The 142,848-nt window shown below is 33.9% G+C and overlaps 17 protein-coding genes, 1 long non-coding RNA gene and 2 other non-coding genes across 26 annotated transcripts; 9 read left to right on the top strand and 11 right to left on the bottom strand.

The window, feature by feature from the left end:
* Positions 1-920: 920 nt before the first annotated feature.
* Positions 921-3,583, bottom strand: LOC123884890 (protein LATERAL ORGAN BOUNDARIES). Its single transcript, XM_045934115.1, has 2 exons — positions 3,266-3,583; positions 921-1,822 (listed from the first exon to the last, which is right to left on the bottom strand). The coding sequence occupies exon 2, from the start codon at positions 1,797-1,799 to the stop codon at positions 1,212-1,214; it is 588 nt and encodes a 195-aa protein (XP_045790071.1). The 5' UTR covers positions 1,800-1,822; positions 3,266-3,583; the 3' UTR covers positions 921-1,211.
* A 3,288-nt stretch (positions 3,584-6,871) lies between these two features.
* Positions 6,872-10,222, bottom strand: LOC123887118. 3 transcript variants are annotated; one of them, XR_006801352.1, is made up of 5 exons: positions 9,736-10,222; positions 9,210-9,302; positions 8,042-8,109; positions 7,663-7,904; positions 6,872-7,175 (listed from the first exon to the last, which is right to left on the bottom strand). It is a non-coding gene; the product is annotated as an uncharacterized LOC123887118 (long non-coding RNA). The 3 variants fall into 3 exon arrangements; XR_006801353.1 differs by having other exon boundaries at positions 7,820-7,904; XR_006801351.1 differs by lacking the exon at positions 7,663-7,904.
* A 4,167-nt stretch (positions 10,223-14,389) lies between these two features.
* LOC123887111 lies at positions 14,390-15,707 on the bottom strand. The gene has a single exon (XM_045936401.1). It carries the CDS (start codon positions 15,653-15,655, stop codon positions 14,663-14,665), a length of 993 nt encoding a protein of 330 aa, XP_045792357.1. The 5' UTR covers positions 15,656-15,707; the 3' UTR covers positions 14,390-14,662.
* Positions 15,708-24,185: 8,478 nt separating this feature from the next.
* LOC123884710 (transcription factor MYB7-like) lies at positions 24,186-26,049 on the top strand. The gene is made up of 3 exons (XM_045933872.1): positions 24,186-24,540; positions 24,624-24,753; positions 25,017-26,049. Exons 1-3 carry the CDS (start codon positions 24,408-24,410, stop codon positions 25,834-25,836), a joined length of 1,083 nt encoding a protein of 360 aa, XP_045789828.1. The 5' UTR covers positions 24,186-24,407; the 3' UTR covers positions 25,837-26,049.
* A 13,036-nt stretch (positions 26,050-39,085) lies between these two features.
* Positions 39,086-41,400, bottom strand: LOC123885515. The gene has a single exon (XM_045934796.1). It carries the CDS (start codon positions 40,969-40,971, stop codon positions 39,196-39,198), a length of 1,776 nt encoding a protein of 591 aa, XP_045790752.1. The 5' UTR covers positions 40,972-41,400; the 3' UTR covers positions 39,086-39,195.
* Positions 41,401-42,623: 1,223 nt separating this feature from the next.
* On the top strand, positions 42,624-53,523 carry LOC123887127 (callose synthase 12-like). The gene is made up of 2 exons (XM_045936416.1): positions 42,624-51,848; positions 52,963-53,523. Exon 1 carries the CDS (start codon positions 44,954-44,956, stop codon positions 50,207-50,209), a length of 5,256 nt encoding a protein of 1,751 aa, XP_045792372.1. The 5' UTR covers positions 42,624-44,953; the 3' UTR covers positions 50,210-51,848; positions 52,963-53,523.
* LOC123887816 lies at positions 47,868-47,948 on the top strand. The gene has a single exon (XR_006801809.1). It is a non-coding gene; the product is annotated as a small nucleolar RNA J33 (small nucleolar RNA).
* Positions 53,524-53,590: 67 nt separating the features above from the next.
* On the bottom strand, positions 53,591-58,032 carry LOC123887128 (DEAD-box ATP-dependent RNA helicase 20). Of its 5 annotated transcripts, none has more exons than XM_045936419.1 (10): positions 57,735-58,032; positions 57,065-57,639; positions 56,777-56,956; positions 56,521-56,682; positions 56,271-56,425; positions 55,696-55,788; positions 55,434-55,519; positions 55,122-55,348; positions 54,106-54,339; positions 53,591-54,018 (listed from the first exon to the last, which is right to left on the bottom strand). In XM_045936419.1, the coding sequence occupies exons 1-10, from the start codon at positions 57,788-57,790 to the stop codon at positions 53,906-53,908; spliced, it is 1,881 nt and encodes a 626-aa protein (XP_045792375.1). In that variant the 5' UTR covers positions 57,791-58,032; the 3' UTR covers positions 53,591-53,905. The 5 variants fall into 5 exon arrangements, 2 of the variants coding, with proteins under 2 accessions (XP_045792375.1, XP_045792373.1); XM_045936417.1 differs by having other exon boundaries at positions 53,591-54,021; positions 57,735-57,962; XR_006801355.1 differs by lacking the exon at positions 53,591-54,018 and adding an exon at positions 54,485-54,599 and having other exon boundaries at positions 54,199-54,339; positions 54,717-55,348; positions 57,735-57,955.
* A 1,900-nt stretch (positions 58,033-59,932) lies between these two features.
* LOC123886879 lies at positions 59,933-62,538 on the bottom strand. The gene is made up of 5 exons (XM_045936152.1): positions 62,064-62,538; positions 60,801-60,919; positions 60,581-60,699; positions 60,097-60,290; positions 59,933-59,961 (listed from the first exon to the last, which is right to left on the bottom strand). The coding sequence occupies exons 1-5, from the start codon at positions 62,536-62,538 to the stop codon at positions 59,933-59,935; spliced, it is 936 nt and encodes a 311-aa protein (XP_045792108.1).
* Positions 62,539-65,908: 3,370 nt separating this feature from the next.
* LOC123883918 (ferric reduction oxidase 8, mitochondrial) lies at positions 65,909-69,396 on the top strand. Its single transcript, XM_045932877.1, has 8 exons — positions 65,909-66,134; positions 66,253-66,346; positions 66,437-66,622; positions 66,880-67,117; positions 67,512-67,839; positions 67,929-68,187; positions 68,277-68,956; positions 69,052-69,396. Exons 1-8 carry the CDS (start codon positions 65,933-65,935, stop codon positions 69,231-69,233), a joined length of 2,169 nt encoding a protein of 722 aa, XP_045788833.1. The 5' UTR covers positions 65,909-65,932; the 3' UTR covers positions 69,234-69,396.
* Positions 69,397-78,454: 9,058 nt separating this feature from the next.
* On the bottom strand, positions 78,455-80,842 carry LOC123883919 (L-type lectin-domain containing receptor kinase S.1). Its single transcript, XM_045932879.1, has one exon. It carries the CDS (start codon positions 80,696-80,698, stop codon positions 78,761-78,763), a length of 1,938 nt encoding a protein of 645 aa, XP_045788835.1. The 5' UTR covers positions 80,699-80,842; the 3' UTR covers positions 78,455-78,760.
* Positions 80,843-82,906: 2,064 nt separating this feature from the next.
* On the bottom strand, positions 82,907-82,977 carry TRNAG-GCC. Its single transcript has one exon. It is a non-coding gene; the product is annotated as a tRNA-Gly (tRNA).
* Positions 82,978-96,840: 13,863 nt separating this feature from the next.
* LOC123884617 lies at positions 96,841-98,032 on the top strand. The gene is made up of 2 exons (XM_045933753.1): positions 96,841-97,082; positions 97,331-98,032. Exons 1-2 carry the CDS (start codon positions 96,941-96,943, stop codon positions 97,777-97,779), a joined length of 591 nt encoding a protein of 196 aa, XP_045789709.1. The 5' UTR covers positions 96,841-96,940; the 3' UTR covers positions 97,780-98,032.
* A 1,070-nt stretch (positions 98,033-99,102) lies between these two features.
* On the top strand, positions 99,103-103,907 carry LOC123885301 (plant intracellular Ras-group-related LRR protein 1-like). The gene is made up of 3 exons (XM_045934580.1): positions 99,103-101,197; positions 102,381-102,547; positions 102,960-103,907. Exons 1-3 carry the CDS (start codon positions 100,454-100,456, stop codon positions 103,633-103,635), a joined length of 1,587 nt encoding a protein of 528 aa, XP_045790536.1. The 5' UTR covers positions 99,103-100,453; the 3' UTR covers positions 103,636-103,907.
* An 8,323-nt stretch (positions 103,908-112,230) lies between these two features.
* On the top strand, positions 112,231-114,146 carry LOC123885504. The gene is made up of 2 exons (XM_045934788.1): positions 112,231-112,349; positions 113,438-114,146. The coding sequence occupies exons 1-2, from the start codon at positions 112,326-112,328 to the stop codon at positions 113,924-113,926; spliced, it is 513 nt and encodes a 170-aa protein (XP_045790744.1). The 5' UTR covers positions 112,231-112,325; the 3' UTR covers positions 113,927-114,146.
* A 4,002-nt stretch (positions 114,147-118,148) lies between these two features.
* Positions 118,149-123,293, top strand: LOC123885503 (protein NBR1 homolog). Its single transcript, XM_045934787.1, has 7 exons — positions 118,149-118,493; positions 119,723-121,143; positions 121,230-121,359; positions 121,445-121,693; positions 121,797-121,946; positions 122,062-122,784; positions 122,990-123,293. Exons 1-7 carry the CDS (start codon positions 118,470-118,472, stop codon positions 123,080-123,082), a joined length of 2,790 nt encoding a protein of 929 aa, XP_045790743.1. The 5' UTR covers positions 118,149-118,469; the 3' UTR covers positions 123,083-123,293.
* Positions 123,294-125,270: 1,977 nt separating this feature from the next.
* On the bottom strand, positions 125,271-126,087 carry LOC123885502. Its single transcript, XM_045934786.1, has one exon. It carries the CDS (start codon positions 125,908-125,910, stop codon positions 125,470-125,472), a length of 441 nt encoding a protein of 146 aa, XP_045790742.1. The 5' UTR covers positions 125,911-126,087; the 3' UTR covers positions 125,271-125,469.
* Positions 126,088-126,812: 725 nt separating this feature from the next.
* LOC123885501 (pentatricopeptide repeat-containing protein At3g48250, chloroplastic-like) lies at positions 126,813-129,731 on the bottom strand. Its single transcript, XM_045934785.1, has one exon. The coding sequence runs from the start codon at positions 128,948-128,950 to the stop codon at positions 127,028-127,030; it is 1,923 nt and encodes a 640-aa protein (XP_045790741.1). The 5' UTR covers positions 128,951-129,731; the 3' UTR covers positions 126,813-127,027.
* Positions 129,732-132,648: 2,917 nt separating this feature from the next.
* Positions 132,649-134,016, bottom strand: LOC123886878 (pentatricopeptide repeat-containing protein At3g48250, chloroplastic-like). Its single transcript, XM_045936151.1, has one exon. The coding sequence runs from the start codon at positions 134,014-134,016 to the stop codon at positions 132,649-132,651; it is 1,368 nt and encodes a 455-aa protein (XP_045792107.1).
* Positions 134,017-138,433: 4,417 nt separating this feature from the next.
* On the top strand, positions 138,434-141,177 carry LOC123884725 (protein DEHYDRATION-INDUCED 19 homolog 2-like). The gene is made up of 5 exons (XM_045933897.1): positions 138,434-138,800; positions 139,701-139,819; positions 139,919-139,990; positions 140,109-140,335; positions 140,848-141,177. The coding sequence occupies exons 1-5, from the start codon at positions 138,725-138,727 to the stop codon at positions 140,948-140,950; spliced, it is 597 nt and encodes a 198-aa protein (XP_045789853.1). The 5' UTR covers positions 138,434-138,724; the 3' UTR covers positions 140,951-141,177.
* Positions 141,178-142,848: the final 1,671 nt, after the last annotated feature.

The following is a 142,848-nucleotide window of genomic DNA, read 5'->3' as shown; positions in this document are numbered from 1 at the left end:
AATCTAAACTGTTTGATCTCAAATCAACGACTATTATGTATTACGGCGTGGAATTGTGACATTCCCTACAATAGGGAACCCAAATCCCTCATCTACCTGACGATCGAACAAGAAAATCAGAAACGAATTATATCAAGAGGAGCACTAAAGACCGACTAGCCCTCAAACCAAACACCGGGAATAAAAGGGTACTTATAGCAACAACTAATTAACCACTAAAAAAGCATGCTATGAGGTTAGTGTTTGTTTAAAATCATCTAATTAAGGACAACTAGAGTTAAAAGACAAAATGAAAGTAAAAGGGTGGTGGTCCACAAAAAAGAAAAAGAGGTAGGAACATATAGCTTAGCCCTAACCATAGGGTCAGGCTTTACAATGAAGTAAAGTAACGTTATATTTTTTTGATGAGCTAGTAATGAGTAATGTTATATTATATTACTAATGTTATAGTATTATTACATGCATATAGTTATCACTTTGAATATATCACAATAAGATGTCTCACCAGTAGTCGTACATTATCTTTTGAGTATTCGAAGGTTTTAAAATCAGTTGAAATTTGCAGGATTTTTTTGTATTTGGTTGACCTTTTTCGCATTGGTGTTGACATTTTGGAGGCGGACTGCGAGCTAGGGACTTATATTAGGGACTTATATGTATGTATGTTCTACTATTTTATTCACCTTTGAAAAGAAAAGTAGCCATACATTATTAGTAGTATGCATGTTCTACTATTTTATTCATGGCCACCACCATTTATTATATATATTACTTAAACCCTAATCTAGAAAAGAAAAGCCAATAAATAAACTATTTTTAATATAATATAATTGAAGTTTCAACAAGTTGGATTTTAAGACTTCACAACGATGGAAAAAATCCAAAAAATTCAGCAAATGCTTACAAAACCAATTATATAATACTCACCAACAAAATTTTACATCTGCAATCAAATCTAAACTCAAACTTTGTGAGATCTGAGTTGAATCTTTATCAACTAACAAATAAATAAACTTTATTTAATTTAAAGAAACAAATACCTCTTCAATCACCAAGATAAAAGAGTCCAATAATCAAGGCTACATATTTATAGCCAAAGTCCATAATAGAGGCATATATAATATCATCACACCATAAGAATATTGCAGGCCATGTCTCAAAAAGTATAAACCCTAGATGGGTTATTATACTTATACATTACTAAACTCAACTCACAAAAGGTTTCCTCCTCCTCCTCCTCCTCCACCCTCACTCATATCCTCAGAGGATGTATCAGTCCAAGGAAGAGAATATGGAAAAGAATAATTAGCAATATTAGGAGATTGTCCAAAAAAACCACCTCCTTCATCTCTTGCACTTAACTGTGATCTTTGTGGCATTTGTTGAACTGATACAACTCCTGGAGGCATAGAAAGAGACGTTGGCGCAGCAGGGATATGATCGGTAAGGGAATAGCGAAGAAGATCAGTGTTAGCAGCATCAAGTTCCTTTTGAAGCTTCTGAACTTGTTTTTGGAGGAAAGATATAGCACCTACACAGCCATAAACTGGGTCCCTCACTCTTGCTTCTGCTTCATAAGCAAGTGAGTTCACTGCATCTTCTCTTTGTTGAGGGAGGAGTTCGTTGAGAAGCTTTGTGACATTGCTAGCACCAAATATTTTGTGAACATTTGCAAATTTTTGAGGCTCTTCTGGTGGAAAGTAAGGTGCAAAGATGCATCCTGGCATGCATTTTCTCCTCAAGAATTTGCAGGCAGCACATGGTGAATTATAAGAGCTGGATGATGATGATGATGCCATTTTTATTGATTTATATTAATTCCCTGCAAGTTACAAATAATATATTGCATAATTAAGATTTAAACTACACATGTATGCTAAATTCTGGTAGAGTGTACTTCTGATACCTCTAGTTTTCTGAACTAAACTTTCTCTGCGTTTTTATGTATTATATATATTTGCCATTAAGAAAAAAACTACTAATCTATGCTAAGTTCTTTACAAATCAGATCTAATGCTAGTTCAATTGCAGCAATATGATTGTCACATCACAAGTGTATTTGGATGAAGAAGGAGGCAACTTCATCCAGCTCACCATCCTTTCCTTCTCCACTCAATACTCTTTTCTACATTATACTAGTATTTAGTATTTACTGTACTATCTACTTTTCTTTGATATATGATTGTCACATCACAAGTATATACTTAGGGGTTGAAAAATATATAGATTTTTACATAAAAATATTTGGTGTCAAATACTCAAGGTGTCCTTTTTTTTTTAAAAAAAAAAATGCTTAAGTTGTAAAAAATAAAAAGTTAAACGGATATAATATTTGAGGAATATTTCTGAAGAAGTTAAATTAGCTCATCCAAATTTGCATCAGAGAAAATCGAACATAAAATCTTAAGAAGGAGTACACTCCCAAGTTTCAAGCCAATACCACCAGACCAACTCAAATGGGTTAAAACAGATACAATTTTACATACAGTGTCTGCTGTATATCGATAAAATAATACAACTATCTTATTTTTTAGGAAAAATAACACATGTATTGATAATTAAACTACCATCAATCATCAATCACATGATAAACATTCTTAAGGACTTAATCTTAAACATACTAAGATTATGCTGGCATAAATTTGAGGAATATTTTGTAATACTATTTTTACCTTTTTTGATTTTCTTAAAAAATATATAATTTTTTTCTTTCTTTTCCCTTGCTCTTTATTATCATTTTGGATTCATTAGCTAGAACAAATCAGCAAAAGAATTCTTAGTTTCAAATGTCAAACATGACATTGAAGTGTTTGCAAAGTCTTGATCTGAATTTGTCCTCAAGCTTAATTAAGGGATTATTTCATGTTCATTCTCATTAATTAATTCCATATTAGGAAACATATACACTGCCGTACACATATATAAGAACAATTTTCCTTTCCTCTGCTGGTAAAATTCAGCTGCATGATCAAAAGTACCAAGCTATAATAATTACCCTCTGAAATTTAATCAGTTTTGAGTCAAGGATCTGGCTAATTATAGTTCATTGTCTACAACACAGCTTAAAAATGGAAAAGCCCTACAAAAAGCATTTCATTTTTGTTGTGTAACAAGTGTATTAATCAGCTACTATACTTTATATGAAAGAAACAAAAATAGAGAAAAAGAAAGGATGGCACATATATATGTATATGAATATGATTTTACCTGTTTGTGATGTAATTTTCTTTGATCAAATAAAACTAATTAATTAAAAGTGAAGTACCTTTTATATCCCTAGATGGAGATCCTTGAGAAGTTGATCCTCTTTTTCCTCTCACAAGAGAAAGTAGTCTAAGGTGAGGAGAATCACCTCTAAGAAGAAACCCTAATTAGAAGAGGGGGAATTAAGAGGAGTGATAGTGAGAGAGAGATGTGAAAGGTGATATAAGTTAGTGGAAAAAGGTGATAGCTAGTAGAAGAGAGGTAGGAGGGTAAACAGAAAGAGCATTATGAGTGGATGGAGAAGGAAGGAATGGTTGCAAAAGACAAAGGTAATAAATGGAGGTATAGAGTACTAGAGAGAATAACTATGAGTCTATATATGACTTTGTTCTATCTAATCTAATAATAATATCAAGAATGTGAGGATGTCTTGCATTCTCATATCAAATCTTTCTCTAACTATATATGTAATCAAATAGAACCTATAACCATTTCATACATACTATTACTAATCATGCTCTATAGCTAATTAGTTAAGCTTTAACTAGTTGATCTTAGCTAGCTTTCTTGTACATAGTTTTTGAGTCTCTTAATATATTTTGCTGTTTTAAAAAAAAACAAAAAAACTAATAAGCATGGTTTCCTTGCTGTTAAAAAAAATGGTTGCTTTTCCCCACTACTAGATAATTTTAGTCTGTTGTGTGAGTGGTTAGTTCCACATCGATTATTCATAAGCCTAATTTGAGTGTTGAAACTATGAAGCATGCATGAGCATGATGTTTAATTCTTCTAAGTTTGATATGAAAATTATGATATGTGTCAATGCATGCGCTTGCATATTCCTTAATAAATTTGTTGGTGTTCTTTCTAATGTTAACTTTATTCATGGCAACAAACTTGAAGGAAATACTATTGAATTTCTTAGAGAGAGATTTGTTTACTAATTAACAGGCAACTACTGTTTTTTTTTTCTTTGATATTGTCAACTACTTTTGTTTAAATTAAGTAAGTTACCATTTTGAGATTTTTTAAACATGTATTGCATGTGAAATTAATTATATTGATGGAATTTTTTTTTGTCCAATATACGATATAGTCTAGTGACTAGACTCACACATTATAAATATGGAGAGGTGAGGAATTCAGAATTCGAATTTCGGACCCTCCAATAATTTATTCTGGTAGCTATCAACTGAGTTACCTTTACGGGACAAATTATATTGATGGACTTACTATATTCATATTATTGCTAATTCTTTTAAGCTTCTGCATGATACCACTAATGTGTTTGAATGATTTGTCTTGTTGAAAAAAGAATCAACATTTATTTGTGGGCAAAGATAATATCATAATGCTCAACTTGCTTGGATGCCTTCACAAATACATTGTAACTTCACAAATGCATTTTCAATTTTTTAAAGGTTTAGACTTCAGATGGAGATGTAGTGTCAAAATCTTTTAAGGGGATGAGTTTAATTGTTGTGCACCGTCAGTGTAATTTCTTTTACACATACATTCAATAACGCGTTGCCACATCATTTAATGAATGTGACACATCATGTGTTTTTAATTACCATACATGATGTGTCGGTATATTATTGGACGCATGTACAAAATAAATTTACACCGACGGTGCATGTAAATTAAATTCTTTTAGGAATACAAATTTTCAAAAATCACATGTAAATATTGACAGCGAGTCGGCTCCTAAAATGAAATAACCCGATCTAACCCAAATGGCCGGAATGGGGCTGAAAAGACCCAACTATTTGATGGTTTCTCTCCCACCCCCCCTCAATTCTTTTCTACCCCCTGAATTTCTGTTTTTGCCCCTGGGGGTACTGCGATTTATACGAACCGAAATAAGCTGACATGCTGATAAATTTCGGTAACCACTTACCGAAATCTGGGACATTTCGGTTCGCAGGTACCGAAACAATTATTTCAGTAAACTTCTACCGAAAATGGCCTAATTCCAGCGACCAACGTACCGAAATCTAGGACATTTCGGTTCGCAGATACCGAACAAGCTGACGTTCGTTTTTTGTGTACCGAAAACGCTAATGTTCGGTTTGCAGTTACCGAAATGGTCTAATATTTGACTTCGGTGAATACTAACCGAAGTATTTTGGCAAAAATGTTTCAAACCGCAAGGGGCAAACTTGGATTTTTGGGGGGTAGAAAAGAATTGAGGGGGGTTGGGAGAGACCATCCAACTATTTTCGGAGTTTCTCTTTTGCAGTCCTACTCATTAAAATTTATAGATTTATTTTTCATGCTATTCCCACACCCGTGCGATGCACGGGTGTTATGCTGTATTTTATATTATAACGTTGAAAAATCATTCGTATAAATTGAAACAATAAGTATTATAAAAATTATAATAATAACATCAACAACAACAAAATAATAATAATAATAATAAAAGTGATGTAAATATAAGATAGTTAAAGATGTGTTTATACATTTCGAAAAGATTACAATGGATCATATCGCATCTATCAACATAAGTTGGTAATCCATAAATTGTCATGCATGCCACTATGAAAACGGTTTGTGGTCATACTCTCTAAGAATTATATATATAGATGTTTATACATTTAAAAAACTTATTTATACATCACATTTGAAGTTACTTTGGTATCTTCTTCATTAACATAGATTAGCAATATTTTAACTCATTCTTCAAAATAACTATGGAAATGACAACATATAATTGACCATGGAAAACAATCGATGTTGAAACATAAGTTTTTATTTATATTATAAATCTCATTGAAGGATTCTGAGTTGGATCAATTACTTAATTATCTCTTACCAAAAAACTACTATAATTATCGAATTTGACATTTATATTAATTTGAAACTTATTGGAGCAAAGATAAACCAACTTAACTCATACTCAAATATCGAATATGATAAAAATCATACATGGCATAACAATCATTAGTGAATTTTATTTTATCTATTTTTTTTTTACTAACATTAGAAAGTAGTCATGACAATCGACCAACTCCTTGTATTTACAAAGATTAGGAGCAAAAACATTAACTTTTTTGGAAAAAAAAAACAATAAAATACACAAAATAATAAAATGAACAAAAAAATTTAAAATGAATAATAACCCAAAACAATAATAATAATAATAATAATAATAATAATAATAATAATAATAATAATAATAATAATAATAATAATAATAATAATAATTACAATTAGTACCCCACATTAAATGGATGAAAGTGGATGATGTGGCTAAATGAAATGTTTTCATTGGTTTGTGGATTAGGGTTTAGATAAATAATTCCACAACTATCTAGGATTTATATATATAGACACTACAAGAAAATAACCACTTTGCGACAGTTAAAATTGTAGTTTGCGACAGTTGAAACCGTTGCAATTGTACATCTGCGACGGTTGTCAAACCGTTGCTGATTTGTGTGTTGCAAGTGAACTTTGCAACGGTTTTGAAAACCGTCGCAATGATTTTTCCTAAATAACACTAAATTTAACATCAAAGGTTGCAACGGTTAAAAAACTGTCGCAAAATTCTTTTTTAAAATAATAATTTAAAACATTTTTTATTTATTTTTTATGCATTTAAATGTCTTATTAAATAAGCATTACATATCCATACAAGAGTAAGAAAATTAAAATGCACAAGTATATAAATAACTTAATCTCATTCATATAATTCATTCAATAGTGACAACATCCATACATCAAAAATTTAATCTATGTACTTCAAACTCCAAAGAAAAAACTAATGTAGTTCAAACATTCAAAAACTAAAACATAAATATTAGTAGAGTGGCTAAACATACAAAACATTATGTCAAAATAATAGGTTCATGAAATATCTAAATATTCCGAAGTATTTGATGTTGCTTCATGATCCTTAATTAGTGCTAGCTAGACTCACTTAAGAAGGAATGTCTAACATCTCTTGGGGATTCTATGTTTGTTGCCTGAAAAAACATACAAGACAATGATTAGCAATATCCAAGTACTCCTAACACTCAACTAAAAAGCAGTGACACTCAACAAATAATCATATATTGATCCACCACCTATAATCATGTTTTAGTAAACAAACACCTAAAGCTAAAAATTGGTAATCAAATTACATGATATATTTTATAAAAACAGTTTTTTCAAAACTATTTTACAAAAGGGATATTAAAAACTAAAATCTAAAACAGTATCAAATAGACCTTGAAAAATACTTTCAAATTTAGTTTTAATGCATATTATATCACCACCACTACCACAGGATCAAGCTCTCCTTATATGAACTCTAGATGGTAAAAAGTAGTCCATGAAACATTCAATGTATACAATAAACGTGAATAAAATTCAAGTCACATGAGCTAAATATAAATATTACAAAATAAAGTACACATAATAATCATATCAGGATGTAGGAGATTCGGTTATTTCAAACAAGAGATTAACCTTCAGAAAATGCAAAGCAGTTCTAAGATATGACAATATCACAGAAGATTTTGGGTTGATTTGGAAAGCCATAGGAAAATGATGTTCTGAGAACTCAATTGCGCATTACCAAAATACTTTTAAGATACGTAGCAATGTCATACCAATTGCGCATTACCAAAATAAGTGACTGAAGCTCAACTAAATCCATATGCATAACTTTGCAGCATCAGCACAAATGGAAGATATGGATAATACTAATCCTAGGATTATCACAATGAAACACAACAACTAATGAGTATTGATATGTTACCAAAAAGTGAAATGGAATATCCAGATTAAGCTTGTATGAAGCGCCTGAGAAAATATTATTACATTAAGGGAAGTAAGGGAAACTTACTTGATTGTACAAGCCAAAGCCAACATGATTCATTTTCCCAGCATAATCAACACCTAGTTAGTATCTATCTGTAAAACAATAGTAAATGATATTATAAGACCTGTGTCAAAAATAAATCACACTTATTAGGCAATGGTGGCATAACGATACTGAATTCAAAATGAGGAATGAGAAAAATTTATAGCATCCAATATTACTTGCCTCACATCTCACAGTGCCTCAAAAAGATTAAATGTATAATTGAATGCATAATTGGAAAAATGATTTTTGAACATTCAGAGCCTTCTCATGATATTTCAAACACATATCACATTGAATTGCAAACATTATGTTCAAAGAAGCAACAATGAAACACAATTGTCATATGAGTTCCAATGATTAAGAATAAAGACTATGTAAATACACCCTTAAAGAAACTCATACGTTATCATCAACACATGATTGGTATTTTTAAGCTTCAAAATAGTAACAAGTTAAGAGAAAAAGGTCCATAAGACTTTACCATGTTGAGCTTGAGAGATTCCAAACACAAAACTCAATTGTGGTTAAATGAAAACTCAAAAAGGATTAACACACGAGTACACAAGCTAGATATTTGATCTTTCAAAGCAAATTTTCACTAACCACAATAGCATAACCTGAACTTATATGATATTAAACACAAAACAGTCATGATGGTTCAACATAAATGTTTCTAAAATATGCTACATTAAGTCCATAAAATTCTAATACAAAGAGAGAGAGATCAAGTCCTCACTACTCTACAGCCCTTAGTTATCAAAATGTATCAATTTCACTGTCATGACTATTTGAAACAAGTGAATGTCTCATAAACCCTAATTCACATTCAATGCCCTAAACATCAATCCTTTCCTACTCAACAAATAATTTTGTACAATTGAACACTATAAAAAGAAAAGGAGAGCAAGTAAACTCAAAGATTAAAGTGATATTCAGACATATGAGGAGAGCAACTGAACACTGTATAAAGATGTGTTTTGTGATTCACGTATCATCTAATGAGAATCAGTGATGCAACTGCTACTGAAGAGGAGTTCACTCACAAAAACACCAGATCTACAGCTAAAGCAATATGTAAATTGACAAATGCAAATGTTAAGAAACACTCAAAGATGACAGAAAATTGGTGGATTACGCGCCCACTCACCTTGCTGGGTAAAGGGATTCATGAATAGCTTTGTCTTAGGGTTCCCGAAGTGGAATCTCTTCCCCAATTTGTGTTCAGACTTCAAAAACAGAACTGCAAAACAACCAGAAATGCAGTGGCAAACTGTAATTATGCAGAAGCACACAAACCAAAAAATAATGCAGCACAAGAACATGGTATGGTAGAAAATTAATCACAATAGTAAAGTAAAGAAATAGTCACAGAAATAAACAAAAAAGAGATTGAAGGGTCAATCATAATAGACAAAGAATTAGAATCATACTATAGCATGATATACTATAATCACTAGCATTAGAGAAATATTAAAATATTAAGTACCATATCTCCAATAATACAAATAATTAATATCAAAAGCATGAACATCCAACATTACTAAATGACCAAGATCCATACTGAGTTGTAATAAAATCAAAATAAAACCCCTACTATTCCATGAAAAAAAACAGCACAAGCAATTTCTTGATATTGGTAAGCGATTCCCATTAAGGAAGAGAAAGGAACGCACCTCAGTGATGGTAGTCGACTGCGTGAGGCGAGGAGCGAGTGGCAGGGAGGGAAAGTTCTGGCGGTGGTGGTGTGGCACTTACAGGGACGCCACATCTGAGTAGTGAAAGAGAAGCTTCATCATTGGAGACAGAACGAGAGAACGAACAAGGGAACAATGAATCTCGCAGGAGAAAGAACGATGGAGATTTAGGGATTTGGAACAGTGGAGAGGAAGCTTCCTCGTTTGAGAAATTTGGGGAACAAGGTTCGTTGATTTGAATCTAGAGAGTGATTGGAGCGATTAGGGTTTAGAGGAATTTTTTTTTTCATGACAAAGAGTAAGAGTGGGTGGCGATGAGTAAGCTAGTTCCCAATTTTAGATGTAAAAGCTGCGACGGTTCCCTAAACTGTCGCATCAACCGTTGCAAAATCTGGAAAAAATACACATTGCAACGGTTGTGGCCGAACTGTCGCAAGTGAAGTGTCGCAAAGTGATTATTTTCTTGTAGTGAGATAATAATAAAAGTGATGTAAATATAAGATAGTTAAAGATGTGTTTATACATTTCGAAAAGATTACAATGGATCATATCGCATCTATCAACATAAGTTGGTAATCCATAAATTGTCATGCATGCCACTATGAAAACGGTTTGTGGTCATACTCTCTAAGAATTATATATATAGATGTTTATACATTTAAAAAACTTATTTATACATCACATTTGAAGTTACTTTGGTATCTTCTTCATTAACATAGATTAGCAATATTTTAACTCATTCTTCAAAATAACTATGGAAATGACAACATATAATTGACCATGGAAAACAATCGATGTTGAAACATAAGTTTTTATTTATATTATAAATCTCATTGAAGGATTCTGAGTTGGATCAATTACTTAATTATCTCTTACCAAAAAACTACTATAATTATCGAATTTGACATTTATATTAATTTGAAACTTATTGGAGCAAAGATAAACCAACTTAACTCATACTCAAATATCGAATATGATAAAAATCATACATGGCATAACAATCATTAGTGAATTTTATTTTATCTATTTTTTTTTACTAACATTAGAAAGTAGTCATGACAATCGACCAACTCCTTGTATTTACAAAGATTAGGAGCAAAAACATTAACTTTTTTGGAAAAAAAAAACAATAAAATACACAAAATAATAAAATGAACAAAAAAATTTAAAATGAATAATAACCCAAAACAATAATAATAATAATAATAATAATAATAATAATAATAATAATAATAATAATAATAATTACAATTAGTACCCCACATTAAATGGATGAAAGTGGATGATGTGGCTAAATGAAATGTTTTCATTGGTTTGTGGATTAGGGTTTAAATAAATAATTCCACAACTATCTAGGATTTATATATATAGATTACTACATTTTAAATACTAGTTCAGTCATAAGAGTTTAGTATTTCAAGGGCCATATTTCAGACACTTCACTATGCCACAACCATTTGCTCGATATAATGCTTTTATTATATTTGTAAATATTACCTTATAACCCATTTTCATATATTTAAGAAAATATTTGTAAATACTACCTAGTAAAGAAAATATTTTTATTGTTGAAAGATACTACGATAAAAGTCAATAGGTTTGGTCTAGTGATGAGAGATTTGGGTAGTTTGCTAGAGGTCGTGGATTCGATCCTCAGCTCCATTGAAAAACAAAAAAAAAAGGCTTAAATGTAGTTTTACCCTCTGTTTTGAAAAATGCAGAATTTTACCCCCCCTATTTTATAATTTATTGGATTTTGCCCCCCACCAAAATTCTGCACAAAATCTGCTTCTGAGCTTCAAGTTCAAATTTTCGCACAGAACTCAATTTGGATCAATAATTCACCAAACTGGTACCGAAACGACCGCAATCGAGTTAGTTTTCCACAGAATCAAACTCCACTAAATTTGGAGTTACATAAAGAGATTAATTACAGTTTTAGTGAAGGTATGTTCAAATTAATTATCGTATGAAACTACTACTGGTATTTTCGTCATGCCTCTCACCTTGTAGCTCATTTTTGAATACTATTTACATGTATGGAAAGCTAACGAAATTACCCTTGTTGGCATTTCAATTTTGTCGAATTTGCAGTTACGATGCGTTCGGTAGACGATGTTGAATTTGAAGGTCACAAGTAGATTTCTGCAGAATTAGTAATTGGACAGACCTTCACTAAAACGGTAATTAATCTCTCTATATAGCTCCAAATTTAGTGGAGTTTGATTCTGTGGAAAGCTAACTCGATTACGGTCGTTTCGATATCAGTTTTGTGAATTATTGATCCAAATTGAGTTCTGTGCAAAGCTTTGAACTTGAGGCTCAGAAACAGATTTTGTGCAGAATTTTGGTGGGAGGCAAAATCCAACAAATTATAAAATAGGGGGGGTAAAATTCCGCATTTTAAAATAGGAGGGGTAAAATTCCGCATTTTTCAAAACAAGTCGGGTAAAACTGCATTTAAGCCAAAAAAGAAAGATACTACAATAAATACTATGATACATAAGGTCTCTCATGGAGCCATTCACTCCCTATATAAGGAGTGCCCTTTATCTATCTCATTCATTTGTATTATATTATATTGAGATTGACTTTAATATTAGAGTTTCTCAAATCAGCACCACCATCATGATCGGAAAAAGACCAACTTTCGCAGGAGATCCCCCTCAACCTCATCCGAGGCTGATTTTTTTTAGTTTGGTATGAGAGAAGTATTGGAATTATGGATGGAGCTATTTCATAGCATTTCGGCGACGACTGGGCCGATTTTGATTTTTTGACCAACACACATAATGCAGCAAGACGTGCAAGTTGCCATAAAGTTGGAACAATGATTCATTTTGAGGGATATACTCAGGTATGCTGAAAATAAAAATTAATCAATATAACTCCTACACAGTTACATTTTCATATGGCTGATTGACCTGAAATATTTTCCAGCAAAGTAACAGAGCAACCTTTAAGTACACTAAGGATTAAAAGAAAACCAATAAGCAAACTCATTTATAATTTACTTCAAGAATATATATATCAATCAATTGCTCAAAAGGGTGTTTAATCAAACGCTTAATTAACCATTGAATCTTAATCAACAGTTTCTCATTAGGGAATCCATTTCAGTAGTCAATCAAATTATAGAAGAAAAAAATAATTTGAAATGGTGTACAATATTTTCCTACTCTGGCATTAAATATAAGTACAAAAATAAATCAAATGCACCTGTATAGCCAATAAAATTTGTTGATCCTCTTGAATGTGTTGTAAAATTATTATAAGTTCAGAAGAATTATGATATTGCATGATACAACATGTCATTGCTGCTCTTCCTTTTACTGAAAGAGAGTACTAGATAAACATTTCCTCCTTTTCACCAAAACACTATTGACTAGATGATCTTCACTATACAAACATGTGATGAGAGTGATTCTAAGCAGTACTAATTTTCACAAATACAGTCACCCATCAGCAGTAGTACCTTCATGAGTGATCCAATGCAAAATTGCATAATGTGCATGAGTGGCTTTATGAGTAAAGTGATTAATTAAAGCAGGGACTTTAATGATTAGGAGTATACAGTTATTGCTAAAAGCTTCTAGTACTACATTTCTAGCTACTAGCTAAGCCAGCTAAAACGTGCAAGGTTTATCATAGCTAGGCTGATAAGTCTTCACTTCAACAAGATTCTGATTCTTGTTTCAGAGAATTATTAGAATCCCATGTATCACATTCTTGAACTGAGCAAACAATTCCAGCCACTTTGGTTCAATCATAATCAACAAAGTATAGTATTTAGCAACAGCTGAATCACATAACATTATCAGTAACAGTATAGGACTATTAACTATTGTCACTTGTATATTTTGAATTTTTAAACTCTTCACCATCAACCCATCATTAGTGGTCGTATTGGTTAGGAGGTTTCTCAACGGCCGAGTGTAGGGAATTTATGACATGAAATGAGAGTCAATTACATGAAAAGTTTATTAGGTAACAAGATAATCACATGAACTACATCTGAGAAGCATGTAATCTTCCTATAACCAAAATCTTAGCATAATTGGAGCCCATAAAAGAGATCCAAAATCTCTGCGTGAATAATATATGTATGAACCACCACTACTCCCATAATAACCATGGAGAAAGCAACCATGATGATCGCAGATGAGACCTCCGAACCCCCTCAAGGGGTCGAGACCAAGAGACAATCTTCTCAACATGCTGCATATGCTCAATTCTATATGAACCAAAAGCAAGAGTCACGTTTGGAGCCTCCAAAAATTGATTCTGGAGGTGTAAAATTGATGTTGATATGTTTGGTTGCTCTCAAGTATAATTGATTTTGTCTCTAAAATTGATTCTAGGATTTACAGCTTTTGAGTCTAAACATGATTTTTACACTGAAATTCATTGTTCAATTCACTTTCAATCATGTGTAATTATCCTATATTTATATAAAAATTCAATTTAACACATGACATAAAAAATAAAAATTCACTTTTACATAAATATATCCAAACATAAACCACTTTACTTTCGACACACTTTTAACTAAAAGCAATAACACAAAAATTTCACCATAAAACAAAACATGCACTATACTATAAAGTCCTACTAAACTCTACAATTCGAACAATTTGTAACTTGTACTATATTTATATCCATTTTAGAAACACTCCTATTAGGTGAATAATTAAGCATCTTGCTTATACTAATTTAATCGTATGTTATATTACAAGTTACATCCTTCATGTCAATCAGTAAAATAAAATTCCAACCATTATATTCTGCACAAAAATGGGATTTGACAGTGCCATTCCTCAAACCACAGAGAAATAAAACATACATTTCAAAGAGGAATAAACACAAACAATTGGTGAGCATGCTCGTTTCAACGCAAACAATTACACTAACCGGAATATGGCGTCCATGAATCAACATAACATCTCAACGATGACGGAAGCGCATTCTTCCAAGCATCAATTTCAGGAAAATCACCAGTAAGAGCAAGAGAACTATCATCCCCACGGTTCCCAAGTCTTAGTACAAAAAGCTTCTCCCCAAAAACCATTCTCATTGCTTTCAATGTCTCTTCCATCACAACACTCCCATCTCTAACCTTATCCTCAGCCTCCACACAACTCCCTCCAACGTTCACCATTATCCTCCCACCTTTCCTCAACCGCCCGCGAATCTTCTCCCACGTGGCAACTTCCTGAAGCTCCGGTATCAAACTCCCTTTCGAAAACAAATCAACTAAAATCCCAGAAAACCCACCTTCCAAATTCGCAGTTAAAGCATTTCCAACATAAACAAAAATTCTGTTTTTATTTTCTCTCTCAAGTTTTCCAAGGTTGAAAAACTCTCTAGCAACTTCAATTACAGAATGGTCAAGTTCCCAACCATGAATAACCGTATCAGGGTATAGATTAAGGATGATTCGGGCAGTGGAACCGGCGCCGAAGCCGAGAACAGCGATGGGTCCTTTAGGTATGATAGGAGGGAGTGTAGCGAAAACGTCGAAGTAAGTGTTGGTTAGGGTTTTGAAGAGAAATGAAATGCTGTGAATGTTTCCAGGGTTGTCGAGAAGAAGAAGACGAGAACCGCGGAATGGGTGGTCGGCTTTTCTAGAAACTTCTAGAACACGGATGTAGTTGTGTCTTGATTTGAATTTTGCTAAGGTTTTTACGTCGTCGATTGGGATTCCATCATCTTGGGTTTTGGATTGTTGTTGTTGTTGGTGGTGGTGGTGGCATTTTGGTTTGAAAGGGAAAGTGATTCTTGTTGTTATGGGTTTGAATCGGAGATGATGAGAGTAACATGGTTGTGTTGTTGTAATTGGATTGTGAAATTGTGTTTGTGGAGAGGAAGAAAGAACATTCCACATTGTTTCTAGCAACATGGATTGTTGTTTTTTTTTTTGTTGACAACATGGATTGTTTGTTACTTGGATAAAATAAGAGTCAGGATCCGTTGACATCAACTAGTTTGACACCAAATGTTACACCTCTCAATAACGTTTTAACCGATATAAATTTTATGAAATCCACCGTTGGATTGAAAGTTTACATCATATAGATCATTTGTGTAAAATTTCAAATAAATCCAAAATCATTTGATATGCTATTGAGACACATAAAGATTAACGGCATTTAAAAAAATACAAAAACCGTTAATTTTGATGTATCTCAATAACATATCAAATGATTTTGGATTTATTTGAAATTTTACACAAATGATCTATATGATGTAAACTTTCAATCCAACGGTGGATTTTATAAAATTTATATCGGTTAAAACGTTATTGAGAGGTGTAACATTTGGTGTCAAACTAGTTGGTGTCAACGGATCCTGACTCATAAAATAATGAATCCAAGTAAATTGGGAGGGATATGCCCAAATATAAAAGATGAGAAATTCTAACTTGGGCACAAACCTAAGAAAAAATCATTTAGGCACACACTTACAAATATAATAAAGTTAAAACAAAATTAATATTGTCACATCATCTAGTCATTTCTTCTTTAATTTTTTTTACTAATGTATGTGTGCCTAAAAGATTTTTTCTTGGGTTTGTGCCCAAGTAAGAATTCCTCCTCTATAAAAGATAGGTGTTAACACTCATGCAAATTAAATAAAAAAATTAAAATATATTCATCGATGTAATTATATTAATTTTCTTTTAATTTTTTTATTTTGTGTGTATGCGTCTAAATACATTTTATTTAGGCTTGTGCTTATGCAAGACTTGCTTAGTCGAAAGATTTTTTTTTTCTTTTTAAGGAGGATAGGGGTAGGGGTGATTGCGATGTGATTTGATTCGGTTTTGAGCATAAAAGTCATTTTAACCGCGAGATAAAATTGCATTCGATTCGGTTTGATTCAGTTGGTTTTTAAAAAGTTAACCAAACCAATGCGGTTAGGGTTGGTTCGATTTGTGTGGTTTATCGCGATATAAGAAATATGACGATATTACCAACTTTTTACAAAATAACGTTAGGAAATTTAAGAACTGTGCAGCTGAACATGAGTATAGAAGAACTGTGCGGGTGTTTACCTACGCCAATATCAGGGAGTGGATGGTCGAAGCCCATGTGAAGGATGAAGCTAAAGAATGCGCTGAAGCACTAAAATGGGAAGCCGAGCAAAGGCATTTGAATCCCATAGGAGGAGCCCATGCTATGTACCGACAACAGCTGGCCATGACAGATGCATTAAACGTAGATATAGAAAACCTCAACATAAATATCGGCAACCTCAACCAGCAAGTAGAGCAGCGCAACCAACAGATCCTACAGCTTCAACTGCAACCAGGAAATGAGCATAATGCGCACATTGTTGGGTTAACCAACCAAATTGCGACTTTAACCGCCCAAATTGGAGAACGTGACAATCGGATTGCAGAACTTGAGACAGAAAATCAAGGCCTCAGGGACCAGAATGCAGATTATTTTTTCAACCAGGTGTTTGGACCGAATCCAGAGCCATGATGATGCAGGAGAAAGTTGGACAAACATTAAAAATGCCTTTACACAAGTTGCTCATCTATATATATAAATCCTAGATAGTTATCCTATTAGTTCTCTAAACCCTAATCCACTTAAACCAATGAAATTTCTCCATTTAGCCATGTCATTCACTTACAATGTCACATCATTTCTCCTTACATTATTGTCATATTGATCAATTTTTCATATACCTACATTTATATATGTAATGATGCATTAATATATAAAAAAAAAGCTGCCCGATTATGTTTATATAAGAAAAAAAAGTATGGACTAATGAAAGCAAATAGTCATTATAATGATTGAATATATCTAATCAAAAGGAAATAAAATAGTCATTAAATCATCATATTTTGCTAAACAATTGTTTAAACAATTGTCACTAAATCATTTTGTTTAAATTCTATAATCTATTATTTCTTTATTATGTATTAAGAATTCTATTGTCATGATGTCATATTGAATGTGAATGATAATGAAAAAAAAAAGTTTTTCGTTAAAGGATCCGAGGATGTGACTTCTTGATCAATATTAGGTGATCAACTAGCTATTGATCCGTTCATTTTTCATTTGAGGCGTCGAAGACGGTAAATCATTTACACATTATCTGTTACAAACTTGAAACTCTCTCTTGATCATATACACACTTTTTGTTAATTCTAATAATTATTTTTACACAATTATTAGTTTGATTATTATTATTTTAATAATATTTATTGTTTCAATTTTTCCACGTTATAATATAAAATAACGCATCACACCCGTGCATCGCACGGGTAAGGGTCTAGTTGAAAATGCACCTTACACATAGTTGCACATGAGATATAATACTTACAAAAAAAGAAAAAAAAACTATCAAAGTTTAAGGAAAAAAAAAACATTTCTCGGATTATAAGTATATCTCCGAGAAATTGAAAATGCTCTTACACAAAGTTGCACATTGAAAATGCTTCTTACACAAAGTTGCACATTAGAGATACAACTTACAAAAAAATTTCATTGTTTTGTAGTATGTGAACAATTGTAGTATATTCTAAGATTGTAGTATGTGAACAATGGTAGTATATTCTAAAATTATAGTATGTGAACAATTGTAGTATGTTTCTAAGATTGTAGTATGTGAACAATTGTAGTATATTCTAATATTGTACTACCATCTTGTCTGGATTAGGAGTTAGAGATTTGAGTGTTTAATTCTGCTCTTTTAGGAAAGTGGTGGTGGAGGGTCAGAATTGAGAGAATCATTATGGTTCTTAGTTCTGGACAAGAAGTATGGACCTAATCTAGAAGAGATTAACAATCGTATAGCTCGTTGTGGTGGAGAGATCTAAATGGTATAAAAATGCTTCAAGAGCGAGGAGGAAATGCTAGGATATGCACAAATATAAAAGATAGGTGTTAACACTCATGCAAATTAAATAAAAAAAATTAAAATATATTCATCGATGTGATTATATTAATTTTCTTTTAATTTTTTGATTTTGTGTGTATGCGTCTAAATACATTTTATTTAGGCTTGTGCTTATGCAAGACTTGCTTAGTCGAAAGATTTTTTTTTCTTTTTAAGGAGGATAGGGGTAGGGGTGATTGCGATGTGGTTTGATTCGGTTTTGAGCATAAAAGTCATTTTAACCGCGAGATAAAATTGCATTCGATTCGGTTTGATTCAGTTGGTTTTTAAAAAGTTATCCAAACCAAACCAATGCGGTTAGGGTTGGTTCGATTTGTGTGATTTATCGCGATATAAGAAATATGACGATATTACCAACATTTTACAAAATAACGTTAGGAAATTTATTTTATTGTTTACATGATATAGTATGCATATACATAAATTGCATATACATAAGAACTTATTTTTAATACCAACAGTATAGTTCTGGATCGAGTTAAATGATATGTTTTGTCAGCCTATTATTTTATGGACTCAATTTGGGTTGAGCTTGCTAAGTTGGACTATGTAATAGGTTGAATGCTACTAGTTGATAAAGTTAAATATTACGGTTTGATTTGGTTCTGTTTTCTAAGAGTCAATAGAACCGTTATTTTTTTTTATATATAAGATGTTTCTATAGAAAAATGCGAACTAGTACTCCGAGTACTAATTAACATACCCTTGTATATATTTGTTGGATCACACAAATCTTAAAGAGGGTAAAGATGACCATATGCTGTGAGGGGAGGTGAGATTCTTTTGGGTCAGGTGAGGGGAGAGAGATATATTGTGACTATATGTTTTAGGCTTTTCTTTGGGCCTTAAAAGCCTCAGAATGGGTAGGCTTGGGGATGAGAGAAAAGGAAAATATATTTTAATTTTTTTTTTTAGTTTATATAATTTTGTTTAATAAGTTTTGATCCTTTAAATATTTTCCGTCACAATTTTTAATGCTTGCTTTTAAGTTAATTCATGTGTATTATTCAAAATTTTAAAATTTTTGGCGATCACGTTTAATACATCATAAAAAACATCTTATGTTAAAAATTCTAATATTTTTATGGAAAAGATTTTTATAATATTATATATATGAATATAAAAACTCATTCAAAAATATGAGAGTACATATGAATTGATTTAAAATTATAGACTAAATAAATAAATCAAACTATTGTTGGCAGGTTGTCATCTTTTTAATACAAAGTAGTGGTGTAGTTTTTTAATTTCCAATTTCTACTCCTAATTGCTTTAACATGTTCAATATTGCACATATCTGACAAACCCAAAATATAATAGTATGTAGTTAGTATTAATTTATATATATATATATATATATATATATATATATATATATATATATATATATATATATATATATATATATATATATATATATATATATATGATTTAGTATTACTAACTACTAACAATTGTCAATAAAAATAAATCTTTTTTTTTGGTACATAAAAATAAATCATATTTATGCAATTAATTATTGTAATGATTTATCATTAACTTAAATAAAGCAATTAAAGGGAGGTTGTATACACTTTTGCTCACACGTAATGATAAAAGTCACGTATAGGATCCGCTAATTTTTTTTAAATACCGGATATTAATTTTTTAATAAATGAAAATAAATTTAGAGTAACTTATTGACAACAATATTTTCAATTATTTCTATATGCAAATTGTCAAGGCTAATTTTGAAAGGAACACAAATGTTCAATTCCTTGCCTAGCTAGGGTCCATGCATAGCGACAAATATCTTCTTTATAAGATATTGAAGCTTTAGTAAAAAAAATAAATAAAAATATTGAAGCTTTTATTTAAAAATTTAGAATTATTGAGCTATCGACAACTTGTATTAACTATTAGTCTATTACTATAAACTAAAATAATCAATTAAACATATTAATAAATTAGCAATCTGTGCTGGGCAGTATTGTCATACATGATGTATTATTGCTTCAAGAACTTATTTATAGAAGAAAAAAATAATAATTTCCCACGAATGCCAAACTCACTGAAAATTGCTTGGATTGAAATTGAGAGCCTTGGAGTCTCAAAGACCTTTTAAATTTAGAGTCAATGTATATGTATGGTCTTGCTTTGGAGCCTCCACATCCTTCTATATATACTATTGTCGGCTAATTATTTAGTATTATTGTAGATATATTTATTTATATAAACTAAAAACAGCTATATGACCAACAAACAAACTATGAAGAAATAGAAAAATTGCAAAAATATGTGTTCATTTGTTTTTGTTACATTCATACCCCAAACACATACATTTTCATTTAGTACACGTCATTGGATAGAAGCAAGCAAGTGCCACAATGTAGAGTAACAAATTTCCAATCTTGATTAAGAGATTGGTTTATATTTAATGTTTGATATATGTTAGATTAATGTCTGATGTATTTATAAAATAATAAAATGAATAAAATAAAAAATTCAAATTTTACGAGTGTGACTAAGAAATTATATTTGGTCACGTGACCATATAAAAATAATTCTAATATAAAATATATAGACGGTGAATTAGTGTCAAACAACTTTAACTATATATATACTTCCAAAATATGATTGTCATCACATCAATGAGAAAAATAGTAATCACTTGAAAAATAATAGCAACAAATTTAAATAAGAAATTTTCACCATATTGCCCTTATTAACATTTTGTTGTGATGTTCCTGTAAGCTTAACTGAGTTGGTTGGAACATCGCATATATTATATAGGATAGTAGGAGTCGGGATTCAAATCACAAACACTTCACTTATTCATTTTTAAAGTGGAATTACTAGCCACAAGACTACTATACCACAAGAAATTGCCTATTAGGTTCATGCTACCAAAGCTAGATATCATCCCCCATGGGAGGGCATAAACCCACGCAGATACAACTACAACTTAGAAAGAAGGTTCTGCTCTAAAACATCAAGACCCCTCCTCCATTGAAAATTTCACTCCTACTCCACCCTACCCAACTTCCCATCGCACACACTTTATTCAGTCCTTATCGGAGGAGCTACTCATTAGGCATGACAATAAAACTCATACATGTGGGTACCCACCCAAATCATACCCGCTTTGATGGGGAAAACTCGAGTTGACTGGGTTTGGGTTCGGGTTTTCCCCGATTTCAAAAGATGGGTTTGGGGCGGGTAATTGGTACATTGATACCCACCCCGAACCCGCCCCGCTTATACTAAAAATTAGATTTCACCTCTTTTAAATTAGAAACGCTTAAACAATCTCTTAAATTACGTTTATATATTTATTTTTTATTTTAATTTGAGTATTAAACAAACCATTTTCTCTATTTTTTTTTCCTTTATTTAAAACAATATTGTTGAGAGAAAATAATTTTGGACATTTAACTTTTTTTTTAATAAAAAAATACTAAAATATAATCTAAATTCATGTGGAAAGAGGCGTAATGGGGATACCCGATCCCCGTTGGGTATGGGTTTGGGGTTAACATTTTTATCCCCACTCGAATTTGGGATGAGTTTGGGAAACCCGAACTTTATGGGTTTGGGTTTGGGGAGGGCAAAACCCGTACCCGCCCCGCCCATTGCCATGCCTACTACTCATCCACGTATTATTCCAAGATCCCAACCTTTTTGAAATCAAATCAACGAGAAGTTTCCAAGTGGACAGTCTTCGAGGGTTAGCTCCCACCGTAAAACCAAGGGTATGTGAAAGGTAGAGAACCAACACTACAATGTAAAAACTATTCAGCTAACCCTAAAGAAATCCATACTAACATTCACTCCCAAAACTCTCCTCTTCCCAAAATTAACCTTAAGACCCGAAGCTAGTTCAAAACCACGAAGGATAGCTTTTAGTGTCCAAAGGTTCGCCATTAAAGCTTCCCCAAGAAAAAGAGTATCATTTGCATACTCAAGGACCACAAGCAAAAAATGGAAAGGAGCGAGAGGGTCTCCTTGCTTAAAGGCCTCTATGCATATTAATTTCCTCCGTTAGACTCCTATTAATAAGGACAGAGAGATTTCCACTAAAAATACAGGCCTTGATCCATTGAAGCTACCGCTCCCCAAAACCAAACCTCCTCATCATGCACTCTAGAAAATTCCAACTCACCGAATCATAAGTCTCCTCATCATGATTAATATGTATGTGTGCACTTTAATAATAATGATAATAATAAGGTCACACTAACAAAGTATTTTAATGACATTGTTTAAGAAATTTATAAATAAAAATTTTGTCTTAAAAATATAAGGGATATACTTATGAAATTAAAAAATACACGTTTTTTAATATAAAAATTTCCTTTTTAAATTCTAAAACAACGTCTGAGGCACTTTTAAACATTTTCTAATTGTGATACGCAACCTTCTAAGAAGATGAGAGTGATATCACATTACTAAAAGACCAATTATGTGATGAGGTCATGATTGATCCATTTATTAATTAATCCAATAAAGCGCCAAAGCCCAAAGGGATCTTCTAAATTTAACATGAGTTGTACTGGTATATCTTTGATTATTATTTACTATATGAGGTTATATGTCAGATTAAGCTAAAATGAAAACAGAGTTAGACTTCAGTACTTAATTAACAAGTCATAAAAAATAGGAAGCTCTTGCCTCTATTCTCACTTTCTCACCAATACAAATACACTATACTTATAGTATTATACTATCTCTATGTAGATGGATAACTTAACAATTAATGTTTTACTCCTCTCTTCTTGAATATAAGTAAAAAAAAAATAGTTTTTTAATATAAGTGTTTATATACTAGAGGCAATCCTCACCTTACAAGCCGGTTTTGTAAGGATGAGTTAAGCCCAATACTCATTTCTAAGATGGTATCAGGGTCTCTCCACGATCCGTTGGACCACCTGTTATCAGGTTTCCGGAATCGGGCCACCCACCGTTTATATCCACGCACCAAGCCCAATAATACTGGGCATGAGAGGGTGTGTTAAGAAGTCTCACATCGGTTGCGAGATGACCTGAATAAGTGTTTATATACTAGAGACAATCCTCACCTTACAAGCTGGTTTTGTAATGATGAGTTAGGTCAAATACTCATTTCTAAGAGAATAAAGTATGTATTTGAGTTTTATGATTAAGTTTCTTTTCTTCTTTTTTTCATTATCCGGTCCATTTGACAGTTTAATATGATTTTAAGATCAGTTATAGCAACAAATAATTTCAACCTCCTTCTGATCACAATTGTAGTGGATCTAACCTTATATCCATGCCATGTATTACCATGTATGTAGAATCCTTGTTGTAATTTAATTTGATTAAACAGTTAATTTTCTAGAAATAGTGATATCTTAAAAACCAATCCATTCTAATGAAAAAAGTAGCATAGGATTTGCGTAAAACCCACTTGATTGCTGCACCTTCCTCACTCAGTGTTCTCTCTCTCTCTCTCTTAACTTCAATCCTAAGTATGATTAATAATCTCTCTCTCTTCTCTTCTCTCTTTAAATGAACATAATTAGTTTGAGTTACTTCCTCTTCTTCACCCCACACAAATATTTATTTTTCTACCACTTTTGAAAACGTTTAAATGACACAAAACACTAACACTGTGAGGTAATATTTCACGCTATATAGAGACAGTGACCACTTCGTACTTTACACTATTCTTCTTTCTTCTTCCTTCTATCCTTCCTCCAAAACAAACATTTCTCACACAAATCAAACCAGACCAAATGGGTCGTCATTCCTGTTGTTTAAAGCAAAAATTAAGAAAAGGTTTATGGTCCCCTGAAGAAGATGAAAAGCTTTTCAATCACATAACCAGATTTGGTGTTGGTTGTTGGAGTTCTGTTCCAAAACAAGCTGGTAAGTAATCATCATTAACATTATATTTATTTCATTATTCAAAACAAAACAATCTAATTAACATGTTTGAGAAATTTCATCAGGGCTTCAAAGATGTGGTAAAAGTTGCAGATTAAGATGGATAAATTATTTGAGGCCTGATTTAAAGAGAGGAATGTTCTCACAACAAGAAGAAGATCTTATAATCAGTCTTCATGAACTCCTTGGAAATAGGTAACAATAATATATATATATATATAAATATATGATTCTGTTGTCCATCAGGTGTCAGCTCAGTGGTGAGAATTTGACTTTGTAAAGAAATTCAAATCTCGTAAGAGACAGTTGTAAAATGGTCATTTTATTGATGTATTGTCCATCAAGTGTCAGCTCAGTGGTCAGAGCTTCATCTCATCAGAGATAGTTGTAAAATAGTCATTCTGTTGTTTCTTTCGTCGGAGTTGTGGAATGATTTTTCTTTCTTTTGAATGTAACAGGTGGGCTCAAATAGCGGCACAATTACCGGGAAGAACAGATAATGAAATAAAAAACTTCTGGAATTCATGTTTAAAGAAGAAGCTTATGAAGCAAGGGATTGATCCAGCAACACACAAACCTCATACAGAAGCATATGTTAAGGAAGAGAACAAAACTACAGAAACAATAACAACAACATCTATGCAAATACCATCAATTACATCACAAGGTTCTTCGTTTCTAATAAGCGATTCGAGTTACTATGAGAATAATGGTCTAAGTCTAACAGAACCTTCAAGAGAAATTTTTAACAGCAAATCAGCATTGGATTTGGACCCTTTGTTCTGCTATGATTTCCAATCAGGTTATAATTTACCTATAAATAATTATCAGAGCCAAAGCCAATTTGGACTCAATTCAAGCTATGGATTCACTTCAATGCCGAGTCTAACAAATTCCGATCACGCAAATGTGTCGATAACAGAGTTTTCAGACAACAATTCAGCATCAAAAATCAGCTCATTGTTCATGAATGATCAAGTGAAAGAAAGCAATTCAAGCAATAGCTCAAACATGAGTACTATTTATCCATCTCAGATGACAACTACTATGATGGAAAATAACAATGCAGGGTTTTCTTGGGAAGGATCAGAGAACAAATTGGACCCTTTGTTTCAATTTCAAGTGAATGCTATAAAATCTGAAGAATTTGGAACAAGTTCATGGGAAGAAGGACATATTCAAACTCAAAATTCAATAGATTTCAGTAGCTATCATCCTTTAACATCACTTTCAGAAGATTTAACAGAAGCAAATTTTGATGCATTCCACCATATATGATTATATGAACTGTAAATTATTTCTCTATTTTTTTTTTATTTTTCTTTTGGGAATATTTCTCTTGTTCAAAATACAAATATAGAAAAGTGTTTGATAGTTTAGGAGATTTGAGATGATACCCCCCTCCCAAGGATTTTCTTTTACCATTGATTGATGTATTTGTTTTCATAAGCCAAAGTTTGAATTGAATAATGGTATATTCTTTAAGATTAATGATTGAAGCTAATTTTGTTTTGTGGCTGTAATATTTTATATTGTCCAACTACTTAATTATTAATATTACATTATTACATATTTAATTTATCTTCTTTTTTCTCTTTTTTATGGTCCTCTTATGGTATCTATCTACCTTTTTTTGTCCTTTAGTGAAACTGGTCAAAGACTCAAAATGATCAAAAAGACAAAAACTCATACATTGTAGCAATATAATAATTTACATTATATTACTATATTATATCACACACGCTCAAGTGTTTTTTAGTACACATTCATGTATATATGTCTGGCAGATATTTTGAATAAGAAGATTTATATTATCCTGTCATATCTTATAATGAGGGATACTGTTTTTTGCTAGCATAATATGATTCAGCAACACCATGTAAGGTGAATCCATCCAAAAGGCTCAAATTGGCTGCACAAAAATTTGCATTATTGGAGAGAGATATATCATATGTATGTAATATACTGATGATTAAAGTCTGACACTCTGAGATTATTATCTTCTCATTCTGTGTGACATTTAGAATTATTACAGGCTACAACAACAACCTATGAATGTAGCGGGGCAAGAAAATTTATAAAGTTCGTGCAAAATTTCAGTTTTAAATAAAAATTTTAGTTTATCTTAAACTAATCGCTAAAATACCAAAAGTTTTGACCAGTGCCTGGTCAAGTGCCTGGGCTGGCCGGGTTGTAGATCCGCCATTGACCTATGAAGCATGGACACAGACAGTGACACGCTAACACCAATAATAATTTGAGAAAATGACATAATTCAATGTAATCATATGGATGTGCCTAATTCATGAAGTGTCTGTGCTTCAAAGCTAGAACAGGCAATATATCAGTCATGAGCTTAAAATTGCATGCTTATGGCCAAAATTTGCATGGTGATTATACATGTTATGAATTTATGTAATATCTTAGCTCTTCTGGGGTTCTGACATTTTCTGGAAATTACTATGATCTGTTCCTTCTAGCTCTGCTGGTTATCTAATGCATGTTCCTATTATATATTTACTTTTTGCTAAAGGTGACCAAATAAAGCATAGGAGAGAGTAGAACCCACACAAGTTGGTACCTTATTCATCAGGGCCTAGTAAGTGAATGAATCAACCATCCTTGATATTATAGGTGGTGGATGATTTTAGTTTCTAATTTCTAAAATTAATAAAATTTCAAAATTTTCTCTAAAATGGCATGAAACAATCAATTTAGTCGTTAACAATGGCACAAAACAATATCTTTTCATTTAGTTGAGTGTCTGGTAGATAGGGTGAAACTTTATCTTAGAAGTGGTTTTTAGGAAAAAAAAACCCCGACTTCCACTATTCCTTTTATGAGTGGGGTATCCACCCTACTTTATGCTGGAACCGATAGAATTTGCTGGGTTGTCATGTTAGGTCTCGTTGGGTCGGGAAGATTGGAGGTCCTCTTTGACTTTGTCCTACTAGTGGTTAATCATTGCCTCTCTCTTCCTGAGGGGTTTTCTTGTTTTCATGGTGTCTTTGAAGGGCTATAGTTTTGGTGGTGGTATGCCTTCTTGTTTGTAATTTTATTTTGCCTATTTTTTTTTGTATCTTATCATAAAGATTAGGTTCTGATGGAGTGTATTTCCGATACCTCTTTACTTTTTCGAATTTTCTCTGATACTGTTCTCGTTTTTATATTTATATGCATCATATATTTGCCATTAAAAAAAAAAATCAATCATTCAATCTGCATAACCCATTAATGGAAACCAGATCCCATCCTATAAAAAAAGCATGTGTTTATACACACTAAAACGATCTTGACTTTTAATTTAAGATCAACCAAATCTGTTTCTCCATTGGCGAGTCATAGTAAAGCAGCTCTCAGTTTTCACGCAAACTCAACCATCTAAAAAAAGTCAATTAGTCCTAGAAAATTATGGAGATGCTGATTATGATCATATGAGAAACCATTAAATGATGTTAATTGTTCATAATTCAAGACGTGCATGTGTTTTTGAGCCAATATTGACTTAACTACTCTCTTCGTCCCACAATTAGTGATATAGTTGACACATGTTAATATATAACTTTAACGTTTAATATTTTTAATTGTATAATAGTAAAAATCATAAAAAAATAAAATAAAAATTGTCAAGTATCATAATTGCTAGAAAATATATCTTAAAGGTGAATAATGTGGAGTGTCCGGGCTTCGAATCCCGGCTCTTGCACATATAGTGCGATATCCCTGCTAATTAACTGAGTTAAATCACGGGAACCAAAAACTTGAAATTTTAAAAATATTCAATAAGACAAATCCAACAATATCTTATATGCTAATATTTATTTTAATTTAATTATAAAAAAATAAAGTCAAAGTAAAATATATGAATAACGCAGGTAATTAAATTGGGTCACTCATTATAGTACTTCATTACTAATACTATGTAGCATACAAAAATCTGTGGTAACTCCAAGTTTCCAACCCAAACCCAAACGCATACTTTTAATAGAAATGATAAATAAGGATTATTATTATTATTAAAAAGATAAATAGAAAAAATAGTTAATTGCAATTAATTTTTAAAATGTCACGTAAAATTTTTGTTGATATATTTAATAGAAAAAGTCACTAAATTGTACCCAAAAAAAAAGTCACTAAATTATCTGCATTAAATTTTATAAATTAAATCAAATGTATATTAGATATACTATAGTCTTAAATAGTTAAAAAAAATAGTTAACTTTAATTTTAATAATTATAATAATTAACATTTTTGGTTATAATAGTCGCATGTTTCAAATCAAATGGTCCTACGGTAGTTTGCAACTTTTGTATTAAACGAAATTAAGACGGTAAAGTCTTCACTACTTGAATTAGAACAGCTGTGCATTTAGGCATAACCATACCATAAAAGCAAGAGGGACTGTACGTGACCACATTATCATAATCATAATTTAATTAATTAACTTGAAGTGTTAAGTTAAGTAGATGCAGCTTATATATCATGTATGGCTTCTTGGGAAACAATTGATCTAAAAGCTTCAAATAATGATAGACATTGACAATAAGAAACAGATGATATGATATGATATGATGATAATAAAGCTAGAGTACGTTAATTAACATTACAAACTTTATACGCAATTTATGAAAGGTCCTGCCGCCAAGGTTCAGTAATTATTTAAGAGCTTCTAATTGTGGTGGTAAAGTAATACGTGTCTCTGCCGTCCTCATGTATTAACACCAAATTTAAGTGTGCGTTTAAAATAGTAACATTAAATTTAAAGGTGTACATTTTTCACTTTATCTTTTTATTATATCATAATTTTAATCCATCAATAAATTCTTATTTTTTTTGCACATATTTTTTTTTCTTCAATAAATTTAATATATTATGTGCAAAAAAAAAAACACAAAATTTAATATGTTATGTACCCAAAAAAAATTCACACTTATAAAAAATATATATATAATAATTTGAAGTATGATTTTTTGTGTTGTTTTTTAAATAAGTTTGTCACATGTGCGTTGACTTGATCTACATCAGTGAGGGGTCATCCTTTTGCAAAAGGGACTAAAGTTAGAGAACCAAAATCTCAAGTTTGTGAAAATTAGGGGCCAAAAGTGCTATTATGAAAGTTAAAGATCAAAATTGCAAGTTTGTGAAAGTTAGGCATCAAAGGTGAAATTTAACCACATATTTTCTTATGATCAACTTTTTATATATAATATAATTTTCATATTTAATTTATGAATTTAATTTACTGCACCATCAGTGTAAAATTATTTTGCATATGCGTCCAATAATATACCGACACATCTTGTATGGTAATTAAAATACATGATGTGTCACATTCATTAAATGATGTTACAACGCGTCATTAAATGTATGTGTAAAAAAAATTACACCGACAATGCACAAAAATTAAACTCTTAATTTATAGTATATTATAGTTTATTTTAGTGGCTCACTTGCATTTTTTCCTTTAAACTTATAATAATATTCAGAGAGAGTACGAGTAAATAAGCTACTCAATTACAACCTTTATTGAAAATTTTCTAAAAATAGACAATGAATTTTAATTTTTATTTAGATGAACACTTCAGTAGATACATCACTGAGTTGAATAATTCTGATAGATCCATATGTTAATAAAAAAAATTAATAAACATTGTTTTTAATCTTATTAAAATTGTCCATCTTAACAAGTGGACTACTACATATCCAAATATAAGATGTATATTAGAGAATTCACTTTTAATTTAATGTCTTTGTCAAATATTGAGGTTTTTGTGCTTTCTTGTTGTATTGAGTTGTTATGTTGTTACCCTTTAAGCCTTGTACTCTATATTTTTGCCTCTCTTGTTTTGGTTATATATTTGGGTATGTTAATTAGTGCTCCAAGACATCTAATTAAATACTTAAAAAAATTGTATTAAAAATATCATTTTATATATTTTATAAATATTAATTACATAAATTTTAAGGTAACTTTACTTCTTTAACTAGTGCTTATGAATTACTGGTTAGCATTTTTTTATACTATATATATATTGGCGGAGATATACTATTTTTATACTTGTTATTAAAGAAAAAGTTCGGTATATCATTGAGTTAAAAAAAAGTTTCGGTATATCATTTTCTTATCAATGTTATCTTTAGTGTAAACTAATCTCAGCATTGAGAGTTGGGCCATGGGATTTGGGCGAAGGCCCGGATCTCCTGGTCTTTAGAATGGAGGGAACCGCATGAGGCTGGCTTCACAGAGCAGTGAACACCTCTTGCTCTTGACAATGGAGGGATAACAGGTTGCAACATTCTCAGTCCATATAGCCTGGTGAGCCTAGCCCATTGAACCATCACTTTTAAAACAAAAACTGTACAAAAAAAAAACTAATCTCAGCATAGGTCACACCAAAATTCTTAGCAAAACAATTATGAGTAGTTGTATATCTATCTCAAAAAATACTACCACACACAGCAAAGTCTAGACAATCGAAAATAGTAATATAATCTTGAAAGTATTGTATTTAATGCCTTGAAAAACAAATTTTAAAAAATTCCACTTAAAACTTTTACTTTTCTTTTCTTAATCATTGCTCTGGTGGAACTATTTATCATGACCCAAGAAAATATTAATTTATTTTCTCTCTTGAATAATAAAATTATAAAAACAATATAAATTTTCAATAAATTTAATACTACAATCAACTTTTTTAATTTCAAAATTTTTCTAAAAATATTTAAGGACACTGTTAATATTAAATTGAATCTTTTTTTTGAACAAGCATTAAATTGAATCCTAGTAATAATAAATGAAGAAAAAGACTAACATGTGTCATTAAAATAAGAAGAATGTTAACATATGTCCTTAGGGCACATGTTAATAATACAAATGTGGTAATATTTTATTGGAACTTGTGTATTTAATTTTCTAAACAACCGACTATCAAATCAGATTAGGCGGTCTAGTGGACCAGATACTGGTGGCGGAAAAAAAAATATGTACCATTAAGACAGATGTTAACATGACCTTTAAAATAATTTCTTAGTGTATTACACCTAAAACTTTATGTTGAAAATTGTACATTTCATTGAAATAAAAATTGTGCATTTCATTTTGAGAAAATAAAAATAATTTTTTTTAAGACATACTAGTAGTTAATATTTGTGAAATTCTTTTTTTTTTGATTTACAATGAGCTGGGGATTGAACCCATGACCTATGACGTACTTGTGAAATCTTTCACTTGTGTCTTAAGACGCAAGTAAACATGACCAATAATAAAATAAGTATGCCGACGGATCTTCTAGCTAGCTGAGGAGATCTAGCAACATTTGAATTCGAAACAAAAGTGAAGAAAAGTGTAATCAACGAAGACAACGTGCTAAAAAAAACAGAGAAATTAAATTTAAAAATGGTTTGATATGAATTCAAAACAGTAAGAGTATGGAGTATTTATTTGTAGCCTTTTCTTGGTCAACTAAAGGTGCGTCCGACAAATGATATCGAAGTACTTTCTGCTGAGCAACGGTCCCCCTAATCAAATTCTTAACTATAGGGACACTTAGAAGATGATGTCGCATATGCATGAAAGGTACTCCTACAGTAATATGATGTGTATAACATTTTCTTTTAAACTTTTGTGTCTAAATAGTAAATAGTATTAGAAAGAAGGTAACTCAAGAATATTTAGATTAGATGATAAATATATTTTCAATTTAATCAGATGTTTTAGATTTAAATCAAGTTTTAAGAATATAGAAGTATTAAATCTTGATCTTACTTTATCATAATCGATGTAGCCGGCGATGATTATCGGTTGTATATGGTTGCAATGGAGAAGTGTTGTATTTGCATACACTATGACGCTCAAGTTAGAATTTGCGTGAAGTGAAGAGTACATGGTCCTTTTGCATGAGAAGGTATTTATAGTCCCCAATGCGAAGCCAAGACCATTAATGGAAGGATGGATGCGGCATCCACGCCATTAATGGATGTTAGAATAACGGCTAAAAAGTAATGATTGACAATAAATGTCACTCTCACTAATTCTGATGTCAACCGTTATATAAGGTTGACCTTTTTTTTTTTGAAAACTTGGTATCTGGCCCTAAGACGATTAATCTAAGGAGACCAATCTCATCGTCCACTTGCGGGGTCCCATTTAAAGCCAGAGTTTTTTTGCTCTGTATGGACTTAGCTCACCGAAATTGGCACAAAGGGGAATAGAACCTGAGACCCTGAGAAGAACATACTCCAAGGACTCAAGCCAACATCACTATACCAACCCCAAGTGGGTTACATAAGGTTGGCTTTTGCGACTGTCGGACAATGAACAACGAGTTTGGGCCTTCGCCTAATTGGTCTGAGGTCGACATGTGTAAGGAGAGAGGATATCCTCGATGTTGGGCTTTGAGCCATAACAAAATTTTTAAAAGAGAATTTTGTCACTTATTATAATTGAACCTAACTTGAGAAATTAATCTATACATTTGCGGCATAGAATACCGTTTATATACTAATAAATAAATCTACCTATGAGCTTAGCTCAGTTGGTAAGGGACATCGCATTTTATATGTAAGGGCCAGAGTTCAAACTCCAAACATTCCACTTATCCAATTTAAGGATGAAATCTCTAGCTACTAACCAAAAATAAATAAATAAAATAAAATAAATCAATAAAGAAACATACTACCAAGTGGAATAAAAGTTAATTTCCAAATGTCAAACATAATCACTTTATTCTGTCAAAAAAACATAATCACTTTATATTAGATATTTTGTAATCATGCTATGGACAATATATGTTAGCATTATCATAACGTTACTACTACTATAGTGCCTTTAATTATATTCTTAAGGCCTTCTAACATCAATTCATCATATTCCCAATTGCAGTTATATAGAATGTGACTTTGACATTGATTTTCATTCTCATGAACATGGCCCCATTTCCTCTAGAAGCATACGGGTTAAGTTCAACGCTTCACTTATGCATTCGATTTTAACCCAACACCATAATGCATCATTGGAATCAACCTAACATCATTTTTATTCAATTTTTCGAGCTCTTAATTTGGTTCCAATCACAAAAGAAAATAGTTTGTTGGTCATCATTCCAACCTTAATGTAATTATGCAAGTTTAGATTGATATAACATAAATATTAGAAGTCCCACATAGTCTTTGTAGTGCAAACCTCAACTCTCAAACTAGATTTTGTGGTTGAGTATAGACCTTCCAAATTTTAAGATGGTATATCGGAGCCTCTCCACGATTCGTTGGGCCACCTACTATCAGGTTTCCGCTACGGGCCACCCACCGTTTATATCCACGCATCAAGCCCAATAGTGTTGGGCGTGAGAGGGTGTGTTAAGAAGTCTCACATCTGTTGTGAGATGGTCTGAATGTGTGTTTATAAGTGAAGTCAATCATCACCTTACAAGCCGATTTTGTAGGGATGAGTAAGGCTCAATACCAAATTCTAAGATGGTATCAAAGCCTCTCCACGATCCGCTGAACCGCCTGCTATCAACTACTGATCGGGTCATCCACTATTTATATCCGCACTCCAAGCCCAATAGCGCTAATAATAAATATTGAGTATAGACCTCCCAAATTCTAATAATAAATATTCCATTCCACGGCCATACACTCCTTGCATCAAATCAAATATATATATATATATATATATATATATATATATATATATATATATATATATATATATATATATATATATATATATATATATATATTATATGTTTGAGAGTTTCTCTTTCTTGAACCATTTCCTAGATGGCATTATATGATTTATCGCTTTCTTATGTGGCATTCTATGATTTACTCAATTCCTATGTGGCAACTTATTTGAGTCTTCTTCTACTATCATTTTACTTGACCTTTGGCTAATTTGGAAATTCAACAATTTCTCAATTATTGTTTATAAATCATATTTAATGCACTTATTAAAAATAAATTAAATTAAAAAAGTAACCTACATGAAGGTATTAAGCAAAAAATAACTTACACGGAGTGACATATACATTTGTAGATTTTAGTATATAAAAAATACAATAAATATCAATTGAAAGCAAAGAAAGTAATAATTATTTTATATTAAAAAGAAGAAGAAGAATTAATAATATCATGTATTACTTTGTTTTTATTCTCCATACATCACCGTAAAATAAACAAATAAAAAAATAGATAAATTTTTTAAAATTTGCACCATTAACAAATGAGATATGTGTAAAAAAAATGATATATAATTTTTTTTTTTGTGTCAAGCAAATGACAAATAATTCTACCGTTCATTACTTTTAAATAAATAATATTAACATTAAAATCGCCCCATTTTGATTCTCAAATGTGAAATTTTTTCACACGGCGACATGACATAAAATACTTCAGAAGAAAACAAATGTCTAAAGAGAGATGACGATTAAAAACAAATATATATTAACCGTTAGATATGTTTTGCTTAATGGCCTTCTTTTTTTAAAAAAAATTAAAAGAACAAATATACGAACATGTGGATTGGGAACGAGGAGTGGAGTATCACTTTCCATTATGCTATTTCTCCGTAAAATCTCCAAATTTTGGATCGGATCATTTATCATATTTAAATAAATGATTACATTAAATATAAAATTAATTTTACAAATAATTAAGAATTCACAAAATATTAAAATTTTAATAATCCATATTTTTCATGTGTCAAAAAAATGATCTATATTTTTCATTGAACATTAACCCGTGCAATTGCAGGATAAATTATACTAGTATTGTCTAATATTGATCAACTTCATAATAAAGGATTACATTAAAGGGTATCAAGAACTTGTTAAGAAATTAATTAAAAAGAAAAATTTTACAATAAAAAAATCTAAAATTTAAACTTTTAAGATGCTCATTATACAATTTTTAAGAAACTATTTTTAAATTTAAATTCTTAGCAAATGCTCATGTGGTATTTATTAGCATTTGCCTTAACTTTTTTACTATATGTTTATTCCACTCCATTGAAGCGGCTCTATTTGAGACATGATCCAAATATCAACACTTCGCAGTAAGAATTCAAACTTTGTTTTACAACAGTGTATATCTCCTTACATTAGACTCAATCATTACAAGTATCGATCTTATTTGATCAAAATCGACGTAGTCGGTTGTGGTTCTTGTGAGAGAATTTCCAAAATACACTTGAAATATAGCAATGGTTAGTTTGAAACAAAATGTCTTTTGGTTTAGTTTTGGAACCTTTTGAGAACAAGAGTGAATCATAACATTGTTTCATATTAACATTGAATTATATCTTTTAATGATTGCTTCTCTTCATTAAATGATATGAGTTTCTCTATTTGTTTTATAAACTATCATTGATTAATATGTGTTGGGTCGTAAGGGAGTCTGGGGGATCATCACATCTGGCCGTGAACAACTACACAAGTGAGTTCGACACCACATTTTAACACAAAACCTTAAGGTGTTAGGTTTATGGGTTCTCTCACTTATAAATCATTCAACATTCATTGTTCCATTCGATGTGAGACTCAATTCACACTTGAAATACCAACAATATGTTTGATATGAGTGTGCAATTCATGTCAAGGTTTCTAAAGTATCTTGAAGGTGATTCGCAGGTTTAACTCATTTGCATTCGGTTTGCATAAACTAGTAGGGGCGAATCGAACCTAAAGCTTAGTGTGTCCACACACGCTTTAAAATTTATGTGCACCATCATCATGTTCATCTTCATCTTCTTCTTGTTCGAGTATTTACAGCAGTCCTCCAACATAAGTTCTCACAGTTCTCTATTACACGGATGAATCAACTATTTCTTTTGCTAAAAATTAGTTCAAACTGCACCGCAAACTATTAGAGGGACTCAAACATGAAATATCTTAATTCGTATTATCTTTTTAACCCTAGAATAAATCTTGGAGTTCAATTGGTAAAAACCCAAAAATTGAAAACAGAGTATAATACAATACTATAACATTATTTATTTTTATTTATTATTCGACTACATTATTTGTTTTGTTGTTTGCATAAATTATATTATATATAAATAAATCGGTTTTTATTTATAGCTTAACAGTGTGATTATGACATTAACACCAAAAAAGAACATGTGCATTATCTCTTATCTTTTTAATTTCGTTGCTATTATTGAGAAAGCGAACAAACTTAATTAAAAGTACATAAAGCATTTCTTAATTTGAACGTCTTAATAATAGCTACTCACCAAAGATAACATCCATAGAAAATGTGTTTTTCACTAATTAAGCTTTCTTCACTCAAACCCCGAAACTTCTAATTAATTACGTATTCAGTGGTCCATGTATGTGTACCAAAATTCTTAATGAATTATTACTCGATTTAATTTAACAAGACTAAGCAAAAAAGCTGATTTGTTAATTCTTTCCCATTCAAATTACCTACAAAGTCATTCGTTTCAGTTTGGAGCACTCAAAATTAATTCTTGTTTTCTACGTGACATTTTATAAACAAATTTTCACGGAGAGAGTAATGTGTAAAATTGATTTGAGTGTTACTTATAATTACAGAATTACTTATAATAGTAAAAGAGTGGATCACAAATGCTTTACGAAAAATAATTGACCAATCAAAACTCTCTGTTTAGCGGAGTACAAGAAGACAGTGAAATACACGGATAGAAGTTAGTAACTTACTATGGAATGCACAATGCTCGTCAAAATTTTGCTTCTCGTTTGTTCGGAACAATGAAGTTGTCGTGCGTGTGTTCACTTACCAAGACGATTAAGGAAGGTAAACCCATTAGTTTGGCAGATATTCGTTGTTAGTGTAAGATGTTGAAATTTGACGCCGTTGATGTATATAAAGAAGAAGATGCTGGTTTATCTCCTTGCCAGACTGAGAAGTTTTACAAGTACAAGTACTGTCCAGTTTCTGTTTATGTATGTTTTTCTGGTTTGTTTTTGTTTATGTTGTTATTTTGGTCCGTCTATTTTGCTGTTTTGGTTCTGGATATGTTGATGTTTCTATTTCTGATAATGAGGGTGTTCGCTACCTAACCCGCAAACCGTATCAGTACAGAAAAGAAACATTATTTACACCTTTAGACCAAAACATGTTTGTACATAACAAGCCAGGTTCAATGATGATAACCACAACATGAAGGTTCATATGAAAGAACAGTTTAGACATTGTATATCCTAAAATGCTGACCAGGTCAAAATTAAAGGTGAGCCAAAATGTGCGACAAAAAGATCAAGTTATAGTCAGGTCAGGATGAGCGTTATACAAAGCGTTCACCTTATTTGTATGAGCATATGGACTATCAGCATCCAAACACACCCGTGAACTGAACAAGCACAAGGAAAATTTCATTAGGTAGGAAAGGAAAATTCATTTCTACATGAAAATTCATTGTAGGAGGGAGAATTTAAAATTTGAAAGTGGATATCTTAAAAGTAATTTTTTATTTATACTAAGCAAAAATACTGCTCAAAGAAGAAGAAAAATTGGGATTTGGATCATCTCCTTCACTCTCTTCTCCATTAGAAATTAAAATTAAGAGAGAGATAGAGAGGATTGAGAGAGATGGAGAAAACAGTGAAGGAGAGGATTCAATCACGTAGTCTGACTAGTGTAGTATGTGACAAAAAAATCTGATTCCGAGAATGACATAACATTAAATAACAATAAACTGTTTAGGTGCAACTAAGTTGTCACACTAATTCCACAATGTGTCATGACAGCCTTGTGAAATTCAAAGAGGAGTACCCGTGTAGGAATGCCTCAACTAGAAATGCATGCAGTCATCCATGTTGAATCCATTTCATATTCAAAGCAAAGGTATAAAAAAATTTCAGAATAATCATTGCTTTATTTAACAATTTTGCCCAAATATTCAACTTGTCTATCCAGAAATCCAGCTGCAAGCTTTGTAGACACCTTTTAATCAATTATAACTTCGTACAAGCTTTAGATGTGTATGTATATTTATATAGTTAAAAATACAATGAAACAATTAAATTTTGCTAATTTGCTGGCAGGGATTTGGATTCCATGTATTACATGTGTCATGTGTGACGCAGTAACTAATTTTGACCGCTCAATCTCAAATCAATGGTGTAAATTTTTAATTGAAGACGATTTGGTAAAAGTATAATTTGAGCGGATTGAGCTCCAATCAACAGCCGAGATCAATTGATGCGAGCAAGTACTTTTGGTAATGCCGGAACCAGGATTTTAGGTCAACTTTTATCATTTCTAATATGGGATAAAATTGAGTCAGGGCAGGGTTTATTATATTAGTATTTCAGTTTAAGTCAGTTCAGTTATATTAGTTAAAAGTTAATTACATTCTGTTATGTTTCTGTTTTCATCTAAAGTAGCAGCAAAAGTTGCTATGTATGTAATTTTCCATTCTAATGATGAATAAATAGGGTTATTCAATACAGAACAATAAGGAAGTGCTAGAAGTTACTAGAGATAGAAAAACTGGTAATGCTATAAAGGTATCAAGTCTATAGAAAGTTTAGTTATATCAAATGTATAAATTGGATGATTAATTTTATTTAATTACAAAGTACAATACACTTTTACTTTGCCATGTGAAAAACTCACAGGATCATTATTTTGATTAACTAAATCAATGGAACTTATAGTCCATATACCAAAGGCTGTCTGTGGAATTGAACTCCTGGCTGATAAAGAGTGAGGTGATGAATCGCCTTTGCAAATAGTTCCTTCAAATCAGGATTTTGAGCTAGAACAAGATGACCAAGCTTGTCTAACGTACTCAATACACGTTCTTGCTCGAGAACCTTACTATTACCAACATTTAAGGTGAGATAACAAAGTAATTTTAGGCCGTACACTTGTTGGCGACCATTTATCTTTAAAAGAATCATTAGCTTAGGAATTCCATCAAGCTCAAGTATTACCTTAGAATGGTCGACGCAGTTGTAATTTTCGACACACACAAATTTTACCAAGGCAATGATAACTTCACTTACCACATTCATATCCTTGTTTCCAAGGTGTGTAACTAAAGGACCGAGAACATGAGGAACCTTTCCAGGAAAGTTTCTGGCCAAGGAGCCAATTGACTTGATGGCAGGAATCAGCAACGAAGAATCATTCTCTTGTCGAATCACTCTTAAAAGCTGATTCAAAACCGCCTTTGACGCGGGCGCAGTGGATTTTAAAGCGCCCCTTCTAAGTTCAACGTTGGATTCTGCCACGGCCGCAATTTCCATAACAGCCATGAGACAATTGAGTCTCAATTCTCCACTCTCAGACCCAACAATCTTAGCCAGACAAAGCAAGCCTTTAGTCTCAGTAATCTTCTTGCAAGCCAAAAGACACCCTTTGGAGAGTTTCCAAAGAGCCTTAGCACAACTAACTTTAACATCATTCCTCAATTCAGGGCTCTGATCAGCCTCTCTTCCTCTGCCACTGCTTCCATCAGAATCAGCCTCAGATAAATTTTGAACCACCGAATGAATACCATTTCGAGCAGCGATAGGTTCAGCAAGAACAGTATCAATTGACAACAATGATACAAGAGGTTTCGTCACATTAGCCTTAATAAACTCCTCGCGAGCAAGAGGCTCTTGATCAGCCATAGCACTGACCAAATTAGCAACAGAAACACGGACTCTAAATACAGCATCCGATAGAACCTGAACAATAACAGGAACAGCAAGGTTGTTGAGAAGGAATGCAACGATCTTTTGTTGATCATCGGAAACAAGGTTAGCAAGAGCATTGGCAGCTGCAACTTGACAATCAGGGAAAGCAGAATCTTTAAGAACCTTGAGCAGAGGCAAAACACCACCTTCCTCCATGATGATGAACCTGTTCCGGTCAGTAATTTGAGCGAGGGCACCTAGTTCCGTTGCAGCATCAGCACAATCGTTAGGGTTACCAAGCTGAAGGGTATAAATATAAGTCCACACCCACGCCAAGATTGGATCATTATTAGTAATAGGAGAGAGCGCAATATTAGTCCCTCTAGACTCAAAAATGCTCAGCAACCACATCATATCGCCGTTCGAAGATTCCAGAAGATTCCAGACTTTTCGAAAATCACTGGTACTCCTTATCGTTAACACATGTTTTAGTACACCGACACCAACTTGATTCTTACATCTTCGCACAAGCGCGAGCGTTTTTTCCAAATTCTTCAATAGTTCCTTCACCATGCGATGGATCGGTCTCTCGTTCAACGATTGGTGGTTCCCTGAAACCACTCGGACGACACCTCGGAGACTGTTGCAGAGTACCTCCACCTTCTTAGCCAGTTCTCGACATTCTACCTTGGATGATTTTGCTTCCTCCGCCAACTTTATCACATGCTCTCCCATTAGGATTGGTATCAAGAGCTCCTCTTCAAGCCTCCTTTCCTCTTCCAACTTAGGACTTTTCATCATCCAATCCAACACTAACCAACCAACCACTTTACTTTCTATCTCACTTTTCAAAGACTGAAACAAAGAATGGATAATTGATATTGCAGTGGTATATGAATTAAATTCAGTGATGAAAAAACACTAAGTTTAAGAGGGTAGTATGTAATGTATTACTACCTCTTATTCATCAAAAGCATAGTGTGGAAATTTCATAATTAAATTAACTTAGTGCAACTTTGTTTAAAGTATGGTTGAAAATTGAAATAGTTCAGGAAATTACTAGAGATCGAGTTAGGACGAAAGTAATAAGAAATAACAGAATAAGATGTGATGAATATTATCATAGACTTCATGGTCAATGCACACGGATTATTGTTGACTGATACTTTGCATTCAAAATATGACTCAGTCATTGACTCGTTTTATGTAAAAGATACTTCTAAATCAAATTTATTACTCCCTCCGGTCCTTTTTATAAGGAACACTTTGGAAAAAAAATTTGGTCCTTTTTATAAGAAACTTTGACCAATTTTCAAATGTTTTAAATGTTCAATTTCACTTATGCCCTTATTTATTATGAGAGAGAATTTAAAAATAAGTAAGTTAAAGAGTAATTAATTAAGGGTATACATGGAATAAATTTAAATTTGTAAGAGTATTAAATGAAAATAACTATGTTAAATGTGTTTCATTGGTCTGTGTGATTTTTTCAAAGTGTTCCTTATAAAAAGGACCGGAGGGAGTAATTGTTAATAGTTTTAGAAACGATGAATATTAGTACCACACAAGGAAATTTCGTGTCCAAACAATGTCTACAAAAACCGTTTTAACTGTATTATTTATTTATTTATTTTAGTCATGAAATTTATGTGGCATTTCTTCATCCTACGTAAGAGAACTGATTACTAAAACAAACAAAAACGGAGATGTATTTATTTTTGAATAAAAAATTATTGCATTTAATAAAATAAATATAATCTTATTTAATTATTAATAAAATATATATGAGGTGTAGAGGTGGTGGTCCTTGCTTGAAAAATTGCTAAAATTTGAACCTCTTGTGGCTGTTCATCATGAATGTCTTGGTTGGAACTTGTCCTCCAGTGGTATTTGAACCTCAGTGCGGGCAGAGATGTATGACCATCTTCTTGGTATTAGAGTTGAGCGTTAAGTTGAATTCAAGACAGCATGTCTATGACAACCGTTTTAAATTGAAATGGCAATATACTCAAAAAATTAATAGAAGAATGCAAAATATACTCTGAATTATTTATGAGAGCCTCGCTTTTTTAAATCAGCCAATATAGTATCGAATCGTCTTGGGGAACCTGTTAAGAAGAATGTGCATCTTTTCCCTAGAGGTGGCTGTCTAGTGCACGTATATATACCTGAGATAAAAATATTCTGCCTATAGATGGGAGGGATAAAGAAAGTAAATTATCAGCGCAATCAATTGAACAGACCTTACAAACAATCTGTTAACTCTGGTTTAGAGGATGTTTCGATGCTGAAATAAAACAACAATTCAGCAGTCAGCATTTGATCCTCAATTATAAAAGTGAAGAAACAAATGATCTAATGAATGGCTCAAACAAAACAAAATGACCTATATTTTAATTGTATCATCTCTCAATTTATTTTCAACTCTTATCAAAATGACCTATATTTAGTCTGCATACTGGTTACCATGGAAGCTGCATACTGTTTCTTATCTTCTGATAATTTTTTTGTTGATTTGACATATGTGTTTCTTCATTTTTGGTGCCATTGTTTGATTTATTCATATTGTTTTCTGAATGGCTTTAATAAAAGAGGAATTTGTTATATCTTTGCAGTTTTGTACTGCAAACAACCTACTCTTATCAGTGCTGTCAAATGGTAGCTCTATATATAGCCCTATAGTGTAGCAAAATTTGAACAAATCATCATCGTTTCTCGATATGCTGTTTAGTACAAAGTGCTGTCAAATAGTGTTGCTATAGTACAATAGGGTATCATAATTTGAACAAACTGCTAATTTTTGCAATTCCTGCTTAACAACACTGCCCAAATTCCTATATCTTCTAATAACTATGTATTTGCATGAAACTCAATTTCAAAGTAATGCTCAAACTATGGAGTCTGGATAACTCTTTCAATGTCTTTGATTCTCGTTTCGAGGACTTCCTTTGTTCATACGATATGAGGGCTGTCACTTCTTTTGGCAGCTCAATTCATGTATCCAAATTTGAATTTCACCTTGTTCTCGAAATGGAGAAGTGGATAGCTTTCACTTGGGACATTTTTCATTTTTAGCAATATGCCTGTACATATTTAGATCACTGGTAAACAAACTAGACAGTCATACTCATATGTTGCGTTTTCGCTAGAGGCCTATGTAGGCGATGACGTGTAGTAGAGTGTTGCGGCTGAACATCAAAATCAAAATGCTATAGTAGTATAGCGGATAGTTGTATGACTGCTATGTCAAAGTTTTGCAAAACACTACAAGAAATTTATGTCATTTACCTAAAAGCTACAAAAGTAGAATACACAACATTAAAGACATAATTCTATAACTAATAATCCAAGTTCATATTCAAACTATATAAATCAAATAAGTTATACTATCTCTTGTCAATAAAAGTTATTAAATTGCATTTAAATCAACGGTCATGTTTCTCAAACACACACAATCTGAAATGAACCCTATGCAATTTTCAACTTTTATAATTTTTTTTTTATCTTTTCAGTTTTAACACGTTACACATTAAAGTTTATTATAAAATCCGATACTACCAAGATTTTTGTGTGTCTAAATAACACGCCACTTGTTGGAGAATCAGATTGTATATCTTCATATTTCTTTTTTTTTTCTTCCTAAAAAAAGAAAATTACAAGGTTAGATTTAAAAAAAGAACAGAAAGATGCCACGTGTCAAGTAACGCGCCTTTTCTTCTTGGCTTGTTTCTGATTTCCCGCGCTGACCGTTACACTCATCTCTTCCAACACAAGACCGCTTCTCTCTCTCTCTCTCTGTAACAGTAAACTGTCACTGTGTAACTTTTTTTTTTTGAAACTGCAATAAATTTATTGATAAAATCTCCACCTAAACACAAGTAGTGTTTGGTGAGAAAAAGTCAGAGTACAAAAAGTGGCATATAGGATGCGCAAGGCTAGCAACAGAAACAACAAGAAAAGCTCAACAAGAGAGCCAAAAAAAGCAACAAAACCACAGCCACAATACAGAGAAACGAAAAACACCTATATAATAGCAATAGTAACACCAAACCCCATCCTACCAACACAACAAGTAGTCACCTATTGAAGCAATCAAAAGGACTCCAATTCCATTCATAGAGAAGGCATGGCCCAGATGCCATTCTACTGATGAACCATTTCCAAGACACTAATTTAATTTGATCCACCATCTCTTCAATATTCACCACTTTGTTATTGAAGACACAATCATTTCTATGCTTCCAAATTACCCACATGAATGAGTTCCAAACAAGAATTAATCCAGCCTTTGCTCTTTTACCTTTGGCGCAACCTACTAACATAGCAAACGAAATCGCAAGGCTTGGAGGAATAATTATTATAAGCCCCAACCATCTCATAATTCCATACCAGACCTTCGCAGGACACCGACAATGTAGAAACAAATGTGTCGAAGTTTCCACAGCTGAGCCATGCAAAACACAGTTCACATGTTGTTCCTGTAACATATGTCGCCTCAACAAATTATCTTTAGTTTGAATCCTATTGAGTAGCAATTGCCAAGAAAACGCACATACCTTTGACGGGGCAGCAGACTTCCAAATATTGGAGAAGACAAATTCATGAAGAGGCTCACTAATAGACACTGCACTGGAATTTTGACTCAACAACAAATAACAGGATTTCACAGAGAAACCATCATCAACACTAGCCTTCCATACCCATCTCTTCCAACACTGTAACTAACCAACCACCATTCACCAACAGAATCCTAACCTCCACACTTTTCCCAAATCCCAATGATATGCCAACCACTCACCGCCACAATGCCGAACTCCAATCCTACAACATCATCCCACTCAACGACCTCAACTCCGACCACCCTTCCCTCCGTTTCCCTGAAGTCCGTGCCGCACTCTCCGCCATCCGCACCGTCGGAGACCTCCGCCGTCCTCCTAAATGGCAACCTCACATGGACCTCCTCGATTGGCTCGCTCTTTTCTTCGGCTTCCAAAACGACAACGTTCTCAATCAACGCGAACACCTTCTCCTTCATCTCGCCAATGCTCAGATGCGTCTCAATCCTTCACCAGACAACATCGATTCTCTCGATTCCACCGTCCTCCGCTCCTTCCGGAAAAATCTCCTAAAAAATTACACTAAATGGTGCTCTTACCTCGGCGTTAAACCTAGCGTCTGGCTTTCCGGTCGCTCCGGTTCTAACTGCGATCACCGAAGAGAACTCCTCTATGTTTCTCTATATCTTCTGATTTGGGGAGAATCTGCAAATCTAAGATTCATTCCTGAATGTATTTGCTACATTTTCCATCACATGGCAATTGACCTTAACAAACTATTGCAGAATCAGCCGGATAACCGTTACGGTTACGATGACGAGCTGCCGTTTTGTTTGCAAGACGGTTTTCTAGACAGTGTTGTGAAGCCTATTTATCAAATGGTGCGATTCGAGGCTGAGATTAGTAGTGGTAATGGAAAAGAACCGCATTCGAAATGGAGAAATTATGATGATATAAATGAGTATTTTTGGACTAAGAGGTGTTTTTATAGGCTTAAATGGCCTATTGATGCTGGGAGTAGTTTCTTCGTTGGAAAGCGCGTTGGGAAAACCGGTTATGTTGAACGGAGGTCGTTTTGGAACTTGTTTAGGAGTTTTGATAGGCTTTGGGTGATGCTGATTTTGTTTCTTCAAGCTGCTGTTATTGTTGGTTGGAAAGATAGGACTTATCCTTGGCATGTGGTGATGAAGGATCGCGATGTGCAGGTTCGGCTTTTAACTATTTTCTTCACTTGGAGTGGTTTAAGGTTTATTCAATCTGTGCTTGATATAGTTATGCAGTGGAGGTTAGTTTCAAGGGAGACAAAGATGCTTGGATTTAGGATGGTGTTGAAAAGTATCGTTTCTGCGGCATGGATAGTTGTTTTTTCTTACTTTTATGCCAAGACATTGAGTCGGAGGAACCGTGATCATGAATGGTCTGTTGAAGCAAATAAGAGGTTGATGTTTTTTCTTGAGATTTGCTTTGTTTTTGTTATTCCAGAGCTTCTTGCTTTTGCCCTTTTCATACTTCCTTGGGTTAGAAATTTTATGGAGAATAGGAATTGGTGGCTTTTTTATATGCTATCCTGGTGGTTTCAGGGGAGCATTTATGTTGGTCGTGGAATGAGTCAGGGTCTTGTAGATAATGTTAAGTATACTTTATTTTGGGCTGTGGTGTTGGTCTCAAAATTTAGTTTCAGTTACTTTTTACAGATTCTACCCATGATGGCTCCATCAAGGGCAGTGTTGGATCTTAAGGATGTCGAATATCAGTGGCATGAGTTTTTTAAAAATGGTAATGTTTTTGCTCTTGGGATACTCTGGATCCCGGTTGTTTTGATTTATTTAATGGATATTCAGATATGGTATTCGATATATTCGTCTCTGGTTGGGGCGACGGTGGGTTTGTTTGCACATTTGGGCGAGATTCGAAGTATGGAACAGCTGAAGTTGCGGTTTCAGTTTTTTGCCACTGCAGTTCTTTTTAATTTAATGCCAGAGGAGCAGTTGTTGAATGCAAGGGGAACGTTGAGTAGCAAGTTGAGGGATGCAGTTCGTAGGATGAAGCTCAGGTATGGATTCGGTAAGCCTTTTAAGAAGCTTGAGTCTAACCAAGCTGAGGCCAAAAAATTTGCTATACTTTGGAACGAGATAATTTTGTCATTTAGAGAGGAGGATATCATTTCTGATAAAGAGGTTGAGCTGCTGGAGCTGCCAAACAATGCTTGGAATGTCAAGGTTATTCGTTGGCCGTGTTTTCTTCTCTGCAATGAGTTGCTACTGGCATTAAGTCAGGCTAAAGAACTTGTTGATTCTCCCGATAAGAGGCTTTGGAGAAAGATATGTAAGTATGAGTTCAGGCGATGTGCTGTGGTTGAAGCATATGATTGTATCAGATACCTGTTTCGAGAGATTATCAGACCTGATAGTGAAGAGCATTCTATTGTGACTGCTTTGTTTCAAGAAATTGATCATTCACTTGAGATTGGGAAATTCACTAAAGTATTCAAAACTACCGCACTTCCCCAGATCCACACCAAGTTGATAAAACTAATTGAATTGTTAAACAAGGAAGAAAAAGATACTAACCAATTGGTGAACACCCTTCAGGCCCTTTATGAGATTTCTATCCGAGATTTTTTGAAGGAGAAAAGGACTAATGAACAGCTAAAGGAGGATGGTTTGGCTCTACAAAATCCATCTCCTGAGGTTCTACTTTTTGAAAATGCCATTCAGTTTACTGATACTATGAATGAGAACTTTTATCACCAGCTTCGACGCTTGCATACTATTCTTACCTCCAGGGATTCAATGCAAAACATTCCAATTAATCTTGAAGCTAGACGGAGAATTGCTTTCTTCAGTAACTCACTTTTTATGAGCATGCCCCATGCTCCTCAAATTGAGAAAATGATGGCTTTTAGTGTCTTAACCCCTTACTATAGTGAAGAAGTAGTTTACAGTAAAGAACAGCTCAGAACTTGGAATGAAGATGGGATCTCAATTCTATACTATTTACAGACTATATATGATGATGAGTGGAAGAATTTTATGGAGAGAATGCGACGAGAGGGGATGATGAAAGACAGTGATATATGGTCAGATAAGCTAACAGAATTAAGGTCCTGGGCATCCTATAGAGGCCAGACCCTATCGCGGACGGTTAGAGGAATGATGTACTACTATAAGGCCCTCAAACTTTTGGCTTTTCTAGATTCTGCATCAGAAGTAGAGATCAAAGAAGGCTCACGTGAACTTGTTTCATCGAATCAAGATAGGTCAGAGGGTTTCAACTTGCAGAGGTCACCATCTTTTGGAGCAAGCAGTTCAGTAAGTTTGTTCAATGGCCATGACTACGGAACTGCTTTAATGAAATTTACATATGTGATTGCTTGCCAGATATATGGAACTCAGAAGGCAAGAAAGGATCCTCATGCTGATGAAATTTTGTATTTAATGAAAAACAATGAAGCTCTAAGAGTTGCCTATGTTGATGAGGTTCGCACAGGGAGGAGTGGGAAGGAGTATTATTCTGTTCTTGTCAAGTACGATCAACAATTGGAGAGGGAGGTGGAAATTTACCGAGTAAAATTGCCAGGTCCCTTAAAACTAGGAGAAGGAAAGCCAGAAAATCAAAATCATGCCATCATCTTCACACGTGGGGATGCAATTCAAACTATTGATATGAACCAGGACAACTACTTCGAGGAGGCACTTAAAATGAGAAATCTATTGGAAGAATTCAAGCATTACTATGGTATTCGAAAACCAACTATTTTGGGAGTGAGGGAACATATTTTTACAGGTTTCGTTTCATCTCTTGCTTGGTTCATGTCAGCTCAGGAATCAAGTTTTGTCACCTTAGGACAGAGGGTTTTGGCAAATCCATTGAAAATTCGAATGCATTATGGCCATCCTGATGTGTTTGACAGGTTTTGGTTCATAACTAGAGGCGGTATCAGTAAAGCTTCCAGAGTCATCAACATAAGCGAAGACATTTTTGCCGGTTTTAACTGTACTCTTCGTGGAGGTAATATCACACATCATGAATACATTCAGGTTGGAAAAGGTAGGGATGTTGGGTTGAATCAAATATCAATGTTTGAAGCGAAAGTTGCCAGTGGAAACGGGGAGCAAGTACTGAGCAGAGATGTATATAGATTGGGTCATAGACTGGATTTTTTCAGGATGCTGTCATTCTTCTACACCACAGTGGGATTCTTTTTCAACACAATGATGGTGGTTCTTACTGTTTATGCATTTCTATGGGGTCGATTAATGCTTGCTCTTAGTGGTGTTGAAGCTGCTATGGAAAGTAACAGCAATAGTAATAAAGCACTTAGTATAATATTGAATCAGCAGTTCATAGTCCAAATTGGACTTTTCACTGCCCTTCCAATGATTGTGGAGAATTCCCTTGAACAAGGGTTCCTTCAAGCTGTCTGGGAATTTTTGACAATGCAGCTCCAACTTGCATCAGTTTTCTACACTTTCTCCATGGGTACACGCACCCATTTCTTTGGCCGGACAATCCTACATGGTGGTGCAAAATATCGAGCAACTGGTCGCGGTTTTGTTGTAGAGCACAAGAGTTTTGCAGAAAATTATAGACTCTATGCTCGTAGCCATTTTGTGAAAGCAATTGAGTTAGGGTTAATATTACTAATTTATGCAGCACACAGTGTTGTATCAACTAACACATTTGTCTATCTAGCCATGACCATCTCTAGTTGGTTCTTGGTTGCATCATGGATTATGGCACCCTTTGTGTTCAATCCTTCTGGTTTTGACTGGTTAAAAACTGTGTATGATTTTGACAACTTTATGAAATGGATTTGGTACCGTGGAGGGGTGTTTGCTAAAGCTGAAGAGAGCTGGGAAAAGTGGTGGTATGAAGAGCAAGATCATCTAAAGGTAACTGGTTTTTGGGGAAAGTTTATGGAGATTGTTTTAGACCTTCGTTTCTTTGTCTTCCAGTATGGTATTGTCTATCAGCTAGACATAGCTGCAGGAAGTACCAGTATTGCAGTTTACTTGCTATCATGGATTTATGTATTCGCCGTGTTTGGGATTTATGTGGTGGTAGCATATGCCAGGAATAAATATGAAGCCAAAAATCATGTCTATTATAGGTTGATCCAGTCAATTGTCATAGTTCTTGCTATACTTGTGATAGTTGTTCTGTTGGAATTCACTGAATTCAAATTCATGGACCTTTTTACTAGCTTGTTAGCATTCATTCCTACAGGCTGGGGTATGTTATTGATTGCTCAAGTATTTAGGCCAGCTTTGCAGCACACTATAATTTGGTATGTCGTTGTTTCATTGGCTCGTCTATACGATATATTATTTGGAATCATTGTTATGGCTCCTGTTGCAATACTATCATGGTTGCCTGGGTTTCAAGCTATGCAAACCAGAATTCTCTTCAACGAAGCATTCAGTAGGGGCCTTCGGATAACCCAGATGGTTACAGGAAAAAAATCTCAAAAGTTAAATTAATTCAATGTAATTTTTATTCATTTGTTATATGAGCATAGTTGTTTCTTGCATGCCAATCTATTATTAACAGAGAAGTTTTACAAGATCACTATCTATTTTTCCAACTCTTGAATGAAAGACAGACATTGAGTTTTTTAATTCACATTATTACGATTTACGACACAAATCATATGCTTGTTGTTACCTTATCAGAATTTGTGTCTTGTTTTTTTTTAGTATTTAGCTGACAGTTGGTTGTTGATAATAATGATTCTATCTTTTATGAGCCACTGTGCGACTTGTGCATAAGATATTATGTGCCATCTGGAATTGTGGTCCTCTTTCTCTGTTAGCTTGTTGCCTTACTTTAAGTATTTGCTAAAAAGGTGAACACTCCGCCACTCCGATACACATCTTATTTGGACATATACCAGTACACTGTTGAGGTGGACAATTCTAATAGGTCCACAAATAGTGTTTAATATAGAAAAATTAATAAACACTATTTGTGAACCTATCACAATTGTTCACCTCAACAATGTACTATACGTATGAGTAAAATTGTGGAATTTGTAAATCAGTAAAATTGTGGAATTTGCATGTTGTTGATAGGTTTATGATTTGTGTTAATTGACATTATGAGTCTATTTGCTTCCAATTGTGGCATAGTCTCTGCAAGTGAAATATGAACAACAGGAAAAAGGGCATATTTGGAAGCTGAGCCTAATCAGAAGAATGGAAAAATTATTACTCCTTCAGTGCATGCCATGTGCCCACTTGTTGATGCTGCATATAATTAAGTTGTATCTGGCTTGCATTTTGTCATGTTTTGTTTCAGTGTCAGACAAAAGCCGCGGACTTCAATATTGATATCGATTTATAGTATTAAATAATAATTCATCTGTAGGTCGTGCACCTCGTGCATTGGCAGTATCATATACATATCAACCACTTATGCAATATGCAATATCATATACACTAGTACCGATTTGTATCCTCTTCATCACTCCCTTCTATATCTCTCTTCTTCCTCTTTATCTCTCTCTTAATCTCATTCTCTCTCATGATTATTTTTAAACTTTTTATTGAAGAGATAGATTGAAATTAAGAGATATAGAGAAGAGTGAAGGAGAGGATTCAATTTCCACTTATATACTATGGACCAGGATCAACCATTGTACAATATTCACACTGTTTCACACACTAATAAATTTGGACTGTTTCTTTAAGATTGAACTGTCTAGATCATTCACACAATAAAACAATCTCAACTGTCTATTCAAATCGGATAGTTCTGAGTTGTAATTGCGTCACACAGTTACAACAGAAAATTCAATTCCCTTATACTGCTACGCTTTAAAATATGTTTGATCGTAAGAAAGAACATGAAACCGGTGAAAGATTATTGTAAGAAATACAGTTTCTCCATGTGCGAAGCGTGATTCTATAACACCTTCAACTCAATAATGATTCACTAGTCTCATTCATCGCTTTTTCACACTTCATTTTTCATTCTCACTACGATGGAGCCTTTGCTACGTACGAGGCGAAACTAGTGGCTTAAGAAACCGTTCGCTCGCGAGGGAAAGTTCATCATCGCACCGATGCTATCACCTACGGTTCCAACTACGAGAAAGCCGCAGCACTCATCCATGATCTGGTTCGTTCAATTCACTCTTCTTTCCTCTTTTTCGGAAGTTAATTCAATGAACTCAGTTTCTCTACGGTTCCATAATTCAGCTTTAGATAGTTTCCAATAACACATTGTTGAGTTGAGATTCTAAATATAGATCTTGTTATTCTACTCTGCTTTAGGAATTAGATCCAACTTCAGAATCTTGTTACAAACTTGTTATCTAAGGTTTTAATAGAATCGCCAATGGAATTTAGTTGGTGAATGTTTGGTTTCACTTTTGGAGGAGTCAAAATTGATTAGAGAATTTTAGAATTGATTTTAACATGTTTGGATGTTCTCGAGTAGAAGAGTTGATTTTGACTTCAAGTTAGAAGTTGAACTTTTTGCATCTACAATTGATTTCTAGCCTCCAAGTTATTAGTCGTTACACTTTTTAAAATGAATGTATTCAAATTTCAAATATAAATATTTTACATTCAACTCACTTTTATGAGTGTATGTTTGGTTTCAATTCTAGAGTGGGTAAAATTGATTCTAGAGGTGTAGAATTGATTCTGACTTGTTTGGTTTCTCAAAAGTAGAATTGATTATAATTGAAGCTAGAAATTGTAGCTTCTAATTCTAGAATTGGTTTTTACGTTCAATTTTTCTGTTCAACTCCTTTACATGAATATATTCAAACATAAATCATTTTATATTCAACTCAATTTATATATTGACCCTTCAATTCAATCTCCTAAATTTTTTTATCATTTTATTTTTCCTTTTTTCCACTCATGTTTGAAGGTGGATGTGTAACAATCGAAAAAATTGAGGAAATTTGAATGGAAAAATTCACTACTAATTCTGATTTCTGCATATTACATGAGTGAGAAAACAACAATTGAAATCCTCTAAAAAAAGGTTCATATTCTATCATAAATAACTAGACCAGTTTACTCAAAAAAAAAAAAACTAGATCGTTGTTTGGTTTTGCGTTGCACTAGATGTGAAATTGATTCTGAAGAAGCTACACATTGGTCACGTTGATTGCAAATTTATTTATAATAACATTACTGCAGACATTTTCGTGAACTTAGCTCAGTTAGATAGATGAGTTTGATAATATATTATTTTTATCCTTTTTTTTTTTTGTCAGGATATTTTTATTTGTTATCATCAACTCAAACTCGGCATTATCACAGTCTAACTGAAGGTGATGAAAAAGAATTGGAGCAATGACAATCCTTCTATAGTGCACAGGTGTTCACATGGAGACTAATTCAAGGAAGGATTATATAACAATGGATGAATTACAAAGAAGGGGGTGATTATTTCTATTCACGAATGGCTTGTGTTTGGCTTTTCCCACAACAAGACTTATAGACATTTGTCCATTTGAATTTTGCCTTTAATGTGTTAGGTTCAGTTTACAATTGGATGCGATATCTGGTTTGTACACATTTTCTACTGCACATTATCTCAGCCTCTAAAAGTATAATTCATTATCACATTCATCAATGAATAGATCAAAATTGCAAGCACATCCACAAATGCCTCTTTTAATAGTCATTTAAATTCTCAAATATATTTTTAGGCAGTTGATTTAGTTCTCAAATGTACGACGTTTTATGTTTTTTGTTTGTTTAGTCCTTAGAGAATTTATAATGTTTAATGGGTTGAATACCACTTAGATTCCAATGAAATACTAAAATTCATCTTGATTATAAGAAAAATAAAAATTACTTGAGGGTCGAAGTATGAAAGGTGCAAGTCTACAAACGAAATTGAAAAAAGTCGTCCTAGTTTTTAACTCCTTTAAAACATTTAAATGGTGGGCATGGTAGCTAACAATTCGTAAATTAGCAGGCCCTGTAGGTCACTCCAACTAATTACAAGCATCAATCATTTACAGCACATTCCTCGTTGACTTCAGTCACTAGAAGATTAGTTGTTTTTCTTCCTATAGCCTAACAATTAATGTGTTGTTTCAAATATAATGCAGGCGAATAGGTGTAGTATAGGTAGTTAAAAAATAAGTACGTATCCATCAACTACCTTCAAATAAACAAAACTTCAGAAATTGACTAACTTAACACCAACTACCGGGACTGCCAAGGCCTCTTCCCGCCTACAGGAATGGCATTGGATCCTGATGTTGAACTCCGATTGCCATAGCCTCCTCCTCGTCCTCTTGATCGAAAGCCTCCCCTTCCTGCTACAAAAGGATAAGAACTACTTAGATATATGATCCCAAAAAGAAAATACTCATGTTTCAATGAAAAAAAATAAATAGACTTACCCTGTTGACCAAAGCCAGCTGACCGAGTCAATTCAGACAATGCAGGACTAACAATCTGACCAGCATCTTGTAGGATCTTAATCAAATCCCTAGCATACTTGGCATTAGCACGGGTAAAGAAACTGTATGCAGTTCCTTTAGCCCCTGCACGCCCAGTTCGACCAATTCTGTGGACATAATCTTCAAGGCTTGATGGAAAATCATAATTGACCACGCATTTTATGTCCTTCACATCTGCAAGCAACAAGTAAAACATCAAAACATCATAAGGAATTGCGTGCAAGGTGTGAGGAGAAAACTGCAAATATCCTTATCCCTGCCCCGTAAGATTCTAGAGATCAAACTCAAGTCAACACATTCATCTCATCAATGTGCCCACCTGAACCTTTCAGGGATAAAGAGCAGCTTCACCATCAATGTCATCTATCACATCCAATCAAATTATCAAAAAAGCATGTGAGTCAACCGGGCTGCAACGATAACCAGCTCCATAACTGTGGATGGGGATCAATCAATTTGACTAATTTTAAGAAAAGTGACAACAGTGGTATGACTAGTATAGTAGTATGACATGACTTCAGGCAACACTGGCAAATTATTGATAAACTCACCTTGTTTTGTCAATCAAGTAAGTCACCAAACATTAACCTGCCCCGTGAAATACAGGATCATACATGGCATACTACATCAGAAATTATTCATCAATATCCCAGCCATATCAAAGGAACTCTGACCTAGGGCCTAGGTATCCATATAACTTGACATCTTTAAAAGGATAGTTCCCAAATCAACTCCATCAAGCAGTCTACTGAAAGCTGCGAAACAATTCCATCTCTATAATCCCCTGGTCAAGTTACAGGCACTTCCAACAAACTCAAAATATGACCCCCACCCACACACACCAAAACCACAAATTGTTGTCAAGGGGAACTGGAAAGCAGCCGGCCAACTCGTCTATGGTTACATTTTAGACCTATACCAAAAATCCTATGATTCTAAACACACAGTGATCCTACCAAGACCCCGTGCAGCAACATCAGTGGCAGTCATTATTGGACTTCTGCCACTCTTAAATTCAGCCAAAACCCAGTCCCTTTCAGCCTGGTTTTTATCACCATGGATGGATAATGCTGGCCATCCATCCATTCTCAATTGTTTTGTAATTTGGTCACATCCCTTTTTTGTTTCAGTAAATATTAGAACTCGGCTCCCATCCATCACTTCTTTCAGCAGCTTGATCAATCTGCATTGGCAACATTCAAAGTTTTAATTTGGAGAGCGAAAACATTGGTCGCTATTTATTAACTTGCAACTGTGGGAATACAAACCTGTTATATTTCTCCATGTCACTGACAACTTCAACAACTTGATTTATAGATTGATTTGCTTTTAGATATGGTGATCCAATAACTACCTGAAACCACATGATATACCACAGGAAAACACACTAATCAATAATCACCTGAATGTGGTTTAATTAAGCCAATTTGAAGCACAGTAATATTATAAAAAAAATTAATCAATAATTTACGGATATAATTATAAATAATTGATTGTATACATATGAATTGGGAATGCTATTCAAGTAACCTTATATGGGTTCTGCAGAAACTGTCTTGCCAGAGTTTCAACCTCCTTTGGCCACGTTGCACTCCAGTATAATGTCTGCCTATCTGGTCGAATCTGTTATTTCAAATCTCCAAATGTAAGTGTAACCTAGTAATTGTACCTTTAAAGCTAACGGATTCAATATGCTACAACAGTATCAGCACTTCCACATAACTTTAAAGCCAAATTTGATTTAAATGAAAAGATAGTAGTAACAAATACAAAATTTAAAAGTAAATACACTACTTTTTTTTTGGTTTACAATGGTGGTGAGGATCGAACATAGGACCTCTAGCATACTACCCAAACCCCTCACCACTAGACCAACCCTAGTGGCTTAATACACTATTTTAATTGCATGACCTAGCATAAGTTTACAATTTTCAACTTAGGGGAATAACATATACCCTTACGGGAGTAGAATAAAGTTCCATTTGTCACTAGAAAACCATAATGCAGAGGAAGCACGGTCCATCATTTCATGACAAATGAATCAGATTTCAGGTGTTTTCTCAACTGCTATTACTAATTACAGGTTAGTCACAAACAGTACCTACCTGGTTTACAATCTTCCGAATCTGAGGTTCAAAACCCATATCCAACATTCGATCAGCTTCATCCAAGACAAGGTATGTCACTCTCTGCAGGTTTGTATACTGAGCTTCCAACATATCTATTAGACGTCCAGGAGTAGCAATAACAATCTCAACACCTGCCAAGCACCAAATGTTAATTACCATATTCATGTTACACTATATTGATCGATACTTAATAGGCCCTTTGTTTATGTAGAAGCAAAACAAGTACCCATTCTAAGGTCACGGATTTGAGGGCCCTTTGGAGCACCGCCGTATATGCATGTACATCTAATATTTGATCGTCCCCCGAATTTCATAGCTTCTTGTTGAATTTGAACAGCTAACTCTCTAGTCGGTGCTAAAACCAAGACAATGGGACCTTCCCCTTGTGCTGAAAAGACAGCAAACATGATCATTATACCGCTGATAGAATGGAAACCTAATGGTTGACATATTAAAGAGGGAAGAGGGATTCTAATACATACCCAAACGAGGTTGTGCACTGACATGAACTAAAGCAGGAAGTAGATACGACAAAGTTTTACCAGAGCCAGTCTCGGCAATGCCAATTAAATCTCTACCGGTAAGAGCCATGGGCCAACCCTGAGCCTGAATTGGAGTGGGCTCAACAAAACCCAACTTGGCAATGACATCAAGACAGTAATCTAACAACATCACAATAGAATACAAAATCAGACAAAAAACACATGAAAAGTAATCAATCAATAAATAAATACAAACACAATGAGCACAATAAACACAAATTAAAATACCAGGAAAATTAGCCTCATGAAAAGACAGAATTGGCTTCGGCACATCATGCCCTTCAACAGTGATATCCCTACTAGCTCGGTACTGCATAACTTGAATATCAGACATAGCTTGTATCTGAGGACTTTCAATATAGAAATTCTTCTGAAAAGGTACCAAATTCCTAAAATCTTGCTTTGGAAGATTAATGTTATTCAAATCATCCTTAGAAGATCCATGTTTACCTCCAAACCCACCACCTCTCCCTCCACTACCTCCTCTACCAGAGCCTCTAAAACCTTGACTTCCACCTCTACCACCACCGCCACCACGACCTCTCCCACCACTACTACCACCAAAACGACCTGTGTCATACTTTCTATCACCGTTGGCCATTCTAGGACCAAAACCACCACCACCACCACCACCACCACGACCTATGCTAAATCCACCTCCACCAGGAGGAGGCAAAAAGTGAGGAACCGGAGTAACAGATGCGGATCCGAAACCGGTAGGTGCGTGTGGTGCATAAGGAGCAGTGTACGGAGCAGGACCGCCGCGGCCGAAATTAGGCGGCGGCATAGGTCCAACAAGATCACTACAACAACGATTAAATAAAAAAACGTGTTTAATTTCATTCTAATAATAATAATTGCAAAACGAAAGAAAGAGTAATTTGGAAAACGAAGGTACCTGCGGCGGCCGCGAAAAGAAGTGGAATCGGAGTAACGATTGTCGTAAGGGTTCATGATATTAGACGTTAGGGTTTACGAAATAGTTGAATTTGGGAATTGTGATGAATTTAGTGTGAAAAAGAATATGAATCGCGATGGATTGGGTTTTCTTTTTCTCGGTCGCGTAGTTTGGTTCTTGACTTGACGGTAGCCTCTGAATGAATATCATCAGTACCAAACACCAAACTACCAAAGTTAAATACTACTTAAATGCCCGTCTCACGCGCCAATAATCTTAAGGCTGTGTTTGCCAGACCAAAACCGCCTTATAGCTTAGGAGTACTACTAATACTCATATTCCTATCCGAAACAATCTAAAACTAAAACCGCAAATCGAACCAATCTAAATTGAAATTGCAAAAAATTGTATTTAGTTTTAACCGCACGGATCATTTTTCATCCAAACCACACAGTTTGGTTTGGTTTGCGGTTTTCATTTCAAAAAACCGAACCAACTATTAGCAATCAACCCAAATTGAGTACATAAAACAAAATAAGCTATCAAAACATATCATTTCACGCGATCGAGAACTATACTGTTGATATTAAAAATAAGTTATTATGTATATGCAATATCTGTATATGTATATTGTATCATGTGAACAATAAAATAAATTAAAGTTTCTTATGTTTATTTTGTAACAAGTTGAAAATATTGTCATATTTTTTATATCGTTATAAACCGCACAAACCAAACGAACCCTAACCGCATTGGTTTGGTTTGTTTTGGATGACTTTTAAAAAACCAACCGAACCAAATCGAACCGCATGCATTTTTATCTCACGGTTAGGATGACTTTTATGCTCAAAACCGAACCGAACCAAACCGCACCGCGAGCACCCCTAAATACTATTAGTATTTTTTGCTCTTTTTTTTTTCTTTCTTTCATGGGTATAATATAGTAAGAGTTAAATGACTTTTTGAAATTGGATCATCTGCTGTCTATTATGTTATGTCACCTCTGTTGCTTTTAATCTAATGATTGGTAGTAAAAGAAACAGTTTTAAAGGGGGAGAAAAAAAACACGTTTGAGATGGGCAGTAGGAGACAATGAGCTGGAGATGATCTAGATTCTGAAATTTTATATGTGTGAAAAGTCTTATGCTAGTGAGTGTAATTTTAGAAAGAATACTTGTGATTTGTGCAAGTAATCAGGTCACACTATTGAAAAAGTGTCCATGGAGGAAGATGAAGGGAGTGGCTGACTCGAGCAACCAAGCCACCAGAAAAGTCTACACCCTTGTGAAGAGAGTTAAAGGAAACATTGAGTTAATAGTCAGAATATGTTTCTATGGCAGCTAAGAATAATGTAGAAACTTCTTTTATATGCAAAAATTATTCGTCGTATGTATCGGATGAACTTTACTCTTTTCATTTAGGTTTAATTATTAAAATGGTCCCTTAAAGATATTTTTTGTTTCACATTGGTCCTCTTAAAGAAAAAAAGGTCTGAATAGTCTTTTAAAGACATATCCATTAATCAGTTTAGTCCTATTCAGACCTTTTTTTAAGGACCAAACTGATTAACGGAGATGTCTTTAAATGACCTATTCAGACTTTTTTTCTTCTTTAAGAGACCTATTCGGACCTTTTGTTCTTTAAGGAACCATTCTAAAACCAAAAATATCTATAAGGGGCCATTTTAAGCCTTTCATTTATTATGCATTTCTTTAAAAGTAATAGACATTTTTTAGGGTTCAGTTTGTCGATGTGGAGCAAAAGTCAACAAAAAGTCAAACATTTGGAAGAACATACAAGAGATTTTGACATGCCTGGAAGAATTTTCTGTATACCCTCCACCGTCTTTTCTATTCTTTGTCATTTCAATTCAAAGTATTTTACATTTCCAGCAATTTTACATTTAAATCTAAGGTTTTTCACTTATTCATTTTTAAAAAGTGACATTTTAGCTACCGACGACATGAAAAAATCTAAAAATAAATAAAGCTATACAATGTTACAAAATTAAGAAATAATAATAACATTATGTAGTCTATACTATGTAGCTAGTATGTCTTGATCAAATAGAATTTTAATTTATTCCCAAAACTAAAATAGTCGCAAGCTCAATCTCTCCTTCCAAATGACTTGAAAGTTAATTTTTGATTTCAAAAGCCCCATTAATAAATAATTCAATGCACAACATTACTAGATAATTAATTATCCTTGTCATCTTTCACGCATCCTGTAAGCAAGGGAAACACAAGATGAAGAATGTAGTAAGTGATTATAAGATTAAAAGCAGCCCAAATGAATTTTTCAATAAAATGTTAAAAAATAATTAAAAAATTATGATGACTATATAGTTAAATTGACTTGCCTGAAAAGCAGATACACTGAAATAATTTGCGTTTTGAATGATCTTTATTTTGTGAAAATAAACAGTAGGATTGCTTTTGTTGACCCACAAATGTATCAGACATAAACACCTCACCATTGTAAATCAAGGTAACATCACATGTCTTTGGTGCATTTTTCTTTACGAACACTCCTTCACTCAATTTATCATTGGGCCTGTTAATTCATATACATAATTTAACATCATATAAGTTTATTAGTCACAATACTTCTCACCAACAGCGTATCTAGTATTCGACACGTGACACACTGACACATCTTATTAATTATATCCAATTATGTTATTTTCTCATATAATTACAAGTTGTTTGTGTTTGTGTCGTGTCTAATATTTGCGTCTAACTTCTTTGTTAAGAAATTATAGTTGCTTTATAAACTTTTTAATGTTTCAATTTCAAGCAAAAGAACAATTAAGTGGTAGCATATATATATATATATATATATACCTTCTGCAGGGTAGCTTCTTGATTCCTAATACAAGGTTGGTTATGTTAAGAATAGAGATGAGATCCAAAATGGCTTTTCCTTTGAACTTGCTCTCTAGAATCAACGTTTCTGCAGTTACCTGGGAAAAGAGAAAAATAATTTAGTTTATTTGGATTTTATTTTTTTGTTTGTGGTATAAATAAACTTGAGATATGATCATAAGTCATAACCATTGATTACCTTTGCTTCAGTAATCAACTGGATATACTGCTGCAAAAGATCTTTCCTCTTATTGTTGACTTCATTTAGGTAACGCCTTACTTGTTGTGGGGTAAGTTGGTTTCTTTCAAGCATCCCAACTATCACATTTATCATTATCAACTTAATCACTTATCACCAAAATCCAGCAGCTATATATATATTGGGATATGTTTTTCTTTTTCAAAGATTATAGCAGTGAACTTACACGCACTAAATACAGAGAAGTCGAGAATTGTGAGTAAAATTCACACCCATGTCCGGCCCAGAGAGGTTGGGCTACGCGGTCCAGGGTCTCCACATTTTAAGGGCCTCAAAAGAAGTTTTCTCTCCCGACCCCCTCCCCCAATTCTTTTATACCCCCCGAAAATACTGAAATTGTTCATATGTAAGACAACTTCGGTTAATATCAACCGAAGCAACCCTACGGTTAATATCAACCGAAGAAACCCTACATTCGGTTCGCAGTTACCGAACGATGTCAACACCACGTTCGGTTCACAGTTACCGAAATGTTTCAACATGTCAAAAGACTTCGGTTTTTATAAACCGCAGTACCCCAAGGGTAAAAACGGAAATTCAGGGGGTATAAAAGAAATGAGGGGGGTCGGGAGAGAAAACTTCTTGTTTTTAATTTTCAAAGGATGTCTTTATACAATTTGCATGGGGCCTCGAAATATGTTGGGACAACTCTGCTCACAACTCAACATATCAAATGTCTTTGTAGTCTTTTATGTGAGTAGATGCAGCTATTGGGATGTATTCATTGTTGATATATAAACATATGCACAATTTTGATGTTCACATTATATAATTTATGCAAGACTAGTGTCAACTAAGGGTAAGGCTACTACTTCTACAATAAACCTTTGTTTTAGACTCCAATTTTGGTTTAAAATGAATTATCAATAGGCCCAAAAAGGCTTCTAAGTTTTTTGTTATTCTCTCCATTGGTGGTTGTTCATATCGATAAAACTCTGATTCTGTATTAGATTTTTATACTTCCTCTAACTTATCATTATAAAATCAATTTGTAAAATGATGAGTGTCACTTTTTATAAACTTTTTTTGATCTTTATCTATTTTATTTGTTTCCAATATGGGATTTGGAATTTTCACAATACAACATTAAGTGTTACTTTAAACCACTAGGTTTGGTCTAGTGGTGAGAGATTTGGGTAGTACATTATAGGTTCTAGGTTCGATTCACAACTCATTGTAAACCAAAAAAACATTAAGTGTTACCTGGTGTAGGAATCAACGTTATTGGAGGAGAAACATGGACAAGAAAAATCCTAGAACCAGGAGAAACAGCATGATCAAGAGCCCATTTAACAACATCCAAATCATCTTCTCCAACAGCAACATAAAGATCATCAACTCTTCTATCTTTGTTGATTGTTATACTCTTTCCATCCTCAACAATTTCCACAATTTCTGTTGACAATATTTGTATAGAATAAGGAACAACAAATTCGCCGTTTTCTTCGCTACCGTCATCTGGTACTATTTCATTAACTTTGTTTCTATTGTTACTAGTTAAACTTTTGAGTTCTCCAAAATTTTCAGAAATGTCTGGAGTCATAATTTCTTGGAAGCTATAAGTTCCATTTGTGTCATATATTTTATGATCTTCAAATGCTTGTGCTGTTTCTGACCACCATATTGATCTAGAATAATAATCCTTTGCTTCTTTTGGGTTACCATCCTTATTTTCCATGACTTTGGTTTCCTTAAAATTTCTACGAGTTTATTCCAAAAAAAATAAATTATAATTCAATGAATTTGTTGATTCTAAATTGGAACTATATGAAAGAGTTGGTTAGTATCGAAACCTCAAAAAAAGTGAAGAAATGAGATTCAATTTTGTCGGATTGCAATTGCATGCATTATTCTAGCTGTACTCTTTTGTCAATATTAGAAATTCATTGGATATGTCACACTATGCTAATCCCTGCCTTCCATTTTTGGTAGGTCGGTCCTTTTAACTATTTAGTATATACCACTTCATGTATCTTATCATCATTAGCCAATTTTATGACATGTATAGGTGATCGAACACCGGAATCGACACCAGAAAGATTTGAATCTGAGACCTAGAAGTCATTCAAAAAAAATAAAAAATCTGAGACCTAGAAGAAACACACTTTAAGGTCCTATGCCTATGCTAGCAAGTCAACCTCTGCATAAGTTGATTTTAATTTATGATACATCCTAAGTTTATTATCTAAAAGGCTTGTATATTAATGTTTCAAAATTACAACTAAATTTATAAAAGACGGTAAAGACATTTGATATGCGAAAATACAAGTTTAAATAAGTAATTTTTCACTTCTCAATACTTAGTTAGACTCTTAAGTAGAGCTGTAAAAAGGGCCTTAAGGGGCCGGCCCTTTAAGGGACGGACCCACTTATTCCTGATTATTAATTTTATTTAAATTTTAAACAATTTTTCTAGTGTCGTGAACTTATTCTCGTTTTCTTCAATCAGCACTGTCCACGATCGGCACCCTAAAAAAACTGTGTTTAAAATTTAAATAAAATTAATAATCAGGAATAAGTGGGTCCGCCCCTTAAAGGGCCGGCCCCTTAAGGCCCTTTTTACAGCTATACTCTTAAGAAAGAAAAAAGAAACTCATATAATTGTAAAGTTGTTTTAATTTATTTATTTTCCTAAATTAAAACATTTCTTGAAATATTTTTATACTAATTCATAGCCATTTGACTTATTAGGATTTGTTAGGACAATATCATATTTGGCTATGCACCTCTGATTCTGAAATAAAGAATTTGGTGTCCCTCTAGTTAGTTAATCAATCATAGATTTTAAGACCTTAGTTAGTTACATCAAAGGAATGTAAACCTCACAATTCTGAAAGTTCTATGACTTTATATATGATCACATAAGGTACATATGGTTGCTAGGAATAAGCAGATATATATGTTTTCTCTCCCATTGTGAATCTTTTATCTCTTGAATTTCCAATTTTGTCCTTGAAAAAACTTCGGTTCGTAGAAACCGAAGTTTTTTTTGCCTTGAAAACAAATTTCGGTTTCTAAAAACCGAAATTTACTCTGAATTTGCACTAGTAAAAATTCAATTTCTGCGAACCGAATTTTTCTGCAAGGGCAAAATTGGAATATTGAGGGATATAAAAGATTCACGGGAGGTGGAGAGAGAAAACATCTAAGCAGATAGCATAGTCTAGCTTGGTTTTTTTGCGGAGAATGAAGAAATAAAAATCTTGTTTATTCTAATTGGTGGGGTAATCCACTTTCATGTTAAAGGAAAAGTACTAGAGCGCTTAATATTGGAATTTAGATCCTCTAAAGTGAAAAAATAAAAAATTATAGTTGTAACAATCTCTTGATTTGTTATAATATACATATAATATTTTTTATTTATTAATTAACTATTTACATTCTTTACTTTACACTCTAAAGTGAATTACCGAGTGAATGATTCACTTTAGAGGAGCTGAATCCGTAACATCGACACTTGTTATATATTCTTGCGGTCGAGTGGTGGGATTAGGATATTTTCCATGATTTGCACCCTGCATGATAGAAAAGATACAAATATTTGTGGATTTAGAGTGACTCTAAGGTCGCTGTAACTCTCATTCTAAAGGGTTTGCCCTCTTTTCCACCAGTATGGGTCCATAAGTCCATTCTTCAAAGTATTTCATCATTTCATTCAAATAGAAACCATTGTTCACATATTTCAGCATTATATAGAAGCAATAGGTTGTAGATTTTCTAGCTTAAATTAATAATTATTTATTTTCTTCTTCTCCTGATGAGTGGATTATTTTTCTTTGAAGTGACTTTGTTGGAGAGTTTGTTTTCTCTTGGTGTTCCTCTTTAATTGGTCTTAAGGTATTTTCTAATATATTAAAAAAAAAATAGCTTAATTAAATTGGTGCGATGCACCTATAAATTCATGATAAGTAATCAAATTTTATGATGTAGATATTACTATGTGATTACTATTATTGTTACTGATTTCATTAAATAAATAAAGCTATCTCATAGTATCATCATTTCGTTGTGCTTAATGCTTAATCACACCAATGAGCAAAACCACTAATTGTGAATATATCAATCTGAAAATGATGAAAATGGAGAACAAAGTTATGGTCATCTCCGGTTTAAATATTGCATTAACAAAATGCATTTAGTGTCTTAAAATACCCGGGATTGTATAAGTTTTAAAAAATGAGTAGTGTTGTATAATAACTATAATGTGAATTACCGTCGGGAAGTCTCGCAAACGATACATGTTTGATTCAAAACATAGTAGCCAACGTGCGGTTTTGGCTTCATTATAATCGTTTACCAACAAAGAATAATCTCACCGCGGAGGTGATTTTAATTAACTAGAGTGTTGTGTGTGTTAATGGTTGTGGCTTAACAAGTGTTCAACATTTATTTTTCAATTGGTTTTGGTAGCGTTCGGCCAAATAGCTTGTGCATGCAAATTTGGTTTTACTTCAAGTGGTAGATAGATGAAAATGGATTAATTCGGTCGGGGTGCGGTCAATATCTCAAAACCGTGTGATTAAGATCGAATGATTAAATGCAGTCACAATGAGTGCAGTCGGGGTGCGGTCAATATCTCAAAACCGTGTGATTAAGATCGAATGATTAAATGCAGTCACAATGAGTGCAGTCGGGGTGTAGTCAATATCTCAAAAGTGTCTAATTAAGATCGGATGGTTCATATCTTTAGATAACTTTTTTATTCTGATTAAATATTAAATTCTGATGTTAAATTTGAACCGTCTGATGCTGACTGCAAGACTGCACTGCATGCAGTCTATGACGGCACTCAATCCAGTTCCCTCTTAATACATCACACTTTGCTTTGAAGAAAGGGAAGAAAAAAAAAAAGCAAAATAGACAAAAAATTTACAAAATAAACTAACCTAAAGTTTTGTAAATAGTTTACTGAATTATAGGAAATGCTTTTATATGTAAGTGACAGGGCACTGAATGGTAGTGGCAGTGTGGGGCTAGATTTGATCTACTCACCTCCTATATGGCAACCTATCAATAAAATACTAACAAGATTCCATTATAAATGTAATCATAACCATATTATAAATAAGTAGATGAAAAATCAAACCCTGCACCGTGGCAAAGTAGTCAAGTCACATATGGCAAGCGCCACCTTACTTACAATTCTCAAACTTTTGATTACTTTCATATTTGCAGCTTGGATTTCTCTTTGGCTTCTAAAGCCAACCCAAGTATGGACCAGAAAATGGAAACATGCAGAACAAAGTGCCAATAATACAATTTTTGGATACTATGGTAAGGAACACACCTTAAATCTCTCTTGCATGTCACTTTTTTGTAATTTTTGTGTGTGCGTAAATGAGATATCATCTGCACGCAACTGTCAAATGCTAAATAAAAGGTTTTTTTGTAGGTCTAAACTTTGCTGTGTATACATTTCCAATAATTGCTATTGCTATTATTGGACTTCTTTTCTTGGATTTGAAAGCTGCATATCAAAGAAACAGGTAGTAGTAATATCATTATCAAGTACTTTTCAATTACTTTAATGGAAGTTTTACTTCAAAAATTTATTTCATTGAAATTATAAACTGCAGAAGTTCAAGGAGTTCATCAAAAATCTTCTCAAATCCACTAGTGGTGAATAGTTTGATTGGAATCTTATCAAGTATTGAAATCCTAGCAGTTTTCCTTGTTATAGTTTTCTTGGCATGGACTTATTATGCTCGTATTTCGAATGATTTCAAAAAGTTGATGCAAGATAAATCACTGAAATTGAACTTGTAAGTGTTGTTTTTGGTTCTAGACATTCTTTATGTTGGATGGTACTCCCTCATATATAAGCAAATATATATTCTTTTTTCAGGCATTGAATAATTAATGTATATGGTTCATTTATCAATGTATCTGGTTCATAATATGAACCAGATACATCAATTATTCAATGAACCTGAGAAAAGAATCTTTTACTTATATACAGACTGGAGGGAGTAGAAAAATTGTTATTTCACTAAATGCACGCATAATAACTTACTTTCAGATGGCAACTTAAGTATCTCAGAATAGCAACAAGATTTGGTTTGCTAGCAGAAGCTTGTTTGGCGTTGCTTCTTCTTCCAATTTTAAGAGGGTTGTCTCTATTTCGAATATTTGGTATTCAATTTGAAGCTTCAGTTAGGTATCACACATGGATTGGTACTGCAATGATACTTTTTGCTACAATACATGGTATCAGCACTTGGTTTGTTTGGGGGGTCAGCCACCATATACAACATGAGGTGAAGTCTAAGGCCTTGTTTGGATAAACAACTTGATTAAGCTATTTCTATACTAAAACATAAAATAAACTCAAACTGTTTTCATATAAGCTATAAATTGTTTCATAAGCTATCTTGGAGAGCTTATAGACATCCAAATAGTCCCAAAAATGCTTATGTCAGTAAATAAGTTTAAATAAGTCAATTCGAATCGGCCCTAAGTGCATGTTTGGATTAGCGGTGAGACTGCCAAAATCACAGTGAGCCGCCTTGATTTTGGTAAAAACTACACTTTTTAGCTTCAACAAAATCACAATGATACTGTGATTTCACCAAACTCACTGCTCATCCAAACATTAATATATGCACTCAGTGTTTGTGCTAGTTGAGTGATTAGCTCATATTTTTGAAACAGATTTGGAAGTGGCAAAAGACAGGACGTATATACCTTGCTGGAGAGATTGCACTTGTTGTTGGGCTAGTTATATTTGTTTCTTCACTTCCCCAAATCAGAAGAAGAAAGTTTGAAATTTTCTACTACACACATCATTTGTATATAGTCTTTCTAGTATTTTTCTTGTTTCATGCTGGAGATAAGCACTTCTATATGGTCTTCCCAGGAGTATTCCTTTTTAGTCTAGACAAACTGCTCCGAATAATTCAATCAAGCCCAAAAACCTGCATGGTTTCAGCAAGAATTTTTCCCTGTGATGCTGTGGAACTAATTCTGCCTAAAGATCCAAGTATTTAATTTTTTCACAGCTATCTGAAATTGAATTATATTTGGAGACAAAATTTCCCCTTAAAACTGTTTGTTTTCGACGATTTACAGGACTAAAGTATAACCCTACAAGTGTTATATATTTGAAGATACCAAATATATCTCATCTTCAATGGCATTCATTCAGTATAATATCTAGTTCCAAAGGTGATGAAAATATTATGTCTGTGATGATTAAATGTCAAGGGTGGTGGACAAATACTCTTTATGACTTGATACAAACTGAACTGAACAAAGGTGCTGATAAAAGGAAGGGTATACCTGTTGCAATTGAAGGACCTTATGGTCCTGCTGCATTAGATTTTTTAAAGTAAGCATAAACATTATATCAAGTGCTTCTAAATTTCTAATAGACTTTTTATAAGATTATTTGGAATAATGAAAAATAATTGTGTGCAGATATGACAGTGTACTTATGGTTGCTGGAGGGAGTGGAATAACTCCATTTCTGAGCATTTTGGCAGAAATCGATTCAACTACCAACAGAAATAAATTTCCTTCAAGGATAGAACTTGTGCATGTCATTAAGAGGGCACAAGACATTTGTCTGTTACATTCCATCGTGCATCTGCTAGTCAACCAAACAAGCGAAAAATTTCATTTGAAACTGAAATTGTTTGTAACGCAAGAAACGCAACCAGGCATGGGAATTACAGAGCTGTTAAATGAGTTCGTTAAAGTAAAAACCCTGCAATTGGACAGTGTGAGCTCAAATTATTATGCAGCATATGGACCTGAAAGTCCAGTTTGGATGGCTGCTATTACGGGATGCTGTTCCATCACTTTCTTTGTTTTTCTAATATGTTTCAACCATATTATAATTCCATCTGAAAAGCATTCCAAATTGTCTAAAGAAAAGACTCCATCTTGGATTGTGGATCTAGTTCTGATAGCTGCTTTTGTCCTAGCTTTATCTTGCAGCACTTTGATAGCAATTGTGTTGAGATGGAGAAGGCTGAAGAAAGGGGTTCGCCCAACGTCGCAGACAGAAATTAAACCCTTAGATCTAAGTTCAGCTGACACTAAGAATGCTCTTGAAGAACATGAAGTTCATTTTGGAGGAAGGCCTAACTTTAAAGGTAGTGATTCCGATTCCTTTGCTTCTTTCCTTGTATTTCTAAAAATATATATATTGACTAAAAAATTGACAACTTGCTACATTTGAATTGAACAGATATATTAGGCAAGTTCAAGAATGAAACGTCTGGATCTAATGTTGGAGTTTTGGTTTGTGGTCCTGAGAGCATGAAGGGATCAGTGGCGGCCGCGTGCCAGCAAGAATCTGAGTGTTCTAAGTTAAGTGTAGAGACAACAAAACCATGCTTCACTTTCCACTCTCTCAACTTCACACTTTAGTACCAACACAACTCTGTTGTTGTTTGGTGATTAGTATACCTTTGCCTTCATTCCCAAGTTTTCAAATTCCCATAGTTATGTAGTTCATCAAGTCATGAATTTCAATAAGCTTTCTGAGAGCCCACATGGAAAATCATATATCTATTTACATGTAGTCATCACTGAAATCTGGCACGCAGTGAACACAATGCTGCACAAGATGCTATAGCACACGTTGCAGCAAGACAGTCGCAGAACACAGTAAATAAATAAATAAATTGCAGAACAATAAATAAGACAGGAAATTGTTAACCCAGTTCAGTGCAACGTCACCTACTCTGGGGGATACCAATCCAGGAATGAATCCACTATAATAGCTCTAGTTCAAAGCCCTCGACCAACACCCGGTACTTGACTTATCACCTAGACACTACCCGTGCAATCCTATCTAAGAACCTCTTAGATAATGAGACCCCGTCCCAAATTCCCTCTAACAACACGTACTATGTTGCTGTCAATAATAATAATCAGGATGGAGACACTCTCCTAAAAACTAGACCACACTCTTGCTTAAAAGCTTATGAGTGAATCACACACACTAACTCCGTGCTTCAAAGCTTAGGAGTAGCTTACAATAAACAACACAAACACAGTCCTAAACTTGCATCAGATTGACACAAGAAAGGCTGACAAAAGACACAAACTCTAAACCTTAAAAACTCACACTTTGTAAAAAACACGGTTTAGAATACATGAGTAGAATAGCTTGAGGCTTCACATATTTATAGTCTTCAATTGTCTTGATGTCCAAGTTAGGTCTTCAGACTTGTACAGCTGTGAGAAATTTCGGCCCAACCCTAAATTAATTTCAAAAATATAATTTGTTTGTTTCATGTTGTACCAAACAAAAAAACGCCAAAAATATAATATAATTATATTTTTGTTTTAAATCACTTTCCTTTGACCGACTTCAATAAAACTTGCTGAGTAAGTCTCGTCTTGCCTAGACGCACGTGCCTGAATATATAATTGAAGCAAATCTTGACTCAGATTTGAAATAAAAATTCTGCACGAAAACAGAGCTTCAGTATGCTGTACTATAATGCTACAGCATCTCAGTTCAGCATCTGGCTGGTTGGCTTTTGCAAAATGTAGCCAATCAAAACACCAACAATCTCCCCCTTTGGCAAATTTTGGCTAAAACAACCTTAGGCCAGTGCATAGAGAGATACAGTCTAAACTTTCCTTCGAGTCAACATAAGCACACAACTAGGAAAGAAAGTAGAACGATGCTAAGCTATTTGAACTTTCCTTCGAGTCAACATACACACACAACTAGGAAAGAAAGTAAGGAAATCCATCAGATGAAGAGAAAGGAATTCATCAGATGAAAAGATAGCTAGCACGTAAGCATCAGAGGCATGCAACAGCGGAACATAACACATCTTAGCCTCAAAGTACAGATAGAGAGAAATAAACTCTCACATAGTGGATTCAAGATCGGAGAAATAAACTCCTTAAAATTTAAGCAACGCCACAGAGAATAGGAAAAATAAATTCCTATATGAACACTTCAGACATGCATATCATAAGTAGTAGAAAAATAAATTCTACCTACTCCCCCTCAATATATGCATAAACTTCACTCCCCCTCAACATATGCATCATAAAACAAACATGCTATACTAGATGCTATAGCATTATGCATCACATCATGCACAACAGACATTACTCCCCCTTTTTAGCCATAAATTCTGACAAATAAAGTCAGTATCACACAGTAGGAGCAGAACTTCCACAAAGTTATCAGATCATAGAGAAACATAGAGTGTAGAGAGAATCAGAGCATAAGAACTCATAAAGTGCACATTACAGACCATAAGGGCATAGAAAACCTGGAGTATCGGAGCCAACAGACATGGATTGTGCATGTTACAATCCAGAGAGCATCAGGGCGTAGCCCAACAAAATTAAAATCCGAAAGGACATGCAAATAAAGCATAAGCAGGTCACATAGAAGGACTTGCGTCAGAGTCCTCCTCCTCTACCTCAGTATCACCACCTGCAATATCACTAAGAACACCAGGATTGACATTGAAAAAACACCTTAAGGTCAACAATCATTTGCTTCCTAGGCAAAACATCAGTTGACTGATTGACAGATGATGCAGCATAGTCTGCAACATGTGTACCCTCAAACAATCATGCAGAACAGTTTCATCAAGAATATAAAAACCAAAGGCAAAAGGTGATCTGGTCCCTACAACATATATAAACCTAGTTGGAGCCCAGTTGCAGTTTTCATCAATCCAGCTGCATTAATCAAATCAACAAGCTTTTGGCATTGTAAAAAAAATCTTCACTTAAATTCCTTTCCACAGCAAGCTCCTCAAAAGCTTCTTCTTTGGCTCAGAAGGCCCAGTAATCTTACTCCACTGTCTTTTAAGACCATAGATTTTCTTTTCCTTGGCAGTCTTGACAGGAACATTAGAAACAACTACACCTTTACCAGCATTGCTCCTTAACTTCCTAGTACTAGAAGCAGGAGTCCTCTCAGTAAGGTTGAGATTGTCCACATAAATAACATTTGAATCTTTCTCAGCAGATTCATCAACATTCAAAGGAACAAACATAGTTTTACCCCTATCATCAACATAAGGGATCACATAGATATCATTAACAAAAACATTATCAGTAGTTGTTGCTTCAGAACCCTTTTCTTTGTCAGGAACAATAACATCATCTGGAGACTCGGGTATAACAATGTCATCCAAATTTTCCCGTGCTGCAGATGTTGTAGCATCATGTGCAACATCTTTCTCAGGAACATTCTTCTTGACATGTTCCAACACAAAGTCATCTTTGACCTCAGTTGGAGCGCTAATATCATTACCAACAAATGTTAAACACAGCAGGGGAGAACACCACATAACTTTCTCTGACAAATACTTTCTCTCCACAAGAAACATCCTTATCATCAACAAACACACAATTCTTACCAAATCTTCAGATGTTTCAACATTACCCATAACAGCGTGCATTACTAAATAAATTGAAGGGAAAACTGCACGCCACACTTGCAATAATTGCTATAACTCTTCAGATAGGCAAACACCAAGTTTGCCTCGCAATTTTTCAAATTGGACCGCATCTAGAGCCTTAGTAAAAATATCAGCCAGCTGTTCTTCAGTGGCAATATGCTCAAGAGTCACTATACCTTCTTCAACTAGATCTCTAATAAAATGGTGCCTAATATCAATATGCTTCGTCCTGCTATGTTGGATAGGATTCTTTGAAATATTGATGGCACTAAGATTGACACAGTACAATGCCATAGCATCTTGTACCACATTGTACTCCAGCAACATTTGTTTCATCCATAATAGCTGGGAGCAGCTACTACCAGCAGCTATGTACTCAGCTTCAGCTGTAGATAAAGATACACAGTTCTGTTTCTTGCTGAACCAAGATATAAGGTTGCTGCCCAAAAAGAAACAAGCTCCTGAGGTGCTTTTTCTATCATCTGCACAACCTGCCCAATCAGCATCACAATATCCTACTAGCATAGAGTTCTCACCATGAGTATACAAGATCCCATAATCACATGTACCATTCACATACTTCAAAATTCTTTTCACTTAAGCAAGATGACTCATCTTTGGCTCAGCTTGGTACCTAGCACATACTCCTACAGCAAAAGTAATATCAGGCCTGCTGGCTGTAAGATATAATAAGCTTCCTATCATGCTTCTATAAAGGCTTTGATCTACATCAACTCCCTTTTCATCTTTGGTAAGCTTTAAATGGGTTGCTGCAGGTGTTCTTTTATGAGCAGCACTTTCCATTCCAAACTTTTTCACTATATTTCTTGCATACTTACTTTGAGAAATAAAGATAGTGTCTTCCATCTGCTTTACTTGGAGCCCAAGAAAGTAGGTTAGTTCACCTACAAGACTCATCTCAAATTCAGACTGCATTTGCTGCACGAAATGCTGTACCATCTCATTAGACATTCCTCCAAAGACAATGTCATCAACATAGATTTGTGCTATTAGAATTTTGCCTTGATCTTCTTTCACAAATAGAGTCTTGTCATTTCCTCCTTTCCTGTAGCCTTGACTAACAAGGAACTCAGTCAATCTTTCATACCATGCTCGAGGTGCTTGTTTTAATCCATAAAGAGCTTTCTTTAATTTGTAAACATGATTTGGAAAGCTTGGATCAACAAACCCCTTTGGTTGTTCCACATATACTTCTTCATTTAAGTACCCATTGAGGAAGGCACTTTTCACATCCATTTGGAATAACTTGAATTTTAGAATGCATGCCACTCCTAGAAGTAATCTAATGGATTCAAGACGAGCAACCGGAGCAAAAGTCTCATCAAAGTCTATCCCTTCAATCTGTGAGTATCCTTGTGCAACCAGCCTTGCCTTGTTTCTGGTCACAGTTCCACTTTCATCAGACTTGTTCTTATAGACCCATTTGGTACCAATTACATTTGCATTTTCAGGTCTAGGAACCAAGTCCCAAACTTCATTCCTCTTGAACTGATTTAGCTCTTCTTGCATAGCATTTATCCAGAACTCATCAGTCAGAGCTTCTTTCACATTTTTTGGCTCAAATTTAGACACAAAACAAGCATTAGAAACTAAGTCAAGTGTCCTTCTAGTAGTAATTCCTTGATTGGGATTACCAATAATCAGATCTGTAGGATGATTCTTTTGAGTACGAGTAGAAGGTCCTTTCTTTGGAGTAGCAGAGATTTGTTCAGATGCAGTAACCTCTGTATCATTCTTTGATTCATTAGTAGTTTCACAATCTACATCACCTGTTATAGATGCTGTAGCATCTTCTGCATCATCTTCAGCAGTTTCACTTGAGGTGTCATCTATTACCACATTTATAGACTCCATCATGGTTTTGGTTCTATTATTATATACTCTGTAGGCTCTACTATTTGTTGAGTATCCCAAGAATATGCCCTCATCACTTTTAGGATCCATTTTGGTTCTTGGTTCTCTATCAGACAAGATGTAGCATTTACTACCAAACACATGGAAGTGCTTAACAGTAGGTTTCCTCTCCTTCCATAATTCGTACAGAGTAGTTGTTGTTCCAGATCTCAGGGTGACACGATTATGAATATAGCAGGCAGTATTCATAGCTTCTGCCCAAAAACCATGTGACAGCTTCTTTGCATGTAACATTACCCTTGCAGACTCTTGTATAGTTCTATTTTTCCTTTCTACTACACCATTTTGTTGTGGTGTAATGGGAGATGAGAATTCATGTATGATGCCTTCAGAGGCGCAGAAGTCAGAGAAACTGGAGTTCTCAAACTCCTTACCATGACCACTTCTGATCCTTAATACCACATTGTTTTTCTCCCTTTGAAGTTGAATACATAGATCTTTGAACACATCAAAGGTTTCTGATTTCTTTCTAATAAAATTTATCCAGGTGTATCTAGAAAAGTCATCAACAACAACATATGCGTACCTTTTACCTCCCAAGCTTTCAGTTTGCATAGGACCCATCAAGTCCATGTGTAGAAGTTCAAGAACTCTGGTAGTGGTAAGATGCTGCAGCTTTGGATGTGGCATCTTGGTTTGCTTTCCAATCTGACAATCTCCACATATGCTACCTTCTTCAATTTTGAGATTTGGCAGTCCTCTGATGGCTTCTTTAGATATTGCTTTCTTCATGCTTCTTAGATTGAGATGACCAAGCTTTTGGTGCCATAGTTTTACTTCATCTTCTTTAGTGATTAAGCATGTTGACATATTTGCTTCTTCTTGGGGAACCCATAGATAGCAGTTGTCTTTTGATCTGACACCTTTCATCAAAATCTCACCTTCGTTATTTGTAACCAGACATTCAGATTTGGTGAAGTTTACTTTCATTCCTTGGTCGCATAGTTGACTAATACTTATCAAATTTGCAGTCAATCCTCTTACTAACAGCACATTGTTTAGTTTAGGCAAGCTATTACTTCTGAGCTCCCCTATCCCAACAATTTCTCCTTTTGCACCATCACCAAAAGTAACAAAGCTGGTTGAATAAGACTTTATACCGACAAGAAATTTACTTATTCCGGTCATGTGTCTTGAACAGCCACTATCGAAGTACCAGTCTTCCCTTGATGAAGCTCTAAGTGAAGTGTGAGCAATCAGAGCAGTAATCTCTTCAGGTTGAGTTGTATCACTTTTCTTCTCATTTTCACCTTTAGGTTTCCATTCTTGTTGTGTAGGGGCAGTTGTGGAAACAGGTTTGTGCTGAGGACGTCTGTTAGGGTACCCATATAGTTTGTAGCAGTAAGGCCTTATGTGCCCTTTTCTACCACAGTAATGACATCTCCAAGCATGGTGCTTTCTTCTATTTCTTGACATGGGATGCTGCGGCTTCTGATAAGGCATCCTTTGCTTTTGAGTTTCTTTGGGCTCCATGTACATGAGGTCAGGACTGTAATTTTTGAATTTGTTGACATTCTCATAGCTAAGCCCAATATTTCTAGGCTTTTGAACATTTTTCTCTAAGATTTCCTCCAGTTGTCCATCAGCCTTATGAAGTTTGTCAAGATGCTCATCATCTTTATACAACATGTCAGAGAATTTTCTCAGCCGCCAGATGTCAGTATTTAATTTTTCAATGACTTCCTTAGCTTCTTCAAGATCAGAGGATAGATAATTTACCTTCTTTTGAAGTTCCTCCATCTTTGAGATATTCTCAAATTTTTCTGCTTTTAACTCATTGATGGTTACCTTTTGTTTCTCAATAACCTTGCAGATCTCAAGATCAGAGGACAGAAAATTTACCTTCTTTTGAAGTTCCTCCATTTTTGAGATATTCTCAGATTTTTCTGCTTTTAACTCATTGATGGTTACCTTTTGTTTCTCAATAACCCTGCAGATTTCTTCACTTTTAAGACAAAGTTCCTTGTAGGATGCAGCAAGTTCTTCATAGGTTACCTCTCCATCATCAGATTCTGTATCAGATGTAACAATACCTGTTAAGACTGAGATATGTTTAGCAGTTACAGATGCTGTATCATCTTCTGAGTCATCATCCTCAGACCAACTGACAGTTAGCCCTTTCTTTGCTCTCTTCTGATATGTTGGACACTCAGGTCTGATGTGACCATATCCTTCACATTCATGACATCGAATGTTTCTGTTTAAGTTTGATTTTTCATCACCTTTTGGTTTTCCTTGACTTTCATTGCTGCGCATAGTGCCTGGAGCATTGTTTTTGAAATTTGATCTGGGTCTCTTATCCATTCGTTTCAGAACTTTGTTGAATTGTTTTCCCAATAACACCATGGCCTCAGAGATACTCTCATTAGATTCTTCTTCATCCTCCAGTTCTTCTTCATTATTTTTAGATGAGAAGGCAATGCTCTTATTTTTCTTTTCACTTCTTCCATTTGCAACACTTTCATAAGTTTGGAGTGATCCAACCAGTTCATCCAGCTTCATCTGAGATATGTTTTTGGCTTCTTCCATAGCTGTGACTTTCATATCAAATTTCTTTGGAAGTGATCTAAGCATTTTCCTTACTAACTTTTCTTCGGGAATTTTCTCCCCCAAAGCATCAAATTGATTATCATAGTCTAGAATAGTCATATGAAAATCTTGAATTGTTTCTTCCTCCTTCATACGTAAATTTTCAAACTGAGTAGTAAGAATCTGTAATTTTGACATTTTTACCTGAGGAGTACCTTCATGAACAGTTTCAAGAATCTTCCAAGCTTCCTTTGCTGAGACACATTTTTTGATTAGTTTGAAGATGTGTTTATCTACCCCATTGTATAATGCATATAATGCTTTTGAATTTCCCAAAGCGAGCTCATCCTCTTCTTTAGACCAGTCCTCCTCAGCTTTTAGTTCAAGTGTTGGCTTTCCATCCTTGTCAATGACCACAGGGGGGTCCCATCCTTTCAGAACAGCCTTCCAAGTTTTGCTATCCATAGATTTTAGGAAAGCAATCATGCGTGATTTCCAATAATCATAGTTGGAGACACCAACTAGAAGCGGTGGTCTGCTTACAAGCCCTCCTTCCTTTTCAATGTTGCCAGACATTTTCCCTGGAGCTCACCCTATAACCAGAAAGGGTGCCTGCTCTGATGCCAATTGAAATCTGGCACGCAGTGAACACAATGCTGCACAAGATGCTATAGCACACGTTGCAGCAAGACAGTCGCAGAACACAGTAAATAAATAAATAAATTGCAGAACAATAAATAAGACAGGAAATTGTTAACCCAGTTCAGTGCAACGTCACCTACTCTGGGGGATACCAATCCAGGAATGAATCCACTATAATAGCTCTAGTTCAAAGCCCTCGACCAACACCCGGTACTTGACTTATCACCTAGACACTACCCGTGCAATCCTATCTAAGAACCTCTTAGATAATGAGACCCCGTCCCAAATTCCCTCTAACAACACGTACTATGTTGCTGTCAATAATAATAATCAGGATGGAGACACTCTCCTAAAAACTAGACCACACTCTTGCTTAAAAGCTTATGAGTGAATCACACACACTAACTCCGTGCTTCAAAGCTTAGGAGTAGCTTACAATAAACAACACAAACACAGTCCTAAACTTGCATCAGATTGACACAAGAAAGGCTGACAAAAGACACAAACTCTAAACCTTAAAAACTCACACTTTGTAAAAAACACGGTTTAGAATACATGAGTAGAATAGCTTGAGGCTTCACATATTTATAGTCTTCAATTGTCTTGATGTCCAAGTTAGGTCTTCAGACTTGTACAGCTGTGAGAAATTTCGGCCCAACCCTAAATTAATTTCAAAAATATAATTTGTTTGTTTCATGTTGTACCAAACAAAAAAACGCCAAAAATATAATATAATTATATTTTTGTTTTAAATCACTTTCCTTTGACCGACTTCAATAAAACTTGCTGAGTAAGTCTCGTCTTGCCTAGACGCACGTGCCTGAATATATAATTGAAGCAAATCTTGACTCAGATTTGAAATAAAAATTCTGCACGAAAACAGAGCTTCAGTATGCTGTACTATAATGCTACAGCATCTCAGTTCAGCATCTGGCTGGTTGGCTTTTGCAAAATGTAGCCAATCAAAACACCAACAATCACTCATCAAAGCACTCTTCTTCAAAGAGTATAGTTGTGAATTGTGATGTCTAACGCCTCACAATTGTTCACATATGAATGTAATCAAAACACTCCACCTTGTAAACTGCTTCTAGATATGCAAAATAGTTATTTATTCATCAAAGGAAGGATAATGAACAATAATGGAAAGCAACTAAATCACACTTTCACAAACAAGTGCTAAATTTCCTAACACAACAGTTATTGTGTTTAATCTAATATACTTGTTGACTACAACCACATAATCACAATAACAATTTCAAAGCTCGGGTTTTGATCAGGTACTATACACATTACAAAGGAACTGATTAAACGTGGAAGTAATCTAATAATTATCACACACAATCCAGAAAAATCCAGTCACCAAATATTCCAACTATATGCAGTGAAGTCACTAGTCAATCAAATAGGGGAGTTGGATTGCAAAGGCGCCTCCTCATCCGATTCCCCGCCACCACCACCATTATCATCACCGCGAGCCAAATCGGACAAAACTTTCCCCGGTGCATCCGCAACATCCTCGCCAAGAAGAAGCGCGACAACTTCCTTCATAGTCGGCCTCCTATTTGGCTCCGGATGACAACAAGCCAACCCAAGCTTCAACACCATCTCCATATCACCCACATCATACTCACCCTTCATCCTACTATCCGCAGCTTCAACTACACACCCTCTTGCATACAACTCCCTAACCCAATCAATAAGCACCACTTCCTCATCCACCACCATCGCCTCCAAAGGCCTCCTTCCACAAGCCACTTCCAACAACACCACTCCAAAACTATACACATCACTCGCTGAAGTCGGTGCCGCAACGTTCGCTATTTCCGGCGCCAAATACCCTATTGTCCCCACCACACGTGTAGTATTAGGAACTTGCCCATGTTGGTAAAGCTTAGCCAAACCAAAATCTCCCAATCTTCCTCTCATATCAGCATCCAACAAAATATTACTAGATTTAATATCCCTATGAATAACAACCTGATCCCAACCATGATGAAGATAGTTAAGCCCTTCTGCTACATCAACAAGAATCCTACGGCGCTGATTCCATCCCAAAACTTTCTCAGGTTTATCAAAAACCCACTTGTTTAAACTTCCATTAGGCATATAATCATAAACCAACATAAGTTCATTACCCTTTCTACACCACCCCTTCATCTGCACTAAATTCTTATGCTGAAGCCTTCCCATACTTGAAATCTCTGCCATAAACTCTCTTAACCCTTGTTTAGAATCATGATTAACACACTTAACCGCAATCAATGTTTTATTCACCAACGTTCCTTTGTAAACTCTTCCAAACCCTCCAGAACCTATAAGCTTCTCATTATGAAAATCCTTTGTAGCTATGCATAGTTCCTCATAAGAAAATCTATGAGGCCAATACTCCATTTCCCATTCTTCCACATCATCATCCTCTTCATCATTTCTTCTTCTTTTCCACCATAGAAAATATAATAAAACCAAACTAAAACACACTAAAACAAAACAACCAACTACAATCCCAACAATAGCTTTACCCGAAAGCGAATTCGACGATTCTCGTTTAAAAACCGGTAAATTCGTCGTGTTTAACTCCTTAGCAGTTCCTGAATCACTAAAACTCCATGCTAAAACTCTTTGAGCTTCAATCCAATTCGTTTTCGAAGCTGAAAAACCAACAAACATTTCAGGAGAAAGATAATTACTTATATTCGGATCTCTATAAGTAAGCGTCGGTTTCAAAGGCCGTGAAACCCCAACCGGAGCAACTGTAACATTAATCTCCAAACTATCAACATTAAATTCAATCCAAGCTCGAACATTTTCGCCGCTATTCATCTGCACCGGTACAAATTTCCCGGTGGAGTTATAATACCCAGCAGGTGTTTGTGTTTTTGACTCAATATTATTGAGATCGATTCCGATGTGATTGTTATCTTGATCGTTGAACTCAGGGTTTCTTCCGGTATCGAATTCGACAGCGAAGAGAGGGAAAATGGTTGGGGTTACGGCGTTAGTGAATAAACCGAAGTATTGACTAGCGATAGCGCCTGGAGGGGAAGTTGTGTTGCATAGGAAAAAAGCGAGACCGAAACCGGGGCTGTTAGGGTTTTGAGGTAAGATAGAGAAGATGAATGAAGTGGAAAAGGAAGTGATTGGGATTTTGGAAGGATAGAAGAAACGACCGAGAGAGAATTGGTTGGAGTCGTTTGTCATACGGATTACGGAGGATTCGATTCGGGTGTCGTTGATGAGTTTGATTTTGGTGGTTGTGTTGAAGGAGTTGTAGATGAAGTCGAGGGAGTGGATGGTGGGGATGAGGAGGAGGAGGTGGAGGAATAGTAGGGTAGACATGCCGGGAAATTTGTTCGCCAGCGAGTGTGTGGAGTGGGAATGTGGGATGTTACATTGCTTGGTTGGAAAATGGTTGTTAGTTGAACTTTGAATATTCAACGACACTGTGCGATGTGCGATATAGTTGACGGATGATTTTGTTTGACTTACACGAACATACTAGTAGATTACAAGTTGACTGATATTTTATTTTATTTTATTTTTAGGCTTAACTATATATTTAATCCTTACGTTTATTTTAGGTTTTAATTTGGTCATTTCTGTTTAAAAAGTATCAATTTGGTCCTTACGTTTATTTTAAGTTTCAAGTTAGTTCTTTCAGTTAGTTTTGTCACTAACACCGTTTGAACAGTATACGTGTCAGTGTGTCCAAGTGTCACGTGTCAGTCCACATATGCAAATTGACTGTCACATGTGACAAAATTGACGGAAAGAACTAACTTGAAACCTAAAATAAACGTAAGAGACCAAATTGATACTTTTTAAACGTAAGAGACCAAATTGAAACCTAAAATAAACGTAAGGGATCAAATGTGTAGTTAAACCTTTTTTTTATTATCAAGAAATTTAGGATGAAGGATGGTGGCCGGAAGGAAATACCTTAGAGCTCAAAAATTTATGGATGATTTATATGATATAAATAAATTATAATATTTGAATTTAACGGTGAATTTTGTAAATTTCATATTCGTTATAATGTTATTCGAGATTTGTGCACCATGCATCACTTCTTTCACTTTTTTATGTTAGAAAAAGTCACAACAAGCCACAAGTCCCAAATTTGCTAAGGCCGACTCAAATTGTCAATTCCCTCCCTTTGTATTTGCAAACAAAGAACTCTGACACAAATATAGGTGAACAATCATTTTAATTTTTGAAAGTGCATCTCGTTGTTATATTGATTTATAAATAAATATATAAAAATAATGTAAAGATGTTTCTGACTAAAGAAAAACATATTTGATGACCAAATAGACTATCTAAAATTAGATACAATGACCAAAATGACTAATAAAAGAGACATTTGTTGACTTTTAATTTTGATACATTCACCACAAATATGATTGAGAATAGTACATTTTTAGGGACTAAAATAATGGTTTACCCAAAAATATAAAACTTCCTTTCCTCTATAGAGAAAATTTCCTCCATTAATGCATGTTTGAAATATACGACATAACTAATTTTGTGATTATTCTATGTCGAGGAGGAATACGTGGGATTATCCCACTAGATACATCTTAGGCCAAGATCAACAACTTATTACTAGAGAAAGTCAAGAGAAGTGATTTTCACTTTATTATTGACAAAATCCAATCTAGACTTACTTCCTCTTGGAAGAACATACTGTTAAACAAACACGAACACTTAGCATTAGGTTCTTCCACCCTCTCCTCCCATTCCCTCATACTACATACAAGTTGATTGGCTTCCTCAAAGCATCTGTGACGGTATTGATCAAATCACTCGTAACTTTATCTAGAAAACTCCAACAACAAAGATATACATTTGGTAGGTTGGAATAAAATTGTTATTCCAAAGTAGTGTGAAGAGCTGGGGATCCGTCCAACTATGGAAGCAAATACCTCCCTCCTAGGAAAACTCGTTTGGGATATCATCAAGCAATCCTCATACTTAGATTCTCTACACTCAGCTTTCTCTGTTAGTTTATGATATCATCAATAACAACCACATCAAGTCAACGCTTCTATCAAAGACGTATCCATCTGGATCAATAACAAGAATGACACTTAGACTACAAAAAAATGGCTACAATAATTTTTTTGGTTAGTTTCATATTTAATCATATAAAAAATAGTAATCAGACAAGAAACTCTTCTTATAATATAGGGAGATTAGGTAAAAGATGGTCGTTTTTAATATTATTTTTAGTCTATTAGAAAAATGATTGGTAATGTTTTATGAGTATGTTATGTATGTTCTTTTCTTTGGGTAGAAAATGTGTTCTTTTTATTTGGTAGAAAGTAGGAAATATGTTCTTATGCACCTTCTACTTGTGTTATATTATAATGATCTCCAAGTTGAAGATATAATGATACTGTTTTCTTTTTAATACGTATACGTATTATTTACTGCTAAAAGAGTAAAAAAAAACAAAGGGAGCTCAGAGGTATTTTTATTCATCCAGTATTTCAGGATAGGTGATGTTACCCAACACCACTGTTAATTTCATCATAGCTCCGAAATTGCACCAGCCGGGAATCGAACCCGGGTCTGTACCGTGGCAGGGTACTATTCTACCACTAGACCACTGGTGCTTCGTGTTGTAACAATGGATTTTTCGATATATAGAGCTACCTCGTTACTGTGCGTGTAACGTGTTATTCTTTTCTTAGATTTTCTTTCGTGGCTTTTATATCCCCATTGTTAAACAACACCATTATACAATTTGTTCAATAACTTCATGGATCAAATAAAGTCAATGAGCCAATTAGGGGTTCTTTTAAGGTGACTTTATGTAAAGGAAATAAATATTTTCTATATTGTAAGGTGACATATTTCTCTATTGGAAAAGATGAATTAGATGAAACCATTTTGCTTTGTCTTTTGAATCATCATGGTTTCGTTGCCAGGTTAAATTCCAAATTTTAACACTCTTGATAAAATACTTATGATTGAGTTATCATTAATTCAAACTTAATTGACAAAAATGTCCAAATTACTGAATCAAACGTTATGATGGTGTTAGAACTCTGATCTCTGATATGTATGAGTTTTTTTAATGATTTGTTATTACATCGAAGTATAAAAAAATTACCCATGAGTCACTAACTATACTTATGATTCACTAATCATCTCTATAATATCAAACAATTGTCAATTGTTTTGGGTTAAGAACAATTTCACAAATGAGTTGGAGACCACACTTTAACCCAAAACCTTAAGGTGTTAGGTTTATGGGTCCCATCACTTATAAGTGTTCAACCTCCACTTTTCTAAGCAATGTGAGACTTAACCACTCACACTTACCACAACACGGAGAGAATTTTTACCTACTCTTGTTAGTCTTTTTCTTTCTTCTTTTATTTACCATGTTCTAGATGTGAAGTTTCTACCATCATTTAACGGTAATTAATTTTTATCGAAAAAATTGTGGAGCATAAAATTGTGGAGCATAAGAGTTGCATAATTTTATATCATTAGAATAATATATATATAACCTAACATACAAAAGAATTTTAACCTAGGGAACATGTGGCCCATGGTGGCGGCAGAATCATGCAAAAATTTCATTTGTTTTGAGGCTTGTTTTGATATTTTTGGTTTTTCTTCTCATAATAAGCGGCAACAATTTTTTTATATAACATAATTTTATTGATTTTAATCATGCATAAACTTTAAAAAAGACATCAAAATCAATTAAAATACTGATTGTTGTGCCTTTTGAATGTTATGTCAAATATATTCTTATTAAAAACTACGAATTGTTTTTTTATATAAAAAATTGTGAAATGTTTTGTCTTGTAAATGTAGCTTAAGTGATATTATATTTTAATTTAAAAAGACAAAAAAATACATGTTAATATTAAAAAGACAAACATTTTAAAGGAGAACAAAAATGTCTTTATAATTTGTATAAAAACATCTTAATTGTGAAAACATGTTCAATTTTAAAAAGATCGAATTGAATAAAATATATAAATAGAATTTATAATTTGTAAGATAATCAATATTTTATTTAAGACCTTCAATTTTAAGTTAAGAAACAAAAAGAAGCCAACAAATTAAAATTAGTTTAATGGTGAGAAATTTGAATACTATGCATGAGGCTATAGGTTAAAAAATCACCACGACCACGAGTATTAATCTTCATCATCTTTTATTTGTTTCATTTTCTTTATTACGGAATACTTTATATATATAATTTTAAAAATATAATTATAAAAATGTGACATTAATTATGTCCAACTTTTTTTTAATATATCTCTAAATATTTAAAAATTATATGATAAAAGAAATAAAAAAATAAGAGGATGTCAACTCTCTCAATACTCTATTGTAAAATTAAAATGAGAAAGAAATATAAAATGAATATGTAAAAATAATACTTCAACAGGTCTTATTTATAAGCAAAAATCAACAAAAAATTTTGGCCTTAAATATAAGCAAAAATTACAAAAACCAAGTTTATTTAACGTTATTCTTCCAAAATTACCCTCATTAATTATTCTACTTTTTAAAATAATTGTAGAATTCCAATGCAAATTTAAAATCACTTTAAAAATTGTAGTAAAAAGTTTACATAAAATAAAGACAAAAAATATATTGTGCAAAGGAAAATATTTACATAATACTCCACTCCAATGTATTATCCATTTATCCATATAGTATACTCTACTCTAGCTAGAGACAGTGTCTTGAAATGTGGGGTAACATTAATTGAATGTGATGAATGAATTATGAATCATATAATAAGAAGAAGAAGCATGCATGTAACTATGTAAGATTGTGAGACAGAAGCACATGAAACCGATCGAGTCAGCATGAACTAAATCATGAAACAACACGCGTCAATAGTAAGACAAAAGAGAACCCACACTCAATTCATACGTGGAGTTATTGTTTATGTTAGTGACCGGTAATGTACCACCATGAATAAGATGAGATGACACATACTTAAAATATTGTGGTCTCACAAGGATCAGGATATTGTCAGGTCCATATGAGTGGTCGTAATGTACACTGTTTTTTGATTTAATTAGTTAACTATCATTTGTTGTAACCAACATATATTCACAGGCAACTTCTATTATGCACAAGTTGATCAAGTGGTGCACGGTGCACCACTTATCAATAACCCTATAACGAATATGAATTTTATAAAATTTACCGTTGGATAGAAAGTTTATATTATATAGATCATCCATATAAATTTTTAAAAAAATTGAAAATCATTTTATGTGTTATCGAGACATAACAAAATTAACGGTATTTAATAAAAATTCATAAACCGTTAATCTTGGTGAGTCTAAAAAACATATCAAATGATTTTCCATTTTTTAAAAAATTTATATGGATGATCTATACGATATAAACTTTATATCCAACGGTAAATTTTATAAAATTCGTATTCGTTATAGAGTTATCGACAACTGGTGCACCGTGTGTTAGGAATGGTTAGCTTGTGCCTTAAGAAATGGCTGCAGCCTGAGCCAAGCCATGCCTGCTGGCCTGCAGATGGGCGCGCGCGTGCCAAGCCTGGCCTGCCTTGCCTTGCCTGCAGGCTTGCATAGCCAACTGGTTGGCTTGAGCTGCAAGCTAGTGTACTTTGCCTATAAAAGGCTTTATGATCAATGGAATAAACGAGCTGATTACCCCTAAAAACAACAATTGGTATCAGGTTCTCTCATCTAGGGACCTGAAGAGAGAGAAATTGCAATTTCCTAACCAAAATCAGTTACAACCATTTTTGCAACCGTTTTCCGTTAGATTCATCTTCGTTCTTCCTCGTTCTTTCTCATCTGAAGCCTCTTCTCATCATCAATGGCGGAAGCAACGAAGTATAATCACACAAAAGTTCCCAAATTTGATGGCTATTACGAGCATTGGGCAATGCTAATGGAAAATCTCATACGATCGAAGGAACTTTGGAGTTTAATTGAACCAGGCATCGCGGTGGCGCCACCTGATGCAACAGCCGATCAATTGCAAGCAATTGAAGCACTCAAATTGAAAGACTTGAAGGTAAAGAACTACCTCTTTCAATCTATTGATCGTTCCATTATGGAAACGATTCTTGTTCGAACCACATCCAAAGACATTTGGGATGCTATGAAACGCAAGTATCAAGGTTCTACGAAGGTGAAACGTGCTCATCTCCAAGCATTGAAGCGTGAATTTGAGGTTCTTGAAATGAAAGATAATGAATCAGTGGAATAGTATTTCTCAAGAACTCTTGCAATTGCAAATCGCATGAGTGCACAAGGTCAAACACTGCAAGAAGTTGAAGTTGTTGAAAAGATCTTGCGATCTATGTCCTCAAAATTCAATTATGTGGTTTGCTCCATAGAAGAATCCAATGATGTTACAGCTATGTCCATTGATAGCTTGCAGAGTAGTTTGATTGTGCAAGAACAAAGAATGAAGAGACAGATTGAAGTTACAGATGAGCAGGCTTTGAAGGTCTCAAATCCTGAGAAAGGTTATGGTAGAGGGAGAGGAAGAAACAATGGTGGTAGAGGTCGTGGCAGAGGAAGGCAAAACAAAGAGTTTGTTGAATGCTTCAAATGCCACAAGCTTGGACATTATCAGAGTGAATGCCCTGAGTATGAAGGTAATGTTCATTATGCTGAATATAATGGTGAAGAAGAAATGCTGCTTATGTCTAGAACTAGTCAAGAATCAAAGGTTAATGCAATTGAACCATGGTATCTTGACTCTGGCTGTAGTAATCACATGATAGGTCATCAAGATTGGTTTATTGATTTTGATGATAGCTATAGAGATTCAGTCAAACTTGGAGATGATTCAAGAATGGCTGTGATGGGAAAAGGTAGTGTTAGATTGAAGATTAATGATCTGGTCCATGTGATTACCAATGTATACTTTGTTCCTGGTTTAAAAACCAATCTTATTAGCATAGGACAATTGCAGCAGAAAAGAGTCACAGTTATCTTCAAGGATGATGTTTGCAAGATTTATCATGAAGAAAAGGGTTTGTTGTTCTCTACTGCTATGTCTAGCAATAGAATGTATGTGATTTCTGCAACTGTTATCAACTCTAGATGCTTGTTGTCTGCAAAACAAGAGTCAACTGTGTTGTGGCATGGAAGATATGGTCACCTACATTTCAAGGGATTGAATACCCTATCTAAGAAGCAAATGGTTAGGGGACTACCAGAGCTTGAAGAAATAGAAGATAATTGTGTTGATTGCTTGGCTGGTAAGCAATCCAGAGACTCTATCCCAAAACAAGCTAATTGGAGAGCTTCTGCAAAGCTTGAACTGGTTCATTCAGATATCTGTGGCCCTATTACTCCTCAGTCAAATGGAGGAAGCAGGTACTTCAAGACATTCACAGATGATTTCAGTAGAAAGACCTGGATTTATGTGTTAAAAGAAAAGTCTCTTGCATTTGAATGTTTTCAATCTTTTAAGGCCCTTGTTGAGAAAGAAGCTAAGTGTGCTATACAATGTCTTAGGACAGATAGAGGTGGTGAATACACCTCTAAAGCCTTTAGTGACTTTTGTAGTAAGGAAGGGATTAAGAGACAATTAACTGCAGCTTATACTCCTCAGCAGAATGGAGTTTCTGAGAGGAAAAATAGAACATTGCTGAACATTGTAAGAAGTATGATTCATGCAAAGAATGTGCCCAAAAGATTCTGGCCTGAGGCAGTGAAATGGGCAACATATGTGATGAATAGGAGTCCTACACTCAGTGTGAAAGATATGACACCAGAGGAAGCATGGAGTGGGAGGAAACCATCTGTGAATCACTTTAAGGTCTTTGGATGTGTGGCTCATGTTCATATTCATGACAGTCAAAGAAAGAAGTTGGATGACAAGAGCAAAAAGTGTGTTTTGCTTGGTGTTAGTGAAGAATCTAAAGCATACAAGCTTTATGACCCTATTGAAAATAAGATCATAATCAGTAGAGATGTAATCTTTGAAGAATCAAAGAGCTGGAATTGGAGCAAGCCAAAGAAGCCAGCTAAAACTGGTAATGAATGGGAAGAGATTGATTCAGCAGATGGAAGTAATGATGAGGAACCAGCTTGTACTGATGAACAAGCTACAGCTATCAACAATGAAAATGTGGTTAATGAGACATCTAGTGATAGTGAAGCTGAGAGAAGTTCACCACTTGGTCCAAGAATAAGAAAACCATCTGTAAGATTGAATGATTATGTTACTGGTCAAGCTGCAGAAGTTGATGAGGATGAGTTGGAACTGCACAATCTTGCAGTGATCAACACTAACAATGATCCAAATTCATACAGTGAAGCAGTAAAACATGAAGTTTGGAGACAAGCAATGGATGTTGAGATGGAGTCAATCAAGAGTAATGATACTTGGGAGCTCACCACTCTACCAGCTGGTTGTAACTCCATTGGTGTGAAATGGATATATAAAACAAAGTTTAATGAAAAGGGAGAAGTAGATAAGTACAAGGCAAGATTAGTAGCTAAGGGCTACACACAGAAGCATGGCATAGACTATCATGAAGTTTTTGCACCAGTGGCAAGATGGGACACTATCAGATCCATTCTAGCAGTTGCAGCTAATAATGGATGGAAGATATTCCAACTGGATGTTAAATCTGCTTTCTTACATGGTGAATTGACAGAAAATATCTATGTAAGTCAGCCATTAGGGTATATCAGCAAAGATAAGTCCATGGTGTATAGATTGAAGAAGGCCTTGTATGGACTAAAGCAAGCTCCAAGGGCTTGGTATAGTAAAATTGAATCTTACTTCAGTGCAGAGAAGTTTGAAAAATGTCCATATGAGCATACCCTATTTGTCAAGTATGGTATGAAGAATGAAATCTTGTTGGTAAGTTTGTATGTAGATGATTTGATCTACACTGGAAACAATCAAGGATTGATGGATGAATTTAAGTCATCTATGAAGAAGAAGTTTGCTATGACTGATTTAGGAAAGATGAGATTCTTCCTTGGTGTGGAAGTTATTCAAAGTAGCAATGGAATCTTCATTACTCAGCAGAAGTATGCAGCAGAAGTTTTGTCAAGGTTTGGCATGGAACACTGTAATCAAGTAAGCAGCCTGTTGAAAGTACAAAAGTAAGTATGTTTTTATCGTCTCCACAGGGACTGATGCGATATCGATGCCGTTCAACAATTAATATAATTTCAAGTAAAGGATTTCAAAGATGGTTGATTACGAAAGTTGCGAATACATGAAAGTAGTAAAGATGATTAATTTGACAGAGAGATTAAATTGTTGGGATTAGATTTCAATCACTCATTCATACATATTCCCCTAATCAGTTACACAAGTTCTAGTCATCTATCAATATTATCACGTATCGCTCGTCGAACGTTTCCGTGTCCAGATAACGCCGAGATATCTATTGCATCTATTAACCTCTGATGTCTCGGATCGTCAATCAATACAATAACATTAAGATTCGATACTCTAAGTGAATATTAAACCTAAATCTATGTCTAGAATTTAGAGTTCAATAGATATTATCCTAGTTCTTAGATTCAAAAGGCATATGTCTATAACAATTCAAATCAAAGATTAAAACAACGAAAACAAAGATAACATCAATATTGAGAGACAACTAAAACCATATATAAAACCATGATCAATAGAAATACATACTAATAGAGCAATTTACACCTAATCCCAACAAAAGTGTCTTTAACTACTCATTACCATGATAGCTTTACACAAATGAGAAGAAAAGAGATGAAATAACAACACCGATTAATTTCTCGAACAGTTGGTGTGCATCCAACTCGTTTCCTCCGTCGTTCTATGCTCACTCTCTGCCTTTCTCCTCTATTTTTAGCTCTCTGTTCTCTCGTGTGTGTGTGAGAGTGGAATTGTGAATGGCCGATGTGTTGCCCTCTTATAAGCTTTCAAAACTTCACACTTAAGTATAGTACCGTGCCTTGTCACTTGGTTTAAGAAACATAAGGTTCATAAGGTAGTGCCACTTGACTGCTATGCTGCCAGTTGACTGCTATGTTGTTACCCATTTTCTTTTCTTACTTTCTTTGTCATTAAGAATTTGTGCCACTTGACTTAGTTAACCGCCTCTTGCTCTTCATTCTATTAATTTAGAAACAAAAACATTACTAATTAATATATAATTATAATAGTTATTATAAATTATATCAACATATTTTCTACAAAATAAAGTTAATAAGTGTCTTTAATTTAAATCCCTTATAAGTAAAATTGACACTTATCATTAATCTCATAAAAACCTACAAAAGTGAAGTGAAATAGGTGAAAATAGTTAAAATACTAATTTGTTAGTAAAGACTAATATTTACAAATAATTGGGGTTTTTACTTCAAATAACTTTATAAAATAAGTCAATAAGTGCTTAAAATATATAGGTAAAATCACTGATATTTGGCACTTATCACAGCCCTATAGTCCCTGGTTGCAAGCTTGTTAGAGATGAAACTGAGCAAGGAACAGATGTAACTGTCTATAAGCAAATGGTAGGGTGTCTAATGTATCTTCTTGCCACAAGGCCTGACTTGGCCTATTCAGTTTGTTTGGTGGCAAGATTCATGGAAAGGCCAACTGAGATGCATGTCATTGCTGTGAAGAGAATCATGAGATATCTGAAAGGTACTTTAGGGTTTGGAATTTTGTACAAGTCTAAATCCAATCCAGGTTTGTGCTTGAAAGGGTGGTGTGACTCAGATTATGCTGGTGATTTGGATGATAGGAAAAGCACTACTGGTTTTGTGTTCATGTTGGGAGGTGGTGCTATTTCTTGGTCTTCAAAAAAACAGCCTATTGTGACTTTGTCAACCACTGAAGCAGAATATGTGTCAGCTGCAGCTTGTGCTTGTCAAGGAATTTGGTTGAAGAATGTGCTGAATTACTTAAAGATGAAGCAGTCTGAATGCACTTTGATCTATTGTGACAACAGCTCCTCAATTAAACTTTCAAAGAATCCAATTATGCATGGAAGATCAAAGCACATTGATGTTAGGTTTCATTTCCTTAGAGATCTCACTAAGGATGGAACTATTGAGTTGGTTCACTGCAGAAGTGAAGAGCAGCTAGCAGACCTGCTCACTAAGCCCTTGAAGTTGGAGTCCTTTTGCAGGTTAAGGGAGGGCTTAGGCATGTGTGATGTTAATAGCTTAGTGTATTGAACATTTGTTTAGTTTTGCTGTGTTTGTTTTTGTGTTTGTGTATGTTCAATTAAGGGAGGGTATGTTAGGAATGGTTAGCTTGTGCCTTAAGAAATGGCTGCAGCCTGAGCCAAGCCATGCCTGCTGGCCTGCAGATGGGCGCGCGCGTGCCAAGCCTGGCCTGCCTTGCCTTGCCTGCAGGCTTGCATAGCCAACTGGTTGGCTTGGGCTGCAAGCTAGTGTACTTTGCCTATAAAAGGCTTTATGATCAATGGAATAAACGAGCTGATTACCCCTAAAAACAACACCGTGCACCACCTGTCTAACTCTTTCATTTTAGCCAAAGCCTATATTCACAATGATACACACTTATTATGCTTTTAAGTAGTATATTTTTGTGTGGTTTAGGAATGAAGAGGATAAGAGACATGAAACATGGATTATGTTTGTGTTAAATATTTCAACTTTGATGATTGATGATCGGTTCATGGGATTTGGAGAACATATAATATTTAGGGTTAGGTATGAGGTATCTCTTTGCAGTCATTGTCTCAATGAGATGAGATAAAATGAGGGGGCACTCTAGATGTGTCTCAATGAGATGAGATAAAATGAGGGGGCACTCTAGATGTTAAAGTAAAGCAATTAGGTTTAATATAGTGGTGACTGATGAAAAATTTGGATATAGTATGCTACAAGTGTCAACGGTAAAAAATGTCAAATATACAAGTATTAAAAAGTTAACGTGTTGATTCTGTGAACTTAATTCGGTTAATAAGAACACATTCTTTGAAGGAGATTTATTTTATATATAAGATTTGAGTTATAATTCTGGACACTCAATTTATTTATTCTCCAGAATATAATTTCTAGTTACTATATACTACAAATCCTTTGAAGGAGATTTAAATGGTGTAGATACACACTTGACTCTTTCCATTGAGTTGTCATGCATCTTCATCTTCATATTTATGAGTTAAGTCTAATTTTCTTTTTTCTTAGAATACGATTCTCTTTGAATGGTTAAAATTTGCGGTGACTACTCTTGATTCATTGTGTCTAAGAAGCAATCTAAGAAACATGTGAATAAATTGCATTAACATTAGAAACAATCTAATATTGTGTCAAAATATATATATAGATAAATTAACTAATTATACTGTCAAAAAAAAAAATTAACTAATTATAGTTTTAGTTGTGTACTTCATTTGGTGGAATTCATTCTCAATGTGCATTTGAAGAAGACTTCCTTATATAGATCATATTTTTCTAACAAATGATGGTTTACTGCTTTTATAAAAGGTGGATTTTCCAACTAAGTCATTGGGTTCAAATGGTTAATGAGTTTCGCCAAAAAGGACGAATTTCGAGAGAACTCGGGTTTGATTTTTGGGAGGAACAATTTTTTTGTCAGACTTTACTTACCTCGTGGCCGAACTCTAGACTACTAGGACCCTTTTCCCCTAAGAACTAGAGGATTATAAACCAAAAAAAAGTGAATTTTCCGGTACACATTTTATTTGGATTCGTATTGGTATTCCTTCTCCAAATAATTAAGTGAGAAAATTGAAAGACTTTTTCTGCCCACACTTTATGTGATTTGAATTATCTAAAATAAAAAATAATAATTATAATTGTAATAACTTCATAATTTTATTATGATATAACCTATACTATTATTCATTTTATATGGTCATGGTATCACAATAGATCACCATTTGAATATGTGAACCGTACAGGAGAAAAAGACAACCACTAAAGTCAAATGTTAACATTTGTCAAGAGTATCAAACTTTTCTTTTTCATAATAGAAAATCAAGAATACCTCGCTTTTTTTTTTTATAGAATAAAAAATAAATCAAGAATGCCTGTTGAGATATGTTAAGAAACATTTTATTATAAAAAGAAATCTTAAAAAATATAAAAATATTTTATTTGATAAAATTTAAAACTATTTCTATTATTTAAACTACAATGACTTGATATAATTGTTAGGATTATTTTTTTTTTATATTTTTATATCAAATGGAGTATTCGTTTTGCTTTTATCTTTTTATTCATTAATTTATTTTTTATAAATGTTAAACAAAATCCTCCCGTGCTTCAAAAAAACAACCATCCCTTATTACTCAATGTTACATACTAAAAGTTAACTTCAAAAAAAAAAATGTTACATACTAAAAGTTTAGAGAATTCTTTTTACCGCTCTACCCATTTTCTCGTGCGCCCTACAAATTTATCAAAATACACATGTCCGCTACTTAGGTTGCAGATATACCCCAAAGATATCCTACATTTTTTTGTATAACGTCTGTTACTTAAGTAGTAGACGACATTTTTATAATGTCTGCTACTTAAGTTGCGGAAGGGTAAAAATGAAAATGTGTAAGACGGCAAAAGAAAATCTCAAAAGTCCAAATACTCATTAGGCTCAAGTGGTTAATGAGCTTCACAAAATAACAAATTGTTCAAAAGAATCGGAGTTTGATTCCTAAGTAAAACAATTTTTTAGCCAGGTATACCAAAAGGTTGGACTAGTAAAAGTACAAAACGAAAAATAAATCACAAGGCCAGACATTTTTTTTAAAAAAATTGCCACCTTTTTAATAAAAAAGCTCAAAGTGTCACATTTTAAAAAATATATCCAAAAATGTCACTTTTTCAAAATCTATATGTATTTGAGCCACTTAAAGTGGCGGAATACTATATTCCATTGATTTCTTATTGGTTGATGGATAAATATCGTCAAATTATTAAGAGTAGATTAGAAAAAAAAAAAATTTGCATAATTTTTTCCTCCATGCCATATGAAGTGGCGGAATTCCGATCCATTGGTTTGTTTTCTTTCATCTTTTGTATTTCTAAAACGATTAAGGACTTTTGATGCATAAAACGATTAAGGTTCAATCAACATTTAAGAAAGATAAAAAAAAAAAAAAAAAGATAGTGTACAATTCAATTTTGTGTACGTATTTACCACGTGAAAAATATACTATGTGAAGTCCTTCATATTCTATTAGAAGTGTTAAGAAATCTCACATCGAATGTGAGTTGATCTAGACAAATATTGGCACAAGATGTTTTCTAAATCGATATCTATATAAATATTGGTATAACTTTCCTCCGGTGAATAAATGCTGCCCAATAGAACCGATTTTGTAAAAGAATTGAACATTATATAGTTCTAGTGGCAATCTTGGAAACTATCTTCTGAAAAACTTCCATATTTTGGAAAAATAAAGGCCTCCATGCATCTTTGATATACCAAACAGGCCTTCATATTCACGGTGCACGACAATCCATTCATAGTCCAACACTTGGAAGATTACTTTCAATGATTTTGAAATTAACATTCTTTTGCATAGTGATAACAATAAGTTTTCTTCCAAGGATTAAACCAATTTTTCCATTTGGAATTGTTAGAACTTGAATATGAGAGAATTAGGGAAATTAACTATGAAAAGAATGACGGAAATTGAGAGAGTAAAGGAAGAATTATTATTGATCAAGATTGTGTTGAAATTACAATGATTAATGTGCTTATATACACATTCAATCTAACTAACTATGGTTACTATAACCATGAGTCATCTAACTAACTCAATGGGTAGTTACTTACAACATAAGTAACAAACTAACTGAATTCTAGCTAACTTCTAAACTTGAATTAATCATTCATAGGAATTCCTAAGGGATCACATGACCATCACTGATATATGCATTTCACATGCTACTTTTGCTCCATCATAGTCTTGTGTTTTGCAACAATACTACATTTATTCAAATTCTCATAAATATCCTCTCTGAATATATTGTGAAGTTTATTTTTATATGTCGCTTCATGAACCATCATCTTCTCCTTGGATGTTGTTTCCTCACCTATGCAAATTTTTCTGATCCTACGTTGAAGTTTGTTAAGAATCCCACATCCTTATCTTACAAGTCGATTTTATATGATTAAGTTAAGCCTAATCGAAATTTTCAAGATGGTATTAGAGATTCCTCCAAGATCCGTTAAACCATCTGCTATCAAGTTTCCGCGATCAAGTCACCCACTATTTATAGCGTTTGGGCGTGAATGAGGTGTGTTAAGAGTCCCACATAAGATGTGAAATGACCTGGACATAAGTTTATAAGAAAAGACAATCATCATCTTACAAGTCAAATTTATAAGGTTGAGTTAAATCCAACCAAAAACTATAAGAAAGTTATTCTTCCTTTTAGAAATATGTGTTTCTCTCGTATATTCTCAAGCCATAATACATATCACCATTCTCCTATGAAGCCCAAATATGTGATACCATACCGACACGTTATCGATACGGGGAAATTTTCAAAATTCTCGATACGATATTGCGGGGATACGTTATTTAAAAATTAAATATATAAATGCACAATATATAAACATAGCTAAAATCAATAATTATAAAAAATTAACATTCAAATTACTCAAAATGAGCAAACAAGTGACTATTATATATCTTAAGTTAAGTACTTCCCAAAAAGGACAATTAGTATCATCCAAAACAATATCACCAGTACTACAAAAAAAAAGACATAAAAAACATCATACTTTAACATTCAATACTTAAGAGGAAACACAAATTGTATCTGTCTCCTCTCTTACGTTTTCATCATCAAAGAACATTAATTGTCCGATACTTTTCCGATCGGAGAAGTATCCGACACGTATCGATTATATTTTTTTAAAAAAAATAATATTAATTGTCGATACTTCTCCTATACGTGTATCAAAGAGTATCGGTATCGAGTAAGGGTCCGTTTGACCTAGCTTTTTTTTGAGCTTATGTAAATAGCTTATGCAATATAAATTAAGTTTTATGTTATTTTATTTTTTTGGTTACACGTTTTATGTTATTTTATAAGTTCACACTAGTGAAAATTGTAATTTTATAAGCTATTTTATCATAAACTACCTTGACAAACTTATGATAATATATAGAAATTGCATAAGTGTTTGCATAAACTCTAAATAAGAGGGAAAAAAACCAAGTCAAACAGACCCTAAGTATCAGACATGATACTTCGTCATTTTTGGTATATCGGGACTTCACAGCCATTCTCATACCAAACACAACCTTAATCTAAATTTATTATTGATTTCCGTATTTTTCTTTCTTCCGTCTTTCTCTTATACCAAACACAACCTTAGATAAATAATATACTTATTTTATGCTTGATTTTATTCTTGTTCTTGACAGATACCATACCATGTTGGCGTGTTGTGTGATTTACAATATTATCCGTGTAAGCTTTACCGTAACGTGAGGAAAGATTTCTCCTATAAATACCCACCAAACCCAAGAACAAGAGTTTTCAAGCAGCAACACTCCAAACTCTTCACTCTTCTGTCTCTTCCACGTAACTGCTACCTAACTAATCAACCAAACCTCGACACCTAGCCATGGAATCAAATCCCAAAAATACCATCAAATTTCTCTTTAGCTACGGTGGCAAAATCCTCCCCCGCCTCACCGACGGCAAGCTTCGCTACTCCGGCGGCCACACTAGAGTCCTCGCAATCCCTCCCCACATTTCTTTCTCAGGTTCATTTCTCATCCCGTTAAACTTTCCATTTGATTCTCTTTTATAGGAAAATACTCATTTTGTTAAGAAGTCTCGCATCTGTTTGAAAGTGTCTGAATATGAGTTTATAAACTAGAAACAATTCTCACGACTGATGTGGAGCTTCTTTTAACAATTGTCTAGATTTATTAAATTAGTCTGATCTATAATATAAACCAGATACAAATTACTTTCAATAACATTAACTCGTGTTGTTTTTTTTTTACAGGATTAATGGTGAAGCTTATGGAATTGTGTGGTTCAACATCGGTAACATTAAAATGTCCATTACCAAATGGAGATTTGGAGACATTGATTTCAATCACCAATGATGTGGATCTAGCAAACATAATTGAAGAATATGATCGAGCTTCTTCATCATTAACTCATCCATTGAAGATCAGAGCCATTCTTTCACCGCTCAAATCTCTCAAGAAACTATCTCCTCCTCCGTCTTCTTCATCTAGTGCAGCTCACTCTCCGTCTGGTTCGCTTCATACATCTGCAGAATCACTGCCGTATGCGGCTATGAATCGAATTAACCGCCTGAATTGCTCGCCGGTTTCGGTTGGTTATCCGATTGGGATTCGGAATGGAGTGAAAGGTAGTTGTTACAAAGGGAAGTTAGATGGAAGCCCTAGGTTTCTTTATCGCTTCTGTAATAATTATTGCCACTGATGCAATAGTTATGTTTTTTGGAGAATACAAAGATATATATACCAAATAGACAACAGTTGATGATGATGATGAAAAATATGGTACTTGATCTGTAGTAGGGTGTATATAGCAAAAAGTGATTTGTAATAGTGCTTGAGCTTTTTTTTTTTATCTGCTTGAGCTTTTTAAAAAACTATGGAGTATTGCTCTGTTTTCTCTGTTCATTACTTTCAATGTAAAAAAAAAAAGAAATAGAGTTTTGAGTTTGAAATTATTGCTAGTGTGGATCCTGGTTTGCGGGCACAAGTAATTTTAATTACTTTCTCCGATTATTTTTATAAGAGACAAATCACTTTTTAGATACATTGATTAAATTCATCGAATAATCAATGTATAGTCTATAGTATAAACTAGATACATCAATTGTTGGATGAATTTAAAAAGTCAATTTTCTCTTATAAAAAGATCGGAGGGAGTATTAATTTGAGGTCAGATGAAGTTAAAGGTGATGTTAGATTTGAGTTTACCAAATCAGGGGAGAATCAATAACCAGAACCAGATGCTGTAGGAGATGAAGATTTATGAGAAAATACACATTTTGTTGCAAAAAAAGTAGTAAAGTTTTGTCAAGTGGGGAATAAAAGGAAGAGAAGAGAAGAATTTGTGCATTCTGGTTTATGTTATTTTCAAGTTGTTGTCATATGATGCATTGTATTATATTTCGCATTTTAATTCGCTGTCCATATACTACTAGGTTAATTGCAAATTTTGGTTTTGTACACGAATCTGTTTTGCATGTGTCACTGCACAACGCTGCATTATTGGGTGCTGTCACAATTGCCTTATTCTACTAGCTAATGTAAAGTCTATTTGTTACTGTGGATTGGATTGTTAGTATGGTTATTATTGGATTTTAAGTGTGAGTGATTAAGTATTACGTCATGTTGGGGAAAGATAACACAAAACACACTTAATACAAGGTCGGCGGATGATTGATTATCCCTGAATCAAACTTTTCCCACTATAATAATAATAATAACAATAACAATAACAAGAGTTTCTTCTGTTTAAATGAATAATAATTCAAATTGATTATTACAACTCTCACCAACAAATATGGTGGATAACACTCTCTTTTGGTTTTTATCTCTCAAAAGGATTTATTCACACTCTGATGATAGAAATGAAAACATGAAAATGAATTTATAGCCAGAGCATTCCAACAATAGGTGGCTATGAGAAATTTCCTCATTTTCTTTCACTACAAATTATCTCATGCGTTTAATTTCATTTTCTATAATTGATAGTGATTACTAATTCTTTTTCTCTCCGCATAAAGAGAAAATACTACCACGTCAATTATGGATAGAAAAAATGTTATATTTACAAGAGATGACGTTAAGGTTTTGGATAGAGATGTGTTGACGTCCTCCTTTTCATCATTTCCCTTTGATATTTCTTGGATCTCTTTATTCTTGTTTTTTGCCCATCGTTTCTTGACATTTCCACCCTTCTTCTTAGAATGAGCAAATAGTGCTTGATTTGAGTCCATATCTTCACTTCTTTCATTAAATTTCAATTCTCTTGTCTACAGTGTGCTTAGCAATTCTAATGATGTCACTTATGTCATATCTTTTGTCTCTTCGATTGTGCATACTATGTAATCGAATCTTGTAGGTAAAGTTCTTAAAATCTTTTCACAAAATTGTTGATCAAAAATTGACTCACCATTTTGTGCCATAGAGTTGGTGATTACTCTAACTCCGTTGAAGAATTCTTCAACCTTTTATTGTTCTTTCATCTCAAATGCTCGTATTGTCTTCTAAGTGCTTGAAGCTTCACCTTTTTTACCTTCGTGCCTCCAGTGTGACACCTCTCCAATGTATCACAAGTTTCTTTTGATGATGTGCATGTTGAGATCTTATCAAAATTTATGTCACTGACACTTTGATGAATGAGATAAATTGCCTTGCAATCCTTCTTCTTGTTTGCTCTATATGCGGTTCTTTGTGCTTTTGAAAATCAAATCTAGTGGTAAGTTTAAGATTATTATCATGTAATAATAATGTCGAATAAAAGTAGTATATCTATTTAAATTATTTTTTTACGTTAGAATTTCTATCTATATTTGTCAACCAATTACCTAGAACATCGATAACCTTGGCCGGCAGCATGTTGTGCTCAAGGTCATGTGTTTTATGTTTAGCTTGAAAGACATGTCTTTTTTTTTTTCCTTCTTCTGATCCATCCTCCTTTGATGATATTTTCCAAAGAATAAATTAATGGAAAAAGCTTAATATCACGAACAACACCTCTCATGAAAATAAAGAATAGTGCAATTTTTATCAACTACCCATCCATGCAATCCACATTCTTATTATCCTCCGGCCACAAATTTCCAATCCTAGACTAGATCCGTCAACTTAATCTGAACCGTTTGATCTATAATTAATGATCGAAAAACTGTGTTGTTTTCTACAGCAGGGAAGCTCAATCCAACCGGGTATCCCCACTTTAGCGTATATCAGCTTAATAGCAACGCTACCCCACACAATCACACAGTACTAAACTAACCAATCAAACCAATTATTCTTCTAAATCACAACAACCAATAATCGCTACTATATAAACTTTGCGTGCCTCACTTTGTTCTCATCCGATTTCATTTCTCAAACTTTCTGACTCTAACACCACCATGGATCCCAATCCGGGGACTCACCCCATTCTCTCCTACGTCATGTCTCGTCTCCAATCTCTCAGCCCCAAAGCTCGTTCCCAATCTAAACGCGAATTCGACGTCGAAAAACCACACTCCCCATCATCATTATCTTCCCCATCTGCAATCGTAGGCCAAATGCCAAATCTAATTGATCCCAAAATAATCTCCGCCATGACCCGTGCCATTTCCGATGTCTCGCAAGCCCGATCAGTCCTAAAACAAATCGGCGATCGACCTACTCACGAAGAAATCGACATTGCCAAAGCCAAATTGATCGATCTCGATGTTCAATTGTCTCGTCAAATGGAAGAGATCGCGACGCTCCAACGACCTCCGGAGATCGACGAACAACAATGGCAGATTCATATTACTGAAAGAGAGACGAAATGTAGAGAATCTATTGATAATGAGAGACGTATTTATAAGTCGCTGTTGCAAAAAGATGAAATGTTTGATGCTTATGAGAAGCTTTTGAAGAATGCTGAGTCAAGGCTTGTGAAGATTTATGAAGATGATGGTGATGTTGGTGAGAGTAGTAATGGTGGTGATGTGGCTGAGGATGGTGAATGTCATGAAAGTATTGCGAGGATATTGCTGGAGGCGCGTGAAAAAGATATTGATCGCGTGGAACTTGTTGGGAAACGGTTGAGAAAGTTGCCGGAGGAATTTTGCAACATTGATTCATTGCTTGTGCTCAACCTCAACACTAATCAGCTTTCGGTAACATTGCTTACTTTGGTTTTATGAATTTTGTTTTTTCGTTTATCTCATGTATGTGCAAAGTTCCTTTTCAGTGTTAGGTGTAATTTTAATTTAGTTTTTCATTGGTGATTAAATTGAGCTTAATTTGTGGGTTCAACTTACGAGGCATAATGCTAATATTGTTAGGCTGAATATTTTCACCTGGGCTCGAACCCAAGACATCGCAGTTGTGTGTGTAAGTTTCAAATGCTGATATTGTTAGGATGAATATTTTCACCCGGGTTTGAATCCGTTAGGCTGAATATTTTCACCTGGGTTCGAACCCAAGACATCACACTTGTGTGTGAGTTTCAAGTGGTGTATGTCACTTGCCCACTTCCTATATGGACCCTAAATCAATTAGGCTTATTTTATTCTATGAGTGTTGATTATTGAAGTATGTTTTGGCTTTTGTAGAGGAATAGTTTTTACAACAACCTTTTAACAATTGTTGATGATATATGGTAATAAAGATCTAGTGTTTAGTGTTTAGGTTGAATGAATGACTTAATTTTTCTTGGTGGTTCTCTCCTTTTAAGCCTTGTGTTTCCTTCTAGTCCGGCGGATATCTTGCCCCCTATATTAAGGCTATTCAGCCAGGGTTTCTTAACCACAACCATGTACTCACTATTTTACTCGAATTTGGATTGGTTGGTCCCACGTCATGTCAAGTATGGGAAGGTGTTGTCCGAGTATTAGAGGGTGGACTGATCGTAGTAGAGGAGGTCCATAAAGCCTTCTAGTTCTATCTGGGATAAGTCAAAATCTCATGACGGTCCACAGCCCTTCAAGCATGAGGCCCGTGACTGTGAGATGCTTAGAGTATGTGGGTTTGGTCAACGACGTGGGTTGGGAATGGAAATAATCTTGGAATGGTCCATTTATTTTTTGAGTGATTAAAGTTTGTGAATTGAGAATTTTGTTTTAATTCCTTGTTTTATTTGGATTTTATTGCAATGTTTTCCCCGGCTAAATTATGAACAAGAAGTAACTGATACATGTGAACCACATAGGGTTAAATGTATTGTGAGTCTCAAAGGTGAAATCAGAGAGCAGAGCTGGAATATGAATGAGCCTTCTTCTGAGCCAATTTACATTCATTGAGCTAGAACTCCCAGAGGAGATTTTTTATGTGGTTTATTTATTTTTGGCTGCATGATAGGTGATTCCTGACACAATAGCTGCGTTGCAAAATCTCGAGGAGCTTAATATCTCTTCAAATCTTTTGGAGTCACTTTCAGATTCAATTGGCTTGTTACAAAAGTTGAAAATCCTCAATGTCTCTGGAAATAAGTTGAGTTCCCTTCCTGATTCCATCAGTCAGTGCAGGTAAAGAGATATGCTACAGCGAAATTTATGAGAATACCATTCTTTATATTGTTTTCGTTGTTGTTAATTTGGGTAGTAACCGTGGTTTAGCATATATGGACAACAGTAGATTTTAAGTATGAGTTTTTGCATTTATATGTCTTTACTGAACTCATGTTATTCATTCACAGACTTTAATTTTCCATTTCCTTATAAACAAATTTGTTCAATCTTAATGAAAATATTCAATATCTAGGTCATTTCAGGATTATTTAATTTACATCTTGCAACCTAAAATTTACTTTGGAAAAGCATCCAAATATTTTGAATAACATCACATTAACAGTTTGAAACCTTACTTCGTTTCTTTCTATGAATCTAAGATATGAAAGTCTATATTATTGATTGAATTATTTGTGCATTAAATGATCAGATCATTGGTTGAGCTGGATGCAAGCTTTAACAGTCTGACATATTTGCCAACAAACATTGGATACGAATTACAGAATTTACAGAAGCTTTTGGTTGGTTTAAACAAGATACGATCCCTTCCCTCATCCGTTTGTGAGATGAAGTCATTGCGCTATCTAGATGCTCGTTTTAATGAACTACACGGGCTTCCTATTGCAATTGGGAAATTGACTAGTCTTGAAGTTCTCAACCTCAGTAATAACTTCAGTGACCTTCAAGAACTACCAGAGACATTTGGTGATCTGAGTAGCCTCAGAGAATTGGACCTTAGTAACAATCAAATTCAAGCACTTCCTGATACATTTGGTCGCCTTGATAGTTTAACCAAGCTAAACTTGGACCAGAACCCTATTGAATTGCCACCTATGGAGGTTGTAAATGAAGGTATCCTAGCCATCAAGTCTTACATGTCTGAGAGGTGGTTAGATATATTGGCAGAGGAAGAGAAGAAAAACACACATGAATTGCAAGAAGGACAGAGTGGATGGGTAACGCGAAGTACCTCCTGGTTGAAGAACGTTTCTGAAAATGTAACTGAGTATATCGGAAATACCATGTCCCCCAAAAGTGCCAGATCTCCCAAATCTCCCATAACTCCTAGAACTCCCAAAAGTAATTATCTTGATCAGCCACTCTGAATTATGAAGTGACGGTCCAACAAGGCATTGGGGACTTGCTACTGGAAGCTGCCCAACATATGTTACCTAAGGGGTGCGGATGGTAACATCATTTCCTTTTAAATATCCAGCATAATAAGTTAATAACAGTTTTGTTTACATGCAATAGACAAATGAGAAAACAAAATACCTTTTTATTTTGAAGTTTTTTCCTCCAATGGTCAAACCTTTGTGTTATTTATAGTTTCACATTTTTTCCTCCAAAATTAATAAGCTTTGTGGTTTACTTTCTACATTTTTTCATGGGCATTTGTAATTCTAGTTCTTAATGTGTAACTTACATACAAACAAGTACAACTTTGAGCATCCTTTTTGGCGCGATTGCTTTTGTAAGAGTAGTGTGTATGATACACAACTATTTTCAAGCATTTGATGAATTAGTTCAGAGATTTAATGCTGGACTATATAGTATATACAAAAATTCCTAGTCCCTTCTCTCCCAAATACTAGTACTTGCTCAGTGTTAACCAGCAAAACTATCTAGTATAGAGCTTGCAAGGGAAGAGAAAGTTATAGGCAAAAGAAAGAGGAGAGCTACAATCTGCCACATGTGGAGACTAGAGATAGGTTGCAACTTGGCAAGGCATTCATTGTAGCAGCCATTGCCATGGAGAAGCTCTTTTGGTTGAGCACTTGGAAATTCATGCAACGTGACTGAGGGAGGGCGTTGCATGCTATGTCAACGATACAATAAAGGCATATATGCTGGGGAGTGGTGTCGTATGTGGCGGTTGGCCGCTCTACTCTCTTTTTATGCACCACCTCCCTTAGTTCATTCTTTATGCTTTCAGCTTTTGTGATATTTTTTTCTTCGCTTATTTTTGTTTATGTTCTTGTTTTGTTTTTGGTTTGATGATGTTCTTCAGTTTTGGGGTTTCATGGCGATACCCACAATGAGAAGGAAGTGATGTTGGTTTGGAGTTGTAGGATTCGGGCATTGGGGATAAGTAAAGTTTGCCTAAGAATAGTTTCTGGCTAAAATTGAACTTGAATTTTTTCAAATAATTATTCTGTGTGACCTTATTAACCACACGAAATCCAATTACTTGATTAAAATAAGTGTTTGCCTAAGAATCATTCCCAATAGTCAACAAATAAGTAAAATTTGTGTAGAATGATGCTCACGAATCCATATTCTTCCGAACAATTTGTTCTGGAGGAATTTTTATATTTTTTTTGGTTTACAATGAAGGTCAAATCTAAGACCTCGTGTATTCTAGTCAAACTCCTTACTACTAGACTAAATCTATTTTTAAGAAAGCTTATTACCTGCAAGAACTCAATTACTTGGTTAAAAAGAAAAAGTGTTTTTGTCTTTGAAAAAAATAAGAGAAAGAAAGACAAATCTTTTTTTGTTTTTTTTTATATCCATAAAGACAAATCTTTACATAATCAAATTTTCATCTTTAAATACATGACCAATTACCAATTAATCAATCAACCGTTTATAAAGAAAAAAAAATAATCAATCAACCGGATATTTTTATTTTCATCAATTAATACAAATCACTTCCATTAATATTGAATATAATCAGATATTACTATATTTTATAACAATAATTGATCTCCTAATTAATAAGTAAGATTATTTTTTTTTGGCGTATAAAGATTCTTTTGTTGTGTTAAATTTATCAAATTATTTCTCATTATTATATGAAAAGATATGAAAAGATTTTATCATTATAACGCGGTTATAAATAATTCCTGATGTTGGACTGTAAGAAGAATATCACACTGTAGCACACACAAAATATATTCCATAAGAATAGGTCAATTAATTGGTGACCACTTTAGGAATATTTCCTTTTCTCAGACATCAATATACACCGTAGACATTATATTACAATTACAACTACTATATATACCCCATGTGCTACACATGATTGATGCAATAATATAATATAGTTCACCATTCATACAAACCAACAAATCACTTGCTAGTGGTTAATTACATTATTATTGCATATATACCCACCAATTTGTGTTCTTTGTCATCATTAATTTTAGCATCTTCCTTTGGTTTATGAAACCTTGTTTTGCTCCCAACTATGACCAAGATTAGCATAATCATTATCACAACGTTGTTGGTCATCTTTGCCGTGTTATATTCAACATCAAAGGTACCCTTCCTTTACTTGGCTGTTGCGGCCGCAGTTGTGTCGTTGACGATCTTGTCTCTCCGAGCCACCATGGTGATATGGATCACGGTTTTGGTGATGTTAACTTTTGCTGGCAACCGTCGCAAGATTTTGGTTCAAAGAGGTAGAAGAATAACGTTTGATGTGGTGTGGCACTTGTCTAGAGTCTTATTCATATCACACAAGGGTACTGAAGTAAATTAGCATGGAGATTCTTTATAGTTTTATATTTTTCAGCATAAGAAAATAGTTCTAAAATTAATTAGATCTTCAGAGAAAATTTGTATTGAATATTGATTATGTTGAATAGTTTTGAAATTGTGGAGAATAGGTTAGTGTTCTAACTATTTTTTATGGATTAGAAAGCAAATGTACTTAAATATTGACATCTTTTGAAATTTGAAGGGGAGATTCCAAAAACTTTGTATTTTTTTATTTTATTTTATTTTCATCGGATCTGCTCCTGGAAACTCCAGTTTGTGATAGTCTTTGAAGAATTGTTTCAAGGAATTGAACTCTGAATCGTTGTCATTACTCGTTATTGTTTATGGTAACACTTTTATGTTTCTCCGCGTAATAAGGAAAATGTTAATTTGTCCCCTTAACACATGCTAGGAATTGTATTCAACATCTTTTTCTCTTTATAGAAAAAAAAAATAATATTAATTCAAATTGGCAAAATACATGAACAAATTAAGAATGAATATGTGAATTTGGCAAGATGCATGTCTTACGAATCTATAACATTGACGATATCAAAGTCATAATTGATTGAATATGCACAGCAAGACGACGTATAAAAGGAAAAAACTATTTCGAAGGGATGATTTCGTATAAAAAAATGGACCATAATCTACCTCATTTTTTATTTTTATTTTTGGTTTTCAACACTAATGTTCGGCTCACATCTAAGCTGGTTCGGTGATTTAGTTATGACATCAAGTGGTTTCATCACCCCCTCTCGATCGTAGTTGCGGCGATCAAACTGTGATTCTCCCTACTAAATCTAACGTCAGTCAACTTTGGATCGAACCGTGGTCCTAAACTACCTCACTTTAATAGATTAACAAGATGAAAAAAAATAATTACCATTTAATAGAGGAGGGGGCTGAAGGATGTACCAAAAAAAAAAAAAGAGGAGGGGGCTGAAGGATTATGACATTTGTATTCAAAACTTACTAATTAATTTCTTTTTTAGTTCCATAACTTGTGAACATAAGTTAACATGACTCTATAAATAACCCTATAATAACCTTGACTCATGATAGATTTAACAAAGAGCATATACAAAGATATTTATATTCATCTTCCTTCAGATCTAAAACTTGTCTCTTTATCACTTGTCTATTCATTATGAGACTATATTTTGTATACACAATTACACATTCACCGGAACACTTTCTTTATTTTTTAAAATCCCTCACTCAAAGGAGAACATTACCTCAAAATTTATACAAATTTTAACCTTAGATTTAACTAATTCAGTAAAACTGTAAAAGACTTTTCCAAAAAGATACTAGGTGTAAGTTTTATCAACTAAATAATCTTATTTTGTTGATGATATTAGCTGAAACACCGAAGGGCCAAACAGTCTGAAATATGACTTTAGCACTCAAAATTTGGGTGAAGAAGGACTTAAAAAATTAAGCTTTCTTTAATGAATAAATTGACATATTTTATACTAAAAAAATTGACATATTTTTAAGTTTATAAAAAAATAGTTTATGTTAGTAAAAAAAAATAGTTTATGCAAATAAATAAGATTTTATGCTAATTTATAAATCCTCGTTAACAAAAATTATATCTTCATAAGTCGGTTTTTCATAAACTATCTTGATAAGCTTATAATAATATATAAAATTTTATTTATTTGCATAACTTGTTTTACATAAGCTAAAAAATAAATCAATTTAACTGGGTCCGGGTCCTAAATACTTTTCCTCTTTTTGGTATGTCTTGTGTGTTGTGTGTTTCAAAAAAATATAAATATATACGGTCCGTTTGGATTAACTTATTTTTGAGCTTATACAAACAACTTATGCATAAACTGTTAGCTTCGTTAAAAAAAAATAGACATTTGTATTAAATATGAAAGATAAATATAACATTGACACATTTTTTTTTCTTTCTTTTTATGACTAAATAAATACTAATATAAGACATCAGGGATGGCAAAGCAGGCAAGCCCGCCCCTTTTAGGTTCGGCCCGCTTAAGCCCGCCTAAAAGCGGAACGAGACGAGTAGTTATAAACACATATGTAGTCACGTTAATCATCAATGAAGTATTTGACTATGTGTTTAAGGTAATGAAAAAAAATGCGAATCACACCGTATGTGACGTTGATTCAAGTAATAGAATAAAAAAAGTAAGTTACGATAGAAATCCGGTGAAAAAGAAGAACGAGTATGAAGAGACAAAAATGAGCAAGAAAATAAATGCAATAAGAGAGTAAAGCGGCAATTAGTAATCATAAATTTGACAGCGGTTGTATCAATATATAGAAGAAAAAAAACCTAAATTTACTTAAAATAAGTGTTGTATTTTATTGGATTGTGTTAGCTTATATTATTCCTTACTAAAAAAATAGATTTTATATTTTTGTGTAACTCGCGGGCCGGCCCGCCCCGCCCCGTGCTTGCCCCGCTTTTAAAGCGAGTTCGGCGGGGCGGGCCAACTAAAGGGCGCGAGCTCAAAACATAGGCTCAGCCCGCCAAAAATTGTGGGGGTAAATGGGTCGGCCCGACGGGTGGGGCCCGTTTTGCTACCCCTATAAGCTACTAGATCCTGGGTTCGATCCCCAGCTCATTGTAAACCAAAAAAAATAAATACTAATATTCATTCATTTGTTCAAAAAAATAAATCATATTCATTCATTCAAATTACTTTTTTTTTAACGAAAAAATTAATAGAATACATAAAAAATCATAACATGAGAAAAAAATATAATTTTTAAAAACTAAAATAAAAATTCACACTAGATTTTTTATTTTTATTTTTACAAGATTCACACGAGTTTTTTTTGTTTGTAGCCTCAAAACTTATTTAATCCCTAATAATGTCATAATAGAATTGTTTTAGCCCCATTCTCGTAAAGGATCAAACTTACTTGCATACGTCCCACAACTAACTTTCCCGGCTGACTGCTACACTTCCTTTCATCATCCTTCAATCATCGCAATGGTTTATGCTTTCGTCATCAAGGTTCCATCTCTATCTTTTCTTTTCATTACTCTTTTTGCATCTCATTTCGATGGATCGAGTTTTAAGTCTCGTAATATACTGATTCTATTGTTTTCATTTCTTCATGCTCAAATTTTTATAACTGCTTTAATTTCGATGAAAATTGATGTTGTTGCTTGCACCCTTCTAGAAGATCTGTGTTGGTCGGAAAAAGGATATATATGAACGAATTGAAACTCCAACTGATGCATGCATGTTTATTTTGTTAAACACTCCAGAAATTAGACGTCTTCCGGTGTCAAATACCGACAGATGTCGGATACAGATACGACGTCGACGTTTATAATTACATTGAATTGTGTTATTTTCTCAAATTATCAGTGTCGACATGCGTCCCGTGTCCATGCTTCACATGTAATAAAGCTAAAACAACTGTTTTCTATTTTCATTCAATTTTTTTTTTTTTTTGAGTTTATACAAGGAATCAAGCACATAAGGAGAGTCCAACACTAGTTTAATAGGTAGAATAGCCTCCTGAATTAAGTGATTACTATCACTCATATATGATGGTAGTACTAGTAACCCTTTCCTTTGCGGTGGGCATATTAATCCATATTATAGGTGGTTTTTCTCTTCTCTAAGACTTTATTTGTGAGTTTGAAAGAGAGATGTTAAGAAACATGACATCCATGGAAAGTAGAGAGAAATGCTAGAAAACTTGTACAGATGATAATGATGAAAAGTAGAGAGAAAAGCTAGAAAACTTGTATTGATGATAATGAATAGAAATACACCGATGAGAAAATTATGTACACATGATTTATTTATATGCTAATCAACTAGTTTGACAAAGGAGGACTTTGAAGGGAATTCATTTTCTTCTTTGGACAACATCCTTTAATTTGTTGCAACTAAAACTTATAATATTCTTAAAATTAAATATATATTTATCAAAAGTATTAATTTATTTTTTATCTATAAAAACACTGTTCCTCTCTCCAAAGTGATATCCTCTCCTCCAAAGTGCACGCCTCTTGTATTCTTTGGTCAAGTAGCCTAGTGGCTAGAAAATTCACTTTAAAGGTGAATAAGTGGAGTGTCCCGGGTTCGAACCTGGGCTGTTGCACATATAAGTGCGATGTCCTACCAACTGAGTTAAGATCACAGGACACATCTCTTATATTCTTGTTGGCATATAAAATTATCACAAAATTTAAAAAATTAATATTTTCACATTGCTGTAAGCATCCAAACGTGGGTTTCAATTTAAAATGATCAATTTGGATCGTATGTTGTTTTTCACATATAATAGCCAGACTTCATATTTTCATATCATGCCACTAATTATATTTGTGTACAGGTGAAATATGGAAATACTTTGAGGCGCTTCAATGTTCATGTAGATGAGAATAATAAAATGGATCTTAACATGGTTGGGTTGAAGGCTAAGATAAGGTCAATTTTCAATTTTAGAGGCAGTGCAAATTTCATACTGAAATATGTTGATGAAGAGGGTGACTTGGTGAATCTTGTAGATGATGCTGATTTGCATGACATAATGAGCCAGCAATTACAATTCTTGAGAATTCAAGTACACATGATCAATAATTTTGGTGGTGAAACAATATGGAACGAAAAAATACACGAACAAATATTATGTTTTGCTTTATTTGTAATTTGGTTTGTTTGGGCTTTGAGCTACTCTTTTTAGTCAATCTATCAAACACGAACCAGTTGATAATAACTACAATCTTTAGTAATTTTTTCGATAAATTATGAGTTGCCATTTTTTTTTTTTTGACTTAAAATTACGAGTTGCCTTTTCACCCTCTCCTTAACAACTCTATCATCCTTTAAGTGTGTTTATATGAAACTAACAAAAAATAGTTATTAGAAAAAGAAGAAGAAAAAGAAAAAGAAAAAGAAGAAAAAAATAGTGTTTAGGAGGTTATTGGATTCTTTGAATTTGTCTAAGTTTGGATAGTTAATTTGGATGTTCTTGTGATTTGACACAGCAACATATCTTTTGTTTTTTATATTATTTTATTTTGTGCTTTATGAGATACATGATGTTGATTTGATCAATGTTAATTAAGTCTTGTTATGTTTTAGCTATGTATTTTTTTATTATTTTTTTTATGTATGTGTATACACAAAAATATTTAAAAGAAATGTAAAGATTATTCCAATTCGTACATTAAAGCTCTTATAGGTTTTTTAAGACAAATTCTTATATGTTTTGTAAACATAGTAGAGAATTATACATCAACAATGAAAGAAGACAAAGTATTATATGCAAGGTGTTTTTTTTTTGTTTTTTTATATGTAGGGTGTGAAAAATTTTAATACTCGGTATTCGGCTTAACAAGTGATTAATCTGAGAGTAACTATGTATTATGTTAAATTACTCAACTCAGTCTCACTTTAATGATATCATATGGCGGAATACTTGATTTCTATTGAATACCTTTATAATCCAATACCCAAAATGCATGAAGAAAATTACAATCAGGAATAACTAAAACTGAGGAGAAAGAGCATCAAATCCTTTTTTGCTAATAACTTCTCATATGAGTTGGTCTTTCTAAAGCAATGTTTTATAGTGGCGGCTCAATCCTAATGTGTAGTAAATTAAGAACTTCTTCTAAGAGAAGTTTGAGATAAGAGATGGTGGTAGAACAATTAAGGACAACAATTGCAACAAGGGTAAAATCTATTTCAAAAATAACACGACCAAGATTGAAATGACGAACAATACACATAACATGAAGTAAACTCCACATCTCAACATCACTATTTTCTTAATTAAATCCTCGCACAATTCAAATAAGTCTTTTTTTTTTGTGAAATAAGATATTTTTTATGATAAGGATGGAATAATAATAATAATAAAATAAAAAAATATTGGATCCCGTTGACTTTACCAACAAGAAATATCACTTTTTTTTACTTATCGATAAAAAAAATAGAGTTTAATTGTTGTGCACCGTCGGTGTAAAGATTTTTTACACATACATCCAATGATGTGTTGCCACATCATTTAATGAATGTGACATGTTTTTAATTATCATACATGATGTGTCGGTATAGTATTGGACGCATGTGTAAAATAACTTTACGCTGACGGCTCATATAAATTAAATTCAAAACAATAATAGAAAAAAAAGTAAAAAATAAAATAAAATGAAATTTCTTGTTGGCAAAGCCAACAGAAGAGCACCACTATGCACTACTAAGTACTAACATATATATATATATACATGTCACTCCCCGCTTCAGATAGTTGTTAGGGTTTCAGTGTCTAATTCCTTCATCGCTTTCATTTCACAGCCATGGTTTCTGAATTCGTGATCAAGGTTCCGATCTCAATTTTCTCCTTTCTCTATTTTTTGTTTGATTGCTTGGCTTTCAATTCATTTATCTTTTTTATCTATGTTATTGTTTCTGCACACTGCTTTTAGTTAATTATTAGGTATTGCACTGTGTTAATGAATTTAATCGATCTTCGTTCATTTTGTAGTTTTGCATCTGATTTGGAGTTTTAAGTCTGATTGTGATTATATTGTTTTCAATCAGTGGTTGAATTTTTTATAACTGTACTGGATGGATGAGAATCGATGTGACTCCCTTTCTAATTTCGCTTTTAGTTTTATTGTTCGATGATCCAAACACCGGTAGAACGAATTGAAACTACAAATGATGCATGTTAGGTTTCCATATGAGTGATTTGTACGTTTTTTCCCTAATATACGTATTCCATGAAAAGAATTTCACTAGTAGGACTTAGGAGTATATATGTTGGATCATTCGCCGAAGGATCCAGTAGGTTCATTCAGTGTTTGGTTTGACGGTGGAATGCCGGAAAGCAAGCTTTCACTTTGACGCGGTTTTGTGCCGCTATTCCGAACACAGCATCAATTGTGTGATATTTGGTTCCTGGATACATAATTTCATCAATTTCATTGTGCAAGACTTTACTACTAAATAATGAATCTTATTTAATTTATATACATACTTAGTGATCAACCAAAAAATATATACATTGTTAAGTGTAATTTTTTTCCACATGCATCCAATCATGTCTCAACAATACAACTATTGGTCGAGATATTTTTGAACCTATTTGTTGAGATATCTCAGAAAATTATAAGTACTCCTTCCGGTCCTATGTATAAGAAAACTTTTACTTTTGCCATTCATTTTAGAATGGATGCATCTAAACTATATTATATTTTAGATAGATTCATTCTACAGTGAATCTAAAAAGTAAAAGTTTTCTTATATATAGGACCAGAGGGATGTGACATACTAGTGTGATGTGATTGGATGTGTGTAAAAAAAAATTCACCATCAATGTAGAAATTAATTTCATAAGCAATATCACATTATTTTTTATAAATATAGTAGACTTCTTGATATCATGTCACTTGTTATTTTTGTACAGGCGAAATTTGGAGATTGCTTCAGGCGGTTCAGTGTGCCTGTCAATGAGAATAATCAAATGGAAATTAGCATGGTTGATTTCAGGGCTAAGATATGTTCTGCTTTCAATTTTACTGCTAATGCAAAATTCATTATGAGCTATGTTGATGAAGATGGCGACATTGTGCGTCTTGTGGATAATGATGATTTGGAAGACGTGATGAAACAGCGAATGGAATTCCTGAAAATTGATATAACCGGGAATGGAATCCTTCCGTTGGAATTCTCTCAATGGCGAAATAACATCAATAATAACATCAATAAATATGCTGGTAAAATAGATTGGACCGATGAAATAGTATGTTATGGAGCTGCTGCTTTTGTGATGTGGGCTGGGTTGTGTTCAGCGATTATTTTCTCTAAACCAAAATCTCAACCCCCAGTTATTGTCGAGGTACCGGTTCAACCAAGTGCCCCAAATGTTAGTAAAGGTGGTTGGTGGTTTAGATAGGGTCTATCAAGTCTATGAAGAATGTGTTGCAGTTTCCACCCAGTCGATCATCCTTTCAGAGAGTGCGTTGGTTTGAAAGTTGCAATAAAAAACTATTAGAAAAAATTGTTTAGGAGGTTATTGATTCCTTTGAATTTGTCTTAGTTTTTAAGTTTGAATGTTCTTGTGTTTTGACACAGCAAACATATCTTTGTTTTAATATTATTATTGTGTGTTTTATACATTGCTGCCGATTTGATTGAGCCTTGTTTGGTGTCGATGTTGTTTAGCTATGTTCCTTTATTATAAGCAAAGATGTATTAAAAGGAAGAGAAATGCTTATTGTTACGAACTTAATTTTTACATAAGTAACAATTGATGTGGCTATATGCGTGAAAATAACCGCATAACCTCAGCTATTGTCTTTGATAGTGCTTATTCGTCTCAATGAAAGAACGCGAGATCGAAGCGAGGGACGCGTATCCTCTTGTCCTCTCATTCTTTGTTTCCTTCTTTATCTTCCTCATTAGATAGCTTTCTTACTACTCTTTCTACATTGTTATGTTGCAGTATTTATATTCGAGTTATGAAGCTGTAGTCTATTGTTGGGAATTTTCAATTTGTTGTGGCTTTATGCAAATCCCTAATTGATGAAAGATTAAGAAAGGCTGGGGCTTTATGAAATCTCTAACGTTCATTGGTTCGAATTGTCGTTTTCAGACACAAGTGAATTGGTATGCACAAGTGAACTTCAGAATTTGGGTTTTCACTTTTCAACATGTTATATATTCTATTCTATATAGTCTAAGGTAGTGATAGATCCAACTGAAAAGGCTTATAACAGGTACTGCTATATGCACAAGTGAAGACACTTGGTCATGCTCTATAGCATATAGTGGAATTTATACAGTAAGGGCGGGTTATAGCTTCCTATGCACAAATTTTCTTCTAGAGCCACAGCTTAGTGAAAGTGTTTGTAGGGTGATGAAAAACTTGTGGGATAGTTTGGCTCGGCTCCATCAAAGGTTATTGTTTTCTCGTGGAAGTTAATGTTCCAGTGGCCACTGACGAGAGTCAACCTTGCGCATAGACGCGTTCCTGGAGCAATTTTAAACCCCTAAAATAAATTTGGGTCCCCTAATTTTTAGGGAGCTAGGGCAGTCGCCCTCCTCGCCCCCTCAGATACGCCCCTGGATTTGGTGGAGGAAATCAAGCATATATCATTGAAGTGGTTTCTAGCTAAAGGTTTGGCATCAGGGTGCAATGAATACGAGTGGGTGAAATACCCTTGGAATGCTTGCTTAGATAGGTGATGTTAGTGTAGTGATGGTGTGAGTAGGCCATTCTTTTTTCTTTTCTTTTTTTGACAAAGTAGACCATTCTTTTTGGGTGTTAACACTTGGGTAATTTTTTGGTGCGCGAGTGTTTTCTTAATAGCTATTTTTTGTGGTATATTATGCTAAATCGAACAATTGAAATTTGGAGGTTAAAATCGAACAATTGTAAAACTTATGGGATTAAAAGTAAACAATTAAAATTTCTAGGGTTAAAATTGCACAATTGTAAAATTTGGGGGTCTAAATTTCATTTAAACCATTTATTTATTAATATTTTTAATAAAAAGGATTAAAGGTGCGTTTAATCTGCTAAAAAATAGGGGACTGCACAACTTTTGTTGTACCCTGTTTGATTTGAAACTGGTTATAGGACTGGACAAATTAGGTAGCAAGGGACAAGACAAAACAAGATTCTTTGTCTTCACTAAACCACGGGACAACTTTTTGTCCACAGTACAACTATAAAAAATACGAAAATATCCATTTTATTTTTAAATATAAAAATATTATCGTCATATATCTCTTCGGTACAGTTTTTTCATGTCATGTATTATCTTGTTATGTCATGTGTTGTTTTGTCCGGTTCTTGCTGTTTTACAAATCAAAAGCACCTTAAATATATTTTTTGTCTCTATAAAATGATGGCCTTCTGAGTATAGTTTTTTTTTTTTTTTAACCAAACAAACTTACTGCATTTCATTAATTATCAAAAGTTCAATACATGAAGGAATAATCTCAAATCTATGGAAACTAGTCAAAGAATTGGTCGCCCTAGCTAAAGTGTGAGCAACCGAATTCACTTGTCTCCTAATAAACTTAACTTCAAAGTTCACACATGATAACATAACAAGAATAATTTCATTAACGATTGAAAGAAATTCTGAATTGCCTCGCCGTTTGGTACTAATAGCATCAACCAACACTTGAGAGTCGCTTTCAAATTGGACGCTTTCAAAGCCTCTACTCTTAGCTTCATTCATAGCTTGCAATAATGCCCATGCTTCACCCTCCTCTGTTGATAAAGTCAGTTGTTGCCACTGCGTAATTCCAATCATAAACTCACCAGAATTATTACGAAAACAAGCACCCATCGAGGTCCTACCTGCACCGACAAAAAATGCTGCATCTACATTGCACTTTAACCATCCTATATGAGACTTTTCCCACCGATTGGTGCTGACAAGCAGAACACAATGATCATCGTTACTTCGCAGCTTATGGACTACAAACCACTCGTTCCAATGATCAAACGCAACCGACCAATTTGGTTTGGGCTTCTAACATTATCATTCCAAATTTTATCATTCCGATTATGCCATATACTCCATAACAGCGTAGTCACTCTACCTATAGTAGCGTAATCCTCATTCTGACATCAGGCAAACACTCTATCTGCCTTCTGAGTATAGTTATTACTTAGTTTTATTATATTTTCACTCCCTATAAAAATTTTCTTGCCCATAATTTTTTTTTGTCAAGTAGCCTAGTGAATAGAAATTTCAAACTTAAAAGTGGATAAGCAAGGACCAAAATTGAGTGTAAGATAATTTTTCGGAGACTAACAATATAATAAAAATGAATCAATGACTAAACTTAAAAGTTCACCATTTTCCTTAATAAAATAATTTTTTTACTAAATAAATTGAATTATTTTCCTTTTTTTTTTTAACAGCAAATTTGATTGAATATTGAACAATCACCATACTTGGCATAAGACGTACAAAGTAAAATGATGCCTCGTTACCAAGCTTCTGAAAAGTAGAATCCATGAACCAATTATTAGGCTTAACACATCAGTCAATTGTACAAATATTCTTCCACCATCGAGGCACATTTGTATGGTTGAACCTCAACATACTTCCCTATTAGAACTTGCTTCCTCAAAGGCATATTGTTGCTTTGAAGAAGGCACCACCACCATTTAGCTAAAAGACTTAGATTCATAACCCAGACATCCCTCACACCTAAATCATCCTTGATCTTCTCTTGACAAACCACATTCCTTTAAGCCAACACAACTTCTTTTCAGCATTTACACCACTCCAAAGGAACTCCCATTGAATTCGAATCACCTTCTTCATCGCTTGAATCCGCAGTTTTAAGAATGACATGAAGAAAATTGGAATAGAGTTCAAAACTAGATTGAGTAAAATCAATCTTCCACCAAGACTAATACACTTGTTACCCCAAGAGTTCAACCTTTTGCGAAGATTCTCCAACAAAGGTTCCCAAGTAGACATTCTCCTAGAACCAGCACCCACGGGTATGCCAAGATATTTGAAAGGGATCGCTCCTTCCATACAATTTAGGAAAGTACATGTCATTTTTATAAATTTCGGAGTTACATTTATCTCCATAAAACAATTCTTCCAATAATTAACTTTCAATCTGAAAGACATTTCAAACTCTCTAAGAATCACCTTTAAAGTCCACAGGTCTACCAACGCCTCACCTATACAGGTGTCATCCGCATATTGGAGATGCGAAACTTCAAAGTCACCCTTTGATATAGCAAACTCTTTATACCGCCTTTCTCATTAACACTCCAAAACCCTTCGCCACCAACAAGAATAAGAAAGGTGCTAGTGGATCACCTTGTTTGAGATTTCGTTAGATATTAATTTCCACGGTTAGGTTTTCATTAATAAATACCGAAAGATTTCCTTCAAACACACATGCTTTAATACTAAAAAACCTAACCAATGAAACATATCTGAGAAACCTTAATTCACCGACTCATACACCCATTTTGAAAATCATACGATCCTTACTATTTTTCTTAGCCAAATCGACTATCTCATTAATTTATGGTGTTGACTTTATTCCTTCATTTTTGCCTTAAGGATTAAGGATAGAAGAAATTTATTTTGTACAACCATAGAAGAAGTTGTTAGGAACTAGGAAATAATAAATGAATATCATCATAATCAAGTGGATAATATCTTTGTGGGTCCCACAACTAAACTTTGTGAAGAAGTAATATCAAATTAAAAATAATAATAAAAAAAAACAAAAAATAAAATTTCTTGTTCGCAAAGCCAAACAGATCACTATATATCTCACTTTCCAACACAAAGAGCCTGAATAGCGGCTAACGGGTACGCTTAAGCTACTTCTTAATTTTTCGATTAATTTCTGATTCGAACAAAGTTTCGTTCTCTGATAGGGTTAGGGTTTCACTTCTATTCCTTTCCCTTTCCTTCTTCATCGCTTTCGTTTTCATAACTATGGACTCTTCTTTCGTGATCAAGGTACCGATCTCAATTTTCCCCTTTCTATTTTTGTTTGATTATTTAGCTTTCAATTTATTTCTTGTTTTTATTTCTATTACGTTATTTTTTTCTGCGTCATGCACTGGTTTTAGTTAATTAGGTTTTGCATGGTGGAAAATGAAATTAATCGTTAATATTCGTTCGTGGTGTTTTTTTTTCTTCTTTTGCTTCTGATTTGGAGTTTTTAAGCCTGATAGTGATTATATTGTTTTCAATTAGTGGTTGAATTTTTTATAATTGGATGTAACGATAATTGATGTTTATCTCAAAATTCTTAAATTGCAAGTGATGGGTTTTGTGTTTTATTAAAATAATTATACTCCTAACACGACAATCAAATATATTGCTTTAGGTTTTGATTAGGAGTACTTATCGACTTTAAATGGATTGGATTTCATGAATTAGGATAGCACATAAGCAGTGTTATTGAATATCGGCCATGGAGAATATCGGCCAAGGCGAATATCGGTGGCGGATTTTAGCCTCTCCAATATGGTAAATATTGGACGATATGGTGGATTTTCCCGCCATAATCCGCTATGGTGCCACAAAATGGACGTTATTGCGGGATTTTGGCTGTCCACCATTCCCCATTGATAACACCGGCACATAGTTCTTTTTACTACGGTTCCATGTTAATTTATTAGGGGTGTGTTTGATTCCCTGAAAAACAGGGACTTAACTGGACAATTTTTGTTGTACCTTGTTTGATTTGAAACTGGTTACCTGATTAGACAAATTAGGTAGCAAGGGACGGTACAAAAACAAGATTTTTTGTCCACAGCACAACTATAAAAAAATACGAAAATACCTATTTTATTTTCGAATATAAAGATATTATCACTCTATATCTATCTGGTACAGTTTGTCCGCCCTGTATTATCTTGTTCTGTACTTTACTGTTCTGTCCCGTCCTTGCTGTTTTACGAATCAAACGCACCCTAGGGGTATATGTAGCATCAAAGACCGAGGGAAACACCGGCACATAGTTCTTTTTACTACGGTTCCATGTTAATTTATTAGGGGTATATGTAGGATCAAAGACTGAGGGATCCGGTAGGTTCAATTTTGTGATATGTGGTTTCTGGATACTTATCATTATTTCAACAAAATTCATTGTGCAAGACTTTAGTAATTAGTAATATTGTGGTTTTTTTATATACATAATAGTCTGACTTCATATCATTTCACTTATTATTACTGTACAGGTGAAATATGGAGATGCCCTCAGGCGCTTCAATGTTCGTGTGGACGAGAATAAACGAATGGATCTTGACATGGTTGGTTTGAGGGCTAAGATATGTTCTATTTTCAATATCGCTGCTGATGCAAATTTAATTCTGAGATATGTTGATGAAGATGGTGACTTGGTGAATCTTGTTGATGACAATGATTTGAATGAAGTGACGAAACAGCAATTAAAATTCTTGAAAATTGATGTACATATGATCAATAACTCGGGTGGTAAATCAGAAGCTGATGGCTCCAGTGGAAGTGCCACCCCTTTAAGATCTCCTGCTGTCTCAGACCCATTTGGAATTGGAAACTTTGATGCTTTGCAAGCTCTGCCAGAGCCAGTACGCGAGGCTCTGTATTCGTCATTTTCAAAAGCTGCTTCTTCAAACCCAGTGCTAGCAAATATTGCTGATTCAATTTCCAAATTAGGAATATCCATTCTCAAGCCACATGGCAATTCTCATGTTGCAGGTGCTACAAGCTCAAAATTTGGTGTTCCTGATGAATCTGTCACTCATGAAGCAAAAGGTCCACAATCTCCGCATGCGGATTCGGCTTCCAATGCCAGTGACAATGCTAGGACTAGTGGAACTTCCATGCCCTTAAGGTCTCCTGTCTCGGACCCATTTAAATCTGGAAATGTCGATCAAACTGGTGTTTCAAATTCTGAGCCCGTCACACTACAGGAGGCTCTTTCTAATTTATCACTTTCACAAGCTGCATCTTCCAGTGAAGCGTTTCGGACTTTCTCTGATATGATTTCCAAAAAGCATCCGAAATCTCATCGCTGGGTCCCTCTTGCTGGTCCAAGCTCAAAAAATGATGTTCCTAAAGAACTTGCCACCCCTGAAGCAAGAGGTCCGCAGTATCCATATCTGAACTATGTAGATTCCAATGGCAATCGTATGGCGGCATACAATGCCAGTCAACTGATTAGAAATTCACTGGCAGCCTCCAATGCCGGTCGACAGGTGGACTCTAGAAATGTAGGAGTTGATCTCAATATTGATCTGAGTGATCCTTATTCATCCACCAATGTAAATAGAGCACCACTTTCATCAGCAGTTCCTGTTAGTGATGACAAGGGTAAAGCGTCTATTGATGACAGTTCTGCTGGTAAGGATGAAAGATGTGAAACATCAATTAATTCTGCTGTTCCTAATAATATTCCAACCAAGAGTCCGGCTTTAAGTTTCGTTGCTCCTAATGAATGTCCATTTTCTGGGACACATACTCTTCACTCAATGCCACCTCCTCTAGGAAACTTTCGCATTTCTCCGTTCAAAAGGAGCCACGGTCACACTGATGCAATGAATGGCATGTTTCACAAGGGGGTCCGCTGTGATGGCTGTGGAGTCTATCCAATAACTGGACCTCGTTTCAAATCCAAAATGTGAGTATTGTGTACGCTTCTTTTTATTTGGATATTGTAAAATGCTTTTGCGGTGTTTCATGATTGTTTTTTTGTCTATTATGCAGAAAAGAAAACTATGACCTCTGCAGCATTTGCATCAATGAAATTGGTAATCAGACTGATGATTATATCAGAATGGACCGTCCTGCATCATTTCGGGCCCCAAGATGTTCATATCAGAATACAAAAGAATTTGTAACCTCATTGAAACTTTAGTCTATCTTATTTCTTCTTTTGGTGACTTCGCACATATTTATACCTTTTTTCTTTTATGGTGCAGAGGCATCATCCGAAGATACCACCACCTATTTTTAAAACAGGTGCTTTTTTGAAGCATGCAAGGTCTAAGCTTGATAGTCGGTTCATTTTGGATGTTAATGTCATAGATGGTACAATGATGGCTCCATCTACCGCATTCACAAAGATCTGGCGGATGCGCAACAACGGCACTATTGTGTGGCCCAAGGGAACTCGACTTGTTTGGATTGGAGGAGACAAATTAAGTGACTTGCTTTCTGTTGAATTAGAGGTTTGCCAATTACTCATGTTGTACTCAAATTAGCCTTTCTCTAGGTTTGGTTTGCCTGTTAATCTTTTGATTGCCTGTCTGATATTCGGATTAAATATCCCAGGTTCCTGATGATGGTGTACCCATGGAGAAGGAGCTTGACGTTGCAGTTGATTTTAGAGCTCCCCAGTTACCTGGTAGATACATATCATACTGGAGGATGGCATCTGTCTCTGGGCATAAATTTGGCCAACGCGTTTGGGTCCTTATACAGGTAAAATGCAGCTTTGCTTATGTTTTGTTTTTCCTGTGTAATGTTTCGACTCAGAAACACCAAGCTTTCTTACTAATGGTTTAACAATATTCTTTCTCTCTCCCACTACTTGAAGGTCGATGACTCTCTCAAGGACTCATTTTATGATAGCTCTCAAGGTCTGAACTTGAATGTTCCCCTTGGTGTTGGTAGCTCTGAAGGGCCTCGGGTTATAGATATCAATGTTCAACCTAATGAGGATACTGTTTTTCATCGATCCAAAAATCCTAATGCTCCCCCTGAACCTGTGAATCAAATGGTTGATGAGGAACAAAGGCAGGAACTGGGACCAGTAAATACTGGTGGGGTAACTGGTATTATCGAACCAGATGCAACCATTGCATTTGGATTTCCTACAATGGAAACTACATTTGTTCGCCCTGCCGCCTCATCCCCTGCAAATTCGGTGGAACCTTCATCTGTTTCTTATCCCAATATTGATTTCTCTGGTACTGCCCCAGCTGTTCCCTCCAATCAGCAACCCTCAACTTCATCTGTTTCTTATCCGATTATTGACTTATCTGGCACAGCCCCAGATGTTCCCTCCTATCAGCAAGCATCAACTGTGGATGCACTACCATCGTCTCTAGGCATGAACGAAAGTGATTTTGCAGTAGGCAGGAATGAAAATGATTCTGTGGAAGAGGCTCTCCTTAAAGAGCTTGAGGAGATGGGTTTTAAGCAGTTTGATTTAAACAAAGAGGTTCTGAGAATGAATGAGTACAATCTGGAGCAGTCAATAGAGGAACTCTGCAGTGTTTCTGAGTGGGATCCTATCCTTGAAGAGTTACACGAGATGGTAAATTGTTTTATTGACTGCTTTTTTCATTTGTCTGATTGATACTACCTTATTTTGCAAAATTTACTTTTTTAGTTTCCTTAACTAGTGTTCCCGAGTCATGACCCCAATCTCGTTTTTAGTTAAACATTAAGAACTCGACATTACTGTTGTTAGCATTTCCCTTTTTTATTAATGATTGTTATGTGGTGTGGTGTGAATGTAGGGTTTCCGTGACAAAGAGACTAACAAGATGCTGCTGAAGAAAAACAATGGAAGCATTAAACGTGTTGTTATGGATTTAATCAATGGAGAGTAGGTTTAGTTATATGTTAGCTGTTATATATATGTTAAAGTTAGCAAAACGTTCTGTGAGAACGATAAATAATTGCTAGGCACAGTGCTATTTAATTTCCTAACTCGATCTTGTGTTGTGGTGCTATGTCATTGCAATTAAACAATTTGATCGATCTATGTTTTATGCATAATATGCAAGACTCAATATGATATTTATAAATTATTATATTATATATGTATGGCTTTGAGACTGTTTCTTTCATTATTATATACGTATTATATTTTATTGCTACGGCATTCTGCTTTGATTTGGAAGAAGCCATTTTTCCTCATTAAGTCGTATGCTCTTGATTGGCCATGTTTCATATATATATATATATATATATATATATATATATATGAGAGTCAGAATCCGTTGACACCAACTAGTTTGACACCAATTGTTACACCTCTAAATAACGTTTTAACCGATATAAATTTTATAAAATCCACCGTTGGATTGAAAGTTTATATCATATAGATCATTTGTGTAAAATTTTAGACAAATCCAAAATCATTTGATATGCTAATGAGACACATAAAGATCAACGGCATTTAAAAAAGAACAAAAACCGTTAATTTTGATGTATCTCATTAGCATATCAAATGATTTTAGATTTGTCTAAAATTTTACACAAATGATCTATATGATATAAACTTTCAATCCAACGGTGGATTTTATAAAATTTATATCGGTTAAAACGTTATTTAGAGGTGTAACAATTGGTGTCAACGGATCCTGACTCTATATATATATATATATATATATATATATATATATTGGATAACATTTATGCAGGTCCACTTTGTGAGACTATTTCTAAATAGTGCGGCATGTTGAATATACTTCCTTAAGTAAGGGAGTGTTAAAAAGAGACAATTAGAGATCAACCCTTTGTTACAATTTTATTTTTCCAAAATGATTTTATCCTTTTGTTGTAGAATTTTTAAAATAACTTCATTGTAGTGCATTTGATATTCTCTATATCACGAAACTGTGTTAATTGTTTCATTCTCAAAAGAATGAAATTATGATAATTTAGAGTTTAGTCGAGAGATATTAAATAAAGTCAACTTTGCATTTTAAAAAAAGTCAATAAAAGTTTAAGCTCATTTTGAGTGGAAACAAGATAACTTATAAGTTAATATTTTCTCCGTTCCAAATTATATGAAGAAAAAAAAAAAAAAATTGTCCCAAATTATTGTGTTTGTTAAAATTAGTTGTTGAATTAGCTTCAAGTAATATGGTAGAGATACAATTGAGATAAATAATGATAAGCTATAAAACTAGCTTATCAAAATAAATTATGAGCTCATAAAAATAAGTTATAAGCTCATGGAAAAAAAGTTACCAAACTAGTTTTTTTTATCATATAAACTTATAAGCTATAAATTCAAAATTTGACGTTGTCAAATTGAGTCCGATTGGATTAACTTATTTTTGAGCTTATCCAAACAGCTTATGCAAATTTTATGTATTATTATAAATACGTCAAGGTAGTTTATGATAAAATAGCTTATAAAATTATAATTTTCACTAGTGTGAACTTATAAAATAGCATAAAACTTAATTTTTATTGCATAAGTGGTTTGCATAAGCTCAAAAATAAGCTAATCCAAACGGGACTAAATATGGTAAAATTAAATTAAAACACGCTATACAAAAAATACAAAAAATATATATATATGAGGAGGGATCAAATTACATCGGTGTAACATTTGAGTAATGTTACACCGCTCAATAACGTTTTAACGAATACAAATTTTACAAAATTCACCGTTGGATTGAAAGTTTATATCGTATAGATCATCCATGTTAAATTTTACAAAAATCTAAAATCGTTTGATATGTTATTGAGATCGATGAAGATTAATGGTTTTTGTGTTTTTATTGAACACTCTTAATCTTGATCTATCTCAAAAACATATCAAATGATTTTAGATTTTGTAAAATGTAACATAGATGATCTATACGATATAAACTATCAATCAAACGGTAGATTTTGTAAAACTTATATTCGTTAAAGCATTATGGAACGGTGTAACATTACTCAAGTGTTACCGGTGTTATTACATCTTTAATAAAAAAAATAAAAATGATAAACATTTGTATAGTTAGGTATTATGAGAGATAAATCTTATTGGTCTATTGCAATGGTACTCCAACGAAATTTCTGAAAAATTCCAATAATCGAACCTTTTTTGTTTTTGGAAGTGAAGCAGACCTTACATTTGTATCTTTGTTACAATCAATAAAAACGACTCACATGCTTTGAAATCACAAAAAATTTCAACTGTGTCATATAAAGGAAGAATAACAGCTTAAATAAATAAGTTAAGCTGTCACTTAACATAAAAAGAAGAAGAAAATCATATAGTATCATTTTTCATTGTAAATTTAGGGACATTAAATCTCCTAGAAGACATATTATTAAACAGATTCCTAAGACTATTCTTACTCTCCCTCTTACCTTTTAGTTGTTTTGATGTAGAAACACAAAAATCATCAAATGGATTATCTAAAGCTAAACCTGTTTCAATCCTTCTTGAAACTGCTACAAGCTCATAAGGGTCCCAAAGTGATTGTTGAAAGTCACTATAATAGTTGGAAGAGCTTGTATTTGTGTCACTTGTTGAGGATGATTTTTTGGTCAATGTTTCAAGCTTAAATCTTGTAGGATTACCTTTGAAGTTTCTTCGACGAGCGTCAAATTCGCTCAAAGGTTTAACACTGCCTGAGTGATTGTACCAAGCTTGTGCTACTGCTTTCAACACTTCTAAATCTTTGTCATGATGTAGCTTCTTCTTCATGGTGATGACCCTTGAAAATGCTTTGTTTTTTCATTGGGTCTTTTAACTTTTCATAGCCTCACAAATGCCAAAGGGGAGTTGATAAGGTTAGGAAGAGTGATTTTTTGTTTCTTGTTGATGAGGTTATGTTTTTTTGTTTGTTTATGTTCTCCTAATTTTTGTGACTATGAGCTGCATAAATAAATGGATGTTATTTTATGTGAATATGATAAATTGATGATCTAAGAAGATTATAATTTTAAGAAATGTGGAATTTGACCTTCTCACGGTGGGTGGATGTTAAATACAAAGTCGCTTTCAAAGCTTTAAATTGTAGGTTGTGAGTGGCTAGAATGGATTTCTTGCGTTAACAAATAATAGTACTACATGTTTATATACATTAATTAATTGATATGGTGCTTTCAATTTCTGATAGGAACAATTTTTTGTTAAATTTTACTTATTTTGCGGTCAAATTTTAGATGATCAGAATTTATTTTCTTAGAAACCAGAATGTTAATGCCAACAAAAAAAATTGATTCGTCATCGGATTAAATTACACACTCATCAAATCATCTTTAAATTATGTATTACTACACCAATGAAGTTGATGCCAGAACTTATACGCTTATTCACGTGTCGTAGTAGTGGTTGATGTGTTTGCCCACCAAAAAAAATGGAGTTGATACCAAGAAGAGTGATTATATATCAATGGAGAGATGGTGTACCTTATTTGAGAAATTATATCGTATGAAATCTAGTTTGATTTGTTTCGATGAGTATTTTAAAAATATTATCATTAACATAACATGTGCCCTATGTGCCCTAAGGGCACAGGTTGGCATGACCCTTATAATTTGGGAAAAGCTAACTTGTGCCTTAAGGCCCTTATATATATCCTTTAGAAAAACATAAAAGCTGGATTGTGTAAATCTTTTTAAAAATACTTATCAATGATAACATTACTGGTAATACATGAAAACATCTTAATTCAAGAATAAACATAACTGACATCATTATACACCATGTCCTAATGGTTTTCCAAATGCAAAGACAAATCCACCAAACAGCTTTGATAAAAGTTATTAGTGTAACAAAATACAAGATAGATACTAAGAAATAAAAAAAAAGTTAGGGATCAAGTAGCAACCATCGGACTCTCGGCCGCTGGACTCTCGGCCACTGGACTCTCAGATGAACCAAAAAGTTCACATATTTTACTATGCTTCCGGATATGGTGAGGACACTTGTACAACAGATCTTTGGCCTCTGAATGTCTACCTTCTTGGAATAAGGATTCAAAAATTTGAACGTAGACTGTCTGAGATGGGTAATTTTTCATAGCCAATACCTTCAACAACTCTGCAGCATCATCCACGGTCCCAAACTTTGAAATATGCGACACAAATGGTACATGGTATGGAGGGTATTGTTTAGTCTTCATCAAACGGAGAATGTCAAGTGCCTCCTCAAATTTTCTGACTCCTAATAGACTTTCGATCAGTGTCTTGAATGTAGCTTGCCATGGACATATACGACACGTACCAGTTATCTCTAGAAGCAGCTTGTATGCACCGTCTACCCTCTTTTGCTTAACAAAACCATCAACCAGAACAGCCAACAAATCAGCATCTGGTTGGCAACTTGTTTCCATCATCTTATAGAGACAAAGTAACGCTTCGTCTAGTTCGCCAGCATTACAGTACCCTTGGATCAAGATGGTCCAAGTTTTGAGATCAGGTCCATAACCGCGAACTTGTTGCAAATCATCAATTACCTTACGTGCTTCTTCAAACCTCCTCAACTTACAAAGTCCAAAAACAGTTTGACTGTATGTGATGTTATCCGGCTCATAGCCAGCATTTATCATTATCTCAACAATTTTTTCAGCTTCATCAAATTTCCCAACACTTGTCAAAGACCTGTGGATACTATCATAGACTGCCTTGGAAAGAGTATACCCTGTCGACTCAAATTTCTTAGCTACCCTATAAACCAAATCCAAATTCGGCTTATCGCTTGCAGAGATGCTCTTTAAAAGCATAATGCAATCCGGAACTGATGGCTTATATGAACTATCCATCATATGCTCATAAAGCTTGACAGCATCCTCCATCATCCTATTCTTTTGAAACTGCCTCGATATCTTTATGTAAGTATCGAGATCCAATTCATGACCGACACTCTTCATCTCCTCAAGAATACTCCAAAACTCCTCAATCGAATCTGTCCTAGTAAGAACTCTAGCAACTGCGTTGTAAGTCACAGTATTTTGTTGATAACCAGACTGCTTCCCAACCCAATGAAAGAACTTGTACGCCTTTAAAGGACAATTACGAAGCTCTTTCAAAACCCTAATCACGAAATTATCCGAAAGTTGAATCTTAACCTTCTCCAATTCATTATCAACCTTATCATCATCCCACTCAGACCCTGAAATAATACCAACCACCTTTGTGACAACACTCTGCATAGCATTTTGCTCGAGCATCCCTTTATAGAAATGCGAAAGAGCAACAACATCACTACTCATCTTTTCCTTTTTAAAACCAGTTGAAATTGTCAAATGAGTTTCTTCATCAAGATAAAACCCTTTTTCCTTCATAGTCCTAAGAATAATCCAAAACTCTTTCATCTTCTTATTACTCGCTAAAACCCTAAGAACTAAGCTATAAACTGAAGAACTAGCCAAAAACCATTCTTTTTCACTAACCCAATTGAAAAAGGTAAAAACTTTTTGTGGGTTTTTATCTAATCGCTTCAAAACATAAACAACAGTTTCATGGGTTAACGATTCACGACAATTTTCTAAACTCTTCTCTAACTCTTCGGACCAATCATTGGTAAAAACAAGCTCTAAAATTGAGTTTGGTTTTGAAGAAAAGTAGTGTTTTTGGTGATTGTTGTGAAAACGAAATAGATCGTTTGAGCGATTCAAAAGAGGGAGTGAAATAGAGGAAGAAGAAAAGTGAGTCACCTGGTTCCGAGTTGCGAGAACTCGGGTAGCGAGTGATGAGTTGAGGAATCTGAGGGAAGTGGTTATTGCTTTCATGCGATTCATCGTAGAATTTTGAGAGTGTTCCTAAGATGAATGAAATTGCTGCAAAACGCAAAGGTTGTTTTTTGTGAAGAAGGGTTTAACGTTTAACGATGGGTTTTGTTTTGTGGGTATGGGTCCCCACAATTTCGGTTTACCATTACCCGACTTGCTAACAATTTCGGAAATTTTTTTTTTTATACCCCAACATTTATCTCTTTACCCCTACAAACTAACCAATATTCCTATTTTACCCCTTACATCAAACTTAAAAAAATGAGTTTTGAATATTTAGCCACGGTTATGCCGTGGCTAAATGTCACATTTTTTCGGAACACTTTTCCCTAAGTCTTCCGGTAACAAATGTAACCCGGAACAGTTAAAAAAGTGTTCTGGAATGAGTTAGTCACGGTTAGAATATGCAAAATTCATCCCTTCCTTCTTTCTCACCATGACCAGAAATTATTAGGGATTGATGTGCTCTTAAACCTAATTAAAAAACCCCCAAATCCATAAAACTAAATCATGTTGAAGTTTTAAGAAATCAACAGACCCATTTGGTATACACAATTGATGAAAGATTGAATTTCAAGAAAAATAATACCTTCTGTTCTTAATTGACATGTGAGGTAATTAGGGTTTTTTTGGATCTATAGATACCACGGTATTGGCTTTGGCAATGATAGCGTCTGATATATCCGAATTTTGGTATTTCAACACTTTGCAAAGCTTCTTCCATCGTTGATGAAACGAATTGTTGGGAAATTGTAGTGTTCGATTTGAAGGAGAATGAATGAGTGAAGGTACACATGATTAAACAAAACATTCCAGATCTAATAATAATTTTCTACAATTTCGACATTTCTGTCCGTTAAATTAAGATTTGTGGACTTTTTCTCGCAAATTCTTCTTACTTTTTTTATTAGTAAAAATAATAATTTCATTTCTAATATGACCCAATCCCTCTAAATTTGCGTAGAGATGACATAATTACTCAACAATACACTCAACTTAAAGTGCTATTTAAATTTTTTGCGAAGAATTCTGGGTTCGAATTCCAAAGATAAAAAAAAATGAAAATGAAATGTCATGTGAGAGGTGATAAAATTTCTAGTTAGCTTTGTAATTTTTTAAAAATATTGAGTGATTTACTATTAAAAAAATAAAATACCAAGTGGCTTTTATCTGCAAATGATTAAGTCCTTTAACATTTCCTCATTTTGTTGTCGATGGATGCGAAATCGCATGACGGATATGAAGCACATAAGGAACTTTGATATTGGTTAGTGTTGTCCATCGTCGTAGTTGAGAATGGTAAATCGATGTTGAACATTGGTGAAGAATAAGATGAACATTGTTGTCTTTAAATAATTTTTGGAGATGATTGGAGATTTTAGGATTTCTAGTTTAGGTTATAAGAAAACGGAGAAAGAGCTCAGGTGAAAGTGAAACAATCAAATTTTGGGAGGGGAGCTACCAAATTGACAACATAGAGAAAATTTAAGGGACATAAATTGCTAAGAAATGACTAAAATTGCATAATTGCAATAATTATAGAACCAAATATGAATTTAAGCTTAATTTTTTTAAAAAAAAGTATACTATAGACAGTGTTACAAAGTTGATGTATTTTGTAAAAGAGTCTCTAATATACAATTGCTACACATTGTTCCTTGATAGTTTTGGTTTTGGGATCTCTTCTACCATTTTGTTTTGCTTTCCTACGAGATAAGGCGGATGGGTGAGCTAGATAGGCCTCCCGCCGTGAATAAGTTATATGAACCGTCAGATGAGATATGTTATGATGTAGTGTCTGTACCTTATACATCTCTCTCTTTTTCATTTTATCTTTGGTCCTTGTTCTCTCTCTACGCATCTGACGAAATTTATTAGGTACAGACAATGCATCATAACATCTCTCATCCAACGGTTTACATAACTTACTCACATTGGGAGACCTATCTAACTCACCCACCCTAGCATCCGCCATGAGATAAATCTCTATATACATCAGAAACAAGAGGGCTTAACAGAGAATCACCATATTTTTGCCTTCAGCAGAATGAGAGAATCACCATTTTTCGACTGGTGTAATACTACTATTCACCCATCTTGTAACACACTATAGAATAAAGCATCCCTCAAACAAACACATTGTGAGAGCATCATCAAGAGCAATGAAGCAGAAACATTGTTGAACAAATCTATGAAAGAGTGTAAAGTTGTACCCATAATGTTCAAAACATGTACAAATTAGTCTGAACTCGGATTCGCCACTGAAATTCTATATTTCAAAAAGGGCACCCTGGGGAAGCAATAACGCAAGTTATGAAATTTCGAACTCAACTGGAGTTATGAAATTCTATACTTCAAATTTAAAAAATGACAGAGTTCAAAAAATAGCTCAAACAATCAGAACCAAAACAGTTAAATAACTCCTTTGTTGGAATGTATTTTTTTGAAGTGAACCATGGTAAGACTGATGTACAAAACACATCAATGAATTCAATTCCTGCTCTAATTAAATGGAATATGAAATTTAGGCACAATTCAGTTTAATGAAAGAGAAAAAATAGCACCCCCTCAAAATTTCTTTAACCGCAGGAGGTTTTACTTGGTTTACATGGAAACTAATATACTCGTGTATGCACATTAGACACTTGTAACTTCACTCATGTACAAAATGCATCTGTCATAATCAGTTAAGTCAATCCTCCAGAAATAAAGTTAAGAGTTCTTTGATTCTAGAATACAAATTTATCCACATTAAAGGAAATATGAACTTTAAAATATGCATTTAAACAAAACATATGCTTATTTTTTAAAAATGAACTCACCACCCAAAAAAATGAAACTGGTTATATAAGATGGTTCATGTTGGCATCACAACATGATTATTGTAATGCATACAACCTCTTCAATTATTCCATTAATTATGTATGTATGTAAATGACATACTCTTATCAACTTATCAGCAATCAATTGAAAATGATAATAAAAAAATTGGGGACAAAGAAGGTAGAGAGTAGCTCAACTATCATATAATTTATTTCAATAATTCTCACCTCTTTCTTAACATTGCCTTGTCAATGGCAGAGAACTTCAAAACAAAACAGTAATTCAATGAAAATGATAACATCCTTCTTAAGTTCTTAGTTCCAAAGTGAGTAGTCAACATATGCACTCATCAAAATAAACTTTGTTACATTATGAACTATGATGCAGCCCTGAATTCAGAAAAATAAATAAAATAACTAACCTTGGAAGCCAAAACAGCATTCCAACTTCAATTTTCACCCCCCAAAAACGCACTCATCAAAGGTCAATCTCCCTTAGATGAACAAAGAATCTGTAATGGGTAAACCTTATAAAAAAATTGCTATTCGTGATGAAATTACTGGTATACACGAGGTTTTCTGCACCATGCAAAAACCAAACTTGCCTAAAAGCCTGATCATAAAGCTAATGATTTGGGGAAACTTGCAATTAGTAGTCTAGAGTGAAAGGAAGTTGCCACTTGCCTCAATCCAAGATTATGCCATACCACAAAAGTCAATAGCTTGCCCTGATACTTACAAATGACAGATTTTTGAAAGACCAATAGCAGGAACCCAACCCATGATCACCGACTTTTGACGCAGTTTGGATCTACTCATTAGCATGATTGTAGTTATTTTGAGAAACAATGAGATACACACTGGGACGAAAAAGTTTCCTGGGTATCAAGTAGCACTACTAGCAGCATCCGAGTCTTCACATAAAGAAGTAAATTCACTGACTTTTTTACGTCTTCTTATTTGAAAAGGATACTTGCACAATAGATCTTTTACCTCGGAGAGTCTATCTTCTGCTTTGAAAGATTCAAAAACATGAAGATAGGCTGAATGGGACCGAGGACTTCCCTTTCTCCATGCCTTCAGGAATTTCACAGCATCCTCCACCGTCCCATACTTTGAAACATACTGCACAATGGGTTTGTTGAATGGAGGGTACTTGTGTTTCCTCATCAAACAGAGAAGGTCAAGTGCATCTTCAAATTTTCCGATTCCTAACAGGTTTTCAATCATTTTCTCATACTTACATTGCCTAGGAGAAGTGGAGAAATTTCTAACCATCTCTACAAGAAACTTGTATGCATCGTCTATTTTCTCTTGACTAAGAAAACTATCAATCAGAGCGGCTATCGCACCAGCATCTGCATTGCAGTCTTTTTCAATCACCTTACTTAAACAAAGTAATGCCTTATCTAATTCATCGGCAGCACAATGCCCTTGGATCAAGATGGACCAAGTTTTGTCATCAGGGATGCAGCCACTAGACTCCATCTCCTCCAGCACCTTACATGCTTCTTCAACCTTCTTCATCTTACAAAGTCCAAAAACCACTTGACTGTAGGTAGTATTATCAGGTTCATAGCCAGCATTTCTCATCGTCTTAACAATATTTTCAGCTTCATCAAATTTCCCAGCATTTGTCAAACACCTGTGTATTCCATCGTGGATTTCCTTTGTGAGAGTATCCCCTGCAGATTCATATTTCTTGGCCACCCTGAAAACAAGATCATAATTTGACGAATCGCTTGTAGCAATGGCGTTTAAAAGAACACAGCAATCATGAGCCGATGGCACATATGAACCATCCATCATATGCTCATAAAGCTTGACAGCATCCTCCATCATATGATTCCTTACAAGCTGCATTGTTATCTTCATATAAGTATCGATATCCAATTCATGATTCACACTTTTCATCTCTTCAAGAACACTCCAAAACTCCTCAATTGAACCAGGCCTTGCAAGAACTCTAGCAACTGCATTGTAAGTCACCGTATTATGTTGATAACCAGATTGCTTCCCAACCCAACGAAAGAATTCATAACCCTTTAAAGGACAATCTCGAAGCTCTTTCAAAACCCTTATTACAAAACTATCGGAAAGCCGAATTTTAAGCTCAACAAGTTCATTCATAACCTCATCACTCCATTCAGATCCTAAAATAACACCAACCACCTTTTTAAAAACAATATGCCTTTCATTTTCCTTAAGCATTTGCTTAAAGAAGGTTTTAAGACAAGCAAAATCCTTATTCATTTTTTCTCTTCTAAAACCCTCTAAAATCGATCGATACGTCACTCGATCAATAAAAAACCCATTTTTCCTCATAATCCTAAGAGTAATCCAAAATTGATTAATTGTAACATTATTAGCTAAAATCCTAAGAATTAAGTTACACAATGAAGAACTTGCAAGAAACCATTTTTTCTTACTGACCCAATTGAAAAAGCTAGAAGCTTTTTGTGGGTCATTATCCAATTGATTCAAAATGTAAATAACAGTTTCATGGGTCAAAGATGGGTAACATTTTTCTATTTGATGTTCTAACTCTTGAGACCAAGCGTTTGTTAAAACAAGGTCAACAATGGAGTTGGGTTTGGAAGAAAAATGGCGTTTTTGGTGAAAACGTAAATCGTAAAACGGAAAGGGGAGGAAAAGGGGTGGTGGAGTATAGGGAGAGAAGTGATAAACCTGGTGGTAATGAGTGAGTTGGGGAGAGCGAGTTGCAGTGAGTCGGAGGGGGAGTGACGAGTTGAGTAATCGGAGATTACTAAGGATTGGTTTTAACGCTTTCATTGCTGATCGGAATGATGAACACGAGTTTCGGATCAATGCACTATTATTTGCATCACATGCGAATTCAAAATATGATTCGTAGGTTCCTAAACCCTTATTTTTATGACAACATAATAGTGCACGAAACTCACGACCAACGGTTTATCCCAAGTATTGATATCAACTACATTCTTCTCAAAATAGTGTTCCGTCTCATTTTATACGATCTATTTTAATTTTTTTAGTAAGGCGAAGAGCATTTAAACATCAGATGATAAAATAGGCTTCACGCTCATTCTTTGCCTATATTTTCTTATTTTATTAATAAAAAGAAAAAGAAATATATACAAAAACTGAGGGATATAAACAACCTAATCCAGTAAGTCCACACAAGCGCGTAGGACAGTGAAACATTCCAACCGCTAATTAATCCTATTTTTATTTAAATGTACTATTTATATATCTTGTTTTAATCATATTTTTTCAGAAGTATATAAATGTAAATATTATCGTATAAGATTTTGTTTTCGATGAATATTTTCAAAATATCAAATTTTTATAATCTTTACTAACAGACAATTAAAGATATTGGTAATCAAAAATTCAAAATTATGTATTGGCGTACGTGTAATGGTCAATAAATTCTTATATTTTGGGATAGAGGGTGTATGTTTTTCTAAATTGTTTGACCTAAAAAAAATTTGTTTGACCTAGATATCCCTAATTACTTCTGATTTGATAAACAATTATGAAAGTTAAGGGGTCAAAATTGTAAATTTGTAAAGATTATGAGGCCAAAAGTGCAATTTAGTTTTTTTATAAGGAAGTAGGTTTTTTTTTTTATAATCTATTATTGTTGGACCAATCTAAAGTGGCAAGCTCCATGTTTTAGAAATTAGAGAAAAAAAAAATGAACAAAAAATAAAAGTTTGCCCTATCGCAATCAGAAACACATGTATAGGGTGTACATAGGTTAAGCAAACCCGATCAAACTCACCCGGTTCGCCTTTTAATCATTTAAAAGTAGTGGTGCTAAATCATATCATTCTTTTAAAATAGGTTATTTTTATGATGCAAAAAAGAGTAGTGAAAATGTGTTGCACTATTTTTTAAGAAGATAAAAATGTTGTGTCATTGTTATTTTTATAAAAAAGAATACGATGATTCGTCATTTAAGCATTTAATATTAAAAAAAAAACTAAAAATTTGTGTGTACAACCCACTCAATTTAACTGGAAAATGAGTGAGTTTACCTAATCCAATGCAATACTAGAGTGTAAGGTTATTTTACTTGATCGAATCCGGCGTACACTATATTTTTTTGGGTCTTAGTTTTGGTAAAATTCAACTCAATTTGGTCCACATACACCCCTACACGTGTATCTTCTCCTTCTCCCTCCTCCCACTACTAGAAGAAAGTTTTTTTTTTTTTTTAAGTAGCTAAAAGATATTTTATTATTATTGATTAGAATATGAATATTTTGTATGTTATAACTTATAAGGATTTTAAGTAGCTAAAGTTTTTTTTTCCCGTAAAAAAAAATTATAAAGATGACTATTTTTTATGTTATTGATGATTTACAATATAATTTTTTTTGGGTTCCCATAATATTGGTATGAAGTTTTGACCGCTGTTACAAAGTGGATTCTCCCCTTCAAATCGAAAAAAATATTATTCTTTTTGAGTTTTTTTATTTATTAAAAAATCCAATTATAATATTTGGGGTTAAACCTTCAAATTATGGACCAAGCTTAATTCTCCCCCTCAAACCAAACTCTATATCACCACTGGCTTTTTTCCATTTTCAAAACTCTCTCCATCCCTCTATATAGGACTGACAATGAACCGAACCAATTCGAAAATAGTCTGAGACTCGATTCGATAATTAACTCGTTGAATTTGGTTCATGAACCAAATGAGTCAAACTTGAGTTAAAAATAGAGCTCGTTAAATAAATGAGTTGAACTGAAACTATATATAGTTCGACTCGTTTGGTTCATGAGCAACTCGATATATATAATAGTAAGTTTTTTTTTTTGTATATGAGACCAATAAAAAGCTCTTATGAGAGATAGTGATATACACAATGTATGTGTTACTTTTATAGTGATTAGTGAGTATCATATGTGTTAATATATGTGGACAACAATTCAAGTCCACATTCCAATATTATCTGAATGAAACACAATATAACATTACAACTTTATCATACAAAATAAAAATATTGGTTGGTTGATCTAAGTATCAAACCACTATTTCATATATGATAGTATGTTTACACTAGGACCGACAATGAACCGAACCAACTCAAAAATAGTTCAAGACTCGATTCGATAATTAACTCGTTGAACTTGGTTTATAAACCAAATAAATCGAACTTGAGTTAAAATTTAAACTCGTTAAATAAATGAATCGAGTCGAGCTTATGCGAGTTCGACTCGACTCATTTTCAGCCTACCTCAATAGTCACCAATCACCAACTATGACCAAATAGAATATATTAGAATGTAAAATGATAAAAAAAAAAAAAAACTCAACAAATTCGATTCTTAACTACGATATCAATAGCTTTTCTGCATCTTTTATAAAACTATTACTTTATGGTCACAAAAAAGACTACTTTCCCACATTCGGACAAACTTTTGGTGTTAGAGGTTCGTTTCTTCATAACTACGATATCAACGGTGCTCACTGCCACGACATTACTTTCTTTGTGTTCTCACTTCTCAACAATACTAAACTTTTCCTTCATCTCCTTAGCTCACAGAGACTACTTTTTATTTCATATTTTTATTTAAATTTATATTTTTGTTGTTATGTTTTTATAAAATTACAATTATCTATTAAAATTAAATTAAAATAATAAACACTTAATAATTTTTTTTTTAGTTTTTTGCAAATAACTTATCAGGTTCACTCTGAGAAAGTCTAATCCATTTCACTAAAAAAAGACTAAAACTTCAAAATAAACACTAATAAAAAGATAATAATAAGATTAAGATAGTGAAAAGTTTGGTTTTTTTTTTGTGTCCAAATCAAATGAACCAAGTCTTTATTTATAAAAAAAATCATGAATTTTGGTAAAAAAATAAAAAAATAATTTGCGATGAAATAATTGAGTTCAAAGTATTAATGTGATAAAAATCCAGACAGCCAATCAAAACACGCCATGTGTCCTGCGCCAGGTTCTCTCTCCGCGTTTGGCTTCCTGTGACGCGCCCTGTCGGCGCGCGCCCTGTCGGCGCGTGTCGTGCACGCGCTCTGTTCATCCAACGCAAACACAACACGTGTCCCCCCGTTCAGATTCAACTATATATGTTGAATTTTTTCAACACATCTCTCCTCCGCATCATTCATCACACTCATTACACCCCTCTCCAATCATTCAACACTCATTCAACATATTCATTCAACACCATTGTAAATAGTCTTATATGAAGAGCACAATATTGAGATTGATTAATATGTGATTGAACTACTTCCCATAACCGAGTTATGATATCACCATTGATTCGCAAAACAGCAAGTACTTGACAGAACAGTACATGACAAAATAAGATAGTACAGGACAAGACAAAAGTATATCGAAAAGAGATAGGGCTATAATATTTTTTATATTCGAAAATAAAACGGATATTTTCATATTTTTTATAGTTGTACTGTGGACAAAAAGTTGTCCCATGGTTCAGCGGAGGACAAAAATTCTTAATTATTAAGTTAGTTTTTTTTACTGCTTGTTAGATTTGATTCATAGATCTTCAACTCCTTTGATTCTTAGCCCAATTAATTTAATCAGTTGATTGATGTTGAACTACTCATCCCATACTACTTACTTTTGAAGCAAGTTGAATCCATCTTTATGGAAACCAAATAGTACAGTAGTTCCTTCCTTTACATGTGCATTGAAAACAGGCACTGTTGATCTTTTTGTGTGTTGGAAAAGCACGAGTGTCAGAAGCCAAACATGACTCAGCAAAACATCACAATGCCACAAAGCTATTGGTGACTCATGATGACTTGACTCATGATGTAAAAGCAAAGTCGTCTCTTACTAGTTGTTGAGACTTCAAAACCTTTTCTCATTCATCATCACCATTCAACCAAACAAAACCATCACTTTCACCTCACTGCACAGAGTCCTCCTCTCAAGAACAAAAAGAAGTTGATATCATCATCATCATCATCATCATGGACTTGGACATCATGGCTAGTATTCATTCTTCAAACCACCTTTCTACTCTCCAATATGCTCCACTTCACTCTGGTTAGTACTACTTGTTTTCCTACTTAGTAGTTACTAGTATTTCCCTTTCTTGTTTGCTTGTTTTCTAATTTGAGTACTCTTTTCTGTTTTTTTTGCCTCATTTGTTTTATCTCAAGTTTGATATCTGAGCTCTTAGTATTATTCAAATTCCCTTTTGATTTAGGCTTCTAAAGTTTTATTTGTTTACTGAGGAAGAGCATTTGGGTTGCCTTGCATAGTGTAAAGTTAGATTTTGTTGCAACTACATTAAGAGTATGTTTGGATTGACTTATTTGAACTTATCTATGTGTATAAACACTTGCCAGACTTATACAAGAGAACTTATGAAAATAGCTTATGATATGTTTGTAAAATTAAAGCTTATGTCTATAAGCTCTCCATAATGGCTTTATAGCTTATATAATAACGATTTGAGTTTATTTTATCTTTTGTTATAGAAATAGATATAAATGCTTAATTAGGTTTGTTTATCCAAATATATGTTAACATTTTTCTTGGCTCATTTGGTCTATTGAAGCATAAGTTAAAAATGGTCATGTCTTATACACAGTCATATTTGACTTGAGGTCTTGATTTATCATTTTTTGATATGCATGACTGAACTGCATCTATAGGATACATGTTTAATGTTTATTAGGTATTTTACTTTGCTTATGGTTGTCTTGAGTTTGACATGTGCTATGGAAATTTTCTAAAGAGCATAAGTGTTAGTGATCTCTTCATTGCGTTTATGCGAGCTTGTAATGTTGTATCTGTATGTCATTCACAGTTAATTTTTCTTTCCTATTGCTTTTATCATTTGAGAAATTGAGATGCTCTTTTTATTACATGCCATGCTATATGGAATCATAGTGATTGTGCTACAAAAGTTTGCTAAGACTAATCCCTTTCATACCACAGATGATTATTCAGTAATCCATTACACAGATGTGAATGATGATGGCCAATATGACTTTCAATGTCCTTTTTGTGATTTCGACATTCAAGTTCCGGTGTTCTGCAGTGATTTCGAAGATGTGGTATAACCTTTCTGTTTCAGTGTTTCTCAAATTTTTGGTCCGGCAGAGGTTATTGCCGAGTACTAATATGTTGATGGTCTTGTAATTTTGTTACATTAGGTTTGTCCTGTGTGCGAAGAAAATTTAGGGAAGGATGCAATGACACAATTTACACATTCAAGCTCGCGAAAGGTATATTTTGCTTATCTCAAAATTGTTGTGCACGAATATTTAATCCGGCATTTGTTTTGACTGTATAACATTTATTTATTGTCTGACTGAATTCAATATAATGATCTTTGATCTGAAGTGGGGGTGGAAGTCTGAGAAGTCTAGCATCTGGTCTGGTAATTCAGCAATGTTTGGTAAGAAACTAGGTGCCAGGGGAAACAAACAAGAATCGATACCTGATCCTCTTTTGTCACCATTCATATGCAACGTCCCCGTTCTTAACTCTAACAGTAACCATCCTGATGAAAACTCTGATGAAAACTCCAGCTGCAGCAACAAGGATATAGAAATTGATAATGCAAAAAGGTATGAATTTTTTCCCTGGAGAATTTTTAGTTGCAGTCTTGCAGATTACTCCCTCCGGTCTCATATATAAGCAGAAATTCATTTTTCAGGTTCATTGAATAACTGATGTATCTGGTCTATAATATGAACTAATATATCAGTTATTCAATGAACCTGAAAAATGAATCTTTGCTTATGTATGAGACCAGATGTATAGTCAAGTGCTGAACCACCACTCTCTTCACAGTTTGAAACAAACTCCAATCCTTATGCTGTCATGATTAAAATTTTCTAGCCTGTGTTTAAGCTTTTCAGATTCTTCGTTGTGTTCTTGTTATCCATACCAAAACTTCAAAGCAAATTGATTACAAGTCATAAATGAATATTCTCATTTTATGATGTTATGACTTACGCCATATAATCTTAGTGGCGACTTATATGCTGGTTTCACAAAAGAGATAGAACTAAGTCTTATGGAACGTCTCTGCTTAAATCCTGCTCATGAATGTTCGCCAATGGTTTTGCCTCTGCAGGTGTATGACTGATGTTGGTGAGCAGGATCAACAAGAACGCGGGCTGAGGGCAACATTTGTTCAAAAATTGATATTATCAACCATATTCGAGGAAATCGTATAGAATTTAATTTACAGTAACATAAGTAATGAATTAGTAGTAGCTTTTTACATATTCAGATAACCTAAGAATTAAGAATTATGATGCTGGTTTAAGAGGAGGCACTAGTTTTATTGCAGTGCTTCGGTTTACGATGTGAAGTAGTATAAACAACAGTTATGTTGATGCCATATGTATTTTACATGTATTTCAGACCTCTATTGATTAATGTCGATTTCTTCGGTTAACTACATGGAAATTTGTTTTAGATCTACTTTACTAGTAAGCCGTTTCGCCTTTATATGGTGTGCTAATTACTGATACATTCGTAGTTTTAATCATTGAATTAATTGGATAGTTAAATTTGTGTATGAATACATAATGTGTGATCAAGTCAATTAAGCATCTGGCTTTGCAATCGCCTTTAGTTGCGGCTTCCACACAGTTGCTTTGCTTATCTTGTGAACATCTTGCAGCAGCATTTTCATGACAGGAATTGAACTTCGTTTCATTCCATGAAACATAATCTTTTCTAGCTTATGGAAAGATCAAACAAGATGCAAGATTCATACATATATAATAATCCAATAGAGGCCACTACACTAGTTTTCTTTTTGCTTATAATGAATAAGATTCTTTGATTGCTATGGAAATGGAACGTTTTAATGAGAGCAAATAAGCATGGTTATGAAATTGAGGTTCAAATCGTGAATCGAAAGACCGAATTTTTGAAATATGAATCGAATTTTATTATGAATCGTAAGATATACATCTAATATCAAATGATATTTTAAGTAAAAAATGACATAGCAAAAATAAATTGAGTGTTTTTAGCACTACTCATAAGTTATAAGTTAATATGTTATCACCTAACCTTAATATAATTTAAGATTCAAGTCATAAATCAAATAACAAAAGAAAAGTGTGTGGCTACTTCTTATGCTAAGTTTAGACATGATTCATTACAATAAATTATAAATTAATAGTGTTAGGTTGGACGCCTCTCTCAATTGATTGTGTCAATAACCCGATTGACAATGCCAATATGGCTAGATTAGACGTCTTTATTGAAGTTCGAACACAGAACTTTACGGTGTATATAAGTTTCAATGATATTTGTCATTTTGTTTATATAAAAATAAATAAATTAATAGTGCTATATTTTATACTACAATATTATACTTAACGAGTGTGATATTTGTTCTCTAGCTTTTGATGATTCATCTTTAACTAAACTTGCCAAAAAAGAAAGAGACTAATTAGCTACTATGTGATGGAAATTTGGTAGAAGAAGCACGGTGTGTGTGTCTAGAGTGGAGACAGAGAAGACAGTGTGTGTGACCAAGCATGTGTTTTTTTTAAGAGAACTTCTTTTGCCGTCTTATAAGTTTCTCGCGCGCTCTATTTTTGCTCATTCTTTACTTATGTATCGGATGTTATAACATGAGAAATTTTAGAAAAAATATCGTTCACTACTTAAATAGCAGATGATATTTGAGAAAATGGTAAGACGACAAAAGAAGATGTCGTCTTTAACTCGTGTCGAAGAATGGCCCAAGCCCATAACAGACCAGGCTGGACATGCAATTTTGATCCTTAGGGTATGGTCCATAACATTAGTGGACCATATGTGACTGGCCACTTTTACTTTACAGTTTGCTTTGTTGCAGATTTTGTTAGCATGTGGTTTGTGGGTGATGGGGCAAGACTCCAAGATGAAATGCCAATGATTCCCTACTCATGAATCAAGTAACTTGTAAAATACTGACACATCACCTAGTTGGTTTGTTGACTATTCCCTTTCCTCGAAAAATGTTAACATATGTCGTAAGAGTACATATTAAAGGAGAAAGATCGAATGTTAAGGTAAAAAGATCGGAGTGTGTGACATCTTTTATATTGAGATGTGCGACATATACATA

Source organism: Trifolium pratense, linkage group LG5, assembly GCF_020283565.1.
Source record: "Trifolium pratense cultivar HEN17-A07 linkage group LG5, ARS_RC_1.1, whole genome shotgun sequence".
Lineage (NCBI taxonomy): Eukaryota > Viridiplantae > Streptophyta > Magnoliopsida > Fabales > Fabaceae > Trifolium > Trifolium pratense.
Note: the sequence above shows the minus strand (reverse complement) of the source record. Positions and strands in the feature narration are given on the sequence as shown.

What these genes read in the sequence shown, in the direction of transcription:
- LOC123884890 (XM_045934115.1), bottom strand. Translation starts at nt 1,799, where the DNA reads ATGGCATCATCATCATCATCCAGCTCTTATAATTCACCATGTGCTGCC.
- LOC123887111 (XM_045936401.1), bottom strand. Translation starts at nt 15,655, where the DNA reads ATGTTGCTAGAAACAATGTGGAATGTTCTTTCTTCCTCTCCACAAACA.
- LOC123884710 (XM_045933872.1), top strand. Translation starts at nt 24,408, where the DNA reads ATGGGTCGTCATTCCTGTTGTTTAAAGCAAAAATTAAGAAAAGGTTTA. An exon ending in TTCTGTTCCAAAACAAGCTG is followed by an intron (nt 24,541 to 24,623) that starts GTAAGTAATCAT and finishes AAATTTCATCAG; the next exon opens with GGCTTCAAAGATGTGGTAAA. An exon ending in CATGAACTCCTTGGAAATAG is followed by an intron (nt 24,754 to 25,016) that starts GTAACAATAATA and finishes TGAATGTAACAG; the next exon opens with GTGGGCTCAAATAGCGGCAC.
- LOC123885515 (XM_045934796.1), bottom strand. Translation starts at nt 40,971, where the DNA reads ATGATGAAAAGTCCTAAGTTGGAAGAGGAAAGGAGGCTTGAAGAGGAG.
- LOC123887127 (XM_045936416.1), top strand. Translation starts at nt 44,954, where the DNA reads ATGCCAACCACTCACCGCCACAATGCCGAACTCCAATCCTACAACATC.
- LOC123887128 (XM_045936417.1), bottom strand. Translation starts at nt 57,790, where the DNA reads ATGAACCCTTACGACAATCGTTACTCCGATTCCACTTCTTTTCGCGGC. An exon ending in TCATGAGGCTAATTTTCCTG is followed by an intron (nt 56,957 to 57,064) that starts GTATTTTAATTT and finishes TGATGTTGTTAG; the next exon opens with ATTACTGTCTTGATGTCATT. An exon ending in TGTTGCTGCACGGGGTCTTG is followed by an intron (nt 54,340 to 55,121) that starts GTAGGATCACTG and finishes TGTTGCTTGCAG; the next exon opens with ATGTGAAGGACATAAAATGC.
- LOC123886879 (XM_045936152.1), bottom strand. Translation starts at nt 62,538, where the DNA reads ATGGAAAATAAGGATGGTAACCCAAAAGAAGCAAAGGATTATTATTCT. An exon ending in AACGTTGATTCCTACACCAG is followed by an intron (nt 60,920 to 62,063) that starts GTAACACTTAAT and finishes TAAATGTGATAG; the next exon opens with TTGGGATGCTTGAAAGAAAC. An exon ending in AGTTGATTACTGAAGCAAAG is followed by an intron (nt 60,700 to 60,800) that starts GTAATCAATGGT and finishes CTCTTTTCCCAG; the next exon opens with GTAACTGCAGAAACGTTGAT.
- LOC123883918 (XM_045932877.1), top strand. Translation starts at nt 65,933, where the DNA reads ATGAAAAATCAAACCCTGCACCGTGGCAAAGTAGTCAAGTCACATATG. An exon ending in AAATCACTGAAATTGAACTT is followed by an intron (nt 66,623 to 66,879) that starts GTAAGTGTTGTT and finishes ACTTACTTTCAG; the next exon opens with ATGGCAACTTAAGTATCTCA. An exon ending in GCCACCATATACAACATGAG is followed by an intron (nt 67,118 to 67,511) that starts GTGAAGTCTAAG and finishes TTTTTGAAACAG; the next exon opens with ATTTGGAAGTGGCAAAAGAC.
- LOC123883919 (XM_045932879.1), bottom strand. Translation starts at nt 80,698, where the DNA reads ATGTCTACCCTACTATTCCTCCACCTCCTCCTCCTCATCCCCACCATC.
- LOC123884617 (XM_045933753.1), top strand. Translation starts at nt 96,941, where the DNA reads ATGGAATCAAATCCCAAAAATACCATCAAATTTCTCTTTAGCTACGGT. An exon ending in TCCCCACATTTCTTTCTCAG is followed by an intron (nt 97,083 to 97,330) that starts GTTCATTTCTCA and finishes TTTTTTTTACAG; the next exon opens with GATTAATGGTGAAGCTTATG.
- LOC123885301 (XM_045934580.1), top strand. Translation starts at nt 100,454, where the DNA reads ATGGATCCCAATCCGGGGACTCACCCCATTCTCTCCTACGTCATGTCT. An exon ending in TCAACACTAATCAGCTTTCG is followed by an intron (nt 101,198 to 102,380) that starts GTAACATTGCTT and finishes GCTGCATGATAG; the next exon opens with GTGATTCCTGACACAATAGC. An exon ending in GATTCCATCAGTCAGTGCAG is followed by an intron (nt 102,548 to 102,959) that starts GTAAAGAGATAT and finishes TTAAATGATCAG; the next exon opens with ATCATTGGTTGAGCTGGATG.
- LOC123885504 (XM_045934788.1), top strand. Translation starts at nt 112,326, where the DNA reads ATGGTTTCTGAATTCGTGATCAAG. An exon ending in TTTCTGAATTCGTGATCAAG is followed by an intron (nt 112,350 to 113,437) that starts GTTCCGATCTCA and finishes ATTTTTGTACAG; the next exon opens with GCGAAATTTGGAGATTGCTT.
- LOC123885503 (XM_045934787.1), top strand. Translation starts at nt 118,470, where the DNA reads ATGGACTCTTCTTTCGTGATCAAG. An exon ending in TGCTTTCTGTTGAATTAGAG is followed by an intron (nt 121,694 to 121,796) that starts GTTTGCCAATTA and finishes TAAATATCCCAG; the next exon opens with GTTCCTGATGATGGTGTACC. An exon ending in GCGTTTGGGTCCTTATACAG is followed by an intron (nt 121,947 to 122,061) that starts GTAAAATGCAGC and finishes CACTACTTGAAG; the next exon opens with GTCGATGACTCTCTCAAGGA.
- LOC123885502 (XM_045934786.1), bottom strand. Translation starts at nt 125,910, where the DNA reads ATGAAGAAGAAGCTACATCATGACAAAGATTTAGAAGTGTTGAAAGCA.
- LOC123885501 (XM_045934785.1), bottom strand. Translation starts at nt 128,950, where the DNA reads ATGAATCGCATGAAAGCAATAACCACTTCCCTCAGATTCCTCAACTCA.
- LOC123886878 (XM_045936151.1), bottom strand. Translation starts at nt 134,016, where the DNA reads ATGAATAAGGATTTTGCTTGTCTTAAAACCTTCTTTAAGCAAATGCTT.
- LOC123884725 (XM_045933897.1), top strand. Translation starts at nt 138,725, where the DNA reads ATGGACTTGGACATCATGGCTAGTATTCATTCTTCAAACCACCTTTCT. An exon ending in ATATGCTCCACTTCACTCTG is followed by an intron (nt 138,801 to 139,700) that starts GTTAGTACTACT and finishes TTCATACCACAG; the next exon opens with ATGATTATTCAGTAATCCAT. An exon ending in GCAGTGATTTCGAAGATGTG is followed by an intron (nt 139,820 to 139,918) that starts GTATAACCTTTC and finishes TTGTTACATTAG; the next exon opens with GTTTGTCCTGTGTGCGAAGA.